At 49.4% G+C, this 125,824-nt stretch overlaps 1 protein-coding gene across 2 annotated transcripts; it reads left to right on the plus strand.

The window, feature by feature from the left end:
• The first annotated feature begins 15,903 nt into the window (after window positions 1-15,903).
• On the plus strand, window positions 15,904-108,480 carry Igsf3 (immunoglobulin superfamily member 3). 2 transcript variants are annotated; one of them, XM_052730994.1, is made up of 11 exons: window positions 15,904-16,016; window positions 16,621-17,285; window positions 67,408-67,785; window positions 70,079-70,489; window positions 75,367-75,756; window positions 79,483-79,884; window positions 83,543-83,947; window positions 96,221-96,631; window positions 100,359-100,766; window positions 103,101-103,577; window positions 105,227-108,480. In XM_052730994.1, exons 2-11 carry the CDS (start codon window positions 17,243-17,245, stop codon window positions 105,475-105,477), a joined length of 3,576 nt encoding a protein of 1,191 aa, XP_052586954.1. In that variant the 5' UTR covers window positions 15,904-16,016; window positions 16,621-17,242; the 3' UTR covers window positions 105,478-108,480. The 2 variants fall into 2 exon arrangements, with proteins under 2 accessions (XP_052586954.1, XP_052586955.1); XM_052730995.1 differs by lacking the exon at window positions 15,904-16,016 and adding an exon at window positions 16,357-16,467.
• The last annotated feature ends 17,344 nt before the right edge of the window (window positions 108,481-125,824 follow it).

Raw genomic sequence — 125,824 nt, forward strand, 5'->3', positions numbered from 1 at the left:
GGAACTGGAGTTACAGACAGTTGTGAGCTGTCATGTGGGTGCTGGGAATCGAACCTCTGGGAGAGCAGCCAGTGCTCTTACCCACTGAGCCATCTCTCCAGCTCCACAGATAATAAAAATAGAAATCTGAATCCAGTCTCTTGTCCCCACTATCTGGTCCACGCCACACCATCTGTCACCAGGATTATTCGTTGATCTTAAACTGCTTTCCCTGTTTCCTTCACCTGCACAGTCTCCTGTCCACACAGCAGCCTGAGCAACCCTGTTAAAACATTAACCAGGTCCTGGCACTCCTCCTGCTCCCTCCAAAGTCTCTAATGGCAGGCAAGGTCCTTCACACTGGCACTCTCTGCTCCCTCCCACCCCACATGCATGCCTCCTTTCTGAGCTCATTTCCTCCTCTCTCACAGGCCACCTGTCAGGTCCCACACACCACTCCAGTCTCAAGATGCTCCTCCTTCAATGTGGGCTTCCTCGGCTCCCTCACCTTCTCCAGTCCATTTGCAGAAGTCACATCTACAGGAAATCTCTGGCTGTCCTTTGGCGCAGCCGCCCCCTTCTCTCTGCAATTCTCTTTTGGGCTTATGCTTTTTACTTGGGGGGGGGGTATTTTTCGTTTGGGGTTTTGGGTGGGTGTCTTTGTTAGGGGGGTTTCTATTGCTGTGAAAAGACACCGTGACCACAGCAACTTTTATAAAGGAAAACATTCAACTGGGGCTGGCTCACAGATTCAGAGGCTTAGCATGAATTCCGTCATGGCCAGAAGCATGGTGGAATGCAGGCAAACATAGTGCTGGAGAAGGAGCTGAGAGTTCTACATCTTGATCAGCAGGAAATAGGGAGTGAACTGTCACACTGAGCATGGCTTGAGCATATATGAGACCTCAAAGCCAGCCCCCACAGTGACACACTTCCTCTAACAAGGCCACACCTACTCCAACAAGGCCACACAGTCTAATACTGCCATTCCCTGTGGGCCAAGCATTTAAACACGTAAGTCTATGGAGGGGCCATACCCATTCAAACCACCACAGTGGTATTTGTGGTTTAGGGTTTTTGTTGTTTGTTTGGTTTTTTTGTAGCATGAATCTTAAAGAGTCTTATTACTTCATATCTATATTCTCTTTTTTCTATTTCTTTTTTTTAAACAAAAACTCTGAATCTAATCTCCTTGTTTAGCTTTTTTTCTGACCATTAACAATTAACAACTTGTAACCAACCATCATAAACAATGACAATATTCATAACTCATAAAACAACCAAAAACCTCCCATCCCACTTCTTGGGAATGTGGGCGTCATTTTCTTAAAATTACTTCCTGCTTTCTGGGGGTGAATACATCTTTAGGGGATCCTGAAAAGAAAATTTTGGGGTTAATTGTCAAGTCCTGAATCATTTGTCCAGTCGCTGCATAATGAGAAAGTGCAGGGCTTGTTTCAAGTCCTTGTTCAAGTAGTCTGTCAGGCTGGATCATCTCAGCTAGCCATCTCAAAATTGTCCTGAGCAGTTTGTAGTCCAAAGCCGATCTTTCCTTGGTGTTAATCAGCTTAATGGCTTTACCATAGTCCATGTGGAATCATCATTGTGGGATCCTGACATCCTTTTGAAGATTCCAATGTCTCTGTTAGGCGTGGTCATGGTTCCCTTTAGATTTTTTTTTTGTGTGTGCGCCTTCTCTGTGGTTTGGAGCAATCACAGTCTGATAAATGTCTGTATCTCGGAACCATGAATGTTCTTCCCTAGAAGAGAAAATCTTCACAACAATTTCTCCCCACCATTTGTCTTGCCAAACTTTTTCAAACTGACCTTTGCTGATGCTTTCTTGTAACACGATGGTCCTGGCAATTGTTCTCTGAACAAGCAGCGGTAAACCCTTTGTCCCAGGTAGCAGCATCACGGCAGTCACCAACACGATGAGAAGGAGCCAGCAACTCGGAGCAGCAGCCGCTGCCTCCATGGTCCCACCACTGTTTGTGGCTCGGCCCCGGGCCGAAGCTTCTCCTAGGTTGGCCGCAAACTCGGGATCCTTCTTCCTCTGCCTTCTTCAGTAAATCCAACAGGTGTGAGCCATCACAACCAGCCAAGTGTAGCTCTGGCCTGAGCTGGGGTCTGCAAGGCCACAGGCAAGTAGCTTTTTCGAGAATTCATACCACAAACGTTGGGCACCAGATGTAGCATGAATCTTAAAGAGTCTTATTAATAAAACAAACCCAGAGCCAGGTATTGGGGTGAACACTGGAAGATCAGAGAGACAGCTAACCTCACCTTGCCAATTCCTCAGCTGATTCTGTTTCCTCAGACTGGAAGCTTCTGTGTCCTCATCTGAATGGGTCTTAACTGAACTGTTTCTCAAAGCCTGAAAGCTTAACCAGCTAAAAGCTTCTAGTTTCTGGTCTTCGCGCCTTATATACCTTTCTGCTTTCTGCCATCACTCCCTGGGATTAAAGGCTCACTTTCTAGGATTAAAGGCGTGAGTCATCATGCTTGGCTGTATCCTTGAACACACAGAGATCCAGGTAGATCTCTGCCTCTGGACTGCTAGGATTAAAGGCATGTACTACCACTGCCTATCCTCTATGTTTAATATTGTGGCTGTTCTGTTCTCTGACCGCAGACAAGTTTATTAGCGTGCACAATATTTCGGGGAACACAATACCACCACATATTTTGTCTTTAAACAGGGTCTTATTCTATAGTCTATCTAGCTTCAAATTTATGGTAATCCTCCTGTCTCTGTCTTTTGAGGGCTGTGAGGCCCCACACCCAGTACTACGATGCTCATTACCCCTCTTGGCTTTTTTCAAAGCCTTTCCCATCATCTGATGTACTTTATATTTTAGGGTTTTCCCCACTTCAATACGTCATCTGTTTCACTTATCTGTGGGTTTGTTTGTTCTTGTGGCGCACTAATTCCATGAGTGCAGGGGTTTCTTTCTGTCTCTTGCTCTCTCAGCCCCGGGAGTAGAACACTACACTTAACAGGCAGCTAACCTGCTATGTGTTATTTGTTAATGTCGATGTCATATAGTTATATAACATTATATAATAACAGAATAATGTCAGTATTATTTGTTAAATGGCTGGACTTCCTGCACATTCACTGAGCACTGTTATTTCCCATGCTAACTGTATCTGTTACTCTTCTCAATACTGTGACAGAACACCAGGCAAAGGCGAGTGAAGGAAGATGTGCAGGTCATGGTCCAGGAGTAGACTATAGCTGGTCACAGCATGCTTGCACTCCGGAAGCAGGGTGATGTGAACCTGGTGCTCAGCTCGCTCCTTTTTTTCAGTGCAGGACCTCAGTCCAGGAATCAGTGTCAGCCTTATTCAGGGTGGGTCTTCCTACCTCACTTCTCAGGAACCTGCCTCCTCAGAGACACCTCTGGGCGTCTCCTAGGTGACTCCAAGTCAAGTTGACAATGAGGACAAACCACGCCACTAACCCTCTGAGGAAAGATCCCGATAAAGCAGATGCTCTGGTCTCCACTCTGCAGATGACACAACAGGCTGACTAAGATCATTCTCCCAGGGCTTGGAGAGCTGACTCTGTGGTTAAGTGTTTGCTGATCCTGGAGAGGATAGAAGTTCTGTCCCTAGTATCCCCTTGAATGACTCACAACCTCTTCCGGCTTCTTCAGTCATACACACAGATATGTTCACATACATAAAACTAAAATAAACCTTTTTAAGAGGGGAGGGGCTGGAGAAATGACTCATCAGTTAAGAACTTTTTTTTTTTTTTTTAAAAAAACAGGACCCAGGTTTGGTTCCCAGCACCCACCTGTTATTTCACACATCTTTAAAAAAAAATATTTTGAGGCCTGATGGTGGTGGCAGCACACATCTTTAATCCCAGCACTCCGGAGGCAGCGGCAGGTAGATCTCTGTGAGTTTGAGGCCAGCCTGGTCTGCAGAGCAAGTTCCAGGCCAGCCAGAGCCTACACACAGAGAAACCCCATCGAGAGAGAGAGAGGAGAGAGAGAGAGAGAGAGAGAGAGAGAGAGAGAGAGAGAGAGAGAGGAAAAAAGTCCTGAGGCCACATAACCAGTTTAAGAACCCAAAAAATGATGCTTCAGAGATTGACACTTTGACTGGCTGAAAGAGAATTTGCCTCAGAATCAAGATTATTCCGATCTGTCCTTCCCCAGTTTTACTAAATGCAGGGAGGCACTTTCTCAGGAATTCCTTTGTATGATTGAGGAAGGCTTTTTCCAGAAAAAAAAAATTTAAAAAAAGGGGGGTAATTGTCTTCAGTCTGCTCCCGAGGAGTCTCACTGAATAACTAGGAAAGCTTAATCCGCCCTAGGAGAAAGAAGTGTGTAAGCCCTAGAACTCCAGCCTAGACCCTTATCTGTCAGTTCTTCCCCAAGAAGAGGTTACCCCAGAGACGACTTCATCTGCATAATGAGATGACCTTTCTTGAATCCAGCTTTCGAGGTCCGGAAGTTACTTAAGCCTTCACCATCTGGCCCTCGGGGATCCTCGGAGCTTACATGCACTGTGATTTCTTCCCTGGTCCTGTTCATGTTAATGAATTTATGTTCCTTTTCTTTCTATTAATCTGTCTATTGTTGATTCATTTCAGTTGAACCGTAGAGGGGCAGGAGAAATCTTTTTTACCCCTCCACCAGTGAAAGAGAACGTCTGAGTTCTTTTGGTTTTCTTCCTGTTTCTGTAATAACATATTCTGACAAAAGCTGCTTAAGGAAGAAAAGGTCTATTGTGGGTCACAGTTCAAGGTATTGCGGGGCAAAAGTCAAGGCTCCAGGAGCGTGGAACAGCTGGTCACACTGTAGCCACAGTCAAGAAACAGATGGCAACCAATGCATGCTTGTGCTCAGCTCCCTTTTTCCATTTTATACAGTTCAGGATCCCCTTCCATGGTTATGACGGGTTTTGCACACCAATTAACATAATCAGGATAATCCCAGTCAGGCGTGGTGGAGGTGGCAAATATCTTTAATTCCAGCACTCAGGAGGAAGGCAGAAGCTCCTGGGTCTCTGTGAGTTCAAGGCCAGCTTGGTCTACATTTCAAATTCCAGGCTAGCCAGGGCTATGTCATGAGAGCCTGTCTAAAAAAAGAGAGAGATGGAGGGAGGGAAGGAGGGAGGGAGAGAGGGAGGGTGGAAGGAAGCAAAGAGGGAAGGTTCCCCCCCAGGCATGGCTAGAGGCTTCCCCTCCAGTTTAAGAACTTGTCAAGTTGACAAGCAATACTAAAGTGACAGGAAGTGTGGAAGTGGAATTTGAGTTAACTGATGAGTTTAATGTCACGTCTCCATCGGCCCCCTCACATCCTTGTGTAAGGACCACCAGCTCCCCGGGCTCTGACATGAATGTGTTTGTCCAGTGGGACATCTGACTACCTCCATCTGATTCTGTTATTGCAAATCAGTAGCCGTGAAAGGAAAGGAGCAAGGAAAAGGGAAAGGGGGAGGGGTAAAACATGCATTAAGAAAGAAGGACTCGGAAGAGAAAAAGATGGAGGAGCTGGTGGAAGGGATGATGTTTAGGACCACACAGGTCCCAGTGTCCAGCTGAGAAAAAGCCACACAGCAAACACCCCCAGGGAAGGAGCCCTGGCCCCTGCTCCCCTCCTCAGCCTCCGCCCACGGTGCTCCACACATGTCTTGGTATTGTGTCCGTTCTCCTTTTCTCCTGGTGGCCAAGGCCAGACTCCCAGACAGAGCAAGCTTTCTCCTCTGCTGAACCTTCCGCACAAATCTCCCCCAATCCAGCCCTACTTCTAGGTGACTTTGCTCTCTCTCTCTCCACCCCCATAGCCGGCCTCAGGCAAGATCAGATCTCATTCAGATCCCGGGTGGAGCCCACAAATGTCTGTGAACCCCCTCCACCACAAAGTTGAAATGGCTCTGTGGTGGGCGAGGATGAAAGGAAGGCCGACTTGACTGCCTGACATCTGGTGGCCAGGAGTGGCTAGGGGAGTTACTTCAGAATTCCACAAGCCAGCCATTGTAGTCAGGGCTACTTGAGTCCTACTGTTGATATCTGAGACACACAGACACACACGTACACACATACACACTCACTCACATGTGAAGGAAAAAAAATGGTTTTGAACAGCTCAGGACCAAGACAGATGGCGGTGGTTGATAGAGTTTGGGGGAAAATAGCAGCTCCTGCGCTTGGGTTATCATATGAGAGATGGCTGAGAAACAGGCTTTGTTCTGTGCGGGATCCTCTGGGCAATTATTAATTGTGGAAGATCTGCCACAAGGTCCCTGCTGGGTTTGAAATACTTCAGACATATTTCACAGATATCTGTGGTTACTTCAAGCTTTTCTCTCCCTCCCTTCTCTTTCTCCCTCCCTCCTCCCTCCCTCTTTTCTTCTCTGTCTCTTCTGCTCCTCTGTATTTCCCCGTCCAATTCTCCTTTGGTTTGCCCTTTCTTTCCCCAGCTCTTTTCTTCCTTTTCTGTGGCTCCCCAGCTCTCATCCATAAATAGCAAATTATAAAGTGCAGGGAAGGAGAAGATGAGGGGTCACTGAGTGTGGTAAAAATTACAAGCGACTTCGGAGAAAGCTTGTTGGCATCCATATGGGGTAATTTGCACTGTGAACTTAAGGTCCATGTGTAGGCTCCTAAACACCAGACAGCTCTGAGGCCGGGAGGTGAGCGCTGCTCCTGGTTGCTTCCCAAGGGCCCCTGGGACTAGGCTGGGTATGGGATTTGGAGATCCCCAGCAGATGGTCCTTCCCAGCTCTTGTGGATGAACTAAAGAGAATGATCAGTAATTAAAGTTCTTTGTACAAGTCAAAATAAAAAATCTGTTCTTAGTGTCTATGTGAATCACCTCCCACATCTACTATGAAGGGAGTCAAGTACCGTGGCCAAGTCACCCTACTTGAAAACTTACAAGATGTCCCCATCCCAGCCACCACAGTGTCCTAGAGCCCAAGGGCTTGAGGCCCCGTCTGTGATGAAAGTAAGTTCAAGGGCATTCCTTCATGGAATCCATTCTGAGATGCTTCCACTGAAGTGCCAGCACGGTTAGGCAGTTACAGCGGCCAGTCTCCAACCTCAAGAAACTCATTGGGGAAAACGTGCATTAAACAAAGAGACTAAGTCAGTGGGAAAGCATCGCCCTGGACATCTCTACCTGGCCGTCGAAGACATGAACTCATCCCGGAAGAAGGGGGAGGAGAGGTGGGTTTTACTCATAAACAGGGTGGGTGTTTGCCAAGCTAGTGGGAGCTGTACAAGAAGGAAGCAGCCACCTCACAGAGTACCTGGCAGACACACAGGCATGGCTGGGAAACCACAGCTTACTGATAGAACCAAGAACATAGGGAGGTTGGAGCAAGATCAAGGGGATGCCTAGAACCCATTTGAGGACGTCTGAGTCCTTCCTATGTAAGCATGTGGCAGCCTCACAAAGGTCCCATCTGTAGTTTAGAAACATGTACACCTTTTTGGGGATGTTGTTTTGTTTTGTGTTAGGGTCTTAACTATGTAGCTTAGGCTAGACTAAACTGGAACTTCACTACTGCCTCAGCTTCCTGGAGTAGTGGGATAAGATGTATACTTTGGAAGGGCAGATAGAAGAGCCTGAGGTCATTAAAACATAAACTAAGCTACTATGTAGCCCTGGATGGCCTGGAACTTGCTATAAACCAGGCTGATCTTGAACTCAGATCACTTCCACACAAGTGATACCATACCCAGCTTTGGTAGCATTTCTCTTTGGTAACTTGTTTTTTTGTTCGTTTGTTTTCGTTTTTCATTCAGCTAGCATTTGTTGAGCACATGCTGTGTATTAGCCTTGATTCTAAGTGTTGAGCACACCCTGGAGAACCAGGCAGAGCAGATTCTAGCTACTCCGAGCTTCCATTCTCTGGGGAAGACCTACAATAAACAGAGAAGCACACAGAACACAATCCTGGGGGGGGGGGGGGAGCGGGGGGAGGGCAGAAAACAGGACTGCCTTCTTTCAGTTTTCATGAAGATTTATTTCTATTTATATCTATGTATCTCTGTGTCTTTGTATGCCACATATGCATGGGTACTGGTGGAAGCCAGAAGAAGGCGTTGGATCCCTTAGAGCTGGAATCACAGGTAGTTGTGAACTGACTGATAGAGGTGCTGAGAATTGAACTCTGGTCCTCGGCAAGAGCAGAAAGGATTCTTAACTACTGAGCGATCTCTCCAGTCTCTCCAGCCCTGAGGTCTACCTTTTTTAACACCCCAGGACATAGAACACTGTTTTCAGTTACCTGAATATTTATTTTTTCTCTTTTTCAAAAGACAAGAGTCTTGCATCCATGCTCTTTCTCAGGATAACTGAATACCTGATGCTTCAGCTACAGTGTTGGTCCACCGTGTTTTTCTTCTTCAGAGGGTCACATTCGGGCATGTGAAGGGTTAAGCACACTTGCATGTCATTCTGGAAATATAATCAGCATCTCTCATATTACTGTTATGGGAAAATATGCTCTGGGTTCCAAATAATTAACTTGCAAGTGAACTTTGAAACTGTCAGCCAGGCTCATGTATATTTGGGGGGAGGCTTGCCAACGTCTTTGCACTCTTTTACGGGGAGAGGCAGCATGCCAGCCAAATCATCCCAGACAGCTCTGGCGATCGTGGGGTAACAGATGTCTCAGAAAAAGCACCCCATCCAGAAGGTTCTGCTAGGCTTTGCACTTAAGTGTTGGGATTCTTAGAATCTCAGATCTGTGATGACCCACCTCCGCATGAACAAGGACAGGCATTGTAATCCAAATAACTTTTTTTTTCTCTTCACCAGAGGGACCAAAACAAATTCTTCAGAGTTCTTCCCCTGGACCACAGTGTGGCTGGAAGTGGCAGCCAGCCTGGGCACCCGGCCCGGCAGCCCTACGACATGGAGCGGGAGAAAGCTTGGGGGTCAGCCAATGGAACTCAGAGAAGTCACTCCAACATGACAAGCAGCAAGGCATCTAACCGACCCACAGCCTCTGGGGCTTCTCAGCGTTTTAGCAAAGGGAGGGAACTCACAGAGGGAAGGGCGAGAAGGGGGTGATCTAAGGCTGCTAGGTTACCAACTAAACAAAGCAGAATTTGCTGAGGTTGTGAGTCAGGAAAGGGGAGCCATCAAACGCTCAGTGTTTGGGGCTGGGAACCAGAGTGTTCTGCAGACCACACTTGGGACCAGCTTTTGATTCTTTGACTCCAAGGGACACTGTGTAACCAAGAGGCTCTCTAGTCAAACCAGAAATGCTGATGAGAGAGGATGTGATTGTGGATCCAGGCAGATCCATGTTTAGTCTTTCTGTTGCTGTAACATTAATACCTAAGATCACGTGATGAACCAGGCTAAGCGGCACACACCTTTCATCCCATCACTTGGGAGGTAGAGCCAGGTGGATCTCTTTAAGTTCAAGGCTAGCCTGGTCTATTATATAGTGAGGCACACCTCCTTCCCCTGGGGGGTGGTGGTGGTGAAAACTGGGTGATTTATAAATGAAAGAAGTTTGTTTAGCTTGTAGTTTTGGAGACCTATGACTGTGGCACTGGCAAGGACTTCTGGTGAGAGCCCTGTGACATATTGGTACATGTTGGCAGAGTGGATGGGGGAAGCAGGTATGTGCTGAAGAGCTTGGGTGAGACAGCAGGAGAGCAAGCAGCAAGCTCCAGATAGCCAAGCAGGCTATCTTTCCTGTGGTGTGACCCCTCACAGAGGTAGAGCCCCATGATCTAATCACCTCTTCATGGTCCCTCCACCTCTTAACACTGCGGCATTGGCAGCCATATTTCAAGGAACCACATTCAGACTATAGCTGACACATTCTAACATTTTGGCCATTAAAAGTCCTGTGAAGCCAAATCTCAAGCAGGTATTGAGAAATAGAATCTTCTAGATGGCCCGGGAACCCGTACCTTTAAACCTGTCTGTACTAACTCCCGTGTAGTCAGTTTAGAACTTTAGTTTACTCAACCTCATTTGATGGAAGAAGTTGGTGTGGTGATTCTTTGTGTGTGCTCTAACAAATAAAGTTTGTCTGGAGACCAGAGTGGGGAGCTAGCCGCTAGAGGCCAGGCAGTGGTGGCACACACCTTTAATCCTAGCACTTGGGATCCCATGCCTTTGATTCCAGTACTTGGGGGGAGGAAACAGGAAGTGATAAGGTGGAGTGGAGACAGGAGCTCGGCCCTTCCTGTCTAAGGATTCCCAGAGGTAAGCAGTCTTTCTAGTGGCTGGCTGCTCTGCTTCTCTGATCTTTCAGTTTTCACCCTGATGTCTGGCTCCAGGTTTTTATTATTAAGACCAATTAGGATTCAAATGAAAAGCTGGGGTCCAGAAGGTTCTTAGAACATAGCAACAAAGTCTGGATGAGAAGCTGGAACTTCTGACCCTGCCCCATTGATCACTGAACATTGGAAAGTACACATTAGTATAAAGAACAGCTCATGGGTACTGAGAACTGGGCATTTGGCTGGGCTCTTTCCATGCATCAGACCACTAACACATGCAACCTTACTTTGAGGGTGGGTGCTACTCACATTTATAAATAGGAACCTCAGGCAAGGAAGGATAAGTAGCTGAGCACGGAGGCTCATACCTGAAGTCCTTACACTTGGGGCATAAGAACTGTTTCAAGTTTGAGTCTAACACGGACCACATAGTGAGTTCCAGGCCAGCCTGGGATGCAGAGTGAGGACCCATCTCAAAAACCGAAACGAAAAAGCTTGGTGCAGAGTTAGCTGTCAATAAACACAGACTCGGGGCCCCAAACTCATGCGTTAGTGTCTAGAGCCATTGCTCGTTATCATGGAATGAAAGAGGAAAGCACTGTTTTGTAGAGAATGGGGAATGTTCCCTACGGAGAACTAGACTTTCCCCTCTGGGATAATCAGGCATCAGAGTTCCACCAGGCAAACCGACTCACTTCTCTAACACTAGGTGGCGCATGGAAGGTTCTGAGCACCCACCTGTGGGTGAAGCCTTTGGGGACTACCCACTCTCTACCCTGGTCTCAAAGATATAATAGTCTCTGTGTGTTTGAAGACAGATGGCAGCCTGTGTAAGCTATTCCTAGTCTCGGCTCCGGGGATCCTTGTCTGTGTAGGAGGTAATCACCGAGGGGAGCTGCCTTTCAGGAGAACTGTTCAGCGCACACTTCGAGCCTCGCTGGGGTTGAGCTGTGAGGTAGGAGGCTCTGCTCTTTTCACAGGACACTTCCTGGTGCGTGGAAGAGCAGTCAGCACCACGGGAGAGTCGGGGAGGGGTTGCTCGGGAGAGTGTAATCCATACCTGCTATCCTGAGACCAAACGCTTTGCCCCAGCTTTCTTTCAGATGACAAAGGAGAACTTTGGTAGTCATCCTTTTTTTGTTTTGCCTTAAAAGTTGAACTTCTTGCTGTTTTTTTTTTTTTTGGTTCCTAATTGATCCTTTTGATGATAACCATCTGTGGGTCTGGAAATCTCAAACTCACAGAATCTCCTGACCGTACCTCATCTAAAAAGAAATGTTGTTCCCTACAGCATTTAATTTAAACACTGGGGCTGGTGGTGCAGGCAGGTCTGTAACCCCAGCTGTACAGGAGGCTCAGGCAATTCTAGATCAGCTTGGGTAACTTAGTGAGTGGCCCCTGTCTCAAAATAAAAAGGGGGCTGTGCACATATCTCAGTGGTAGAGTACTTGCGGAGCACGTCAGTCCCCAAGATTGTCAAAGCAACCACACAGAACACTTGCTGCCAAGCCTGGTGACCTGAGTTTGATCTTCAGAACACACAGGATAGAAGGAGGGAAATAGCAGGGCGGTGGTGGCGCACGCCTTTAATCCCAGCACTCGGGAGGCAGAGGCCGGCGGAACTCTGTGAGTTCGAGGCCAGCCTGGGCTACCAAGTGAGTTCCAGGAAAGGCTCAAAGCTACACAGAGAAACCCTGTCTTGAAAAACCAAACAACAAAAAAAAAAAAAAAAAGGAGGGAAATGACTTCTACAAGAAATGACTCCCCACAAGCACGGTAGCACACATGCACACAAAATAACAAACATTTAACAAATTAGAAATTAGGAAGAATTCTAGGAAATATTTAGATTTCCTGGTTCTCTTGAAGTAGGAGACTCAGATACCAGGGTCCTTCATGCCTACCGGTGGTACTTGCCTGGGAATTCTTAGGGACTGTGTCTTCAGTCTAGTCCACCCAGCCCCAATTCTTCCTGTGGCTGTTTCTCCATCTGGCTCCATGAGCTTCATGTGTTGAGCTCCCTGACGGAGAAGGTTAAGGGGTCTTCCGAGACTCACAAAATACCTACCTTGTTCCCGGCCAGTCTAGGAGGGGACTGGAAGTTGAAACGTGAAGTGTTGTGAAGCAAGGCTAATGTGCAGGCAGGACAAGGGGGATCAGTTGGTGCCTTTGCTCCCCGTCGGGACCCTCTCCAGCTCACTTCCGGGCCTGCCTCTGATCTCCTGCCGGGACCATCAACCCTGGTTCTGGTTCACATTTACTTCGCCCGTCTTTTTTTGTGTCTGGGAGGCAGAGACATTGTTTTCGTTGTGCCTTTCTCTCCCTGTCCAGCAGTTTGCACAATTATTTGCATATTGTAGATATTTCCTAAATGTGGAATTTAGAAAGAACCCAATGCTGGGAATCTGCTGTGATGATGTAAGCCACAGGTTGAAAGAGAGGGTTGCTAGGCATCCGGATGGTGGAGGAGGGGCAGGTTGAGAAGGAAAAACCTGGGAACAGACAAGGGATTATTGAGTGTAGAGGTTCAAGGTTGGAGGTCCGGGTAGAGGACCCAGGAAACTGAGTTTTGGGAAGGTGTAGGCAGCTTGATAGGGCTGAGAGCTCTCAAGCAGGCTGAGATGGACCTTCAAGAAGATTCCTTGGTCCCTCTTATCTTTTTCCATATTCAGTTCTTCAGAGAGTGCAAATTGAAAGGTTCTCAGACTCCATCCATTGGTCACAACTTTCATATTTACTGCCCTCAACAGAGCTCTGACCCCCTCTCAGCTGAACGATGTCGGAGACTCCTGTCCATCATCTTCCTCCCACTTCCTGTTGCTCTTCTTTCTCCAAAGCCCATGATCCAAAGTGCTTCCCAGCCCACAAGGTCCTACAGTCTGACCTCTGTGGCTTCTTGGATCATACTCCTCCCATTTCTCCTTTATGATATGTTAGAAATACTTTTAACCTGGGCGGTGCTGGCACACACCTTTAATCCCAGCACTCAGGGAGCAGTGGCAGGCAGATCTCTGAGTTCTTCGTTCACGGCCAGCCGGGTCTACAGATCGAGTTCCAGTACAGCCACGGCTATAGAGAAACCCTGTCTTGAAAAGCAAAGCAAAACAAAACAAAAGTATTTTAGGGGCTGGAGAGATGGCTCAGCGGTTAAGAGCACTGGCTGCTCTTCCAGAGGTCCTGAGTTCAAGTCTTAGCGACCATCTATAGTAGGGTCAGATGCCCTCTTCTGGCATAAAGTTGTACATGCACATAGAGCACACACACACACACACACACACACACACACACACACACACACACTGTGTGTGTGTGTGTGTGCTCTTTGAAAAAAACCCTTTTAATTTCAGAGCATGTTAACTGGCCCAGCACTTGCTATCTCCTACAGCTAGGACACTCTTCCTTCAGACATCGCCATTTCCTCCTCCTCCCTGTATCTAAATCAGGTTTCTGTTTTAATACCTCCCTGAGCGATCCTCCTTGACCAGCCCACCTAGAACAGAATTCCTGTCTCGCCTCACCCACCACACACACACACACACACACACACACACACACACACACACACACACACTATTCCATCACCTCATTTTCTTTAGCACACATGCCATTGTGTAATATATTTATTTGTCTCATTGTCTGTTTCTCACAAGATGTACTAAGAGAACAGAGACATTTCTTCACACATGGATGTTTAGGAAATAAGCAAAGGCGTCTAGTTAGCAAGAGCTGAGAGACACCAGAGCCACTGTCGTCTTGGGGGAAAGAGGGAATATGTCATCTGTGAGAGGAGATTTTCAATACAATACTTTAAATATGCGATAAATATTCAATTTGATATGATAGAAGTATTTATAGTTCAATTACATATGCAGATCAAATGCCAAGAGTTGTTTATGGATAAATGATAATTACAGGGTGAACTGCCTTCAAGGAATTTACAGCCAAGGGAGAAGGGAAAGGACAAACAGACTTTCCAATTACCTGGGTACCCCTATGACAAGGTCTTCATTGTCTTGTATAATAGAGGTATTGACTTTGGGGGGATGGGTGAGTTATCAGTACATTCATTTTGTTTGTGGATATGTGTGCATTTATGCACCCTTGTGTGTAGAACCCAGAGGACAGCAAGTCATGGCTCCTCAAGTGACATCCACATTTTTTTTAATGTGGGTTCTGGGGATTAAAACTCAGGTCCTCACATTTACATGGCAAGCACTTTACCAAATGAGCCATCTCCCTGGCCCATCAAGGTTTTCTTTCAGTACACAATTTTGCTCTCATGCAATCCAATAAGTCCCTCTCTGAGTTCTGAAATCTGTTGGTTGTTTCTTTGGACATGGCTAGCCAGTCATGATGCCTCTTGGACATCTCAGGCTCAAACCTCCATCCTCGTCCTGTGAGTCCTGATCTCTGTCGCCAAGACTCTCTCATACTCACCTGGACATCCCACTGGGTGACACCAAGGCCCGCCCAACCCACTCTGTCCCTGTAGCTGCCTGTGTGGTCTTGGTTACATCCATTTCCTGGATTTTTTTCACCCATCCTTAGCCATGACATCTTCAGTCTTCTGGAAAATTCCTCCACCCACCCTCCACTTCTAAGCCAAGTGGTTTTATAAAATGCACATCTGTTAGCCACAGTTCCCTACTCAAACCCATCAAGGGCATCTCCTGGACCCAATCTCAAGGCCAAATCCTTCACCGCTCTGGCTTCTGATTCTTTGCTACAGACCCCTTCTTGCTAGTCTTCCCTCCAGTCTACTTAGGAGCCCACAGAGCTTTCTGTCATAGGTACTGAGTCTTTCCTCTCTGGGCCTCTTAAGAAAGGTGTGTTTCCAGGGCCTGTGATGTCCGCTCTTCCTCCTCTCCTGTATTCTGTTCCACGGAATTATCCATTTTCTCTAAGAGAAGCTTCCTGGGCCCTATCCTGCCCTATTCCACCCCAACAACACAGGGTTGGGAGCCTTCCTCGACCCCATTTTCCACTTATCTACGGCGCATGTTAGTGACCCCAAGTAGACAACACACTCCGCAAAGGGCAGTACGGTCCGACTTGCTCCGTCTGTAATGAGTCATTTTAGCACTTTGTGTTTGTAATTGACTAATATGGAGGCACTTGCACGGAGAGCACTGTTATAAAATAATGACAGTTCATTTTTACTGAGTGCTTTTGACATATGAGGCATTCCGCTAAGTGCTTTACAAGTGTGGCGTGGACATCTCACACAACCCTATTAAGCAGAGGTTATTTCCTTTTCGTAACAGATGAGCAAACTGAGGCACCGAGACAAACGGGCTAAGGCGCACCGCTAGGAAGCGGAGGCATCTGGGCAAGAACCCCGATTGTTTTCGGGGTTGTTTTCCAGATTTTATACTAGAGTAAAACACAATGTGGGGGTTCACTATGAAAACAAATTCAAGTCTCCAGCAAAGCGCTTTGCTATTGTTTATCGGGCAATAGACGCGACACCAGGGCCTGGGCCTTAGGAAGGGGCCACCGTGGGCGAACCCGGGGTTAACTTTCCATCAGCTCATCCCCAGGTGGTCCGCAGCTGCGCACGGCCGCAGCCTGGGAGCTCCGGGGCGGTGGGCGGGGCGTAGCGGGGGCGTGTCCCTGTGAGGCCACCGCCCTCGCCCCTGCTCGCCACGCCGGGAGCTGCGGGCCAGGCGGCGGGAGCTGGAGGGCGGGGCCTGGGGCGGGGCGGGAGCGGGGCAGCCTGAGCCGCTGCGGGAGGCGAGGAGGAAGCTGCGCGTCCTGGGAGGCGTGCGGGACACGTACTGGCGGACTCTCGGCCGCTGGGAACTGCGGGACCCCGGGCGAGGTGAGCGCGGGCGGGCGCGGGTCGGGGTCGGGGGCACGGGGAGCGTGGCGTGGGGATCGGCGGCGTCCCGCCCCGGGCCCAAGCCCCTTCCTCCATTCGACCCGGCGCGCACGGGGCGGGCTCGGTCGACGGCGAGCGGAGCCCTGGGCTCCCTTCTCCTCGGTGCCTTTTCTTTGCCAGCGTCTCAGAAGCAACCGCCGGGGAGGTAAAACAATAGCGGGCCACCTGGGACGCGGCGCGCCCCGGCTCCCACGGCCGGCGCCCCGAGTCGCGGCCCCGTGCCAGCCCCGTGGCGACCCGCGCTGCCGAGGGTGGGGCTGCCCGCCGCGCCCCGCGCCGTGGACCGCGACGGGAAAAGCCCGCGAGTGAAGAGGCATTTGGTGAAAGTGTTTTGAGAACAATCGTAATTGCCTTGCTCTGGGCGGGGAAACTGAGGCGTAGGGCACGGAAGGTAAGACTTGTACAAGGTCAGGATGCACACACGCATGGGCTGCCCTAGCCAGGGAGGGGAGCCGGGTGGCTCAGCCAACCCGGCGCTTCGGCCTCTCTCGGTTTTACGGTGGTTGTGTTGGCCTTGGATAAACGTCTGCTGTGTTTGTTTTAGAAATCTGCCGGCTTTTGTGGGACCGCTCCCGGGCTACCGACTGCCAGCTTACTTCGTGTGCATCTGGGAGGTTCTGGGGCAGGTGACAGCACCGTGACCTATCACCATGGATGGAGATGGACTTTTTGATGAAGAAACCCAAAGTGTCTTTACCAGTCTGGGTGCTTTGACTGGACCAGGTTTTGACAAAACCTGCCTGGTTCCCTCTGGGGGATCCGAATGAGAGATCTCAGACACCTTCACTGCGAAGCCAAGGACATTTCTGTATAATCAACGGATGAAAGGATTTTCTCAGACTCTCTTTCCTCCCATTTTCCTTGAGGATTAATCCACCAGAATCCACAGTTCCGGTGGAGACTGCAAGGCATACAATGTGGCAGAAGCCTAGAGCGCCTTCGGAATTGCTCTGGACCCTGCCTTTAGCGTAGAGGACTCTCTTGCCGCTCCCCTCCCCTGCCCCCAACTCTCTCCTTCTGTCTTTGGTTTTTTTTTCCCTGTGAAGTTCTGTTTCCAAACTGTTCCCCGGAGCTATAAGTGGATTGGCAGTAATGAGAGATTAGGCGTTGGGAGAAGCCCAGTGCCCTGTGCAAAGTGTCCTCTTCCTGCTGCGGCCGCCGCCGACATGAAGTGCTTTTTCCCAGTGTTGAGCTGTCTGGCTGTGCTGGGTAAGTGACTGCTTATCAGTTCTACGGCTGTGAAAGTTAAACCTGCTCTCATTGCTAATTTCCTTGTGGTTCTCTCCCATCAGATACACTGGGCTTTGGGGGGCAGTACTGGGTAGCTAGAGTGTGACAGTGGATAAAAATACCAAGAGGGTCCATTGGTGGAATATGGGTTGTCTTAAGGCAGGTGTGTTTCCTGCCCTGGGCCTTTGGGTGAAGCCCCTGTGGATTAGGGATGGTGTGTGGGTTGATGCTTCCAGTGTTTTCACTTTTGTGTTGGGTCTGGAGGTTCCAGGGAAGTTACAACATAATTCTCACTCTGTTGGGAAAGGTGGTTTGATGAATGACGGTGCCTTTTCTTACTGTTGTTTTTGGAGGGGGAAGTGGGAGTGGGTGGGCTGGGGGGGTTGAAGGGAGGCTTTGTCTTGCCTAAGAAGTCTGTAGGCTAAATGTGTTTGAAGACACTAACTAGTCTTGTGTCTCCGCACCAACGCAGCCCAGTTCTTGGCCCGTGTAGGAGGTGAGGCTGGAGATAACTGGGGCTGGCCTGGCAAGGGGTGTGTTTGGATGAGTGGTGTTCATACCCTCAGAGACAAGTGGGAAGGCTCAGTGGGAGGCAGAAAGAAACTGTGGTCTCAGAAGTGGGCCCTTGGCCCTCTTCAGGCTTCCATCTCCAGTGTAGATCCCCAGCCCCTGGCCATTCTTGTTATGCCATGGAGCACATCTCCACCGTGTATCTTCCAGTGCTTCGGTTTATATTAAACTCGATATCCAGCCCCCGGCGCGTTCATTCTCTCACGGGATCTTCTCAGACCTCAAGACTGGACACACCCCCTACCTTCTCTGTGTGACTCTGTCCTCTGCATTCTGAGAAGTTATGGCTGTTGGCCATTTGCTTCTCTATTCTAGGTGTCTTGCACTACGGAATTTATCCCTGGAGATTGTCGGTGAATTATCTGCACCCTTACAAAAGTTGACAGGTGTGTGGAATGGGGATGGACTTTGGAGTTAAGAGACTTGAATTCCTATCTCAGCCTCGTCTTGATTGACATCTGAATCTCAATAAAACACCCAAAGTCTGCAATTAAGGCATGTAAGATGTCCTAAAAAATCTTGACTGCCTCGAAATGTGTTTGAAACTCATAATCAATGTGTTCATTCGGTGGTGCTCAAACTTGGGTACAGGCTGGTGTCTTTAAGGCATCTTTTTTTAAAAAAAAAAATCTTGGTAGTCGGGTAACCACCTCAGACCAGTGATACCAAATTCTCTGGAGTGGGAATGGAGTCTTTGGCTGAGTCGGGGAATTAGTGTGTGAGTGTACTAGTGTCAGCCCTTTCCTGCCCAACGCACATGTGCACAGGCATGCACACCCCTGTCTTTCTGAGAGTTTAGTCAGCTGACCCTGTTGTTGGGATAGAGGGTCCCCATGTCTCCTGTGTGTTCAGGTAAAGGAAAGCAGGTAGGTAGGTTTCCCTTGGCTGGTCTCTTAGACTGCATTTGTATGTGTTGTATAGTATTGGTCCTTGTGTCTCATCTTGAATCAGCAGTTAGTGATTCATGGAGATTGGAAAGAACACAAACAGAGGCTGCCCGCCCCCCACCCTCTCCAGCCCCACTTCCCAGGCTTGGGTGTGTGGCTGAGGGGATGGGTGGGGCCCAGGGCAGAAGGAGCCACCAATGGGAAAACAGGGAACTATGACATTTGCGCCCTTTCTTTCTTTTTGGCTGTTGAAGAAATGTGAGGCTGCCTGCTGGTCTCCCTGCTGTTCGCTCTCTAGGTCCCTCTGTGGAGGGGAGCTGGGACCCTGGCACCCACTGAGTGCTGTCATCCTCCCTCACCCTCACCCTCGGGTGCAGAGAGGGGCTCTGGAGGAAGCTGAGTCTCCAGGTGGCTGTAAAGGGCTCCTGGGGTGGAAGGCCAGATGTGTGTGAAAGTGGAGGTGTTTGGAACTGTGGACAGGCACACTAATGCCCGCCCCATTCCGAGCCCCTCTGGGGGACTCCATCCTCTTTGCCTGTCACCTGATAGCTGGCAGCGTGGCCAGGGAGGCCTGCCTCCTACTAGTCTTCTTCACCTGGGAGAAGCACAGGGTCTTTGCGGAGGGAAGAAACCACATTTCAGTCTTGGTTCCTGCTGGCCGCTGGCGTGGTCTGACTCATGTGTCAGCATTCCTGCTGTGTGATGTGAATCAATGTGTACTGCGACGCTAACACCGTAAAGAATCTGGAGGTGTTGAGCCCGTGCGTGCGGGTCGCACACCTAGAATACAGTTGTATGAAAGTTGAGTCAGGTTAAGTGCTTGAAAGTGGGACTGATAGAGGAACCGTCCTCCAGATGTGACAGTTGGAGCTAGGAAACCCTGCGACCTTCTGTGATGGGCACTGCAGGGTGAATCTGTGAGATGTGTGTGACCCTTACTTAGGCCTGCACATTTCTGCTCCCTTCCTTTGCCGGTGTGTGGAGTTTGGTTCAGGGTCCTCTTTTATATCCTGTCTAGGACACTGATCATGCAAGTCTCTGTCCCTGTCCTCCCGACTGCCCAGTCTCCTGTCCTTCGGCTGTCCCAGGTGGCTCTTCAGTGTGTAGCCACCGGCTGCTACCACCTCTTGTTTCCATTCCAAAGGCATCTTAGGCCTGGGCTGGTGAACAGCAGAATCTCCACTGACAGGAATGGATGGAGCCAGAGAGGCAGAAGAGGAGAGAGAGAGAGAGAGAGAGAGAGAGAGAGAGAGAGAGAGAGAGAGAGAGAGAGAGAGAGATATCAAGGCTCATCTGAGTGGGAGGAAGAGGGAATGGGGCGGGAGAGATGGGGTGGCTGGCACCGTGTCTGTGCCTGGGCACAGCCTGTGTGAGTAAAGGTGACATGAAAAGCTGGCAGTGGAGTGTGTAAGAGAAGAAAAGTAGGGGTTGTGTCTTCTTAAACAAGAAGAGACCACTCTGGAAAGATGCCTGTAGGCTGTAGATACTGAGAGCACGCTTCAGTTTTGTGTACCATGAAGACGTAGACCTCCCAGACCAGTGTGGATGCTGCAAACAAGATGAAGTAGCTTTGAGAGTATTAGCAGTGAGAAACGCGGGAGATGAGCCACCCCTGGACCAACACAGAACATCCGGATGGTTAGCGGACATTTGTGTTCTCCAGTGTACCCATACATTGGTTATAGGGTTTGGGAAGCCTTGTGTGTGAACAGGATGGGATGAAGTTATTACTTCCTTCCAGTTGTTGCGGAGAGGCCAGAGGGTGCTTCCCAAAGAGATGGAAGGAAACTTTGATGTACTGATAGGCGTGAACTCAGAGGCAGGAGCATGATGATCAAAGGCAGAAGAGAAGGAGGGAGCAGATGACAGAGGAGGGGGTTTACATCGTTTAGGGGAGGGGTCTAAAGCAGGGATGAACTTCGTGATGGAGGGATGAGCCAGCCCTACTGTCCTCACCCTGTGGAAAGGATGGTATACTTCGCTTCAAAGACCATCCCATGAAGGTGCTGGAGAAAGAGATTCTTGTCAGGAGGACTGGACTGGCCAGGATGCCCCTTGTGGTAGTCTGCCTTCCATCATTATAACAAAATACCAGGCATAACTAACCTAGAAAAGGTTCATTTGAGCCTTACAGCTCTAGGGATTGGCCCTGCTGCTTTGGGGGCAGAGAGAGCATCCTGGTGGCGGAGCAGTGGGGTGGGGGCAGGCAAGACCGCTCACCTCATTGCCTCACCTCACTGCCAAGGATGAAAAAGGAGGAGAAGGAGCTGGGTTGTACTGTACTTTTAAAGGGCATGCTCTCAGTGACCTGAAGACTTCCCACCAGGCCCTACCTCTGAAAGTTGTGCCCTTTGTCTTCCCAATACCGCCACTCCGTGGTCCAAACCATTGGGTGTATGGGGGTCATTTAAGATCCAAACAGTAGCGTCTTTATACTGTAGAAATGGTTTGAGTCACCTCTCTGTACCCAGGGCTATCTTCTGCCCCTTTTGCTATACTGTCCATTGTAGCAGGGCTACAGTTATTACTATAGCAACGGTAATACCCCTCTTTAAACTCCAGTCCTTATTGTGAACCAAGCCTATCATTCAGTCCTCAAGACAACCTTAGGCAATAGGTACCTTACATTTCCATCCTTTTATAGACCAGGATGTTGAAGTCCAAGGAGATTAAGTAATTTGCCTAAAATGGATTGCTGGCCAGATTAATGTATTGCGTGGTATTTGGGCCCCAGTCTCCTGCAGGCTTGCTTCCTGTGCATGGCCTTAACTCTCAATATTAGCTCAGGGTCCAATATGGCCATCTGGCTCCAGCCATCAGGAGGGAAGAAAGGATTAATGAAGGATTCATGATGAATCTTATATGTTAAGGATACTTACCGGATGGTATGCGCATTTCTTCTGTTTATATTCTCATTGCTGTGAACTTAGGCATAATGGCCATACTTAACTGCAAGAAAGACTGGGAAGTATGCTTATCCCAAGTGCCACGGCCATGCTTAAAACCTGGGGCTGTATTGCTTTAAGCTGAGTGCAGGTTTTGGTGGACAAATGTCGGCTTCTGCCATAGCCACAAACTTATAAGTGGCCGAGTACAGTACTGAAGCCAGGACTGTCAGTTCCAAATCTGGGGTTCTTTTTATCAAACGGGCCATTCCTTCTGAGAGTGAGGCCCAGACTCTGGCCAGTAAGGAGCCTTACTGGGAAAGACATGAGCTAGACGAACCAACAGTTGTTGCCGAGGAAGCAACATAAGCCAGCATATAATTACAAAGAACATGTGTGGCGTTCGCAGTGAATACTGTATTTATAGGGTGTTACGCGCCAACACTTCCCATAGTGTGGCCTTCAGTGTAAAGAACTTAAGGATGGTCTCTACATGAGCCCCAGAACTGTCTTGTGCCTGCCACCAAGGAAGTAGGAGTTCAGTTAATTTTTGGTGAGTGGGTTCAAAGGTAAATAGACATACTTTTGTTTGGTTTGCTTGGCAATGCTGGCAGTGGATCCCAGGACCCACGGCACCCTAGGTACATTGGTTACCATTGAGTTATGTTCCTAGCCCTCACAAAGTAAATACTATTTTCCTGTTGGCTGCCATGCCCCAGCTGAAGGTGAGGAATTAACTTTGCTCTAGAACAGCAGTTCTCAACCTGTGGGTCAAGATCCCCTTTGGGGGGTTGCATATCAGATATCCCGCATATCAGATATTTGCACTATGATTCATCACACTAGCAAAATTACAGTTATGAAGTAGTAATGAAGTAAGTTTATGGTTGGGGGTCACCTCAACATGAGGAACTGTAGTAAAGGGTCGCAGCATTAGGAAGGTGGAGAACCACTGCTCTAGAAGGAGCTGGAAGTTGCCAGGGTTTGGTTTTGAACCCAGGTGTTTCTGATGGTGGTTCTTAAGCCTTCATTCTACCAAACAGGGGTTCTGGGTCTTTTGTGTTTCCTTTTGGCAGTCTGGTGAACCTAAGCATAGCATTTAAAAATATATAAATACCCCCTCCCCAAAGGAAATCAATTATATTGAAATAGAGCTATCAGAATATTCAAAAAGAACTATGTGATAGTGTAGCATTCCTCTTTAATAACACATTAAACTAACAACTCCTAACATGGAATCTAATAAGCATTAGTGTTGGGATAGTGATGAGTGTTTGGTATTTTGAGGATGTGTTGACTTCATTGATAAAAGTGTGTGATTTCTGCTTCGAGAATCGCTGATTCTAGAAACATTACTGGGGGAATCAAAGGGATTGTTAAGGTTCACTTAGAGGCTAACGAGAATAAAGATGTCATTCCTCACTTTCAGGTTTACATACCTCCTGAATTCCCCCCACAGACTGGCATGGTTCAAAAGCCAGCCCCAAAACTTGTGGTGGTTGGGGGAAGAAACGCGAATATTCTAATTCTTAAATGTTGGCTTTTCAATGTAAGGAAATTTAGCTCACCTGTGTATGAATGCCTCCTTGATTTTCAAAGCCTCTAATGAAGTATCTTTCCCAGTGTTTAGAATGGGCAGGGTGTGGAGGGGTGGGCAGGAGTCAGCAGTTATAATGATAGGACATGGGGGTGACTTTTTACGGGTTGAAGAAATGACTCAGTGACCGGAAGTTGAAGTGGAAGCTTCCGGTTTAGGTTGAATGGTGCTGGAAAGAGGATGGCTGTAGAGTGTAATGAATTGAAGTTTGGACTTAGAATCCAGAGCCCGGTCTGCTCTTGTTGAGCTAGGAGCCTGAGACTGGCGGAAGGGACTCCAGGGGAGAACAGTGGTGCCCCCAGAACCATGGTGCCTCCTGGCGGGGGTGGGGGTGGGGTGGGGTGGTGGTGCCACTCTTCGGCTCACATTTTTAGCTTCCTTTGGGAGTTCCTCATTTGCCACAGCAGACACCTGTTTCTTTTCAACTTCCCAGTGAAGTGAAGCATGGCTTTTCCTTGTAAAACGTTGATTTTTCAATTTAAGAAAATTTAGGACACCTGTGCGTGAATGCCCACCTGATTTTCAAAGAAATGAGCAGTTACATAAAAATCAAGGTTGTAGTTGTCGAAAATCACATGTTGCCAAATTCCCTCTCGAAGAACCCTTTATTAAATGACTAATTGTGAGCACAGAGGCAGGTACTCAACAAAGACCTTAGCAGTGGACCTCCCTTAACCCCAGAGTGGAGTTCGTTTACCTTTCTCAACTCCGCCTTCAGAGGGCAAGTCTCATGCTGGGGGTGTATTCTACACTTCACTTTTCAAGCAGTTGTCCACCCAGTCTCTACATTTTCTTTCTATCTATAATTATAGTAGCAGGAGAGAATGATGAGCCTGGGGCCCTGCAAGATCCTAAATTGAAGATTGAATTATATTAACTCTCCCTGGCTGGAAGGTGGTCAGATGCATTTAAAAAGGCTTTATAATAAGGCTTTATACTAATGAGAGTTCGGGCGAAGTTTCTGCCCAGCCCTTTAATTATGTTCACCGGATAGTGTCTTCTCCACCATCCAGGGGAAGCTTTGCAGAGGACACCTAGCCCTCTAGGACAGTGGTTCTCAACCTGTGGGCCACGACGCTTTGGGGTGGCCGATCAACCCTTTCATGGGGCTGCTGCACAGCAGATATTTACATGATGGCTCATAACAGTAGCAAAATTAGAGTGAGGAAGTAGCAATGAAATAATTTTATGGTGTGTGTGTGTGGGGTCACCACAGCACAAGGAACTGTATTGACAGGTTCCAGCATTAGGAGGATTGAGAACCACTGCCCTAGGACATGATATCTAAGGCCACCAGAGAAACAAAAGGTAAATTGATCGGCAGATAGACTGGCCAGCACTGACATCACACACTCTTAGAGGAGGGGTGTCTATTGTTGGGGGTCGGGGAGCAAGAGCAGCAAAGAAAGAGACTTCAGGTGAGGAAGGTGCTGGAGAAGCTGGTCACTGGTCCATCTGGAAGTGCTTTCGGGAGCAGCTCAAATTCTAGACGTTTTTCTAAGGACCAGAGGAGTGACATTTTTGGCAGGATTGTGGGAACTTCTAGGAGGGCGGGGAAGGTTGTCAGTGAGCCAGGTCCTCCTGGTGCTGGTTGGTAAGAATTGGAGCAGACAGTTGGTGTGAAAACTGGGTTTCGGGGTCAGAGACAGGTGGCGGAGAAAGGTGTCAGTGGGAATCCTGGAGGATCACTGGGGAAGTGGTCATTGAGCTGGAGGATCACTGGGGAGTGGTCATCGACCTGGAGGATCACTGGGGAGTGGTCATCGACCTGGAGGATCACTGGGGAAGTGGTCATCGACCTGGAGGATCACTGGGGAAGTGGTCATCCAGCCCCCAGGTTGTCATCCAAAGGATCTCAGAGGTAGAAGGGAAGGCACATGCCTGCTCTTTTTTTGTTTTGTTTTGGTTTTGGTTTTTCGAGACAGGGTTTCTCTGTGTAGCTTTGTGCCTTTCCTGGAACTCACTCTGTAGCCCAGGCTGGCCTCGAACTCACAGAGATCCGCCTGGCTCTGCCTCCCGAGTGCTGGGATCAAAGGCGTGTGCCACCACCGCCTGGCATCACTTTTTTGAGCTGAGGATCGAACCCAGGGCCTTGTGCTTGCTAGGCAAGTGCTCTACCGCTGCTCTTGAACAGACCAAGTTCTCAGTTCTCGGTGTTCATCACCTGATATCAGAGCAGAAGCAGTAGAGTTGGGAATTCAAGAAGTCAGTGTCCGCCCTCCCGCACCTGCTGGTGCAGTAGAGTTGGGAATTCAAGAAGTCAGTGTTCGCCCTCCCGTACCTGCTGGTGCTCATCGTTCTCTTTATTGAAAATGAAACCCAAACTGATGCTGGTCATGCGTTCCTTCTGGTGATTCTCTGATACTGTTTGCCCAGGCTCGCTTAAGTTGGTGTTAGTTTTGCATACAAATCACTTTTTGCCCGTGGCACCATTGTCTGGTCCTCCAGAGTGTTGTCTGCTGCCACCCTTGCTTGGTACCCCTTGCTTGGTACCCCTTGCTTGGTGAGCTCTGTTCTCTGCAGGGCCTGGGTCTAGAGGCAGGCTTCCAACCTCCACTTCTCAAGGGCCTGTTCTGTCCTTCCTTCGTCCCCGAGAGCTGCTCGTTTTCAAATCTTTTCCTCAGAGACATCGTCTATTAAGTAATAGTTAGTGTGCCTTTCCTATGTGATAATCAGTGTGGTAGCAAACTTTCATGCAATCCTGCTGTCAGGCTTGGGCTGTGGGTTGCAAAGATGGCCGAAGTCCACACACACCTGTATACTGGAGTGTTGGCACCTTGGCCCTAGACTGGGATTGGCAGCACTCTCAAGTGTTTCGAAATCTCCAAGGTGGCCAGCTTCCTGACCACAAGTGGCGGCTTGAGGCCTCTGGGACCTTGGGTAACTCAGTGGTGTGCATCCCTTATTTACATTACTAACCTTGGCTGACTTAGCCAGGAAGCACTTTCAGTGGAGAGAAGAGGAGCTTGGACCTGAGCTCTCACTGGGTGCTGCAGGTCAAACTGCTCCTGCCCAGCCCCACCCTGCCCCGCCCTGGGGCCTCTTACTGTTGGCTAAAGGACTTCTAGAGAATGTACACATTGTGTAATCAAAACACCGAGTCAGACTCCATAAATATGTGTATTATGTCAGTCCAAAGAGGAAGCCAAGAGAGAAAGGGAAAAGAGACTTCCAGAGAATGAGATGTCACAATCTCTTAGGTAGGACTGTAGGACTCACCTACAGGAAAAGTAGAGTTTTGTTTTTTTAATTTTTTTTTTAAACAGAGCATTTGGTTTGAATTAAGCCATAATTTAAAAGAGTTAAATAGAATGCTGTAGGCTAGAGTATTGTATAACAGTAAGATGATCAGATACTGGTTTTAAATTAGATGGTAGCGTATATTTACTGTATTATTTTTTAATTTTGAGGCTTTTGTTTTTGGCAGAGGTAACAAGAGAAAGTAACTCTGTCGTAAGAAATATAAGAAGTAGGGGTTGGAGGCTGGCCCAGTGTTATAGCATTTGCTTTACCTGTAGAGGTGGCAGAGTGTCATTCTTTTTTTTTTTTTCAAGACAGTAGTTTTGGTGCCTGTCCTGGAACTTGCTCTGTAGACCAGGCTGGCTTCGAACTCACAGAGATCTGCTTGGCTCTGCCTCCCGAGTGCTGGGATTAAAGGCGTGCGCCACCACCGCCAGCTGAGTGTCATTCTTAACACTGAAAAAAAGAGGAAAAAGAAAAACAGAAATTAAAATGTGCACATTCCTGTCTTTGTCCCACACCCCTTATTGGATTTGATATATCTTTCTTATGATTAGTATATAGTCTCTCAGACACTTCGGCGTGTGTACTCAAACGCACATTTTTCTGACATAAATGGAAGCATACAGAACATTCTGTTCCACAACATGATTTTAAAGGGGTGATTTACCTCACTTCTTTTTTTCAGGCTTAATTTTATAGTCATATCAGAACTGATTTGCTTATTTTATAGCTAGCTGAGGCTGTAATTTGTAAAGTCACCGGGGAATCGTGAACTCATTCAGTAGCTATACAACAGAATAATTCCGTCTCCCCATCATCAGGCAACCAAGAGTCATAATAAAAACACTGGCCTTAAATGTTAGTGTAGTTAATGAGGATAATCGACTTGTTTATCCTGGATATTTTCTCTGAAAAACACATAAATTTGACAAATTAAGCATGTTCATGTTTTACTGACCAGTTTGTCATAATGTTGAAATTCTGTCAGATTAAAATGAAACCCATTGAGGATTTGTTAAGGAGACAGCCATAAACACTGGGGTTTGCGTCTGACTCAGTCCAACATTCTTGTTTGTTCTCGTGCTGGAAAAGAACTGAGTTTTCCATTGTCACATGATTCCCCCAAATCACAGTGAAGGAACTAGCCTCCAAGTTCACGGGCAGCAGCCCCCTCCCCGTTTGAGATTTCCACCCCAGGAGGAGAACCTTCCCCTGCTGCCTACAGCGTGTGCCTCCTGAGGAGGGAGACTCTCAAGATGGGTTGCTTCTCAGGCTCACCGGTGTGACTTTGCAGAGCCTGGTTCACCTTTTAAGAATGGCTGCTATTCTGGGGCGATGGTTGTTGAATTCACATATGGTAGAGACTCTTAAACTGAGTCCGACCCCTTTCACCCTTCCGGAGACCACCAGAGGAGCCCTCTTCTGTGAGAATCTACTTTAAGACTTCCCGAAACCTTTTATCCATTCACCCCGTAAATATTTGAGTGTCTACTCCAAGTCTTCATTGTTCTGTTATCTCAAACGCCTCGGAATTGAAAGTTAACGCCGTGACGAACACTCTTAAGTAGTCACCTGATAAGTATTTTTAATCTTTCATAAATAGGGGGATTAATTAAAAACACTCTGGTACAAAGGGTCCCTCTCTCTCTCCACCTCTCTCCCTCCTCTTCTCCCTCCCTCGTCTGTCCCTAAGGTAAGTCTGTTTTCTGGCTGTCACTTTGACATCCTTCCTCTCTTTTTTCTTCTTTGGGTTCTTTAATGGCCATGGATTACTAATACCCAGGGCAGCCCATGACAAAGGACCTCTAGGGAAAGGATTTAGAATATTGCTGATGTGAGGAGATGGAAGTAATTGATGGTATAGGAGAAATTCTTTCTATTGAAAATAGGCAAGTGTCCTGAGCGCTGGATATGTGGATTCTTGCCATTGACTGCTGGGATGCTGTCCGGATACAGGGATTGACTGTTGTTATTGACTGTTGGGGATGCTGTCTTTCTTGGGGAATTGGGAGCTTCATCCGTGGCTCTGAATTCCTAGGGAACTAGAGTAAAAGAGAAATAGAAAAAGGGCACGTTTCTCATCAGATAGGAGACGACGTCCATGCCAGGCTCTCTCCTTGTATTGGAGTTTTGGTGGGAAGGTTGATTGGTCTTCTTCACCTTCCATGTGTCCCCTGTCTCCTGCGGTGTGACTTCTGTCTAGGAGTCCATAGCCCAGGCCACACCACTGCGGGGCCCTTACTAGGCATCCTTACAACTTTGGTGGTAACCCTAAGAAGACTTTCCTCTGTAGTCTTCTCCTGAGTTCCTGTTGGACTCCAGGATAGCCAGGGGCTTCTTCCCCCTCCAGTAATCTTTAAGTCTGCAGGTTCAAGCTGGTTATAAACTGCCTGGTGGACATGGCTATGGCCCAACACAGGCAGCTGCTGCCCCCAGTGCTCTGTGCTAGGCCTGCTTTCTAGCTGTGAGCAGTGCTTGCCTGAGGCCATTCTGGTTTTCCTCATTGGTTTTATTTGGCAGTGGTTCTGCTGTGGTCTGGGAATTCTGATGCACAGATGCATATACACACTTGTTATTTTTTTTGGAGGGGGGGCTCATTACACATCTGTTCCAGGCTTACCCCCAAACTGGAAAACTAGACAGCCCTTTCTGACTCTGCTTAGAGATGATTTGCTGGACAGTTTTATATTGTCTTCTGGTGTTTGAGAATGAAAAACTGCATACTGAGCAGTCTTGTGGGCTGTCTTGTGGTGTTGTACTATGAAGAAAAAGCAAGATCCTATCTGAGCACCCCGCTTGGCTCTTTCCCTAGCCTTCTCTGGGAATAATGATAGTCTCTGGCTGGGAGACCAGAACAGTGGGCTTCTGGGAAGGAGGAGGTAGAACCAGAACTAATGTGTCCCTAGACTTGAATTTATTTCGAAAGAATCCCGGCAGATCTCCTGTGCAGCCCTCTTAATTATAGAGGTAAATTATTCTAGAGGTGAAGAAGAGGCTGGTGGTGGCCTTGAGGAGGTGAACGAAGGGGCGGCCGAAGGCCTGGAAAATTCCCCTAACGTCGCTCTGCACATCGGCTTTGTTGTACTTAAAACATCCCAGGAGATAAACTCTTCTGCTCTTACCCCACCACAGAGGATCTGCAGTTTTCCACATTTGGCTTTTGGGGAGAACAGGGCCTCCTTTGGGGTTAAATCAGATTCCGTCTCTGATATCTGTGATCTGGAGGGAAGGAGTGGATGCAGGAGCCTGGCATTGCTGCTGAACATATGATTCCTCTCCATGCCTCGCTGTCGCTGTTACCCGGTTCCCGTCCTGGAGCTGGTGCTGTGCCCATCAGGAATCCGACTCTTGTTTTCTTGTGCATATTTTCCCTTCTGCCAGTGTGTAGGCATTCAGCTTTAATCAAGGAGCCTTTTACTCTGTGTCTGTGGCAGGGATGACTGAAGTCACGGAGAGGATTTTAAGTAACTAATCTCTTAAGACATTCAGAACATAATCTCCCCAGCCCATGAGCATCCTGCCTGCATCTGGGAGATTTGTCAGGGTTCTACCGAGGAGGAGGAGGGATGGGGCCTGGTGTTCTTTGGAAAGGCCTGGTGTCTTTCTGGCTGGCAGGAGGTTTTTGTGTGTCTCTGGCACAGGGACAAGGCCCGATGTTCATTTGCCATGTCAAGAGAGTTGAGGATGCCCCATGAATGTGACCAGCGTGTTCCTAAGTCTCCATGCTGGTACCCAGAACAATACGTGAACTGGAGTGAAGATCTCATCCCGGCTCACTCGTGATCCTGCAGTGTGTGTCTGGAGCTGGCTCCGGGAGATGCTGCAAAACCGTCTGAGGCCCGCTGCCAACAAATGAGATCGGGTTCATCAGAACATCAGAGGTGCAGGATCTGACATTTTCATGTGCTTTGCTTATGGTTTGGACGTGACTTCACACGGGCCCGTGGCTAGACTAAATTGGATTACAGTGGTTCTTCAAGTTGTCGTCTATTGATTTTTCTGTGTCCACCCACTTTGAATGTGAGCTCACATTCCCACCACCAAAGGTACCCTTTGAAAGGATTTGGTGGCCGAAACCTCAAGTGTAGCCTCAGTCATTTCTTTTGGTAGAATGATCAAATCCCTAACAGTGTAGACTAATGAGGAAGATCAGCTAAATTAGCGAAATGCCTGAATTACCAAATATTTTTCAAGAAATTCACTGTTATTACTTGTAAGTAAATATTGCAACTCAGACTAGGCTAATGGAGTGCCTAATAAAGATCCTTGGGGGACCCGCTATAGGAGAGAAGTAAGAATGATTTGCAATTAGCAGACCCATTGTTGATGCAAATGGAGTTTCTGAAATACTAGATTGTGCCTGAGAACCGTTTGTTCTCCTAAGTATTTTAAATAGTCCCCAGGAAACTCCCGGATGCGGGTAGTTTACATGCTGTGTTAAGATCTGTATTGTTAAGACCCTAACTCAACCATATCGGCAGTATCACAGGTTCCATAGTTTTCTCTTTCAGATGCTTCCACACACCTGATTTTGCCTGTCACAACAGAAGCCAATACATTTAAAATGTGTAATGTGCTCTGTGTGCTTGGCAGTGTGTCTATGGAGGGGACTCAGCCTCCTGTGCTAGCCTATACAGTCCCAGCGGGTTGTCAGCAAGGATGCCATTTATAGACCAACAGTGAAGCCGTCATGCACAAGAGGATTGGTGCCCTGGTCCTTGATGAGAGCACCGAGGCTAAACTGTGGGTTACTTTTGTAATGAATGGTTTAACACTAGACTGTACACCCCCATCCTTGCAGAGATTGTATCTGTGACTTGTTGTAGTATCTCAAGACTCTTGCTCTTCCCTGGCATAGGGTTGATATTAAGATGAACTGTTTAGTGTTACCAGTTTCAAAGGTCAGCAAAAGAGCCGAATGTCAGCAGGGCCATAGGGTTCAACCTAGTAGTTGCTCAGTTAATATGTATTGAAGGTTGAATGCATGATCTAGGTGTGCCCAACCTTAAGATATTGCAACGTGACCTTGTCATTTACAAAGGTAATGCCAGAAAATGGTGCTGTCAGGTTAAAAAATAATAATAATGGTTTAAATAAGTCAATGATGTTATGTTGGGCCTTACTCACAGCTGTCGCCAGCTGCTGGCAGGCTGTGGGCTATGGGTTGGGCAGGCCGGCTGGTTTACCTCTTAGTATTTCATGTGGTTCTCTTTAGCCAAGGAAGTGTCAGCTCCAGTATTTAGAAGGGAATTCCTAAAACTCAAGTAGTGTAGTCTTCTGATACAGCCTGGGGGCATTGGGAGGGCAGGGTGAGGGGAGGGGTGGGAGTGGGAGGCTGGGGAACCTTGCCTCCTGTGTGCTTCCCATGACATTTTTAGGCCCCTTTTTAGCCCCACATGGGAACATGTGTATTTGGAACTTGCGGTGCTATCAATAGCCAGAGAAGCTGGGAGAGTATGCAGGAAGTCTGAACCGGGAGGCAGAGGTAGGGGTTGGTTGGCCTGGGCAGAAAAGAGGCGGGAGAGAAGGCATACCACAGCTGAAGGATCTTTCTGCGGGCTAGCACTCTTGCTCCTGTGCATTCATTGATGATTTGTATGGCTACAGAGCTGTGGTTTGGATATTGAATGTCCCTCAAAGGCCCATGTGATAAGGATTGGGTCACCAGCCTGTGATGCTATGGGGAAGCCATGGGGCCTTTGGGGGGGTGTGGCTTAATGGGAGGAAGTTATGTCTGTAGGGTCCTGCTCTTCGAAAGGCCACTTCCTCTTTGTGTCTTTATTTCCTTGCCCCCATGAGGTTAGCCCTTGGTTCCACTCTCGCTCTCTGCCATGGTGCCCTGCCTTGCCACAAGCCCCAAAGCAAAAGGACCAAACAGCTATGGGCTGAAACCTTGGAATTGTCTCAGCTTCTTGTCCCAGTGAAGGAAAGCTGACAGGTCTACACAGGATGCTCAGGTACTTTGGATGGCCACGAACATTCCTTCTCATGGGCTTCCTTTGAGCCTGGAACTCATGTGTGGTGAGTTGTGGGCTGTACTGGAGCCCACTAGTCCATCAGAGGCAAGAGTTGAAGTGAGGAGAAGGCCCAGCTGGGCCTGCTGGAAGCCCAGCTTCTGGCTGGGGTCCCACTCCCTATCTGTGGAACTGGGAGTTGGGCCCAGGCTGGAGTTGGATCAGAGTACCCCAACCTTCTCTTATGAGAACGTCTCTGCATCTGTTAGGATTTCATGGCTGTCTTTCTAGTTTCTGTACACAAATGTCCAATTGTACCACCATGCTATGATGCTCAGCGTTTTCTCACACGCACAGGGTAATTTCTAGTTCTGCTCAAGCCCAGTTATTTTCCGAGCATCCTCCTGTGCCAGCACAGGATGGGGCTGAAGTGTGAGGGGAAACACAGATGTATGACCTGGCCTCTGCTGGTGCAGGAATAATTGATTGCTCATGTAACAGCTATTCTTTCCTCTTCCTGCTGCGGGGGTAGGGGGACAGTTTGGTTGGTTTGGATGCCACACCACTCCAGGAAAGGTGACCCTCCTTCCAGCTCTGGAGTAAGTGCTGATCGCTCTAAGCAGTCCATCATTGAGATGTGGGCCAATGAGGTTGGTCAATGAGACTTGAGATGTCTGCTAGGGAATTCTGGGGAAAACATTTTCTCATAGGAATCATCGGGAAGGGGAAAGCTCCTTCCACTAGATTCTTGGAGGCAAGGCAGCTGTTTTATCACCACGAGGAAGCAAGTTTGTCTAGAGAGAAGGAACGGGGAGGGATTAAGGTGCTTGATGAAGGCCCTGGAAAGCGAGCAGTCTGGCCTCCATACTTTCTGTTCTCCATGTTTACCAGACGAGTTGATATTTTTGGCTGCTCATAGTTGGAGGCAACCTATATCAGACACTCCCTGAGTGAGCATGAAATGGGATTTCTTTTCATGAAACAGAGCCATTCAGATTGTCATCAAAAAGCGTATTGTTAGGAGCCAGTGCTCAGCCCCGCGGTTAGCCGGAAAGGAGAGGGGAATACACTGACAGGGAACATGTGAGTGAGGAGATTGCATCTGGAGTGGATGCACTCCGAAGAAGGATTAGGATCTGTGTGGAAGAGCAGGGGGGCGTCTGAGGAGGGGGCTAGCATGAGCAGACCTGCGGAGACAGGTGGGAACGTGGAGGTGGCGTTGTCGGAATGGTGACACTATGTCCTAATTTCATCGGAATTCCACAGGACCTCAGATTGTGTGTATAGACTTTGATATTTGATTTATACATGAAAGTATTGTGGGCCCTTGGGCAGAGAGGAGAGGCTCATGAGCATGGACCCTGGCGTGCAAGTAGGATTAAGGTGCTGTGAGCCAGGCTGACTGGAGGTGGGGGCTGGTGGGAGTCAAAGCTAAGTGGACAGTGTAAGCTGCCGAAGCATTCATTTGTCGGGATGAGTTCTGAGTTGGGAGGTGTAGGGAATGGGGGTGATGACATCTCAGGAAGATTGTAAAGGAATAGAGTAACCAGCGAAAGGCGGCTTGGCCATTGAGGGACAGTGAAATCCGCACGCTGACTCTGGGGGCGTGTGTGTAATGACTTGGAAAATGACATGCAATGGAAATTGGGGAGAGTCAGATTTTAGGGAGATGTTATTTGGTTTTTGCCACTGGGGCTTTGAGACAATGAAGGGAGATCCAAGTCAGGAGACCTTGAATTCATTGAGACAGTGGGCTAGACTCTAAGGGTGAGCGGCCAGGGATTACTGTGACGTGACAGACCACGGATCAGTGGACACACACTGAAGTGTGGTGGGCGCCACTGGCTGCCCTGCGGTCTGCGTGGCATGTGGTCTTCAGGCTGTAGCTGCCTTCCTTTCCTGTCTTGATTTGCACGCAGGCTAGAGCTTATGGGTCAACTCCATTCTATCCCTGGGATTCTCATTGTTTTGAACATCAGGTTTTTTTGTCCTGGCTTCAGGCCCCTTCAGCTCTCCAGGGGAGGGAATTCTTGTTCATGAGTGCTGCGGCTGCTCTCTCCGTGGGTCTGCTCTCTCCGGAAAGTCAAGTGTCTTGCAGAGGGCACTGTTTGGTGACTGGTATCTACTGGTGACTGTTGGGCATGTCAGTCAGTGAACTGTGGAGCTTCAAGAGCAAGCTCTAGTCCCTGAGTAGGAGGAATGTCACTCACACCTTATCTTTCCCTGCTCTGAAGACACCCAAAAGGCACCTTTTCCTGAAAGGTTCTGGAGCCCCGACTAGGCGCTGCCAGGCCGCACTGCACGCTTAGTTAGGGTGTAGCCTGTCTGCTGTCTGGCTCCCATTACTTTCCTGAGAGCACAGGGCCCCAGGAGTGCCGGGGGCACTTGACATCTGGTTTTCGTCAGGCAGCAAGTGAGAGTGCATGTGGGGGAGTCGGCTCTCCCTCTGAACAAAGCTGAGGCAGGGGCGAGACCCTCTCCTTCTCACCGTGTGGCTGTGGGAGCTCCCATTGTTTGACTCCAGAAGCCCCCAGAAGAAAACCCTTCAGGCCGGGGAGACAGATGGCATTGCCTACTTGGGACTTTTCTCTCTGAGTGGAAAAATTTAAAGACGGGGACAGCACCGTCTGTCTTCCTAATGGAGCAAGGGCTCCAGTTCCTTCCCCTCTGCCTTCCCATAACCCAGGGTGTCGGCAGGAGTGTTTGTCAAGGCCATTTTGCTGACTGGCAGGCACTCGTACTTCACACCCTGAGCTTTCTTCTTTTGTCCGATGGGGCCTGTGTCACATTTAATCCCTGGAAGAGGGTGATACTGTCATCCCAGCCTTTCATTTGTCTGTCTGTCTTTCTAGTCATCCATCCTTCTTTCCTCCAACCAGCATTCAGCAAACATTTGCTTGGGAGACAGCAGCATGAATTTTGGCAAGTTATTGAACGCTTCCAAGGTCTCGGTTCCTCGACCATAGATGAGGAGATGTGAGCACGGTGCTGAGAGTTAACTGGAGCCCTTAGGGAAAGCGCATGGCGTGGGGCTGGGTACGCAGCTCCTGCCCTGGTCAGTGGTAGGCACCATTAGTGTTGGCCAGAGTTGCCGCCCTCCTCAGCTGACCAGCTACAGGTTGCCTTCAGCATGGTTTGGCCATTTGGAGATTGGCTTCATGCCACGGTACATAGTTTCGAGCCATAAAGGCGTGATCTTTGACCACCCTGCCATCTCCCTTGGGAGTTCTTTCTTGTTTCAGTTTTGATAAGGCCCTCGTGGCTGCACTCCAGAAGGCGGAGCCCATATTTGGTTGTCACTGAGTGCTTGCCAGTCCCAAATGTGATGGGTGAGTACAGAGGGCTTGGAGGTGGCTACTCAGCCTCGTCCTTCGGGCATCACTACCTCGGTCTCCCTTGCCCCTCAGTGTCACCTTTTTGACCATTTGTTGCAACTGTGACTTGTAGGTGTCCCCTCAGCATTTGAACAGTTTTCTTTCTACGGTCCTTGGTCTTCCCAGACTCCTGCCAGTCCCATCCTTCTCTGGCCTGGCGCTGAGGATTTCTTTGGTTCGCCATTCTCCCTGTACACTGAGAACAGGGCCGACCCGTCATGTCCTAGGCTGGGTGTGAGGATGGAACCGGCATTGGCCCTCTGAGTGTAGGGCTGCATCGGAGCACTTAGTTAGAGGCGATCTGGGGAAGGTGCGTGATCGATCACTGGGTGGTGGGCCGGAAGGGCCAGGCTCTGTTCCCTGAATTCGAGTTCCTTGAAACATAGGCAGGTAATGGGCAAGAGCGCTGGTCAACCGTCAGGCTGTCCTGGCTGGTGGCAGTGGCCTCAGGCACGCTCTCTCAGCTGCCTTTCACATCTCAGCTCTGTGTTCCCCGAGTGTCACAGATGACGGCTCACTCACTGCTGCCCCTGGCCATCTGGGTTACCTGGAATACGTTTCGGTGCCACTTTTGCCCGGTTCCAGCCCTCTTTCAGCTAATGGAGGAAATTCGTTTTCACTGTTGGTGAGCCGAGCGCTGACCTTGTCTCGATGGATAAGTCGGATTGTGCTGAGAGGAGTGATCTGTGTGTGAACTCGTGTGTCCCGGCAGTTTCAGGTTTCTAGAAGTGTTTGGAGCTGTTCTGGTTTTGGCCTGTGTCCCGAAGTCTCTGTCCTCCAGGATAAAACAGCATTTCATTTGAGGCCCGGCCCGAGGAGTGCTCTGTTTGCATGCAACAGTGCCTGTGGGGAATGACAGGGAACGGCGGAAGCCTGTGATCCATGTTCCAGCCGCAGGGTTCAGACGGAGACAGTGGGAACAAGCTGCGAGTCACGGCGAGTTAATAAAGGGAACTTTGTGTCGCCTTTGAGGGAGGGCGCGTGCACAGCCCCTCGGTAAGGCACAGGAAATGAGACGCCGAGGCCGGGGGTTGACCCTGAGCTGAATGGTCACGTTGTTGCCACCAGACCCCTGCTTTGTGCTACTGCTCCTGCACCCCACATCCCAGCGAGCAGCATTTGGGACTTCTTCCGTGCCCCCACATCTGTGGCTTCCCCGAGCCCAGGGTCTCCCTAAGTCCACGGCCTGCGTGAGCCCGTGATGGTTTACCCACACTGCTCTTAGGGTCTGGCTGTGCTCAGTGTCTGTCGCTTGTTTTCTCGCTCGTTTCTGACTTAGCTGCCTAGAGGGTTTGTGGCTCTCTGGGGTATCCTCCTGCACTGAGGAAGGCGGGCAGGAGTAGGTGTCTCTTGTACTCCCACACCAGTCCAGGCTCTGTGGGTTCACGCATCTTCTTCCAGTTAGCCTTACGGATGCCTGCCCATGGGGTGGCCATGCCGTTGAGGCCCAGAAGGTCCTGTCATTTGTTCAGGTTACAGCCAGCATGGCCAAGGTCAAAGCTAAGGTTAAGGAGCTTGGTGTTTTAATTCAATTTATTGTAGTGTGGTCTGCATTAAGCACAATTCACTGATTGGAAAGTATGTAGTTGTCTGAATGTTGTCAAGTGTGAACAGTTACACTCGTCAGCATGAAGGGCAGCTAGGTCGGGCAGCCTGGACACCCGGAAGCCGTTAGGTCTATATTATTAGAGCCCAGTGTGTACAGTAGTCCCCTTGTGCTTCCTCGCGGTTGACCTCCTCCCCAACTTCCAGGTACTCGGGAACAGGGCATCTGAGTCCTGCTAGTGCAGACTGGCCTTGTCCCATACGCCATAGGCATGGAATCCTGCAGTTGTCCTTTGGATCTGTCTTCTCTCAGCATAATGCTTCCTGTTGCCGTGTGTCTACTTTATTCCTTTTTAATTGCGGAGTAGTATTCCGTTGTATGGATTTACCACATTCAGAAGCAGCCGGACACTGGTGGTGTTTCCAGTTTGTGACTGTTAAGAGTAAAACTGTTGTGACACTTAGGTGTTTGGTGCGCAGAGGTGTTTGTTTTTCTTGGGTAGATACCTAGGCGTGCAGTTGCTGGGCCATCCAGTAATTTTATGTTTGACTTTATAAGGATTATCTAGGCTGCCCCATCCCACACTTTGACTAGTCCTCTATGAAAAGGACCTGGAACTTCTGACTTGTAACTCAGAGCCTCTCCTGTTATATTACAGTGTCCCTGTGCCTTGAGCTTGCCTTTTAACATGGGGTATCAGGGAGCATGTAACCCCTGGGGAGCCGGTTGATGATGGAGTTGTTTCCTTGGGGAAACCCTTAGCTGCTTTCCCCAAATGCTGCCGCCTCCTCCTCCTGCTGGCTTTCAGCTCAGCCTTAGCTGTCATTGAGACTTGCCGGTGGGGTTCCCTCTGCTCTGATGGGGACCCAGTTACCTGTGGACACTGGAACAATCTGTGCAGTGTGTCTCACTTCCCATGTGTTAGGTCACACCTAAGACGCTGGCTCCTAGCCAGAGGTGAGGTAGAGACACCTGAGCACAGAAGTCATGGGACGCTGGGGACACTACGAGAGAGAGAGAGAGAGAGAGAGAGAGAGAGAGAGAGAGAGAGAGAGAGAGAGAGAGAGAGAGAGAGGCTGTTTGCTGGTGTGCAGGCTGTGAGGGGCAGTCCCTGGTTTGTAGCCCATTTTAGGCCTGGCTCTCTCTCTCTCTCCTTGCTCAGGGCTCCTCTTGACTGGCAGCCAGATGACTGCAGTTCCCTGCATTGCTTTCCTGTTGGGTCCCCCGCGTTTTGAAAGAGCCAAAACCAGACAGGGCCGCTATCAGGTTACAGCTCTGCTCCGTGTGGAGTCTGAAACTGAGAGGGACGCAGGAACATGTGGTTGGATTTACTCTTTTTTTTTTTTTTTTTCTTTATTTGAGGCAGAATTTCCTGAGTGGGGGGGGGGGGGCACTGATAATTAGGCATCCTCTGATTCAGAGGCTGCAGCGAGGGGAAGCACAGGTCATGTTTTCTAAAGGACTGGTGGTGCGGGGTGTGTGCACACTGTGGAAGCTTACTGCAGCGTCGAGTCTGGAAGCAGCCTCACCAACCCCGTGCATGTTTGGGAAAGGCGGAGAAGGAGGGTGAGCTCACCTGGCTGCCAGGCCTGGCCCTGGGAGTGGAAGTTCTTCCCGGCCCCTCCCTCCTTCTGCCAGTGTCCATGAATGTGGCTCAGTCACCCGGCCCTTCTGGACTTTGCCTTCAGTACTGTGGAGTAGAAGTCTCATTCAGTCTCACAGGGGATGAAGGATGTGTCACATCGGAAGCCTTTTAACCTGTGTGACAGTGTGACCTCTAGAGGTGGCTGTGTCTATGAGCATGTGCTTAGCTGTGGAGGCAAAACTAGCCCTCAGAAAGCCACTGCTGCCCCCTTTATCCTGTTGGTTCCCATGCCCGACCACCTAGGAGGACCATGTGCCCAGGAGTGACTCTGGCAAGAAGGCTCCTTCTTGCCTTTGAGCATAGGCGGGTGTGGAGATGTCTGGATGGGTCCTCTGATGTCAGAGGAGGAACGTGCTGCTGAGGAGTGGAGAGATACAGAGCACTGTTGGAGAGCTAGGGTTCCAGTAACCCTCCTGGTCGGCTCTGTTGGTGGCCTGGAAGTGTGAGGCAGAAATAGTTGTGATGCAGCATGGAGGAGGGGCCTCGGGATGGATCTTGAGAGCAGCCACAAGAGCATGAGTTTGGGAAGCAGGAAATCTAGGTTCCCCGTGTGGAGGCTGGGAGGACAGGGTCAGATGACCTCATTGCCTTGGGAGTAGAGCCACACAGAGGTGCTGCTTCTCATGGTGGCCTCTTGGGTAGGAAGTCCCTGTGGTTAGTAGATAATTGCTTCAGGGGCAGTGGTGGGGATGGGAGGACTGCCCCTTTGGGACAGATAGAGGGTCCAGGTAGGGAGACGTTCTAAGGCCACACTAGGCAGAAGCACCCAAGAATGATGTCGCTAAGCAGTTTTGCCCATAGCTTGTTGGCAAATGGCCCCGATGGCCTCTGCTGACATCTGCTACTGGAGCTCCCAGGGTTTAGCACGGAGAAGTGATGGATGGCGTTGCCACAGAAGTGCTTCTGCAGAGAGCCCTGCGTCTGCTGCAGTGCCAGGGCCCTGGCTTCCAGACACCAGCTCCTGGTCTCTGTGTTCCCCGTTCCAAACCATGGCTTTGAGTTCTGGTTAGGGCTGTCCCTTTGCCCACCTCCTAGCCCTGCTGAGCCAGTGCGCTTCTTACTGGTGTGGGAGGAAGTTTTGTTTCCTTCCAGGGAAAAGGTTTTGAATCCCATTTTGGTTGTTTGTTTGTTTTTTAGATAGAGTCTCACTCAGTGGCCCAGGCTGGCCTGGAATTCATGGCAGTCCTCCTGCCTCAAGTGTCCCCAGTGCTGGGGCATGGGTGTGATTCACTATGCCCTGCTGTTCTGTTTCATTTTTTCCAACTCATCTTTTACTTTCTGGGAGCCCTGACCAACTCCAGCTCCTGGACCCCTTTCCTTAGGCAAGGGTTCCCTCCTTGCCACCTGTTCCGGCTTCCAGAGGGACCCAGAATTCCAGTATTCTTTTTTTTTTTTTTTTTTTTTAAAGATTTATTTATTTATTATGTATACAGCATGTATGACTGCAGGCCAGAAGAGGGCACCGGATCTTATTACAGATGGTTGCGAGCCACCATGTGGTTGCTGGGAATTGAACTCAGGACCTCTGGAAGAGCAGTCAGTGCTCTTAACCTCTGAGCCATCTCTCCAGCCCCTCCAGTATTCTTAACCATTATTGCATTTCTATTTGGAGGAAGACAGTTTGACTTCTTGTCTTTGCCAAGTGATCCCAGACTTACCCTCCTCTCCCAGAACCCAGCAGACTCAGATGCCCCTCACCAACTGCAGAGTTTTGTATCTATAAGTGTGTGTGTGTGTGTGTGTGTGTGTGTGTGTGTGCGCGCGCGCTTGTCTACAGGTGTGTGTGTGCACATGCTGTGCATGTGTGTACATCCTTGTGCTTTCACAGGCTTGTGTGCAAATGTGGAGTCAGGACAGACTCTGGAGGGTGGGTGCTCTGTCCCCCTGCTTCTGCCGCTGTTCGTATGCTCAGGTCTAGCTGCCCGGGAGCTTCTGGGACTCCTGTCTGCCTCCTGTCCCACGGCCCGAGTGCTGGGATTACAGATGTGCCGAGCACATCTGTGGGTTCTGGGGATTGCTCTCAGGCTGTGGGGCTTGTGTGGCAGGCACTTTTATGTGTGGAGACATGTCTCTGGCCTCTGTGTTTTAAATAATAATTCAGACAGATTTTTTTTAAATTGCAGAATATAAAAACAAATGAAATGTGCTGTATTTCAAATAAAAAAAAATTGAGTTCTTTGCCTGCCTGCATGCGTGCCTTCCTTCCTTCCTTCCTTCCTTCCTTCCTTCCTTCCTTCCTTCCTTCCTTCCCTCCTTCCTTCCCTCCCTCCCTCCCTCCTTTCCTCTCTGTCTCTCTTTCCCTCCCTCCCTTTCTTTTTCTTTCTTTCTTTCTTTCTTTCTTTCTTTCTTTCTTTCTCTCTCTCTCTCTCTCTCTCTCTCTCTCTCTCTCTCTCTCTCTCTTTCTTTCTTTCTTTCGACAGGGTCTCACTATGTAGACCAGGCTTGTCTTAAACTTAGAGAGATTTGCCTGTGTCTGCCTCCCAGTGTGTGTCACAATGCCTGGCTTCAGTGATATATTTTTTTTAAGATTTATTTTATGTAGTTTTCAAAATCCATTTTATTTTTAAGTATGTGTGTATGTGTGTGTGTGTGTGTGTGTGTGTGTGTGTGTGTGTGTGTGCAGGTGCCCATAGAGGGCAGAGGTGCCAGAGTCTCTGGAGCTGGGGTTATATGGAGTTGTAAGTTATAAGTTGCCTAATGTAGGTGCTAGGAACTAAGCTCAAGAACAGTACATGCTCTTAACCACTGAACCATCTCGCCAGCTCTCGGCTTTTGTTTTTGTTTTTTTAACATCTCAAAGCATTTTGCTAGGTGCTGCCAGGTTGTACAGGGTCACTAGAAGTGTGAATTTGCTAGCGTTGGGAGCTTCTGAATGAAAACATAACACAACTCCCAAACTTCTCCTGGCCTCCTTTTCCTGCCCCCCGCCCCCCCCCCCCCCCCCCCGAGTCTTACCAGCAGGCTCCACCCTGACTTGTGGGGTTCCCTGCCTCCTGTGGTCACTTCTCCAGGGAGGCTGGGCAGCTGTGAACCTCTGCCTCTGGAGAGGCTTGGAGGATGCACCACAGCTTTCCTTCCTACTGTGGAAAATGTCAAATGGGAACCGAAGGAGAGGGAACGAGGCCATGAAGTCCCATGTACTTGCTTCTGACAGTTCCAGCTCGTGGCTCACCTTGTTTCATGTGCACCAACCACCACCCAGTATGATTTCCAGGAAAACGAGGTCTGCTAGTGCCTTCCCGGGTGCTGTGCAAAACTCTTGTCTATTAAGCTGAATTTATTAGGCATTTGTTTTCCCATTTAAAAATTCATTTTCAGAGTAACAAGAAGGTAACCTTTCATTCGCAGTGGATCAGTGGAAATGTCAAACAGTACTAGGAGTTGAAGAGACACAAGGCGGGGACACTGGAATGCTGCCTGGGGACTATAAATCAGGGCAGCATTGTTGCAGAGCTTTGAACAGTGCCTGGTGTGGGTGAGCGGTCCCTTGGGGACAGTTAGAAGACTCTAGATTGCAATGGCAAGTTGCAGGCCAGTTGAAAGTTCATCAGTTGGAAAATGAGTTCATTGGGCAGCACTGACTGTTAGGACAGCAGGCTCTGACACACAGCAGTTGAAACGAATGCTCTAACCTGTGTCAACGAGGATTTCTCTAGAGAGTGTTTCCTCAAGTCAAAAAGAAAAAAAAAAAAATGCAGAGTGGTACCTGCACAGCAATGTCATTTCCGACAGTTTTAAGACATGCAAAGCTCTATGTTGTTTACGACTGTGTAGTAAAAGTATAAGTGTGTAAGAGTGAGAAATATGGCTGCTTTGGGGCAGGTGGGAGTGACAGGGTTGAGAAGGGGCAGAATAGGGACCTGAGCAGAGTCTGTAATTCAGTCTTCCTTGGGAAAAAGCCTAGAGCAAAAGGGGCAGAGTGTTAGGGTTTGGCACACCGTGGATGTGCACAGGTGTTTGTCATACACTTTCTGGATGCTTAAAATCTTCCCTGTTGAAAAAAGAAGCCAGCCAGTGCTGGCGCACACCTTTAATCCCAGCACTCAGGAGGCAGAGGCAGGTGGGTCTCTGAGTGAGTTCCAGGACAGCCAGGGCTATCAGGGAAACCCTGTCTTGAAAAAACAAACAAACAAATAAATAATATAAATAAATAAGTGTATAAATAAATGGCTTGATGCCCACTGGGTGGGTAGAGTGCATGCACCTATAGTAGTCTCAGCTTCTAGGGAGGCTGAGGCAGGAGAATTGTGATTTTAAGACCAGCTTGATCAAAATTAGCAGTATAGGGAATCCCTCTCTTTAAATAAATAGATAAATAATAACTAAATAAATAACAATAAAACAGGAGGAGGACGGGAACACTGTGTCTTCTGGTGTTACTCTCTTGACTGAGTTCAGATAACTTAGCATTTTTTGTTTTCTGATCCCGAGGAAATGTGTTTCTTTATCATCTAATGATAGTTTGTGGCTTTGCCTACATTTAGTGAATTCCTAGAGGTCTGTGACTCCAGGTATTTCCTGGACATCTATGCCTAGAGGTAGAGACAAAGCAGAGCTGTGCAGCTCCAGTGATCTGGGGAAGAAGCCCTGTTGCTGGCTTTTCACTGCGGAGGGAGAAGTCCCAGGCAGGAGTGCTCCTGGCCTCAGGGAGTCGGATCCATCTGAAAGGCAGCTTCTCTTCTGTCACCTGCCGTTGGCCCACACCTGTCTCCACCCCTGTGGTTTGTGCAGAAGTAGGGAGGATGGGTATGAAGAGATGGGACTTGAGCAGCTGAGTCCCGTTAGAACAGTAGACCCCAGATGGGTAAGAAGGAACGGGTGAGTCCATGTTACAGGAGGCAGGACCTGTCTTTAGCGTGTCACAAATGATCGACCTCTCCCTGTCTGCCTACTCTCCCCTGCTGCTTCCCAGGTTCCCTCTCTTCCAGCAGACCTCACACCCCATCTCAGTGACTGCAGTTTTGCCCCTAGCTACACAAGTGTCCTCATGCCCAAGTAGAGTGGAATGGTGTGGCCAGCCATGGGCAGACCTGTCTGGCAGTGGTTGGTGGGGTGGATTGATGGAGCCTAGTGCAGAGAGAATTAGTGATACTGCCTCTGAGATACAGGAAGACCTTGAAGACTACAGAGAAAGAGTGTGTTCTCCGAACTCTTTCTTGGTGTGTTGGGCGCTTCTGTCCTTAACTGCATTTTTCTAGTGAGTTTGATGAAAGTAGGGATTGCATTAATCTGAGGACGTGTGTCTCTGTGTGTCTGTCTGTCTGTCTTTGTGGCCGTAGGAATTAAACCCGGAGTCTCACCATGCTGGTTGAGTGCTCTACCACCAGGCCATATACCCAGGCCTTATCTGTACGATGGTAAAGCAAGAAGGGCCGCAGGTGCACAGACTGGCAAGGCAGGAGAAAGGCTGACGGTTTGGGTCTGTTGGACTGGGACTCCAGATGCACACTGTGTGTGGGGTGGAGACTGATGGGGTAGATAGAGGGTTTTACTTGGCATGCATCTGCTGTGCAGTGGGGCCCCCAAACAAAGCTGTCTCGTGTCCCTGGCTCTGCCTACTCCATCCTGGTCAGACCTGAAGAACAACAGCATGCAGTTCTGACAACATGCTGAGGGCCATCGACAGACTGGAGCCTGTTTGCAAGAAGTGGGGAGCGGAACTGGCCCGTAAGCCAGCAGACTGTGCCCATGAATGTCCTGGGGACTCAGGGCCAGTGCCAGCATCCTGTTGATGGTATGCACTCAGCTGCTACCCATTGAATAGATACATGAGAGTGAGCTTGTCCCGTATCCAAGATCTCAGAGCCCTGTTGGTGTCGGTTCCTAACAGGACTTTCTCCCCTCCCCTCCCCTCCCCTCCCCTCCCCTCCCCCCTCTCCTCCCCTCCCCTCTCTTCCTCTCTCCTCCCCTCCCCCCTCCTCCCCTCCCCTTCTCTCCTCTCCCCTCCCCTCCCCCTCCTCCCCTCCCCCCTCCTCCCCTCTCCCCCTTCCTCTCCCTTCCCCTCCCCTCCCCTCCCCCCTCCTCCCCTCCCCTCCTCCCCTCCCCCTCCTCTCCCCTCCCCTCCTCCCCTCCCCTCCTCCCCTCCCCCTCCTCTCCTCTCCCCTCCTCTCCCCTTCCCCTCCCCTTCTTTCCTTCTTTCTCACCTTTCCCCCTTCCTTGCATTCCCTTCCCTCCTCCCCCCCCCCCTGCATCCTTTCTCCTCTTTCTTCCCTTCCTCCCCCCACTTCTCTCCCTGGCTGGAACCAGGATCTTACACATGCTCACCAAGCTCCCTACCACTGGGCAGTACCCCCAGCCCCAAAGACAAGCTTCCCGCCATGGCCATGGCTGCTGTCAGTAGAGACCTCCTTTTCATGGAGGGCTGACTCTAGGACAGGGCAGTGGAGCTTGGTGGTGGTTACAACTCTGCACCCCAGAAACCCATCCTTCCTCCACTTTAGGGCCTTGTGGTCAGGGCACACAAAGGAGGGTGAGGGCGGCTGGCAGACTTACAGGTGGAATCCCGCCCCCAAACACCGCTTTGTATCAAGTTCCTAGGTAAATACCCTCATTTGAAACAGCACTAGATAGAATTTAAGCTAGTAGTGTGAATTGCAGTCCCATCTGCTCTGTTCCGTGGCCCAGTAGATATGCAGAACCATTTGTCACCATTTGTTGTAAAGCCTGGAAGATAAATAGTCCTGGATGCTGTCCAGACCCTCCCATGGAACCCTGCATTTGGAACTGGAAGGGGCGGGCGTTGAGAAACCCAGGGTTGGACAGAGGAGGTTGCTGTGTCGCCAGGAAGAGGTACCTTTTATCCCCTTATGGGTTTGCTGGTGATTGTCATGGTGCCTGGTGCAGAGGGGGCTGGGCAGACCTCATCCTCTAAAACAGGATGACCATTTGGTCGTTCATTCATTCATTCATTCATTCATTCATTCAGCTGATGTTTTTGTTTGTTCGCTTGTTTGAGCTCTTAATATGTGGGACACTACATTCTAGGGACTGGGGATCTAGCACCAGTATTTCTTTCTAGCCTTCAGACCTAAGATGCCACGTGTAGCACCATTATTTTATTAATGTTACTGAAGCATAGCATTTCTTCAGCCATAAGGACTTGAGCTCAGAAACCTCCAGCCTTTGCTCTTGATGTGCTTGAAGCCTACATGGGAACAAGAGAAGCATTCCTGGGGGCACGGAGGAGAGCGTAGTAGGCTTATGTGGCAGCCATAGAAGGGTAGAGCTAGCTGGTGGAGGCCTCCTTCCCAGGGAGTGTGAATGTGGCCTGGGCTCTGGGGGCAGGGGTTTTATTTGATGGGATGCCTTCTGTGACTGGGGGTGCGCTGGGTTGGGGGCTGCAGGTGAAAGGCTGGTGATCCATCTCAGAAGTGTTTATATTGGGCACCTACCTCCTGGGGCACAGAGGGCACAACAGGATGAGGCAAGATAAGGCTCTGGATGGTGGTGGCCCTCAGCCCAGGGAGGCAGGTGGGTGTGGGGGGCAATGTTTCTGTGGTGTGGACTCACAACACAGGAGGACTTCCTGATGACAGAGGTGAGGGCCGTTTCCTAGAGAGCAGAGTAAAGGGCTTTAAATTGTAACTAGCCACGAGCTGGGTGCAGAGAGGAGGAGGGGCCTTCTCCCAGGTGAAGGACTTCAAGTGCTTTGAGTCCTACTGAGGATGCAGGCCAGAGACTCCCTGGGCAGGTGCTGATTTCATTCTTGGAATGATGGGGCTCTATTTCAGTGCCCCCAAAGATGGTCATTATAGTGTTTGAAGAGGAGCATTCTTAGTGCTTGAGCTGTTGCCTTAAGTCTTTTCTGGAACATTGTGGGTGGGACATAAAAAATAGTCCTTTTTTTTCTCTGTGTGTGGGGAGTTGGAAAGGGCGATGTTCTGGGAGGCAGCTGAGGCAGCCCCAGGTGCAGGTGCCTGGGGAAGTGGCCAGCCTGAGACAGGAGGAGAAGAGGGCCAGGGCCTACAGGTGTTAGGACTGAGCAGAACCCAGGGACAGCTTTTGAGTGAGGGTCAAATTAGGAAAGGAGGAAAGAGCAGGTTCCTGAAGGCCAGAAAGTGTGTGTGTGTGTGTGGGGGGGGAGCCCCAATAATAGAACTATCTGGAGGGGCAGGCAGAGTACACTGAAGTGCTGAATTTATCTGAATAGGTGTCTGGAATTGGTGGCACAAGGCCTTGAAGCCAGTAAGAAATAGTCAGTGGAGGGCGTGGGGAAGGCTACGTTTTGGGGTCCACTGCTTAGAGGCAAAGGCCGCAGTTACCTAGAGCTGCCTTAAGTCTTAGTGACTTCCATGAATTCTGAGTAAGACTTGAGGAAAGTGCTGGCTCTGGCCCAGGTTGCAAACAGGTGTAGGGACACTGGGAACTGGAGTTGGGTGCAGGCCCTGGGCTTCTTCCGAGTACCGAGTACCGGTGGCCTTCGAGCAGTCAGAGTGTCCACAGTAGCTCCTGGCACCAGATGAGCATCCCAGGCTACCTGGAGAAGTTGGAGAGCTGTTATATCCAGGCTCGAAGTCCCAGAGCGTGACTTCTGCTCGAGTCATAGCTCATCAGGTTGAAGAGGAGGGAAGCACAGAGCCCAGCCCCCCCCCCCCCCGCGCCCCTCCAGCGGGGGTCAGTGCCACTCATCAGGTGGGTGAAGAAGGGGGACAGTGTTGCTCCTGGCTTGGGAAGCACACTCTGGCTCAGGTGGGGAATAACAGGTGAGCTCTGCCTTGTTGCATGGTTAGGGTGGAGCAGAGCTCTAGGCATTGCCCCAGGTCTGGTGGCAGCCAAGAGACAGGAAAGGGGGCAGTGGATGACTGAGGCCTGTGTGTGTGTGTGTGTGTGTGTGTGTGTGTGTGTGTGTGTGTGTGTGTGTAGGGAATGGAGGAGGAAGTGCAGGAGGTGTCCTGGGCACAAGTCAGGATAGATATGGGTGCTGACAGGCAGATGTGAGCAAGTGAGGATGGGAAGGAGATGAGCTTGGTCGGAACCATGTGTGTGCCCTTGTTTTCTAGTGTTTTCTCTGCTTGCTCCGGCCACCCCCTCACTTCTGTTTTTTTTTTTTTATTTTTAACCGAAAGATTTTTAAGCAGTATTTTATTAGGAAAAAGTTTAAAATTATCTTTGTCTGTTTTTACCATCTCCCTATATTACTTTAGCTTGAATTTTTATTCATTTATTTTTTGAGTAGGCAATGCATACATATGTGCTTACCTAAAAAGGAGTACAAGAGAGAAGCGGGGTTGGTATGTGGGAGGTAGAGGCAGGTGGATCTCTGACTTTGAAGCCAGCCTGGTCCACTTAGTTCCAGGACAGCCAGGGCTACATAGTGAGACCCCGCCTCAAAGGGAAAATAATTATGAACTAGGCAGTCAGCACAGATGAAGCAGCTTCTCCTGCCCCTCCCTCTCCTAGCCCTCCCCACCGCCTGGTTTCTGTGTATGGCCTCCACCATTTTTAACTCTTTGTGAACTGCCCACGTCTGCGGAGCTGAGCTGATCTTGAGCCTTTCGGTTCGCCTCCGTAGCATGGCGGCCTTGCCACGGCCATGGGCATCGCCTCCAGACTGGGCTACCCACCTTCAGAGAAGGCAGAATCTGCAGGCTCAGGGATAACCTCGGCCCTGGATTCTGTCCAGCCTTTCCTAAACCTGCAGTTTTTAAGTGCTGCTTCTAATTCCAGTCAGATCCTTCCAGGATGCTCTTCATCCTGGCTTTCTATGGTTTCTGTGTTGTTTTGATCCTGAGATCGTGATTCTGCAGTTTTCCCCCTCCCAACACTTAAGGGAGTGCCTCTTTCTGGCACAGGGGAGTGTGTAGGTTAGGGAAACACAGGTGCTTTGAGACACACGGTTCAATTCCTGGAATTACACAGTCTTGGAGCTGAGAAGAGATTTAAAGGATTATCTGTTTTTCCTTTTTTTTTTTAAGTTGGTATATAGAGAATTCATCCCTAGAAAGGAAATTATAATATCGAATATCTGTACCCACAACACACATGGCCCTCAAACCCAGAGGAACCCTGCTGAACATGATTGTGTAGATGGTGACATTCTGTGGCCCCCTCCCCCAACCAATACCCTAGAGCAGGAGGAGGGAGGTGCTTGATTCAGCTATGACAGGAATGCTTGGGCCAGGGCATCTTCAATGGTTGGATTGTGGGACAGTAAGGCCTGGGGCTGACTTCTTATCTGGCCTTCCAAGGGACAGATTGCCACTGAACTCTGGGTAGTTCCCAGCCGTAGCTCGAGGAAGCTGAGAGCCGTGTCTCTGGTGGTGGGCACCATCGATCCCTAGCATTGGAAGCTATTTTTCTCTGCGAGTGTCCACAAAATTCATTACTTTGCAGTGAGCCCGGCAGGGATCGCAGCAGTGGGAAACCCCGCACGGTCCCAGGCTCGCTTTCTTCTGGAATTTTGCCTTGGCAAGTAAATCAGATACGCAGTAAACACAGTGTCACCGTCCCTCAAGGGGGAGATTTAGAACTTCTCCAGAGTCACTTCTGTCAGTGGCCTTGTCCATTCCCCACTGTGGCCTTTTATTTTCCTGGGCTGGGCCTGCTTCCCCATGCACTGGAGCTGGGCCCTGTGGCTGTACAGGTATGGCCAGCTAATCCTGCCAGACAAGGTCAGCAACAATTAATGGGCATAATCTTTTTTTTTAACCCCTTAAAGCCAGAATTTCCTTTCATGGCTTTCCTAAATCTGGAAAAAGGATTGAAAATGTACCCTTCAGACCCACATGCCCATTCATTGCTCTGTGAGTTTACCCCGTCTCTCCCCGCCTCCCAGGGCTGCTCTTGGGAATGCTGAAGCCTTGGGTAGCAGTTATCGTGAAGCTGGTGCCGGAGATGCTGCTTCATGTCACCTGGTGCTCATGTCACCACCCAATAGTAGTCTGCTTTGCTGCGGAGGGATGCTGGCCCCCTCCTCAGTCCCTATCCCACCTTGCTGTACACAGAAGTGCTCTGAATCCCCCCTCCCCATCAGTAGATAGAATGGGGAGTCCTCCAGGGGTGCTGATTGGTTCTGAGTTTTGGTTCTCAGGAAGGCATTTCAAACATGCAGCCCCATCAGAGTGTAGGCCTTTGCAGCCATTCATGGGGTTGTTTTCTCTTCTGGTCCTGGTTTTTTTTTTGTTTTTGTTTTTGTTTTTTTTTTTTTTTTTTTTTGGTGTGTGTATGTGTGTTGCTGGAGATGGAACCTGGTCCTCTCCTCTAGGCTAAGCACATGGCCTGCCATGAGGCCAACCCCCCACTCGTCCCTGCCAGGGTTATTTTCCAGCATGAATGTCTCCTTTGTCCTTTCCCTCTCCTCTCTCCGTCAGCTTCCTTGATTGAATGTGTAAATTTGGAGTCCACTGCTTTCCAGGAATGGGCTCTGCCTTGGTGACTTTGGCTCTGTCTTGACCTTTGTGGCCAGCAAAGCTTATTTGGGAGCTTCGGGGTATGCAGTGGATAGGGACTGGGAGGAGATCGAATGGCAGGTATTTGAAAGCGGCCTTGGATTAACTGTCTTCTGGCATCCTTCTGCAATCGATGGGCAGGTTGTTGTGGCCTGTGAAGGCACCGGCTGTCACAGTGCTTGCCATCCTGTCTGCTCCATGATTCTTGCCTCTGCTCCGTCTTGCTGAGCACCGGCTGCAGGCGAAGGCTTTTAGAGCTACAAGGCAGGGTGGATTTCTTCCAGCAGCAGTCACTCAGGACCCGCGAGGAGATGGCTCCCTGGGTACTCCTGTCTCTTGTCCACATGCCCCTTGTGTCTCTCCTACCTGACTGCCTACCCTCTTCTTCCCCCATTCCAGCCGTGACTGCTCTAGCTGAGGCCTCAGCAGCTCTAGACTTGATCATCCCTTCTCGAACCATCTTCTAAGCCGCCGTTTGAAGTGCACGCCCCCTGCCTTTCCTCCTCAGTGGCCCTCCACTGTGCACAGGCTGAAGCTCACAGGTTGTCTGTCAGCCTCCTGGGCCCCAGCCGGATCTGGCTCCTCTCTGCCTCCTCTCTGCCGCCCTTCCTGGTTGTCCTCTATGCCTGCGTGCACCTGCCACTCAACCATGCACCACTTGTCCTCTGGACCTCCAGCTCTCCACCATGGCTCTTTTGTCTTTAGGCTGCCTTCTGGTGAGATCCCGTGTCCCTGGGTGGAAATACCAATTTCCTGAATTTAAGCCTGGCCCCCACCCCACGCCCCTCACTTTCCCCACCCCCTCTCCTTCCCTACACCTTGTTCAGGAAGGACTCCTCACTTTGTCGTCCATGTGTCCTTCAAAGCACCATTTCTATGCCTTTTCTCCTTCCTAGACTGGGGCTGTGGCCTTGGAGTTTGGCCCCCTTAGCATCTCGTTCATCAAAGAAGCAGCACCATAAATATTTGTGGAAGGAATGATCTGAGCTTGGCGTCTCAGAGCCTCTCTTATGTCACCTGTAAAATGGGAACAGCACACATTTCTACCAAATGCTTGTGCAGTTGACAGAGGAGGCCCCGTGGAAGTCCTAGCGTAGTACAGGTTTGGATGGCGTCTGGAAGGACAGGTCCTCAGCCCCCATTTCTCATTCCGGTGAGAAGTTGGGAGAAGTGGGGCACGCCTCTGGGGAGTGGGTGAAGTGTGGAATAGATGTGTTTGTTGACATGAGCACAACTGTGTCAGGGACACCCCCCTCCCCCAGTCGCCTCAGACCCATGGGTACGGCAAAGCCTTCCTCTGTTCTCTGTACAGCTGGTGACAGTGTGTGCCGGAAATGTCACTGCAGCTTCCTCCTGCGAGATGTTTACAGCCCAAGACTGCGCCCTTACAGAGACCCCCTGCGGAGATGAGCTAAACCTGCTTCCTCTCTCCCTGTATAAAATAAATCCAAATCCATCCCCGTAATTCAGAGTGAACTCGATGAGTTTCTGAGCTGCTGCTGGTGTAACTCCATCAGCGCTCAAGGCCCACCCCCTCCTAGCTTTTCTGTTCATGTCTGTATTGTCCTTTCTTCATCCCATGTTCCCCTAGTCCAGTTTCCAGGATCCAGCTTCACGGGTCACTCTTTTAATCCCAGCACTCAGGAGGCTGAGGCAGGCTGATTTCTGTGAGTAGGACAGCCTGGTGCCAGGCCAGCCAGGGTTAGTAACACTCTATCTCAATGCCCCCCCCCCAAAATAAAAACAAAAATAAAAAACCCACCAGGAACAAAGTCATGGCGAGGATGGCTTGTTTCAAGATAATGGCTCTCATATTTTTTGTTGCCTTCCAGAGAGAGAAAGCTTAATCTACCTGAAATAGTAGGGTGCGCCTTGGGGAGCCCCTTATAGAATCTGAGCCGAGTCTGCATCGCGGAGGGTGGAGGCTTTGAGCCCTCACTGCTGGGTTGGCCCCTGTTGCAGATGTTTGCAACCCCAGTCCTGCCATCTCAGGTCCCACAGGGCCCTCACACTCAGCAGGGCTTTAGAACGAGTCCTGCAGTGTGTGTCACATCCTTGGTCCTGTCACAGTCAGCCCGAGGAAGCCTGCATATTAATTCTCTGCCTTCTGCTTTCTCAGGACTCCTCGGGCCATCTGCCATTCAGGTACCCTCTTGATGTCCTGGAAGGCTAATCTGAATCCGGGCTCCTGGTGTCTCTTAATGCTGCTTGGAGGCATCCGATTGGGACATGCCAACAGCAGAGATGTGTTTGAAGGCCCAGAAAGGATCAACGTGGAATTGAAAGTTTAATAACTCAGAAAATAAGTTTACAGGAGAGTGACGAAGCTTGAAAAAAATATGAGTAAAGAAGTTCATGTCTGTTCATATAGGTCCCCAAGCAGTTAGAATCTGAGCAGAGGGCAGCTGACACCCGCACACCTGCCCAGCCTCCCTGGCCAGGCTGGCCCCAGCCATCCCTTTCTTCCTAGCTCTGCCCTCCTGTCCCACCTCAAACCTTTGGTCACAATCCTGTCACATTTACACCACCTCAGGGTAGTCTGCATCAGAATACTGCCTCCTTTTGTGGGTTCTACAAAGCAGGTGATTGGAGAACTTGGCTGTGATCCATTGCTGTGAATTAGAGAGCACAGTGCAGGGAAGAAGCCCATCCTTTGTTACTCATTCATTTCTCTACAGATGCTGTAGAGTAGTTCTTTTTTTTTTGGAAAAATACTTTCAACTCTTTTTATAACTTCTTTCCCGCCCCCCCTTCTACTTGGTAACATACCTTAAGCATTTTCAGATGTTTATATTTTCTGTGTGTGTGTGTGTGTGTGTGTGTGTGTGTGTGTGTGTGTGTGTGTTTGGAGGGGTAGAGGTGGGGAATTGCTAGGGACTGAACCCAGAGCATACTGGGCAAGCACTCTCCTGCAGAGCTAAACCCCCAGGATCTTTTCTGTGACTTTTAGTGACCAGGTCACTAGTGAAGGGATGCTGTGATTTACTCCATACATTCTTTGGTTTACCTTTTTTTGTTCTGAGGAGTTGAGACAAGGTCCCACTGTGCAGCCCAGGCTGGCCTCCATCTCTTGATCCTTCTGCCTGTCTTCCAAGTGCTGGGCTTCCCGGTGTGTACCACCAAGCAAGCCCGTCTGAGTCGTTTCGTAGTGGACCTCTTCTTTCTCTTGGGCGCTCCTCCCATGGTGCAGTCTGACACTTTCACCCATCCTGGCCCCATGTTTCCGCTGCTCTCTTGTCTGGGTTGCTACGGAATTCACCTCTCCCCGGGGTTACTTTGTGTGTCTGTGATGCTGACTACTTTGTGTTCTGCAGAAGAACAAGCCAGATGGGCCCACAGCTCACTACCTATGTGTAGTCATGCTCTGTGTGCCTTCCTTGACTTGTGCGATCCCAGGGCTTCCCACAGAGGAGGGCAGCAGCCTGGACCACCAGCCGTGGACACCAGGGATGAGGGGAAGGGAAGAATGATGAGTGGCACCATAAGCCACAGGTGCGTGGCAACTCCCCCAGGATCGGTGCCAGGGCTCGAGACTGTTTATTTTTAGTTGAGAGCAGAGATTGCTCTCTGGAAAACGCTAAGTGTGTTTCAGGGGCCTAACCACCCGTGCTTAAATCCCTGCCCTAAGCAGTTAAGTCTGGTTGACAAGACTCCAGGTGCCCATCTGACCACACACTGTGTTGCTAGAGTTTTCCTGCCTGGCCCACAGTCAGGACAAATCTCTCTCACCCGCCAGTCCCAAGCCGCTCAAACCCGATCAAGTAAACACAGAGACTTATATTGGTTACAAACTGTATGGCCGTGGCAGGCTTCTTGCTAACTGTTCTTACAGCTTAAATTAATCCATTTCTATTAATCTATACCTTGCCACGTGGCTTGTGGCTTACCGGTACTTTACATCTTCCTTATCCTGATGGCGGCTGGTAGTGTCTCCCCCACCCAGCTTCCTGTTCTCTCAATTCTCCTCTCTGTTAGTCCCGCCTATACTTCCTGCCTGGCCACTGCCAATCAGTGATTTATTCATTGACCAATCAGCAACACATTTGACATACAGACCATCCCACAGCACTTCCCCTTTTCTTTTCTTAAAAAGGAAGGTTTTAACCTTTACACATCTCCAAAGTCAGCTTGGTATATTTGGGAATTTGGGCGTAGCTTCTCTTACTACTTCCTGCTGGAGGGGGGCGCTGTGTCTTCTGGGGAAACAAAGAAAATTTTAGGATCATGGAGTAGTCCGTGAGGCTGTATCATCTGAGCCAGTTGCCTTGAAACGGTTCTGGATGTTGGATCATCTGGGCCATGGTGTCATCGGAGACCTTTCAGGTGGTCTTGGCTGGTCAAACCTGATGTGTCTTAATCTGGAACAAATCCATAGCCTCTGGCTTTCTGTGGAAACAAAAGCAGAGTCTCCTTTCCAAAGTAATATATCCTTATATCCAAATTTTGAAGTCAAGTTACCTTTAAAATATACATTTTGGCATAACTCAACAGTTTTTACAATCAAATGTTTTTCTGCAGTTAAAAATCCCAAAGACAACACAATCCAGATTTTTTGTGTAATATTCATCTTCACGTGGCTTATTTTTATATTAATTTTACTGTCTCTTAAAGACTTTATTTTTTAAAGCTATGTATTTGTTTCTATACTGTATATATCACCTTTTTTTGTCTCTTTTAAGCCTACGTATCTTTTACACACATTGTAAACTATTACATCTGAATCTGTCTTATTGTGAATCTATTGCTTTAAGCTGCAGCAGCTGTGGCTGCTGGCTCCGCCCACCTCAACTTCCCAACATGGCAGTGGTTTACCGCCAGCTCTGGGAGCTATTGTGGGTCTATGCTTTTATCCAAGCAGCATGTAGCCCAGAAACCTCTTTTTTTGTTTTGTACTAGCAAAGGCTAAATCCACAATGCAGCTTAATTTGCCACTTGCAGAGGCCTCATTCCCGCCATATGGCGGCAGGTCGAGTGCACACACTAGGAACCCGCCAGTAGCTCAAACCGGCAGCTGCCGCTCATTTGAGAGAAACAACTAGGAACTGTTTTTAGCTCCGTTTTAGAATCTTTTCTCAGTTTTTAGGTGGAAACTTTTGTCCCACGTTGGGCGCCATTTGTTGCTAGAGTTTTTCTGCCTGGCCCACAGTCAGGACAAATCTCTCTCACCCGCCAGTCCCAAGCCGCTCAAACCCGATCAAGTAAACACAGAGACACAGCACACTGCTTGACCTGGATAGAGCGAATACATGCCACAACGGAGCCATGATTTTGAGGACTGTTTTAAAAGAAATAGCTTGGGGGGAACCCCCAAACTGAGCCATTGAGTTAAGGTTCCTGCTGCACAGCTTAGAGACCCGGAAACCAAGGTGGAGGAGAGTACAGACTCCAGAGTTGTTCTGTGACTTCCACATACATGCCATCACACATTCATACATGTAACAACAACTAATGGCCATGTTGTAAGCTGCCTGGATATCTGAGCCTGGCCTAGAGGATTTGGAGATACCACAGTCCCAGCAGTGAGCATGTGTGAGCAGAGCCCTTGGAGCTCACACTGGCTGGGTGAAGGACATGCTCTCGAGGGCAGAGTTTCAGGGAGATCCTGCAAGCATCCCCGCTGGTAGGGAAACAATCCTTGTGAGGTGAAGACGGAAACTGGGGTCAGCGGACTTAAGCAGGACCAGGGTCAACCCTTCTAGAGTCTGACCCTGCGGTTTATTTTTCTTACACACTTAAGCATGGTAAAACTTGGGAGAGAGGTTTCCATGTGACAGTTCTCAGAACAAAGCTTTAGGCATCGCTACATAGAAACTCCCTAGCAAAGTAGCAAAGCACCTTTGTTTGTTGTTTGTTTGTTTGTTTGTTTTTTGAGACAGGGTTTCTCTGTGTAGCTTTGCGCCTTTCCTGGAACTTACTCTGTAGCTTAGGCGGGCCTTGAACTCACAGAGATCCGCCTGCCTCTGCCTCCCGAGTGCTGGGATTAAAAGCGTGCGCCACCACCGCCCGCAAAGCACCTTTGACCTTTACAATAAGAATGAGTTCTAATGGCTGATAAACAGAGCGGAACAAGGCCTAAGGAGGAAGGATTTGTAATAATCGTAAGGATAAATTCTATTTATGGAGGATGCAGAGTGCATGGGGCCTCTTTCTTTCAGGTGGGTTCTACTCACTGAGAGACAAGCTCAGTATCAGGGCCTACACAATGCTCAAGATTTTGGGGGATTCAGGAAGGCTGGCTCTATAGAATAGTAAAAAGATCACCAGGTAAGACAACACCCACTCCAGCCTTTCCAGTGACCAGGCATCAGCCATTTTCTTCCTCTGGAGACAATAGATCTGTATGTTTAACAAGCCTGATTCTGCCAATGCTTTCTCTAAACTGGGGGACAGACGCTTGGATGAGCAGGGATCCATACCGAGCTTTCCTCCTGTGATCCTTTGGGCTGCTCAGAAATCCTGCCTTGCATCTTCTCATACACACTGTCTGCTGTCTGTCCTCCACACTTCTCCCTTCACCTCAGATACCTGGTGGTTATTGGTATGGGCTCATCCCTGGTCTTTCCACCTGACCACTGAGAGGCCCACTTCAGCACTTCCAGGGGACCAGAGGGACCTTGTCAGGAAGGCACTGGCTAGCAGAGCCTGCCATGGAGTGAGAAGAGCACTGGAGATTTGCACAGGGGAGTGTTTGAGAGGTAGAGGGGCTTCCTGGAGTAGGAACTGCTCGGCTCCCCTGACCGTCCCTACTGAGAGCCTGTGCCTTCCTTGAGGGCTATATACCCCAGTAGTTCTCACTCTACTGCCTGGGTACCAGGGGACAGAATGAAGACATTGTGTTGATGAATATGACAGACTGAGTTCCCCCTAGTTTCCTGGAGCAGTGGCCACCTCTTCATAGCCAGGCCTTGTTCCTGAAGCCATTGGAAAAGCCCCTCCCAGCCTGCTGCCTCGCTCTGCTGCCTGAGTGAGTGACATTTTGACACTACTCAGGGAAGTCGTGTGTCTCCCCCCACCCCCCAACCTGTTTTCAGCAAGGACTGGTCCTAGCAGCTTCTGCTAGTGTCCACGTTGGGCATCAAACATCGAGGGCATGCAGATGACACCCTGCATCTTTTGGGAGGACACACAGGAGGGACTAAATGCCGGAAGCTGAGGAAGAGTTGGTTCTTCTGGGCATCCTTGTTTGGGTGGGGTGGTGGGGCCAGTAAAGAGGCAGACGCACAGCAGAGACTTTGCCAGAGACAGAGAATCTGGGGAGACTGGAGTCCAAAGCCTGAAATAGTGACAGCAGGAGTTGTGGATGCCCTGTGACAGGGAGCCTGGCGTGTGCTGGTTCTCTGTGGCAGTCCTTTATAGGAAGTCACACTAAGCTTGTGGTCCATGACACACGAGAGCGGTGCCACGAGGCTGCCCTTTGCAGCAAGCAGCCCAAACCCAGCTCTTTGCCGTCATTTCTGAGACCAGAGAGAGTGGGCAGGGTAATGATAAGGCGTGCATTTACAGGCAAGTAATCTGATCCCATCTTTTAATCCCCCCCCCCATCTAGAAAATAGAAAGCATTCGGATACTTACATTCAGACAGAAACACTGTGATTGACTGCTGCGTTGACTCCATGTGGGGTGGAGGGAAGTGTCTACCCTGTGGCTGTGGGCACTGGGTTGGCAACAGGCTACAGATTGTCCACTGCTGCAGATCCTTCTGGAAGCTTTTTTCCTGCCGTCTTTAGCATGGGTGTAAGGGGAGAGAGGGATGAGAGAGGGAAGTGGAACTCTGGGCTGCTTCCTTTACCTCTTCAGGAGGGACAAATTGAGAGTGCAGGGGGTGTGGTCTTGGGGCTGTGTGATGCTGAACCCATCACCGGTGGAAAGAGCAAGGTCCTCTGGAAGGGAGCCTGAGCAGCAGAAAGGCAGTTCTTGCTTTGGGGATGGTCCTTTACTGGAACTCACACTAAGTGGTCACTGAGACAAAATTGGGGGAATTGCGTCGGTTCAGATGAGAAAGGACAAGCACGTTATAAAGGGTTGTCAGTAATAAGGAAAAATATGTACACATGTACATGACCCAAATACTCATCATTATGAGATGACCCTGTGATGCAATATTATAGCCATATAAAGGAGCATACATCATTATAAAGAATATTTAATTTTTTAAAGATTTCTTTTCCTGCATATATGTATGTGCATCACATGCATGCCTGGTGCCTTCGGAGGCAGAAAAGGGTGCTGGATCCCTTGGAAGTGGAGTCATGGCCAGTTGTGAGCCACCTGATGTGGGTGCTGAGAATTGGACTGGGATCCTCTGCAAGAGCAGCCAGTGCTCTTAACCGCTGAGCCATCTCTTCAGCCCCTAAAGTATAATATTTAATGAAAATTCTGAGCAATACTGTGTGTTTTCAGTGGTTGTATACACACAGCCCTGTATCAAAGGTCTGAGAGAGCTGTCCCTGAGGTAACATTTGTGACAATCTGAGAAGATGAAGAGGAGCAGGATCCGTATAATGATCAGAAGACTTTGTGACATTCTGATTTAAAAACCAAAAAAAAAAAAGAGCGAAGCCAGTCTTCTGGCCTAAGAGTATAGCGACTCCAGTGTTCCCAGGCTGTGGGTTAGCAGCGACGCAGCTTCAGCGTTCGCTCATGAGGGACTGCATGGAAGTAGACCCTAGCTGAGCATCCGTGTGTGACGGGCCGGGTGCTGGTCACTCAGCAGTGCAGGTGTCGGGGACATGGAATCATCTGAGGCAAAGTGAACCATTGGTAGTTACACCTTCTTAGGAGTGGCATTAATAATTTAACATTTATTAATCATCTTTAGGCCATTTCTATTTTAGGCACCACTGGAGGAGATTCACTTTTTTTTTTTTTTTTTTTTTTAAGACTGAAAAGATGAATGGATGAAACTCGTGCCCTTGAGTCCCTCAGCAGGCCGGGTCTCCTGCTGAGTCCCTTGACTGTTAATTTGGTACCCCTGCCTCTAGCCTTGCCCTCTGCTCTGTCTTCCAGCGGCCCCGAGAGCGATGATTCAGAAATAGAAATCTGATTCATCTCCCTGTTTACCTCTGTGCCTTCCTCAGTTCTCCAGTCCTGGAGGAAGGTTGCCTTTGTTCATGTCTCTCTGTGCCCTCTCCTAACTGAAACGGAAGGGCCCCGTGGTCGCAGGACAGACCCAGGCCAGCTTCCTGCTCAGCCTGGAATTGCAGCCATGCTTCCACGTGGCATGCCCTGCTCCACATCCTTCGAAGCCGTTCAGACGCCGCTGTGGCCGTGAAGCTGTTCTGGACCAGGCCGAGAGGGTGTCACCTGGCACCTCGCTGATGCCATTGTTCACAGTAGTCAGCGTCATTTCTATCGGGAATGTCAGCTTAGACGAACCCGCTGGGCTTCTCCGTCCCTCATAGTGCCGTCTTGGCATCCATCATCTGCTAGGTTCTGAAGACACAGTGAGTGGAAGCATAGCACGTGCACTGGTTATCTTTGCTGCGTAACAGATCAGCCCAAGACTAAGCAGTTTAAAACGATCCCTGGGTTGAGCTTACAGAATTTGTGGGTTGGGCCGAGCACAGTGGGCTTGGCTGAGGCCTTAGCCCGGAGGTGCCGACAGCTGGGAGATAGATTGCAGACTTTGATCGTATATGTCACCCCTGATCCCATTTCCCCCATGTGTCCCACCTTGTCCACCTCTGTTCTCTTCTGAAGGGACCTTTCTGATGACAGTGAGGACTCAGATCCTGGTCCATGCGCCTGTGGCTTTACACAGTGAGCCATGGCTGTCTTCGTACCCCATAGGTGGTATCTGGACCTTGGTTAGCCTGTCTCTGGATGGGCATGGCACTGACCTCGCCATAACCTTCATTTTTAATGTACTGTTTTAGTGCAGGTGCATTTAGCCCCACTCTGCTTCTCACTCTCTAGCCCTCAGGCTCTGTCTCTCTACTGCGGGTTATCTTTCATAACTCATAACTTGCTGTGAGGGTTAAATCAGGTCACCTGTGAAGAGTAGGTAGAGCAGTGCCACACACTGTTCAGGGCTCAGTGAGTCCAGCTGACTTGTGTCTGCCTGTCCCCTGACATGGAAGGCCGTCTGACAGAGGATGGGTTTAGCTTATCCCCATTTCTGGTCCTCCCTTGGCTGAAGGCTCACAGTTGGGACTCCTCAGATGCTGTCACTGAGGTGTTGGTTGATACACCCTTTGGGTCCTTTCCTATCTGGAGACTGTCTTGACTCGCTTGGCTGGCCGGGTTTAGGTTCCCCTCGACATCTGGAGTTCTCTGGGTTCCCCATCATTTCCTTCAGGGCTAACTAGGCGAGGAGGCAGATAGGTGCTTTATCACTTATCTCTGATGCTCACCGAGCTACGGTGCCGGGAAAAGCCATTAGTCATGTTCTGTGTCATGGAGAAAGTTACTTACCCTTGAAGACCATTTCCTCCTCTGGTAAGTGTAGCTGTAATGAAATCGACCTCATTCAGTCGAGGATGAGTCCAGGCAAGGTGCCGTGCACAAAACTGAGGGCAGGGCCCTTCACTGGCCTCGTTCATCTTCATCTTCAAACGCCATGTACTTGCTAATTTAAAAACTGGAGAAAAATGAGGAAGTGGGGGACAGGGGGTGCTGCTGTTCTTGTAACAGGTGAGAGGCAGCCCTGCCTTCACTACTCAGCAGCTCAATACTATATTGTGAGTGCTTTGTTACTTTCTAGGGACAGGGTTTCCAACGTATTTCACTGTGTACATATGCTGTTTTGCATCTTTAACCCAAAGTTAAACATTAATGTTCCTTTTAATACTCCTGTACTTAGAGCTTTTGTGAGACCCATTTTTAGATCGATATCTCATATTGGTAGAAGTGAGATGAAATTTTAAAATACTCATTTGTTGGCTTTCAAGTATTATTTGCTCTTCAGGGTTCCCCAGGAGACCGATAGGTGGTGCATTACATCATTCCTTTACTTCATTTCTGTGCATGCATGTATGTGTGTATGTGTGTGTATGTGTGTGTGCACCTGTGCACACCTGGCTGTCGGAAGTCAACCTTGTGGTTTGTCCCACAAGCACCACCAGCCTTTATTATTTTTTATTTTGAATTTTACTTTATGTGTATGGGTGTTGTGCCTGCATGTATGTCTGTACACCTGTGCATGCCCGGTGTCTGCAGAGGTCAGAAGAGACTGTTGGATTCCCCTGGAACTAGAGTTAATAGATGGTTGTCAGCTGTCACATGGGTGCTGGGAATTGAACCCACATCCTCGGAGAACGGCCAGTGAGTGTTCTAGCTAGCCAGTGAGCTAGCTCTCCAACCCCGTCAACCCTGGTTTTTGAGATAGAGTCTTTCTCTGCCCTGTAGCTCCCCAAGTAGGCTAGACTGGCAGGACAGCAAGGCCCAGGGGCCTGCCCATCTCCACCTCCCCCAAACTGGATTACAAGTGGGCATTGCCACACCCAGCTTTTTTTTTTTTTAATGTGTGTTCTGGGCATCAAAATTGAGTCCTCGTGTGTCAAGTACTTTGCTGATGGAGCTGTCAGTCAAGCCCTATTCTAGGTGTTTTGGTAAAGCAGTGTGCCTGAGTCACCTGAGGAATCCTGGCTGTTGAGTGAGCATTGAGGGGTGGGGCTTGAGCTCAGTTCCTCAAGCTTGGGCAGCAAGCGCTTTGCTGAAGTCGGAGCTGTCATGCATTCACATAGCCCAGGTGTTTGCATAAGTGCTCAGTCATACATCTTGAACATAAAAAATTGGATCCTTCAATGAGAGATGTATTTCCTTGAATCCCAAGGCATGTTTCAAGAAATGAATGTGAAGTGTGTTGGCCACTCCCTGGTCATGAACTGCTGAGTCATGTCTCCCAGGGCCAGGCTCACTAGGTTGAACATAGAATATGGATGTATCCTTGGACAAACATGTCTTGACATTTTGGTTGTGAGCCCAGCCTTTAATGCCCGAACATCTCTCCAGCTCCAGACAAGCAACGCCTTGAAAGCCAGTCAGGTGACTCACAGTGTGTGTTTCTGTGGCTGGAGACAGCCGACTCCACCTGCCCACAGACCATGGCTCTTTAGGGCTTGAATAATTCTTTGGAGGGTCTTTTAAAATGGGCTTTTCCCCTAGAATATATAAATAATGCATGGGGTGTCGTTTTATATTTAATCTTAGGCTTGGAAGGAGTCTTTGTTATGTATTGGCTCAGGATAACTTAGCCCTAACTAATAAAGGCAACAAATGTTTACCTTTTCTGGGCAGCAGTGGTGGGGGTGGGGTGTCTCTGTGACTCAGGAATTCAGTAGTATTTCAGGTTTGGGGTCTCCCAGGGAGAGGCAGTCTTCTCTGGGCCAGCTGGCTGGCGTGTGAAGCTTGGCCGTGGCTGGAAGATTCACTCTTGGTGTCTGTCAGCTGCTAGCAGGTTAGTGTTGGCTGGTGGCACCAAGCCTCAGGTGGGCCCCCATCTGGCTGCTTTGATGTCCTCACATAGAATATGTGATCTGAGAGTAGAGAGATGGAGAGATCCACCCTCAGAAGTCAGGGGCATTGCTTCTGCGTTTCCTGTGTCCCCACAGGCCAGCCCTACTCAGCATATTGGGCAAAGTATGGAGCCTCTAGTGCAGGAGCTTTGGGCCTGTTTGGACACTGTCCTCCTGGCACAGTGTGTTCATGAACCTAGAAGCCATCCTAACCCACCACTGAGGTCTTTGTCTCCTCCTCCTCCTCCTCCTTTTTTTTTTTTTTTTTTTTGAGGCAGAGTCTCATTGTAACTCTGACTGGCCTGGAACTAGCTAGGTAGGCCAGGCTGGCCTCGAACTCACAGATATTTGCCTGTTATTGCCTCTACCTCCTGAGAGTGTTGGGATTAAAGGTGTGCACCACCGCTCTTGGCCATCACTGAGGGTTTCTGTGGAGGGTTTTGTTACATGGGCATGCCTCTTTAAATCAGCGGCTACTGGTGGTTGAACTTAGTCTCTAGCCCCCTCCTGTTCCTATAGATCTCAGATGGAGCTGAAATTTCCAACCTGCTACTCATGGCCACCTTTGGAAACTCTAAGGGCTTGAGTTTCATTAGTCACCTTGAGTCATCTCATTAGCACAAATTCTGATGTGGTTGGAAGAGGCTCATTGGGTATCAGAAGCCTTTTGTCGTTAATATTGCAAGGGCATTAGGCGCTCAGGACTTAGGGCTTTGACCAAGTGTATGAAGTGTATGCATATATATCACATACATATATATATATACACACATATATACACACACAGCAATATAGACATTTCATACAAATGTTTATTATACTCTACTAGTAACTAAAGATATTTTATACTGCAGTCAGGTATCATTTTTATTTTGGGGTAAAGCTTTGGTTCATACTCTGCAGAGGAGTGCAATATAAAAGGGAAATAAAATCACTTGTCATCCTATGGCCAGTATTTATTTTCTAGTCCTTTTTATATGGTTATATATGATATTCAGTCTTTCTTTTCTCATTGCAGAAGTGCTATTTGCCTATTACAAAGACATCTGAAGAGTACAGAATGCTTGAAGTTGTAATTATTATTATTTATTTAAAATTATTATTATTATTATTTAAAAAGTCCTCTTGGGGAGGAACCTGCTGTTATAGACTAAGGAAGGAGATGGCCAGATGGATGCTTTGGGCCGAGTTGGGTACCTGGTCTGTTTGAAGGCAGCAGAAACTTTCCAGAACATTGCGAGTGTGGAGTGTGGAAGGGGAATTAGTCTAGAGAGAAGAAAGTTCACTTTATTTCTGTATTAAGTACTCCTTGCTGGGTATGGTGATGCATGCCTGTAATCCAGCATTTGAGAGGCTGAGACAGGAGGATTGCCAAAAGTTCAAAAGTAGCCTTGCTAACTAATCAACAAGACCGTCTGAAAACAAACAAACAAACAATCCCACTTCCTAAGAAGAGCCTATTTTCAGGTATGAAGAGCTGTTTGTAGGGAATGACAGAGATAATTAATAAAGAGGTATGGCTTTAACGTACAGGTCGGTGTTTGTTTATTTGTCAGGATTGCTTGTAATCTGCTGCTGGTCTGGATGAGTTGTTCTGACCCTGTTGCCCAGCTCATTCAGGCACTTAACACTGTTTACCCTTTGTGGGGGGTGGGGTGTAGGGTCTGTGCTTGTGTAAGGTCTGTGAGCTGAATGCACGCTGGTTAAGCTCATTATCGTGTATTGCATCAGATGGGGCTCAGCTGTTTTCTTTGGACAAGAAAAAACAGGAGGAGAATGGCACTTTGTGGAATCTTCCAAACCCAGAGCTTACACTGTTGAGAGCTTTCAGTTGGGATGTGTCCATTCATCGGGCACCTGACTGGCTCGATTCAGAAAAGAGACATCTTAAGGCTGACGGTTCTTTGTGAGTGTATTCGTGCTCATGTGAGTGTGCACTTGAGGCTAGCCTTCAACATCGGATGTCTTTCTTGATTGCTTTCAGTTTTATTTCCTCTGAGACAGGATCTCTTACTGAGCCTGGAGCTTGCTGATTCTGCTAGACTGCCTGCACCTTCCCAGCACTGGAATCACAGGCCTGCGCTGCTGTATCAACTTGTACATGGGGAATGGGAATCTGAACTCAGGTTCTTATGCTTGTGTGGTCAATGAAGCCATCTCCCCAACCCCAAAGCAGACAGTTCTTAAGTCCGATATACGTATTCAGGATTACATGGGGGCAACTAAAAATCCTGATGCCTAAGCTGCACTTCATGGGGCTGGTGAGATGGTAAGGACACGTGCCATCAAGCCTGTGACCTGAGTTCCATCCCTGGGGACCACATGGTGCTAGGAGAGGACTCACTCCCCCAGGCTGCAGCCCACATGGATAACATCATCGGAGGCATCAAAGCACTGTTAGTTTTTGAAGCTTCCCCTGCCTCAGTGTCTCTGTGATTCCATGTGGGTCCAAAGATGAGAAGCAGTTCAGCAAGGAAGGTGCTGGCCTTCTCTAAGCTGCCCCCAGCCTTCTTTGCAGTGGGCCTGGTGTGTTTGCAGCTGTTCAGTGACAGATCACTGACGTACAGAGCAGACTGAATGTCAAGGAGCCCTAATGTTGTGATTGTAGTCTCTGTGTAGCTTTGCGCCTTTTCCTGGATCTCACTCTGTAGACCAGGCTGGCCTCGAACTCACAGAGATTGGCCTGCCTCTGCCTGGGATTAAAGGCGTGCGCCACCACCGCCCAGTCCATTGTGTGCTTTTTATTGAGTATTAATTGTGTCTTAGGCTCCAAGTCGGAGACTTTATAGACATCCAGTCTTTTTCGTCTTGCACAGGAGGAAACTGAGGCTTATAATAAGGCCTCGAGTGATTTACACAGGGTCTTAGCTGCTAAGTGACATCACCAGCATTGCAATGTTGTCCTCTCTGGAGTCTTTCTGTAAGATGAGACCAAGGCCTACAAACGAAAGTGCATCTGTGTCTGGTCTGAGCTGTGCTAACTCCTAAAGCCAGGCCTCAGATGCTCTTTCTGCCACACATTGCTGTCCCTGGCATCTGCCACACCCAGCTGCTGCCCAGGGAGCATGCAGAGAGGTGTCTCTCCATGTTTGAGTGGCTCAGGAAATGTCAGATATAGCAATTCATTTTCCTCCTTCTCTTCCTCCCCATCCTCCTCTCTTCTTCTTCTTTTTTAATTTTTCAAGACAGAGTTTCTCTATGTGTAGCCCTGGCTGTTCTGGATCTTGCTCTGTCTTTGGTCTCAGGCTGGCCTTGAACTCACAGAGATCCGCCTGCCTCTGCTTCCCAAGTGCTGGGATTAAAGGCATGCGCCACCACTGCCCAGCTAGCAATCCATTTTTTATTGCTGTAGCAAAATCCTAAAGTGGAGTTTTTTTTTTATAGCCATGGTTTTAGAGATCAAAGGCCGAAGACGGTTGGTTGGCCCTGTGTGTTCTGTTTCTGGTGAGGGCCCTCTTGACCGGGCCACAACATGGTAGATGTTATCCTGGCAGGAAAATGCCATGTGCAAGAGTGAGGACCCATTTTAGAGTGAGGCAGGAAGCCGGAGATGGAGGGTTTGCTATTAGCATTGATCCCTCAAGAGTTCCCATGACCTCTTGACCTCTTGCCCTTGTCCTAGGCCTCATCTCCCCTCTCACTTCACTTCACCAAAGGCTTGGCTTCCAGCCTATGACCCCCTGTGGGGCACACTTAGACCCTGTTGAAGGCACAGCAGATGGCAGGGGTGAGAAACTTGAGTCTCCATAGTTAGGTTTTGCCCCTGCAAGAGGCAATGTGGGGGCAAAGAGAGGGCAGGCAGAGGCGGAAGTGACCTTGGGCAGCTGTGTTGGAACCGGGAAGCGAGGGCTTGACGGGCCAGTCAGAGCCTGGAGCCCAAGGGCAGCTGACCTTGTTTCAGGTCTTCCTCTGCACTGCCCTGCTCTGCTTCGTCTGCTGGTGGGAATCTGCTCGGCTTCACATTCCTGCTCACTCCTTATATCCCGGCAGCCATTGCGGGATCTGCTTGCCTCCGTTTGTACAGGGAAAAGGAGATGCTCCTTGGGATGAGATGGAAATAAAGTGTGAGGCACAGCCCACCCCCCTCAAATGAAAAAGACTCAATGACTTTCTTGGGCCAGCCCTGCTAATCATGGGAGAAACATTTAATTTCAACCAGATTACAAAGCGGTTGCTTTTATTTGTTTTCGGCTGGATTTGTGCCAAGGATTCAACTTTTCCTGTTCACTTTATTAAAAACTTTATAAACAGCATTAATAAATAGATATAAAACTGCCGTATAAATGACAGAGAGACCAAATGAAATTCACAAGGGTCACTGTTGAATAAGTAACAGAGCCACGTCCTTGTGCGATCAAATTCTCATATATGCAAATTAGATACAGAGCTTTACTACAGTGTTTTAATTAATATTTATAAATCACAGGGTGTCTCGGAAAGGGCCAGTAACCTATTTATATTGCCATCATGTCACACAAATAACAAAGCCTCCGGGGACTGCTGTCTATTTTGCATTTGGTCAGAAAAGTAAGCACGTTGTTGTGTCTGTCTCCCTTAGGTGTGGTGTCGGCACAGCGACAGGTCACCGTCCAGGAAGGGCCCTTGTACCGCACTGAGGGCTCCCACATCACCATTTGGTGCAACGTGAGTGGCTACCAGGGTCCCTCGGAGCAGAACTTCCAGTGGTCCATTTACCTGCCCTCCGCCCCGCAGCGTGAAGTACAGATTGTTAGCACAGTGGACTCCTCCTTTCCTTACGCCATCTACACCCAACGAGTTCGAGGTGGGAAGATCTACGTGGAGAGAATCCAGGGGAACTCGGCCTTACTTCACATCACAGATCTGCAAGCCCGGGATGCTGGGGAGTATGAATGTCACACCCCTAACACTGATGAGCGCTACTTTGGAAGTTACAGTGCCAAGATGGACCTAGTGGGTAAGGAAGGAGACACTGCTTTCGAGTGGCCAGTGTCCGGCCTGAGTCCCCTCTGTTGCCATATACCTTTACTACATACCATATGACTGAAAAACAGATTCTTCCCCAAATATCTTAGAATACATTAGGGAGCATGAGTGAACACGATTTCTATGTACACTCGTGAACACTATTTTAAGGCTGACACTTGGGAGAGTTCTCTTGAACATTAAGAACCTCAGTGGTTAACCAGACCTTTTACTGGTGAAAGGCAATATGAGTGTATAAAGGCAAGATCCGGGCATGGTACCTCATGCCTGTAATCCCAGCATCCATGAGGCTGAGGCAAGGGACTGCCCTGTGGCAAGGACATTTGTGGGCGACAATTTGGAGGCAGGGCTTGGAAGGTAAAGTGGATGAGATCAGCTGGGAGAGAGGCAAAGCCCCTATAAGAGCAAGGCAGAGCTCCCCCCTGCAGAGGCCAGGATGAAGTGACCATAGATCCAGCAGGAGGGTCGTCAGAGGAGTGCAGCAATGTGTGTGTCTCAGGAGAGTTTCTGCTCAATAACCCAGTCAGTTCCAGACACTCAGAGGGGAGGGGACGAGAAAGGAACGAGAGCGTTTGGAGGGATAGTAAGTGATTTTAGTGAACACCCTGAGCCGATTCTCAGACAACAGTAATGGTTCTGTGGGAAGTGAGTGGATCCCAGAGACAGAGAGTAGCTTGTGACTGAAGCTGCCTGTGAGCAGTTGTGTTCCTTAATCTCCTTTCCTGTCGATATGAGTTTAATTAATAGAAAATCCAGAGAAGAAATAGAAGGTAAGAGCGTCTTCAGCAGGCCTGCCCTTTGGGCAGACAGGCACTGGTATATCGTTGCTTAAAGCATCTACTACTGTCCAAAGGGTCTTTCTTTAATGTGAAGTAATCGACACTCAAGTGTCCCTGTTTGGGGGTGAATTTCCCTGGACACCATCCCTCAGAAATGATGAGCAAAAAGGACAGGTTTTGAGGTACAGGGAGAGAGTAGGGCTTTTGGTACCCAGGCCTCCCTGGCTGCATGCTAAGAAGCTATGGACTGCCTCTCTCCCCGCATGTTCTCTGCATGCTGTCGAAGATGTCAGCTGGAAGGGTGGGGAGCATTTAGTGTGGACATCTCTGGCTACCCATTGCCAGTGAGAAAGGACAAAGAGCAGGCTGTTCCTGTTTGTGCCCACGTCCTGAGCTCCACCTCTCATTCCCACAGTTAGGCAGGACGTGCTGGTGGGTCTTTGTCGATAAGGACACTGCTTTCGCTTTGTTTTCGTTCCTGTAATGAACCTGTGTCCTAGTAAGAGGACTTTAAGCCTCAGTCTTGGGACAGGCTCTGGGAGGAAGACGTACCCTTGTTGTGACTGGAGCGCCTTTCTCAGGCAGCAGAGGCAGCAGTGTGGGGGTGGCGTTTAATCCTCAGAAAGATAAAAGTCGGAATAAAACTCCAGTGATGGGACACACCAGTGTCTTCATTTATCTGAGTCCTCTGTGTCCTGTGGCTTCCTTCTGCTGTGGGCCATTTTGATGAATCCTGTGAAGGTACAGGGAAGCAGGCCAGGCCTACTGGTGTCCATTTGTAATCCAGCCACTTGGACGGCTGAGGCTGGGAGATCACAAGTTCAAGGACACCTTGGACAACGTAGTGAGACTTCGTCTCCAAATTCAAGAGCTAGGGTCTAGGGTTGTAACTCAGTAGTAGAGTCCTTGCCTGTTACTTATGAAGTCCTAGGTTCTGTCCCCAGTATGAGGGCAAAGTAGGGGTGAGGATGGTTTTCTCTAGTTCCACTCCCCAGTGTCCTTTGTAAGTAGCCCTCTAAGGACAGTGCATTGATGAGGTAAACTGGGAGGTGGGATGGAGAGTAGGTCAAGAAGGGAAAAGGGACGGACTGTATAGGAATGTAAAGCCAGAAGGTCCAGGACGTGAGGTTAAGGTATCTCAAAGCAATACCAAAATGAACAACAAATCTTGTTAGACCTCAACCATTGTTCTTATATGGTATTCTCAGGGAGTTCTTTGTTGTATACATTTTCAAAATAAAATCCCTCTTTGCTCTGAGTGTCGTTAAAATACCAAGCAGGTGTCAATGCCAAAAATATTATCTTAGCTATCATAACAGAAAAGCGTATTTAGGTTGTCTGTGGCCTTGAATCGATTGTCAGAGCTGCCTTTGTTGAGGCTGTAACAGTGGTTTCTGTGTGGAGTAGGGCTCTAGCCTCTGGGAAGGCGAGTCTCAGATTCTGTAGCCCTGTAACCTTCCTCCGTGGGAACATTTTATGTTACAGTGATCCCAGATTCCCTGCAGGCCACAGCTGTCCCCCAGACTCTACACAAAGTGGAACAGGACCCCCTGGAGCTCAGTTGTGAAGTGTCCACTGAGAGCGACCAGCACAGCCACCTCTCCGTATCCTGGCTTCGGCGGAAGGGTGGCGAGAAGCCTGTGGAGGTCATTGCCCTGAGCCGAGACTTCATCCTGCACTCCAGCAGCGAATACGCCCAGAGGCAGAGCCTGGGGGAGGTGCGGCTGGACAAGCTGGGGAGGACCACCTTCCGCCTCACCCTCTTCCACCTGCAGCCTTCCGACCAGGGCGAGTTCTACTGCGAGGCTGCCGAGTGGATCCAGGATCCAGATGGCTCTTGGTACGCCATGACCCGGAAGCGCTCCGAGGGTGCTGTCGTCAACGTCCAGCCCACCGGTCAGTCTCTCTCTGCTTCTTGTCCTTTACCTGGTGGGGAGTCAGACACTAGGAGGGTGTGGGGACACCTTGTTTGGTGACCGTAACAACACAGTAGGGGTTGGGGTGAGGTTAGAGAGGGTTGTAATGTGGGCTGTAGAAAATGGGAACAGAGACCCAACTTCCAGTGAGTCACAGACAGCTACCCATACTGGGCCTCTGCTCATTGTCATATTTTCTCTACAATATGGTATCGTACATTATTTTGAATAAGAAATTTGTTTTTTAAAAATGAGAGATTTTGGGCTGAAGAGATGGCTCAGAGGTTAAGAGCACTAGCAGCTCTTCCATAGGTCCTGAGTTCAATTCCCAGCAACCACATGGTGGCTCACAACCATCTGTAATGAGATCTGGTGCCCTTTTCTGGCCGCAGACATACATGCAGACAGAACACTGTATACATAATAAATCAATAAATATTTTAAAAAAAAGAAAAAAAAAGAAACTGTAAATAAAAATGAGAGATTTTGAAGAAAAATGTGGCTGGCGAGTGGCCAAGAGCACTAGTTGCTCTTGCAGTGGACCCAGGTTCAATTCCTCGCTCCCACATGGTGGTTCACAGCTATTGCTAACTTTAGTTCCAGGGGGTCCTTTGCCGTCTTTTGATCTCCAAGTACACGTGTGATATACGTATATACATGCAGCAAGACACTCACACATAAAATAAAAAATCTTAAAAATGAGAGATTTCACAGAAAATCTTTGTATCTTATACCCCTGGGTTCCCATTCCTGTTAGCCGTGGATGCCACCCAGTTGATGATGTTTCAGTTACTGAGGTAGTGATGGCGGCCTGGCAAGCCGCAGTCCTTCACAGTGTCTCTTGGCATCTCCTGAGACTCAGGTTCTCCTCCTGGTTCTTGCACCTGCAGAGCTCCAGTGTAGAACTGACAGCTGTTGACTGCCTTGGCTGAGCTGGGGCAGGTTCCTACATGGGCCTGGCTTTGGTTGGAGGGTGGTCATCAAGCTGTCACTGAGGTGGCCTGCTGAGGGCTGTTGGTCCTGATGAGGAGAGGAAGTGTCTATGTTGCAGGTGGTCGCACCCTTGTCAGAACCTGTCTCTTGTCCTTCTTGTCCTGGTGGGTCACTTACCTTGGTCCTTGCATGGGTACTGTGACATTTGAGAGCAATGCTTCCGACTCACTTAATACTAAACTTTCTGACTCATCCCTGGAGTCCCTACTCGGAGACTGCTGGGGGGCGGGACTGGGAGGCTACGTTTCTGATGTACTTCCCCGGTCGTTCTTACCTGCCTACATTTTGTGTAGCACAGCTCTGGAGGGAACAGGGCTGAGAGGATCCTCTGGACACTTGATGGGTGTGAAAGCAAAAGAAGGTTGGATTCTTGGTGAGAAGGGCACACTTGATCCACACTTAGGACCAGGGCTCTTAGTGGTTTCTGGATCTTCTAATATTAAGTTTACCCAAGAGGCTTTAGTTCCTGTTTATCATTTTCATTCCTGGTTGGTGTTAAGATCAGTGTCAAAAAAGTCTGGGCCTAATTTTGAGTCTTAATACTTTTAAATTAGGTTGCATCAGCTAATCTTCTTTATTTTAATCTTACCAATTTAGAATTAGGACATTTTGAATTTGCCCTGCAAATATATCCAGCCTAAGCCAGCAAAGGAAAATTTTAATGGGAAAAAGAAGTGTTGATAGCTTCACTGTGTGTTCCTGTTCAGGCTCAGGAGTTGCAACTCCGACTTCCAGTCTTTTGCTTCATGTTTATTTGAATAGACATTAGTATTTACAGCGCTGAAGGCGTGGTGTGAGGCATCGGGATGCCAAGATGAACGACATTGCTCTGCGCACTTAGGGTGCTGCGTGCTGTGTGAGTAGTGAAGGCTGGGTGAGCCCTACATTTTCCTGGAGAAGATGGCTAGTATAGCAAATCTGGGAATTCCAGTTCCTCTGCTGACTTGAGCTGTGTCAAGGTTGAGCAGACAGCAGCAGGAAATGCGGGAGGCAGAGGTCATTTGGTAGCTGGCTGGCAGAAGAAGGTCAAGTGACCAGATGTTGAGGTCTAGATTGAGCAGTAGGGGAGGAAGAGAAGGAGGGAGGGAGGGAGGGAGGGAGGGAGGGAGGGAGGAAGGGAGGGAGGGAGGAAGGAAGAAAGGAAGGGTGAGTACCTGCAGCTACATGCTGTGAGGTGGAGCATGGGCTTGACCCTGTGGACCAGGAGTTGTCAAGCCATTCTTCTTGGAACTTTAGGGGGTCCTTGGGGGATACCAGAGAGGTGCACCTGGGTGAGTACGCTTCCTCACGTGCAAATGTGGGAACCAGTGGGTAGAGCACAAGAACCTGTGTGCTTCTCTCTTGCTTCAGACAGATGTCTGCCCTATTGAGCAGTAAAAGATTTTACATGACGTAAAGGAGGTCTCCTCCCCTTACACCACCGCAGGAACAGAGATTTTAATTAGGAATTACCCATCTGATTGGTCCATTTAGAAGGAAGAGCTCAGGCATGTGGAGGAGGGGGCATGTGGACATTTGTTAGACAGGTTGGGTATGAAATCAGGAGACAGGCTTGTGAAGAACTCACACGGCCAGGCTATGGTGGTGGCCTAGGAGGGCAGCCCTGGTGCTGGAGGCAGAAGGATAGAGATGTGGTGAAGGAGTCGTCTGTGATTCCCTGAACTGTGAGAAGAAAAGGGAGGTGAAGGGTCATGAGGACTTGCAGAGCCCAGCTGGGAGGTCTGCTGACCTGTTAGTGGCAGCATTGGCTGTCTTTGTAACTTAAGCGAGGGATCCCCCTAGTAAGCACACTTTCAGAGACGTTCATAACAATGCACACCCATTGTGTCATTGGACATGGACATCTAGAGGTTTTAAAGACTGAACCTGCAAGTGAGGAGGGTTCTGGAAAGTCCATGGGGCAAGAATAGGAACAAGCTCAAGAGATCCATGGCAGTAGGAGGTGGTCAAAGGAGGCCCCATTGTGAGTGGAGCAGAGTGGTCAGTCAGGGCAGGGGAAAGGCAGAAGGGATGGCGTCCTGGAACCAAGGGAGGAGAGCAATCCCAGAGGCTAGAGCTGGCTCAGAAGAATGAGGGCCAGTCAGCCATTCGTGGACAAGGGACCAGGAAGCCAGGTTTCAGCGGACTAGGAAAAAGGGATATAGAATCGCCCAATCCACATTCCTTAGTCAGTTGATTGGGCATAGTCAAGAGCAGATTGCTCTGCAGAAAGGGGAGTTTGCATCTCCAGCCAGGGACTGTGAAGGCTACATGGAACATGGGGCATTCTCATGGGATAAGCAGCATCTAGGGCGTCCAAAAGAGGAAAGCCAGAGTGGTAGCCTGCTTAGTCTAGGACAAATGAGAAGGTCTGAGGCCTTGGGATCCCCTGGGATCCCATGCTGCAGTCACCTGGAAGGAGTGCCTTTTAGGGTTGCTGATGGGTTATGAATTACTGTATTTTATTGATCGGAGGGCTAATGTTGACAATGGATAACATGGGCACACTCATCTGGGTATGCTCCCCTAGCAGACAGTAGTGGAGTAAAACCTGCTGCTGTCTGCCATTGTCTCCCAGGACTGTTTCGTTTGAGAAGGGGAGGAGGCCACAGCTGACATGTCGGGGGTATTGTTGAGAGGACTTTGCTATGTCAGGAAATTTGGGTAATACAGGGAGGAGTTAGTCACTAGCAAGAAATGGTGTCTGGCTCAAAAGACTGGCCTGTGTGGGAAGGAGGGATGAAGAGAAGACAGAGGCTGAGCTGGACTGGAGTAGAGAAGCTTGCTTGCCTTACCTGATCCAGTTCCACAGGGAAACAGGGCTCTCACAGGCTTGAAGAGTGTGAGGGATGGGTTGGAATGGCTGAGGGATAGATCTCGAAGATGGTGGTGATGGCCTGGGAGTGCCACAGAGGGAAGGCCATTGTGGTGTTGATGTTGATGAATCCTTACAAAGTTCACACACCACTGTGATGTGAGTTTTCCCTCCATATTCTCTGCAAGGAACTTAGCTAGAACTGGAAGGAGTTAGGAGCTACAGGCTCCCAAAGCAAGGGGAGATGATGCCACTTCCTCCCAGTCTTAACTCATCTTCCTGTCCCCTCACTTGTATGCCATGAGTGCCTCCTGATACAAGATGACGCCTCTTGAGTCAACTATATGCTATTTCTTGGAGATCTGTGATGCTGTTTGCAGTGATGCTTGTGCCTAGGTAGATACCAGCTCTTGGAAGAGTTTCTGCCTTGATCCTTCACCACTTTCAGAGGCGCCTGGCTGTTAGTGGATTCTTTCCTGCTCGGTCTGCTTAAAGTCATGACCTGGCAGGTTGTAGGCTAGTGCTAAGACAGTCTGTGTGCTGTAACTAGTTTGTCTTGCCCTTACCTAATTTTCAGTGTTCTTATAGAGGTCAGGAGAAGAATCTTAATAAATCCATCTGAGTGTTGATTAGAATTGGGGTCAGCACCTAGACTACGCAGATTGTGTCTCATAGACCTCTGTGAGGTGAGTCTTAGAGTAACTGCTGAACAAACAAACATACTTGTAGTCATGTTGCTCTAGCAGAGCTCAGGCCTTTGCCATCTGCCATCTAAGTGAGACTAGGCTTGTGTGCAGGCCCTGGTTTAATCTGAAGCAGTGTACCGCTTGACGGAGCCCTATTGGTCTTAAATGGGAATGGCAAACTCCTTAGACCGCCTGGGTTTGGCTGGGACTCTGGTATTTAAGGGTTTACATGGCTGGAGTTGGATTTTCTCTCCAAGATGAACTCTGAGTCTTCTCCGTGGTTATTGTCATGAAGAAGGTCAGGGGGATAGGGATTTCCTGAAGCAGTTTAGTGGGTTGCAGCCCCATTTGCCCAGATTGCATCCAGTTTGTTTGTGTTCCCAGACAAAGAGTTCACCGTGCGTCTGGAGACAGATAAGAGGCTGCACACAGTGGGTGAGCCGGTGGAGTTCAGATGTATCCTAGAGGCTCAGAACATTCCCGACCGGTACTTTGCCGTCTCCTGGGCCTTCAACAGCTCACTCATCGCCACCATGGGGCCTAATGCTGTGCCCGTCCTCAACAGTGAATTTGCCCACCGTGAAGCCAAGGGACAGCTTAAAGTGTCCAAAGAGGGTGACGGTGTCTTTGTGCTGAAGATATACCACCTCCGCCAGGAAGACAGTGGCAAATACAACTGCCGGGTGACAGAGCGAGAGAAGACTGTCACTGGCGAGTTCATTGACAAGGAAAGCAAGCGTCCCAAGAACATCCCCATCGTCGTCCTTCCCCTCAGTAAGTAGAAGGGCGCCACTTACTAGTTCCTGGTGCAGTGGGAGAGAGACTAGCTGTAGGAGAAGGGGCAGAATTTGGGATAAAGAGGACCAGAGAGAGGGCCTCTCCACCTCCTCCAGCCCCATGTCTACAAAGCGACAGGGGCATGTCTCGGCTGGAGATGGTACCTGCAGACTTGAGCTCAAGTAGCTCGGTGTAAAACACCAGCCTTGCCAGCTCAGCTTGGAGGAAGACCAGGAAGTCATTTGCTCCTCTAGGGGAATTAAATCCCAAAAGAAGTGGGCAGAGGCCTGCCTTGAAATCTCACTTAAGGAGAGCTCATCTCTTAGGGGAGGATTTGGATATCATCAGCTGCATTATTAAGAAGGATTTGCTGTCTGGGTTTTTCCAGGTATCAAGGCAGGTATTTCCCTAATTGTCTCTTCTGTACTGAAATTGCATTGTTAAAAGTCAGTGGGTGATAGAGTATTTGCTAGCATGCACCAAGTGTTAGGTTCCTCTTAATGTGCATAGAAAGTGCTCAGTGGATGGGGGTCTCTGTCTTCCTGGATCAAGAGCTTGGCCCTCTCAAGGCTGTTCCAGGGACTCTGCCTCCATGCACACTGACAGTGTCAGGGTGGGTGGCACTCTTCTGGGAACTCCAGAGATGAACAGTGTGTGTGCATGCCATGTTTAAATGTCCATAGTGCCAAGACGTCCTTATTAATCTCTTTTCTCTCACAGTTCTGTTCTTAGCAAAAGTTAATCAAAACTTACAAAGCTCTGATTTTAAACAAGATGGTCTAGTTTAAGAACTAACCTTTAACCTTTTCTTAGTTCCCAGGACTGTTCCTCCTCTTCGCCTTGTAATGATTTCCTTTCCATTTTTATTTACACGTTTATGTATTTGAAATGTTTCTCTGTTAAGTGTGAAGTCCAAAATAGAGGAGGCCTGTCACCCTTCTTTCTGTTTTCATCAATGGGATTATTTTCTGTCATGCTCGTTGTACTTGGAACACATACACACACACACACACACACACACACACACACACACACGTACGTAACCTTGAACTCGCGTGCTTTCCTCGCGATGCATGATGCTTTGCATAGATTAGGTGCTTGCTAAACACACGTACAGTTGAAACTGTCAGATTGAATGCCCACACTCTTTGTCCTGTCTTCCTGTGCCTGCCCTAACCACAGACTCTAAACTTTTAAACTAATCTCTCATTGTTTCGTAAGGACGGCATGAAGGGCAGCCACACTGTTGGCTCCCTCTATCTTTTGTACTAAAAGATTTCCCCCAGCCCTTCCAAGAACTTGTTTGATGATCTGTGGCCTGCTATATTGCTTTTCCAGCAGATAACTGGGTAGTTAAAGTCCCCCAGCAGCACCAGATCCTGCCCCAAGGCCACTTGGGTAAGTCTACTGAAGAATAACAATCAATCGGTAATGGTGATAATGCCCTGGATTTTAATGGCACCTTTCCTCCTAAGAACCCAAAGTGCTTCTGCATAAATGATCTCTCTGCTCTCAATCCTCCAGTCCCTGTAGAAGCTAGTGTTACATCCATCTTGTGGATGGAGACGTCAGCGCACACACAGGGAAGTGGCTGATCCGGTTGTTCAGTTAGTGGTTGACTTGCAATTGCATTAGGAACGTTTGCTCTAACTCCGAACCCCGCTGCCCTGCGCTCCCTCCGCCTGTGCTCCGCCAGCAGCCTCCTGATTGGAAATTTCATTTGTGAACACACACTCAGATTTTCATTAGCTCTGTCTTGGTTTTCATTCAGTCTGGAGGATTTTAACTTGTTGGCTACCTTTTTAAAGCCTGGGAACCTGTATAAATAGTTACAATGGGCAGTGCAGCACCAGATCTGTGTTTACCCATGCCTCAGCTGCCAGAAGGCTTTTCTTCTATCTAGGTTTTCCAGGCTTTCTCCAAATAGCCATCCAGCATGTCCTTAGAGTCCTGGGGTAACAGTCGAGCATACGACTGATGTCCTACAGGTCCTTCTTCTGTACAAGACAGACGGAAGGGTTTTCTTCCTTGATGCTGAAGTTGCCTTTTGTGTATCTCACCTTGAGTTGAAAACAGTGAGGAAGAATATTAATGATGACAAATTTAAAGCCCAGGGCTGTAACTCAGCGGTAGAACGCCTGCAGAGCGTCCATGAAGCCTTAGGTTCAGCCCTTAGTTCTGCCCCTGCTCCCCATTTCCTTCTCTCTGTCATGACCCTGAGTCAGCACCAGTAACATCCCAACTCTGCACATGATAAGTTGAGGCTTGGTAAGAACACCAAGATTCCACAGCGAGGCAGCGCAGCCCAGCTCTGAAGCACTGCCACTGTGGACGATGGCTCTACAGAGCCTTGCCCTGGACAGGCTGTCCTCCTGAAGACTGCTGTCCCACCGTGTCCAGACCTCCTTCCTGTGAAACAAGCCCAGCACTCTGACACAAGCTGGGGCTGAGGCCTGCTGCTCTTCTTTTCTGTTTCTGCCTGTTGGGGAAATAAAGGGGAGAAGAGTAAGTGGATCCAAATGCTGCAGTGATCGGGTGTGCTTCTTGATCTGGGATTGGACTTAATCGATCATCAGTGGTGCCTAGAAAATTGAGTCCAAATTGATTATGACACTGTGTTTTGTGTTGTTTAATTCGTATGAGTTCACTGAACCCAATACAGGTAATTATACAGAATAATATATGCATAATTAAGAAAGTGTTAGCCATGCTGTTTATGAAAGCAGAAATCTCCCTGAGTATAGTAAAATCAATCATGATTGTGGGTACCACCTTTAAAAAACGTACTGGGTGTGCTGCACAATCTGTATGCATTGTCCTCTTTGCTTTTTAATCTTTTGTAAGTTAAAAATGGTATCTTACAGAAGCAGCAGCTGAGGCTTATGGACCTTAAATCATCCCCTTGACTGAGACCAGCTATCCAAAGGATGGACGGAGGCTAGACCCAGCTAGGCAGGGAGTGGAGTTCTTATCTCCACCGCTGCTTGGCAGACTGTCAGGGTAGAGAGCAGAGGTGCCCCACGGCTGAGTGAGTGAGTAAAGAGGAGAGCGGTAGATGGTGAGCCGCTGGCTGTGGCTCCCTCTTCTGTGGGAAGGAAAGCATGAGACTTTGCTCTCCACACACTCTGGGAGCCTAGACCATCTGTGCCCCCATTTTCCACACACAAGCACATGCCATCTTCCAAACACTTCCTGACATTTTTTTCTACTTCCTAATACTTCCCTGAAGGATTCAGATGGCACACTCAGAATGTTTATAGCTTTTGTTTGACTGCTGTAGCTCCAAGTGGTGGAAGATTGAGGGGCAGTAGGATTCGGAAGTTATTTCTCACGACGAAACTCCAAGCCAACAGCCCTGAACCGCGTCTGAACAGGTCACCCATAAATAATTTCATGCTATCAACATCCTGTCATTGTGTTATATTTCTCAGGTTCTGATTTACTCTTAGGTCTTAGGACCTCATTATCCCAATCCACTACACCAAGCATAGAGCATTCTAGGCCACCAGATCTAGGCAGCAGTGCCCAGTGTGAACAGCCAGATCTTACAACAGTAAGTTGTGTTTCAGAACAAATCAGAGTGTTTCGAATCCTGTGAGTGTCACTGTCAGAATCATGGGTTTCGGTTTGCACCCTTCTTCCTGCGTCATCTGTGAGGAGGGCGCCGTGGAGACTGTAAAAAAAAAAAAAAAACCCCAGTGTGGAACTCTCTCTTCTCCCCAGAAAGCAGCATCTCCGTGGAGGTGGCCAGCAACGCCAGCGTCATCCTTGAGGGTGAGGATCTGCACTTCTCCTGTAGCGTCCGCACAGTGGGCAGATTGCAGGGCCGCTTCTCTGTCATCTGGCAGCTTGTGGATCGGCAGAACCGCCGCAGCAACGTCATGTGGCTTGACCGGGATGGCACCGTGCAGCCGGGCTCATCCTACTGGGAACGCAGCAGCTTTGGGGGCATCCAGATGGAGCAGGTGCAGCCCAACGCCTTCAGCCTGGGCATCTTCAACAGCAGGAAGGAGGACGAGGGCCAGTACGAATGCCATGTGACGGAGTGGGTACGGGCCGTGGATGGAGAATGGCAGATCGTGGGGGAGCGCCGCGCCAGTACCCTTGTCTCCATCACAGCTCTTGGTGAGTGAGCAATGGGACCGTGGCCGATGCTTTTGTGTCCGACTCCTTCCCTATTTATCAGCATTCTGGTTGCAGGGCCTGGGGAGATGCCTCAGTGGTTAAAGTGCATTCCGTAAGCATGCAGATCTGGAATTCAGGTTCACAGAACCCTAGGAAAATGTTGAGTGGGCTTGGCATCACACCTGTAATTCCAGCCTCAGAAGCAGACATGGGCTCCTTAAAGCAAGCTAACCATTGAGACCACCCATACCAGTGAGCTCTGGGTTTGACTGAGAGACCCTGCCTCTATGAATAAGGTGGAATAACAATTGAGGGTACCTGACATCAATCTCAGGCCTGTGCGTGCATACATACGCACATGCAACCACACACAGACATGCATATACTCATATATGCATCGCATCACACACTCGGCAAAAAAGGAAAACCAGTTCTGATTGGAGATAATGATGTCTTCTAGAGGGTTTCGTTGAAAGGACTCTAGGGTAGCATGCTCAGGGTTGAGGAAACTTAACAGTTGATGGTGGATGGGGCATCTGGGGCTAGTGACCCTCTTGGGCTGTTACCACCCCTGGGACTGGGTGGTATCAAGATTTTAGCCAGATTAGTGCTACCAACTAGCAGGACATGGCTGTGGTAAAACTGGCCTGAAAGAAAAGAGTGACTGGGTAGAGTGATAAGTTTCTTCTGTCCACAGGGGCTCTTGCCCAGCTGCTCACAGTCCAGCCCCCCAAAAGTGGCTGAACAAGATGGAAAGCCCTTTGCCAACGATACAACACTCGCCCCATGTCTGGCTGAGTCTCAGCACTCAGCTCAGTTGTCCCATTTAGGCCTGTGTTTTTATCTCTTCCTCGGTAAAGCCCCCACTTAAGGAAAAAACATTTCCGCATTTGCACGGAGTGAAAAGATACCTTGAGATTTGCAGAAACCAAGCAGTATTAGATTTGCTTCTCACGGGGTATCCAAAGCGGCTTCTGTCTGTGTTATCTGCCAGATGCAATCGGTCTATCACATTTTAAAAGACCAGCCTGCTACTTTGCTGGGAAGATAACTTATTTTGTCAGGCCTTCTGTTTATCAGGAGGCTTTGTCTGTCCCCATTCTCGAGGACTGTGTCACCACCTTCCCTGAGGTAAGGCTGACGGTGCTGTCGAGCACCCAGTGAAGTTGGCCATGCAGGGTAGAGCTGACTATGACCAAGTCCTTGTTCTCCCTGCCGAGATTAGCATCGCCTTTGCTTTATTCTTAAATGTCTGTTTTCAATCGTCTGGTGATAAAAAACGTTTTCTATTTGATATTTAATGCCCCCCCCCGCCCCGTGCCAGGGCTTCCCTCCAGCTGCCTCACAAAGGGGGAAGCCACATGCCACGGTTCTAGAGCTTTTCAGGGTAACAAGGTGTCTCCCCAAGCAAGACATGCAGTAAAAAATAATAAAAAAAAAAAAAAAGAAAAAAAAGAAAGATGCAAACAGTAGGGAAACCGTAAGCTGCTCCCAACCCCTGGCGTTCCGTGGTGCCCGTTTGGTTAGACCGGCTTGCTGTCTAGGACTTGGAACGGACACAGCATCATGGAAAGCCCAGATGCAGCCTCTGTGTCCGTCCGTCCCCCCGCCACCTCACTGCAATTGCTTCTGCTCTCTGAAAGCTTCCTCCCAAAGATGGGCTTGCCTTCTGCAGTCCTCAGGCAGCTCGGATTTCTGTTTCTAGAAACTTCCTCCAGTGATGATCGCAGTTCCTGCTGCCTATGCTTGGCACTGCTGTAAAGCCAGACAGGGGAACTTGGGAGATGGTTCTGGGATCTGCTACATGTATTTTTCCTCACCGAGGCGGTTAGGGGTATCCAGGGAAGGGTGATTCAGGGTTCTTTCCCTAGGAGTATTCTTAAACTCACCACGCATTTGGCTGCTCCCACAGCCAGGACATGCTGAGTAGCACTCCCCTGGAATCCTGAGGCGGCCTCTGCTCACTTGACCTGTCTCTAGATTCCCTCTGGAACTAGGACCATGGGTGTCCTGCCAGCCATGGTCTTATCTAAAGTAAACAGTGACACATAAACATTTCTGTCTGGATTTCCCTCAGTGGTGACAGGTGTGTGGATGAACTAATAGGCTGCCCATAGACCGTTGTGACTGGAGGGACATCTCAGCCATGTGCACTCTGGTCTGTGTCCATGGTGTAGCCTGTGTTGGCCTGGGCACCATGGCTTCATATGGGAAGCCAGGAACACCCAGCGCAAGGCCTGTTCCCTGGCATCCCTGATCTGTACCACTCTTGTGGCATTGTGTGCTACACACCACTGCCTAAGTTGCCATCCCAGCCACACAGGATCAGTCTCTGTGTCTTCATTTTTTAGACTGAAGATCCGGAGAGTTCAGCAATTTTTGCCGACCTGTTCTCTAACAGCTCCCTAGGGAAAGCCCGAAGACTCTTTGTGTTTCACCTGCAGATTTTCAAGTATTTCATTGCTTTGATTTCTTAAACAAACTACATATTTTCTAGACTGTATGCAATGTGCTACATACTCAGTTAACCTTCACAAGGACCCTTTACAGAAAGGAAAACAGAGGTAGCGGGAACTTAGATCATTTGCTTAATGTCACACAGCTGGGAACTGTCCTAAGAAGGTGACTGACTGCCCGCTGCAGAGTTGGTGCCTTTGACCAGTCTGATGATTCCCGTGGGCAGAGCAGCCCCAGGCAGGCCCTGGAATGAGGTGCACGTAGGTCTGTAGCCTGACTCTACCATTCACTACATTCAGTATCAGGTGGTGTATTTGACTTCTCTGCACTCTGCAAAAGGGGTAGCAAGCCTGCCTGAAGTACAGCGTTGATCCAGTGAGGGATAAAAGCCAAGCCCCTGACAGCAGGCCTAGCATGCAGCATGCAGCACATACCGGCCACCGTTACTGTTGTGAGCAGTGTGTTCATCCACACCGAAGGAACTGTGGGTCCCGTGTACTGGAGAATGAGTGTTAGAGGTCAGGGATGCTTCCCAGTCAGTAAGGAATACTGAGAGGCTCACAGCCCCCTCATAGCGCAGGGACCTCAATTTAGGAGTGATGCCTCACCCCACCTCAGGTGTCCATCTCCTGGAGACCAGGCCCTCCTGTCCTATGTCCCTTAATACCTGTCTGATCCTTGGTTTTGTTGGGGAATTAGAGGAGGCGTTGGCAGCCTTCACCTGCCTACTTCAGGTCGTCATGCGCTAGAGGACCAGGGACAGCTCTCTGGGTGTTGGGTATGTGCAGTGAAGGAAGTTGGCTCTGGAACTTTTTTTCCTCTCCTGTTTTTGCACAGAATTCTGGGATTGCTAGGAATGATCCTGGCCATGTGGTATGAGCCCTTGAGAAGGCTCTGGTGTCTTACCCTAGAGGAAGATGTACTGTAAACCCACATGAGGACCTCAGGTCTCACTGGGAGCAGACAGGGCTGGGTTGCTCAGAAGAATAGCCTGGGCCCTCTTTGTGTGAAAGAGTCTTAGGAACTGTGGAGTTGGGCCTCAACACAGTACCTAAAGAAATAACTTGCCTGTGACAAGAACGCTTAAGAACTTGCAGCCTCCGCTCTGCCTGTCGGCTCTGCCAGGAGGCCCATATTTGATGACACACTGCCCCAGAAAAGCCAGGTGCTGTCTGTACTTCATCTCTCGCTCTCCCTGCAGACACGGGCTTTGCCGTCACAGCCATCTCCCGGACGCCAGGGGTGACCTACAGCGACTCCTTCGACTTACAGTGCATCATCAAACCCCACTACCCATCCCGCGTCCCCGTGTCGGTGACGTGGCGGTTCCAGCCAGTGGGCACAGTTGAGTTCCATGATCTGGTGACCTTCACGCGGGATGGAGGGGTTCAGTGGGGAGACAGGTCGTCCACCTTCCGAACGCGGACCGCCATCGAGAAGGCCGAGTCCAGCAACAACGTCCGCCTGAGCATCAGCCGGGCCAGTGACACAGAGGCCGGCAAGTACCAGTGTGTGGCGGGGCTGTGGCGGAGGAACTACAACAATACCTGGACGAAGCTGGCGGAGAGGACCTCCAACCTGCTGGAGATTCGGGTGCTGCAACCAGGTGGGTGCTCGGGCCGCAGGGCCTCCCTGCTGTAGGGCCCAGGTGGGTCTTCACGGCAGGGTGAGACACATGGGGGTGTGCTGATGTGACATGGTGGGCCTGCGAGGGTGCGTGCTTATGTGGTAGGAGACATGAGCATGTGTCCTTAAATGACACGGTGAGACAGGAGGATGTCTGCGTATGGGATACGTGAGACACAGGGATGTGTGCTTACGTGATATGAGACATGGGGATGTGTGCTCCTGTGACATGAGATACGAATGCTTGTTCTTACCTGACATAGCGTCATGTGTGGAGGCATGTTCTGCCATGACATGTGAGCCATGAGGATGTCTGCTTATGTGACATGGAAAGACATGAAGGGCATGTGCTTGCCTGACTGGGAGACGTGAGGAGAGAAACCGAGCCCTGGCCCAGCATCTGTTTCCCACCTCTGAGAAATTCAGATCACCTGCTCTCCCTTTCCTTGGTTCATGTCTACTGCATGTGTTTTCTCCCTATGTGTATATTTTCCTTTCCTCCCCACTACCCCCCCCCTTTTGTGCATTCCAGAGTAGGTGGAGGGCACTAGGACACTTGATAGATCCTCCAGTATGTAACCCCTAAGAACAGGACATTGTCCTGCCAAACCGCAACTCCATACATAGTCCAACTAGGGAATTCATCATTGGTGCCATCTTGCTTCTCAGCTGTGTCCTTCAGTGTAACCCCCACCTCCAAGGAGACTTCAGTTGGGGAGTGCACAGCACTTAGAGTTGTATTGTCTCTGCACTGTTAATCTAGAACAGTCCCCAGCCTGCAGCCTGCTCTCTCTCTCTCTCTCTCTCTCTCTCTCTCTCTCTCTCTCTCTCTCTGTGTATGTGTGTGTGTGTGTGTGTGTGTGTGTGTAGACACTGACATTAAAATGTGGGCGGGCCACTCCAGTCTTATAATCCTGGCCGTAACTTTGTGTGGGGTTTCCTTGTTCCCTGTTTAGGAACTTAGAGGAGAAAGGAAAGACAGAGGTATTTGTTGAGCTTCTTTGTCCCCGATGGGGAAGAACAGCCCTTTGATTGGAATTTCACATTCCCTGGAAGAATTAAAGGGGCTAGCCTGAGGTCGTGGGGCTGGTCACTGGAGGAACCATGTGGTCTTTTTCATAGTCTTTTCTTGTCTTGGAACCTGTCCTATGGGCTAAGTTTGAACTCCTTTCTCCTGGAAGCCCAGTCATCCCGAAGGTGCTAACCTGGGGAGCATTCTGCAGCGGAGGTTCCTCCAGACACCTTCATCAGGTTTTCCACTGGCTTGAGGAGTAACGTGGCTGGCTAGGTTGGAAGCTGTTGGAGCAGAGGGCCCAGTCTAGGATGCTGCACCCCTAGAATAGAAAAGGCCCCCACACACAGCCAATGGCGGTGGTTAGAACTTACAAACAGTTGGTTTTTTTCTTTCTGTCCCACTCACTCACTCTCCCCTACTATGATTAGTGCCCAGCCTGGTCCCTTCAGAGGGCCACACACAGATGGGCAAGTTTTCAGCAATGTGAAGTTAGAAGGTGGTGAGGTCTGCGTTTATCCTTCCCCTTGCCTGACGCCGTCACAGAGGCCTCTTCTGTACCACATTAGGAACAAAGGGTTTTATAGATGTTGAGACTCTCTGGCCAATTAGAGTTGAACTGGGCAAACCGGATGCTGAGGAAGAGGCTGTTCTTAAGTGGGTGTTCAGGTTAATGGAGGACTAAGTGGAGACCCCATTGGATGTAAGCTCTTGTGGAGGGTGTGGAGATACCTGCTGCCTGCCTTAGGAAGTAGAGTACTTAGGGATGGTAACTGTGCATTCTCGTTGTCTTGTCTGCCACTCAAGGTCAGTGTTGTGAGCAGCAGTGCCTGTCCTGGTTTCGCAGCTTGGGAAGGTAGCAGAGACAGTGATCCCCAGACCTTGCTTGCCATTGCCCTGCCGAATAAGCCCCTGCTGTCTCCTTGTTTCTGTTAATACTTGGAATCGACTAGAACCCAGAAGCACATGTGTGCACCTCATTCATTAGGGTTCTCATTGTTTGGATTCTGATTCAAATTTATGGGACTCTTGACTACTATGAGCCGTGACAAAGGTGCAGAGCTGAGACTCAGCCTGAGGTGAGAGCCCAGATCCCTTTGACTCCACACGTCTGCTCTTCCCATCACCATCTTATTGACTGTCATTGCTGTGGGGTTAGGACTGCCTTTGTGTCTCATACACATGGGATGGAGGGGTCCAGGGAGGGGCAAGTCCTGCTTTCCAAACTTGGACTGCCATTGAGAAGGCTGAATCCAGCAACAGCATTTGCCTGAGCATCAACATGTCATGGAGACTTTGTGGCTTCACTGGGAAGTGACCACAAGTAGTAGTTGGCACTGGGCACTTTTGAGCATTCCAAACTGCCACCATCTTCGGGAGCCTCCTGGGCCTGCTTGCAAAAAGATCATTCCACCTGGGCTTCTTGGCCATTGATTCTTCCTTCATTGAAGGAGGGGTCAGGAAGAGTCATGGGACCCTCACCTGTGCATCCAGATGCCCTTCCCAACTAGTAGTATTGCAGTTCTGCATTAATTGCAGGTGATCCCATGGGCAGGCTAGAGTAGACAGGTGGGTGGAAGACTTAGGAGAGTGGGTTCCATCTGCACAGCTGTGTCTCTGGACCATTGCAGCTGGGTGCACACCTTCCAGTGTGCTTGCTGTGAAGTCATCCCTGTTCCTGCCGATTAACCCCTCGCCTGCTGCTCTGTAAGTGAGCTGGATAAAGTCAGTGCCCAGGTGAGCTTTGGCAGAATCGAATTCTGCTTTGCTCTTGGGACCTGGAGGGGGTGAGGTATTGCCTTGTCCTCCCTAGGGAAAGGTCCTGGCAATAGCTGTCACAAGGCCTGCGCTTATGGGTAGACAGTAACACACGTGCTAGCCCTCTGGAGGCTGGGAAGAGCAAAGGTAGGCACCGGGAAGAGTGTGTGGCTCCCAGCATGGCTGAGGCACCCGGGAGGGCGCACCCCTGAGTGTTACTGCCTCCTGTGGTAATTATTTAGGCACTTATTACTGAATACTTTCCAAAGAGCTTCTTCTCCCTAAAGACTCAGCCAGTACAGCTAGTCCAGGTGCTTTTACTGGGGGCAAGGAGACTGTGTACTGGAGGCAGTATTGGGTCCTTGGGGTGTGCTCTCTCACTGAGACTTTGTGGTAACTCCAGGAGGAAGGTATTTAGTTTCCATTTGATAAGTGGACAGGCAAACAGTGCCCCACCCCCTACTTCACCACCATCAGCAATGAGTGGGAGATTGGGATTTGAACCAAATTGTAAGTATTCCTTAATGAAAAATGCTGGTAGTGGAGATAGTGCCCTTTTTTAAAACCATGTAATCACATATTATTTCTTCTGCATTCAACCTCGTGACATCCTTGATGGAGGATATTTTTCCTTTCGGGTCCTTGGTGTGTGGAAACCACAGCACTGGTAGGATTAGTAACAGTAGCAATGTGTGGCCATCACCATTGTAAACGCCTTGCTTCTGACAACTTACTTCATTCTCCTTTAGTATATGCAGGGTCAGTGGGTGTGTGGGTGCCTGACACAGCTCCCAGATGAGGACTCTGCCACCCAGGGTGAATAAGTTGCCCAGTGACTCATGATGAGTGGCAGGGCCAGGATTCAAGCCTAAACAGGCAGTCTGGCCCCAGAGCTCCATCTGTAATTTTATTATATTATGTGCTTTGTAGACAATGAGCTAAATTTATACTTAAGTGTGTTTTCTTCTCCCCCGGCATCCTTTGGTACAGTGTGTGTGTGTGTGTGTGTGTGTGTGTGTGTGTGTGTGTGTGTGTGTGTGTGTGTGTGTAATGTAGGGCTTTGTGTTTGCTAAGCAAGCATTCTACTCCCAGGGCTGCACCCTAGCACCAGGTACTTTATGTGGGTGCCCTGTCTGGTTTTGTCATCCATGGCATTAAGGCCACAAAGCATTTGGAACTTCGTTGACACACAAGTTGTAAAAGACAAAAATCCAATACATACCTCTTTCAGGTTCCTTTATTTCTTCCCACTTCTGCCACAAGGTGGCTCTAGGACCAGGGGACACCAGTGCCAGCCTCCTTCCTCCAAGCCTGGGTTAGCATCTTCCAAAGAGATGCCATCCACCCCTAAAGAATGTCTTAGTGAGTGTTCTCACTTGAGGAGAATCAACAAGAACCTCAGGCACCGGTGACTGACTCCGCCCATTTATCATCCGCTTCCACTGCTGTAAAGTCCTTTGCAGTCAAGTGCCACGTGGTCTGTACCCAGACTGCTCCTTGCTAGAGCCACTGATGGTGACCAGACCACTGCTTTTACTTCAAGCTCGCTGGTTACCTGGAATGGGCGACTTGCTGTCAGAAGTGACTGGCTGTGGTCTACACATGATCGAATCCCTAATTCTCCAGGTTAGGACATTCCTACTTAACAAACTTATCTCATGCTACCCTCTACCCTAAGCTCTCTACAAATACTAACTATGTGTTCCTCACTAGTCCTAGCAAGTAAGTATTAGTCCCAATTTTACCAAGATTCTTTCTCAGTCACAGAGCCAGTGATCTGGGAGACCTGGAATCCCACCCAGGCCATGTGGTTCACCATTATTTTTAAAAGCATGAACTGCCCCACCCGATGTGTCCACTGCCCGTCCATGGCCCATTTTTCATTGGCCACTTGCATTCCATAGGCATGCTTCAGAGCCTGTGATCCCAAGGCAATCGTCAACCTCCCTTTCTGTGCTTGATTTAGTCTGGTCTTATCTGAATGATCCCGTGGAGCACTTAGGCAAGACTTAGCCAGTCCAATGTGTTCCATTCTTGTTCAGTTTTTTTTTTCTCTCTCTCTTAACTGTGAAGCATCATCTTGCTTCCTTCTGATTTTCTTCAGTTCCAAAAACACCCTCCAATTTCACATGGCTAAATACAGAAGCAATAAGGGAAATGTCAGCATTCACTTTGCAAATGTTTATGACCATTCCTTGGTCTGACTATTAAATATTGTGCATTAAAATTGACAAAGCAATAAACAAGCCTCCAGGCGGACAGCGTCCGTCCGGTGGTAGAAGCCTGCTTGTCAGTGGGTGTATTCTGCTGGGATCGGACTGATGGGCAGGCGGATGAATATTTAATGCCCTCTGCATGTTGCCAAATCCGTTTTCTTTGCATTCACATTGCTGACCTGGCAGATTGAGCCAGCTGAGGGCCCTTCCTATGACTGTGTGCGTCGGTGGTATGTGAACATGAGCTGTCCTTCACAGAGGAGTGGCCCTGCATTCTCCCAGGGCCGCCTCGGTTCTCTTCCTACCCACGCAGCTTCTGCCTGCCTGTTGTCTCTGCAGGACAGAGCAAGCATGAGTGTGAGAGCCCCAGAGGAGTTCTCAGCCCTCCACCAGTGCTTTAGCCTTCTTGCCACTGTGGCAGGAGGAATCTACCTGACATGTGTTACTGGTGTCAGCTAGTTAGGGTCACTGCTCTGTCTGCAGACAGGTCAGGCGGGGTAGGGTGTGCCTGGGAGTCTCCTAATCTGCTGTCTCCCCTCCCAGCCCCTTTCTGCTTTCCCTTTGCCCCACCCCTCTCTACCCCTGTGGGCATGTCTGAGCATCTGCTGGAACTGCAGAAGTGGGTGTCACACGGGGCTCCAGTGCAGACTGTCTGGAGGAGGTTACAGGTGGGAGTAGGCAATGCATTCGGACCTTCTAGATGTGGGCCTGAGCCAGAATGGGCAATGGAGTAGGCAATGCATTTGGACCTTCCAGATGTGGGCCTGAGCCAGCACCGGCAATGGAGTAGGCAGTGCATTCGGACCTTCCAGATGTGGGCCTGAGCCAGCATGGGCAATGGACACATCGGGTGGGGCAGTTCATGCTTTTAAAAATAATGGTGAACTACATGGCCTGGGTGGGATTCCAGGTCTCCAGATCACTGGCTCTGTGACTGAGAAAGAGTCTTTGTAAAATTGGGACTAATACTTACTTGCTAGGACTAGCGAGGAACACGCAGTTAGTATCTGTAGAGAGCTTAGGGTAGAGGGTAGCATGAGATGAGTTTATTAAGTAGGAATGTCCTAACCTGAAGAATTAGGGGTTCGATCATGTGTAGACCATATACTTGGGAAATCCAGAAGATGGCATCAGATCCCTTGGAGCTGAAGTTACAGGTGGTTGTGAGCTGCCTGACCTGTCCTGGGAACTGAGCTAAGGTCCTCTGCAAGAGCAGTATGTACTCTTAATAGCTGAGCCACCTCGCCAGCCCTCATGTACCTCCTCTTAGATGACAGTTTGCCTTTACTAACCTGAAATGAAGTTAAATAAAATTCAGTGTAATTTTCTAGTCACATAACCTTTAAACAGTGTCAGGCTCCCCCAGTGGTGCTCTTTGTTTATTTTCGTTTGGTTTGGCTGGCCTCAAACTCGTGATCCTCCTGCCTCAGCCTCCCAAGTGCTAGAATTATAGGTTTGTGCCACCACATCTGGCTAGGAGGACTATATATATTTTAAAGTTTTTGTAGCAAAATGCATCTCACCATAAATAACTACCCAAAGACAGTGACGAGGGGGCACAGCCATGGCTGGAGGGGCTGTGCATGCTGCCATTAACTGCAGTGACAGCTACTACAAAGGGGGTGACTGAAGAAGATAAAGCTCTCTCCTAGTTGACCTTGTGTATTAAAAACATGAGGGGAAAGAGTGCTGTATTTACTATAAGAGTGAAGTAGGCTTTAGGCTCAAAGGCAGAATTCTCACTCATAGAATGTCATTTGAAAGTCATACAGGACACGGGACAGAGCTTTCCTGGAGAGAATTTGAGCCATTAAATATCTCCCACTCCCTAAACCAGTGTAACAATCAAAAGACTTGCTGCCTCCAGATCCCCGTGAAGATGCGTGGTGTGTGGCAGGGGAGTAAGGTAGCTGTCTGCCCTGTGGAGAACCGCTGTCCCAGGGACAGGCTGTCAGCTTGGGAGTGACTACCCCCTTGCTTGCTCTTTAGGAAGATCTCCATGACTGGGGCAGAGACTGGGGGACTCGTCTTCAGGCTGACAGTCTGAGGAAGAGCTCATCAGAGACTGGATAGGTCGTGGCCGTGCAGAAGGAGAAGAGCAGGAACTGAGGCATCGGCACTTCAAGCGCAGTCCCTTCATGAGTGGCAGCTGCTTTTGCTGCTCGCTTCCCAGGGTGTGCGTGCATGTGTTGGTGCATATGTTCATGTGTGCATGTTGAGGGAGGGGTGTCTCCTGATGGCCTGCTTCCTTGCACTTCCTGCCCCAGCCCCTGGCCTCCTCTGTCCCTGGCATTCCCGTCAGATGTTTTAGAGAGAACAGAGTCTCCCTTCCTCGTCTCCATTCTCTACCCATCTCTCCTCACCTCTCCTCTGCTCTCTCCTTGCTCTCCTGCCCAGAATTGTCTGCCATGCTGCTGCACCTGCGGCTTCTCACACTTGAATGCACCACAAGGGCCTGTAGGCTCACAAACCCACAGGTCCCCGGGTCCCTCTTCCCCCTATTTCCGAACCAGTATGGTTCTAACAAGTTCTCAGGTAGCTTTGCTACTTATCCACCAGTTCCTCTCTGAGAGCTACAGGTGGGCAGGATCGAGAACCAGCCCTGGGACCTCACAGTGTTGGCCACTCAGCTTTGTAACTTCATCCACCATGCCTGACCACTGGCTCTTCCCCGATCAGTACACAGAGAAGTTGGCCTTGTTGCCTGCTCTGGGCTCCCTTTCCCTTCCTGTTTTCCCACCTGTTGGACACCTGCTCATGTGTTTCTCGGAGCCCAGCTCAGGGACCACAGCTTTTTTGCAAGGTTCTCGCTCTTTCATCACAATCAGAATTAATGGCCCCTCTTTTAAAAGATTAATTGGGTTTTTATTCAATCACCCATGTATTAATGTGATTAGCAATGATTGGGTCATAGTTCTTTTGCCCAGACATATGCAAAAAGGGAAGCCCTTTTAAAAATGGCCCTTGGTATAAGGCAGCTATGGTTGCGCTTAAGGAGAATCCTTTACTGGTGGAGTAGGTGCCTTTCACATGAGCAGTGCACGAATGAAACCAGAGGATGGGGCAGGTTGGCTGGGGAGCAGCTGTTCTTCTCTGCTGCTGAGCGCCCCCTTTTCGCTCTCCGTCCCCCATGCACCCTGTTCCTCCTGGCTCAGCAGCCTTTCCTGGGCTGACTGACAGACTCTCCTAGGTTTGATCCAAACCTGGGGTGGAAACTGTCCATCTGCAGCAAGAAAGGGCGTTCCTGTGAATGATGGGAGCTGCTGGGAAGGCAGATGCTGGCGTGTGAGTGTACTGCACGGCCAGGCCAGCCTTCCCTTGCCATGGGGCCAGCCCATCGCTCTGCCCCGCCTCCTTCCCTTGCCATGGGGCCAGCCCATCGCTCTGCCCCGCCTCCTGCCGCGTTCTCTCACTTCCTGCTGCTTGACTGGAGATTAACTCAGCCTCACTTCTGAGTGTCTTCCTTTCGCCTCAGCATTCATTGACTCCAAGTCCTTTTGCTGAGCAGCTAAGCCTGGGGTTTTGTAGCCAGAGTTTTCCTGCCTGGCGCACAGTCAGGACAAATCTCTCTCACCTGCCAGTCCCACAGCCGCTCAGACCCGACCAGGGAAATACAGAGACTTATACTGGTTACAAACTGTATGGCCGTGGCAGGCTTCTTGCTAACTGTTCTTACAGCTTAAATTAATCCATTTCCATTAATCTATACCTTGCCACATGGCTCGTGGCTTACCGGCATCTTCACATGCTGTTTGTCATCATGGCAGCTGGCAGTGTCTCTCTGATTCAGCCTTCCACTTCCCAGCTTTATTCTCCTCCTTGTCCCGCCTATACTTCCTGCCTTGCCACTGGCCAATCAGTGTTTTATTTATTGACCAATCAGCAACACACTTGACACACAGACCATTCCACAGCAGGGTTTCCTTGGTTGAAGGCAAGTCTCATTCTCCTAAGAATCTTGTTCAGATGGAGATTCAGACGTAGTGGGCCTGAGAGTCTGTTTCTGAGAAACACCCACCCAGTCATCTCATGCTGCTAGTCCACAGCACTTTGAAGTTTTTGTTTATGATTACTTTATGTATATGGTTGTTTTGCCTGCATGTATGTCTATACCATGCATGTGCCTGGTGCCGGAAGAGGGTGTTGGATCCCTGGGCCTGGAGTTACAGATAATTGTGAGCTTCCTTATGGGTGTTGGGAATTGAACCTAAGCCCTCTGGAAGAGCAGTGAGTGCTCTTAACCACCGAGCCACCTCTCCAGACGGAGGATTTATTTTATTTTAGTGTGTGTGTGTGTGTGTGTGTGTGTGTTATAGGAAGTAGGTACGGGGCATAGCACACCATGGAGATTAGAGGACAACTGATGGGGGTCACTTCTCTTTGTCCTTGGGTTTGAACTCAGGTCACCAGGCTTGGCAGCAGGCGCCCTTATCCTCTGAGACAACTTGACGGCCCTATCTACAGCACTTTTAAAAGTTCAGTTGCCCACTTTTATCAGCGTCCCATCTAATGATGGGCTTTGATCTTGAGACCAGAAATAGAAACCAAAAGGGCATGAGAAGAGCTAAAACTTACCTAGTATTCAGGGTACACCCAGCCTGGTACTAAACTCTTAGCTACTGCATTTAATCTGCCGGGCACTCTGGGTGAATTAGATGCACACTTCTGGGGATCTCATTTGCAGATGAAAACACGGGTCCTTAAAAAGTCCAGGCTGTCCTAGCCGGGAGGGGGACGAGGCTTGCAGCCGCACCTTGCCCTGGGCAATGCTGAGACAGGCTTGTGAATGCTTCCTCATTAGCCGTGGAGCCTCCTGACTCCTCCAGGCTTCAGGACATGCCCTCCCTACCCCGGAGATATGGGAGGACATGCTGAGCTTAGAGTAAGAGCTGACCCCTGCCCGCCTGTCAGACACGTACCAAATTTCAAAAGTGCCTCTCTTTTAAGCTCCCCAATACTTCACAATATTTTGACATGGGATAGCAAAAAGAGAAAAGAAAAAGAGAAATTGGAAATGCTTTGAAATATTTCTCTTCCTTGGCTTCTGGTTTTCTGACCATGTGACTGAATGAAGTTGAGTCATAGGATTCCAGTTTAACATATGCGGTTACTATAGCAATTGAGGTTTCCTTAGTAACAGTTGCAAAAATAATCTGGCCCCAATTAATAATACATGTTAAAGCTCTTTCTGCTCCACACAGAACAACCCAGTTCATCTGGCCGTACACCAGATAATTCAGGTGGTGTCGTCTGCACTGATTGAGATACCGTTTGCATGTGGGGAATTGGGTCGGAAAGGGAACAGGTTGTTTCAGGACTCACAGGAGTCCACTTGGAAAAGTTGACCATCAGGCTAATGCCAACCCAGGCTCCAGGATGCCCAGTGTACCCTGAAGCACTCTGTGTTTGAAGAAAAGAAAAATAGATGATGCTGGAGTGTGGGGCCATGGCCCATCTTGATGTCTGTGTATGAATTCAAAGGTCCTTCACAAGGAGAAAGTCTGCCTCAGCAACACGAGACAGATCCTCAGAGGTGCTTTTGTAGTAATGGTGCTGGGTGTGGGACCCTGCTCTGCCTTCTCGCCAAACTTTCATATTCATCCTGAACATCTGTGTGTTCCCCGACACACAGAGGAGTGGTCTATGGCCGTCAGAAACTCTCCTTCCTTACACATGGGACTCAGCCCTTGAGGCCGCTAATGAAACAGGCCAGCTAGCTGGCCAGAATCCCAGGGTCACAACCAGGGGCCCAGTCCCACACCTGGACAGTTTCTGCGCATTCCAGCTGCTGGACTCCAGCCTTAAGGAGATGGACTGCCCAGCCTGGCCTGGAGATGGGCCTGGCCAGTCGGCAGGGGCCTTAGCTGTTTCCTCACCGTGGGTCCTGTACCATAACCTCAGCTGGCAAAGTGGTCCAGAATCAAGGTGTGAAGAGTGGAGTGTGGTGGACTCCTGCCTTGATTATTGGTTCACTAAGAGAATTGCCTTCTCCTTTCTTCTTTTTGTTGTAATTTTCTGTTTTCAGTAGGAAGAAGTAGGTTGCTAGGGAAGAGCAGAGGCAAGTGTGATGATATATAGGGTAAAATCCTCCAATTATCATCCTAAGATCCATTTTACTAGAGTTTGGCTTCTCGATATCTGGAGTGGGCCATCCCTGTTGCTTCTGGACTACGATAGTAAGGGAAGCGAGGCTGGTGCTGGCTCTGCTCCATCCGTTGCTGTCCTCTTCAAGATCTGCACCAACATCCCATAACTGCCCGTTGCCCCATCTCCAGTATCCTAGCAATCATCGAGGGAGGGCTTTTTGCTTTCTGAAGCTTAGATACTGTGCGAGGGCTCTAGGGTCCAGAAGGAAGGGGTTCCGCCAGCAGTTAGCACTGTGAGACTGAGACTGTCCCACTCTCGGGGTGTCCTCAGCTTTTTACAGCCCTAGTGGAACCGTGGGTGATGGGAAATGTCAGCCGGCTGAATGGAAAAGCTTGATCTCTGTTCTTGGGAGCTGAGCATCTAGGGGAGGGGAGAGATGGAAGTGTCGGGGCGGGGAGGGGGGAACGGGACCACACAGCCTGGGTACCAGAAGGCACCAAGGGAGGAAAAACCTTGCCTGGTGGGATGGGAGACAGAAAGGGTCAAGAGATGGAGTGGGAAGAAGAGTCTGGCGGGGAGGCGGCAGAACAGCAGGCCAGTGGCCAGGGCTCAGGGCAAAGCGTGTGGGACAGGGGAGCGGTGCATGTGGAGGGTGAGTCCTAGGAGATGAGTCAAGACAGTTAGGCAAGAGCCAAGTTCTGAGCGGGCTTCTTCGTGCTGGCCAGGTGAATCTTATTCTGTAGGTTCTACAGACAGTTGGGAGCCATTAAACTTTTTTTTTTGGTTTTTCGAGACAGGGTTTCTCTGTGTAGCTTTGCGCCTTTCCTGGGACTCACTTGGTAGCCCAGGCTGGCCTCGAACTCACAGAGATCCACCTGGCTCTGCCTCCCGAGTGCTGGGATTAAAGGCGTGCGCCACCACCGCCCGGCGCCATTAAACTTTTTAAGCAAGGTCAAGCTCTGGGCAGATTGGTGTCTTGGCTGGGGGTGGTCAGCGGTGCACGGAGAATGGACAGGGGGCCAGTAGATGGGTGGCTAACACTGGGGGAGGTCATGAAGGATGTTCATTCGTGGTATATTCCCTGCTGGACCGACCCAATCTCCCAGCCTAGACGTGAGCTTGGGACGGGCCTCGTTTCCAGGACTGTCGGCTCCTCTGAGTTGCCCTCTTCCCTTCGCAGTGACGAAGCTGCAGGTGAGCAAGTCGAAGAGAACACTCACGCTAGTGGAGAACCGGCCAATTCAGCTGAACTGCTCCGTTAAGTCCCAGACCAGCCAGAACTCGCACTTCGCCGTGCTGTGGTACGTTCACAAGCCCTCGGACGCAGATGGCAAGCTCATTCTCAAAACCACGCACAGCTCAGCCTTTGAGTATGGAACCTATGCCGAGGAGGAGGGCCTGCGAGGCCGGCTGCAGTTCGAGAGGCATGCGTCAGGGGGCCTGTTCAGCCTCACCGTGCAGAGAGCTGAGGTCAGCGACAGTGGTAGCTACTACTGCCACGTGGAGGAGTGGCTGCTGAGCCCCAACTATGCCTGGTACAAGCTGGCCGAGGAGGTTTCAGGGCGCACCGAGGTCACCGTGAAGCAGCCAGGTAAGCATAGAGGGTGTGGCCATCATGGGCCTGTGTGTTTACTCCAGCGACCCTAGGACCTGGGGAACTCTGAACACACACACACACACACACACACACACACACACACACCCCGCGCGTGTGCATGCATACACACACACACACACACACACACACACACACACACACACTGAGGCTGCCACAGAGACGCCCTGGGTGTGGTTGTAGATGCACGGACCGTCAATTCTGGTGCCCTGCAGGCCTTGTACCAGACCTGCTGTTGTCCTGATGCCGAGTTGAGCATCCTCAACTCTCCTGTGGGAGCTTCTTCAGTGAGATACTGAGGCCAGCTGAGGTCTCCAGAATGCAGACAGGCAGGTGACATCCAGGGCGACAGCTGATTCGCCCCTGCAAGCCTCAGTTCTGCTCTGGGAAGCCCTGGCCAGCTTTCTCCCTGTAACGCCCACCCCGGAACAGTTCGTGAGAAATCTGGTTATTTCGTTCCTAATGTGGAAAGGCCCCTCAGACTCTCTCAGTCAGCCTGGCTTCCCAATTCCCCTTGTGGTGTGGCCTTCACTGCACTCTCTGCCATCTTCTTCCGTGTGTCCTGTGGGTATTGTCACCCTCTGTCCTTCCTCAAGGGCCAGGAGCACAGTCCTGTCTGTTTATGTGGTCTCCTGTGCCTGTAATGAACCCCTCTTTCCACTTCTCCAGTTTCATCCCATCCCCAAGACTTCACTCGGCACCACTTCCAGGAAGTCTACCCTGATTTCTCCCATACCCCTTGCCCACACAGTATGGTAATTATCTGCATCTCTTCTGCAGTATGTCATAAGCATGGTGTGGTCAGACCTGTGTCTTTGCCTTCAGCCACTGGCATGACATCCTTCGTACGTACTGGCCGATGAAGGGATTGGTGGTGACTTGCTTTGAACAGCACAGCGCCTGTGTACTACTATTTCGGCATGGAACATGCTGGGCAAAGATACTCATTTACCTCCATCTTCCTCTGAGAGGCACTCCTATTTCATTTTAGCTTAAATAGCACCCGTCACTGGTTCCCCTTCCCGTTGCCTTCCCAGTCCATAGCACCCCTGATAGTCTGTCCGTTTACTTACTCATATGTCGGTAATTATGAAGCGCTCTTCATGTTTATACCTCCAACCCACTTTTTAGCTACCTTATGCTGTTTATGTATTCAAACACACACATGTATGCATGTACATAGGCATATTTGTTGCCTGGGTCTCCACTAGATGAAGCTCCTTGAATTATCAGGGTCTTTGTTTCTTCATCAGACTCCCAGCAAAGCAATGGGACCAGATGTGGCCTGATGCATGCTGGATGCAAAGACGCCATTCCCGTCCTTTCGCAGAAGATGCCCTGTGTTCTGGGATCCATCTGGCACACAGGGGCGTGTTCTGTTGACTGTTTCACTGGTACATAGAGCAGGAAGTCCATCTCTGAGGTGCTTTCTGTGGCCATCCCATGACCTGGGTCCTGCCTGCCTGCCAGGCCCCGGGATGAACGTCTCAGTTACTCAGGCTGCACTCAGACTCACCATATAATCGAGGCAGGCCTTGACCTTGAGATCTACTGCCTCAGCCTCCCAGGTTGCTGAGGTTGCAGCCCATGCTGCAGTGTGTCACTAGGGCCTTCTGAGAGCTGACCGACAGCTGCTGTGAGGCCTGCAGGGCTCTCACTTGCCCTGCCTCTGCCTTCCATCCATTAGGTTCTTCTCCATTAGGATAATGTGAGTTTTGCCCCTCTGATCCCACTTCCCAAGGATAATGTGAGTTTTGCTCCTGTGATCCCACTTCCCAAGGATAATGTTATTTTCGCCCCTCTGATCCCCATCTCCTAAGGTTTCTTCTCTCCTCTCCAGTCTTTTTCCTTTCCTCCTTTGGTTTGATGCCAGGAAGGTCCTCTTGGGCACTAAATGTATTGAAGGGGTTTCCCCATCTAAGCCTGCTGCCGAGCTAAGTGAGACAATCGAAAGGGCCACGAGGATCCCCATCAGCAAGCATAGTGACATCTCTCCTATGACAAATCTTAGTACAGAGAACTCCCAGGATGCTGACTACAACAGCTTTTGCTTTTTCAGTTGATTCTATGGTTTGCATCTTTATCTCTTTTTTTTTTTCTGCTCCTTGTCCCCCTCCCCTTCTTCCTGATGAGAAAGCATACATTACTGAGCCTTTGCAGGCAGTGGGGACCCACAGTGGAAAGCACTGTAGTCTTGCAACTCAGATACAGTGCCAGCGTTAACATCTCGTATGTATATTTTGGCCAAACTGTTTAAAAATAGAATCATTTGGGTTTTTTGTTTTTTTTTTTTTTTTTTTTGCCTTTTATTTGCACCAGCAATCTTCTGTGTGGAACAAACCATCCACACAACACTGAAGTGCAGAGAGTGAGCGTGTCGGGTTCTCCTCCTCTTTACAGGTCACTCGGGGATGCTGGTCCCAAGGCTCCTTTGTGTGTTTACAATCATTGCTGTTAGCATCTTTTCGTACAGAGAGGTTCATTCGGGTCCTTTGTGGAGCTGCAGGGATGCTACTTCTTCCATGTCGGGAAACCTTGTTGGTGGCTGTTTACACTGCCCAGCCTCCCTCATCAGTACCCTCTTTTCCTGTGCTGATAGCACATTGTTCTCTTCCCCACCTTGAAAGAGAAGCCATTCGGAGGCCCAGCGTCCGTGCATATTAAACTGGGTTTTCCTTGGCAGTTCCTTTATGGTTCTGGCTCTGCATAGTCCATTTATCATGTGGTCAGACTTAGAAATTTACTCCTCACACAGGCCTGCTGGTGTGGGCTTGTAATCCTAGGTTCCCAGACAGCTGACGCAGGAGGGTCACCAGTTCAAGGCCTGCCAGGCTACAGAAGCTCAAGGCCAGCATGGGCAACATGGTGAAACCTTGTCTCAAAACACAGTGTTCAAAGGGTTGGTGACTGTCCTGCTCACTGTTTTGTTGCTGTGAAGAGACACCATGACCGGGGCAACGTATAAAGGAAAGCATTTGATCGGGGGGCGTGTTCACAGTTTCAGAGGGTGAGTCCATGACCATCATGGTGAGGAGCATGGCAGCAGGCAGGCAGGCATGGTGCTGGAGCAGTAGCTGAGAGCTGACATCCGATCCACCAACCCCAGGCACAGAGAGAGAGAGAGAGAGAGAGAGAGAGAGAGAGAGAGAGAGAGAGAGAGAGAGACCGGGAGTGGTGTAGGCTTTTGAAACATCAAAGCCCACACCTGATGACACACCTCCTCCAGCAAGGCCACACCTCCTAATCCTTCTCAAATAGTTCTACCAACTGGGAACCAAACATTCAAATATATAAGACTATGGGGGCCGTTCTCATTCAAAGCCACAGCGATATTTCAGTAGTATAGTACGTCCCTAGCATGTGCAGGACCCTGGGTTCAACTTCGAGTTTACCCCTGCTGGGAGAAGGGCTGTCCCTGCCCTTGCCTGCCCCTTCCCTTGCTAGCTACCTCTTCAGTCAACCACACACTTTGGAGTCTATGCAGTTATTACTCTTTTATTGCTTGTTTGCCCTCCCCCAAACACCTAAAGCCCTTCGGGAAGGGTTCTGAACGCGTGGCCAGGGATTCAACACACTTAGGGTGCCATGTTTGAGAAATGTGTGAGACACTCTCCTGTGCCCCAAGGGCACCTGTTAACTGCTCTCTCAGGGTGCCGTGCCCTGCTTGCCGTCATGTCACCGTGTCTCTTTCTTCCCTGTTCAGACAGCCGCCTGAAGCTCAGCCAAGCCCAGGGCAACCTGTCTATTCTGGAGACCCGGCAGATCCAGCTGGAGTGTGTGGTCCTGAACCGTACCAGCGTCACCTCCCAGCTCGTGGTGGAATGGTTTGTCTGGAAGCCCAACCACCCAGAACGGGAAACAGTGGCCCACCTGAGCCGGGATGCTACCTTCCACTACGGTGAACAGGCCGCCAAAAACAACCTCAAGGGCCGACTGCACTTGGAGAGCCCGTCTTCCGGCGTGTACAGGCTCTTCATCCAGAATGTGGCGGTCCAGGACAGCGGGACCTACAGCTGCCGGGTGGAGGAGTGGTTGCCCAGCCCCAGTGGTGTGTGGTATAAACGGGCTGAGGACACAGCTGGGCAGACGGTCGTCACAGTCATGCGACCTGGTAAGGCCCCTAGCCTTCCGTGTTACGAGTATTTTGAACGTTTGAAAGGCACTTATCCTGTCGCTGTGACCAGAGAAGCATCTTCAGGGAGGAAGGGTTGGTTTGATGGAGACAGCCCGTCGTGGTGGGGTGTCGTGGTGGGGTGTCGTGGTGGGGTGTCGTCGTAGTGGGGTGTCGTGGAGGCAGCTGGTCACATTGCATCTGGTTAGGAAGCAGAGAGAAGTGGATGCTGCTGCTTAGCTGGCTTTCTCCCTTTCTGCCTTTGGTCACCAGGACCCCTGCCTGTAGGGTGCTGCGGCCCACATTCAGAGTAGGTGGATCTTCCCTTCTTGGTGATCCTCTCTGGAAATGCCCTCACAGACATGCTCAAAGGGGCGTCTCCTAAGTGGTTCCAAATACGGTCAAAAATAAAGGTTAACTACCACGATCCTGAATAAAATTGTTTAGTTAAGTCATGATTTGCAGGGGCTAGAGAGATGACTCAGTGGTTAAGAGCAGTGGCTGTTCTTCCGGAGGACTCAGGTTCAATTCCCAGCACCCACGTGGCAGCTCACAACTGTCTGTAACTCCAGTTCCAGGGGACCTGACACCCTCACACAGACAGTGCATATAAAATAAAAATAAATCCTTTTATTAAAAAAAGGAAGAAATCATTTGCAGTTAAGCATGTGAACATTTATATTGTACATTTGTATTCTAAATTCTCTCCACTTGTTTTTCCTGTGAATGGGAAATCTCACATCAGGCTTTCTCCTCAGGTGATTAGATTTCTTAATTAGAATAAAAGCCAGCAGTTAATTATTCTAGGTCATAAGACTATTTTCCTTTTAAAGCATACATTCAGATGGGAACAGGTGGTTAATATGACGGAAACCTTGAAACAGTAGCCATGTGTTCAGAAGTTAGGCTGGTGGGTTTACTGTGGGAAAGAATAGTTCTTTAAAAGGCAGAACGCAGCAAGTACCTCTAGCCTCCACTCCTCTCCCAATCATTTTATTGGCACGAGTGACTTTTCCGTGTGGCCCTTTGTTCCTCGGGTCTCTGTGGCCATTTCTAAAGTGTCTAAACGCATATAATTACCGGGTGCAATTATTGTTACATTTAACACATAATTAAGATGTGCAGAGTCCCCGTGCCTCCTGCAGCATCACAGCACCACTGAGCCTTATCAGAGCAAGGAGTCAACCATCCCTTGAGGACACGGCACGGAATTGAACTTGCGACCTGTCAGTGCGAATGCCTGGCCTTGTATCTTCTGGGCATCTTGATGTTCACTCTCATGGTCCTTGCAAGTTCTTCCCTTGTGGCGCCACATCTAATGTGAGCTGATGTTAGAGTCACAGCTGTCTTGTGCCCCAGTCTCTCTCAGGAGAGGGGCATTGATTGACTTCACCGTGCTTGGCCATGCTGGAGGAGAAATCCCCTCCTTGGAGTTTTCTTTTTCACGTACGTAGTTGGCTGTTTTGCTGCTGCTGGTGTTTGGAAACCTTTCCTGGAGGCCGGTGCTTGTCTTTCCCTGGAAGTAAAGTGTAGAGAACGGCCGGCCGCTGAGCACACTTCCCCCAACTCCCCGCCGGCAGATCACTGGGGACGCCCCCTGTGGAGTGGGAGGAGACAGACACTTAGGGAGATCCAGCTAGGTCCCTGCCGGTTAGATTGATGTTTAGTCTTCCTCAGACCCCCAGTGGGAGACTTCTCTAACAAGGGAAATGAAACCCAAAGGAGATTTCTGCACAGCTGATGAGAGCAGACGGAGTGGATGAAAGTTTCCATCCTGCCGCACTGTGTGATCCTGTGTGGTCCCGAAGCCTGAGACCTGTACACAGTCTAGATCCCCTCCATCCTCCCTCCGTCTTCCCACCCTCCCTCCCTCTCCCTGGTTTATCGATGCATTTATTTAATTAATTTACTTGTGGGGGTGGTGAGACAAGATCTCACTATGTAGCCCCGGCTGTCCTGGAATTCTCAGACCAGGCTGGCCTTGAACGTCCAGAGATCTGTGCCTGGTACCTGCAGAGGTCAGCAGAAGGTATTGGGTCTCCTGGAACTGGAGTTAAGGATGGTTGTAGGCCACTATGTAGCTGCTGGCAACCGGACCCCAGTCCTCTGCAAGAGCGTCCAGTGTTCTTGACCATGGAGCCAGCTCTCCAGCACCCTCCCTTTCTCCTGCAAACCCGTGGCATCTGGCTTATTGACCTGGGTTCTGGGGCAGCGTGGACTCAGGTCTGCGTGGCAAGCTCTTTTACCTTTGGAGACACCTTCCTGGCCTGTTTTGTTTGTTTGAGGGAAATGAATCAGCCTTTTCTCCCTTCTCTGTTCCTTGTCCCTTGCCAGACGCCGCCCTGCAGGTGGACACGGTGGTCCCCAATGCCACAGTATCCGAGAAGGCAGCTTTCCAACTCGACTGCAGCATCCTGTCTCGATCAAGCCAAGACTCCCGCTTTGCTGTGGCCTGGTATTCCCTAAGGACTAAAGGTGGAGGAAAAAGAGGCAACCTTGGCCTTGAAGAACAAGAGGAGGAAGAGGAGGTATCGGAAGACGAGGACAGTGAAGATCCGACAGAGAGGATGGTCCTGCTGAGCGTGGGACCTGATGCCGTCTTTGGTCCCGAAGGCAGCCCTTGGGAGGGCAGGCTGCGTTTCCAGAGACTCTCGCCCCTGCTGTACCGGCTCACGGTGCTTGAGGCGAACCCCCACGACACAGGCAATTACTCCTGCCGTGTGGAGGAGTGGCTGGCCAGCCCTCAGAAGGAATGGTACCGGCTAACAGAGGAGGAGTCGGCCCCCATTGGCATCCGGGTTCTGGACACAAGTGAGTTCCCCCAGTTACGGAAGAGGGGTGTGACTGTTGTCCCTGCAAAGTCTAGAAAGTCAATTCAGAGCCTGGTTGTGGGCTAAGCATTTTTCCTAACTGCAGTGGGCGTTTACTAGTAGGGTTTGAGATGTAGAATTTGACACACTAGCCCACAGAGCTGACCCTCAGGTTATCCATGCACCAAAAACAAACAAACAAACAACAACAACAAAAAAACCAGGGCTAGGAATTAAAGTGATGAGATACCACATGGCTTTTATGATCAACCTGACCTCTGCCTGAGTCTGTTTCAGTAAGATCTCATTGTGTGAGTGTCTTGCTTGGTGTTTCTTTGTTACATGTTAGAATGCCAGGTCGGTGTGCAGTGACTTAGCAAGTGTTTCCAAATTCACAGGAGCGGGCAAAGAAGTAAAGCCCGACAGTCATACCATCCCCCATGTTTCCGGGTCACTTTTATTTTGGAGGATGACTTAGGGGTGGGTATAGTAGATTTTGCCTGGTCACTGGGACCAGCCTAGAAAGACAGCCGGGGGAGTTTGGAGGCACACAACAGCAGCCTGTTACCTCAGAATGGCCTGGAACACAGTTTCCTTCCTATGAGGGCCTTTTACCCTGAACACAGACTGGAGGAAATACTCTTTTGATTGCCCGTCTGTCAAAACATAGAGTCGCTCGGGCCGAACATGGTGTTTGTTCTATAGTAGAATCGGCTTAGAATCCAGAAACGGAAGAAATCTCAGGTTCTCACCCTCCTCAACCAGTTCGCTCTACCCCGTCGTCTTGATTTGCGGTTCAGGTGCTCAAAAATCTCTGCCCGTTATCACCTCCCGTCCATACCATGTTAAGTGACATTGAAATGTGTGTGGGTTGAGAGTGGTTGACCGTCAGTCATTTGATATAAATTTGCCAACCATCACTACATGCTGACTTTTCTTAATAATTCCAATGGTGTGCAACCGTATGATGGGAGGGGAAACAGAGCCTGAACCAAATGTGCACCCCGGGTGTCAGGAGTGAAAGTGCTGAGGACACACTTGACCTGCCTCTGTGGACACCTGGGATAAGCTTCGTGAAGGCAGGCCGGGTTCCTGCCAAGGGCTAATAATGACCTGGTGTCAGGGCTCCTGGCTGTAAGTCCCCACTGTGCAGCCAGACACTGGACACCGTCCGTGGCCCACAGTGGTATGTGAGTTGATAATGTTAAGCAAGTGCCTTTCCCAGGACAGCTGCTCCCTGAAGCAGGCAGGAAGGGAATGTGCTAGATTTCCCGGCATAGAAGTCTACAGTAGACCTAGGCACAACGGACATGTTAGATACCCTCTTACAACGAAGGAAGGTAAGAATGAATGGGAGTCAGCTTCTCCACCACCCTAGACACCGGCCAGTTCACGGTCAGTAAACTCGAGTGTAAGCTCGAGTGTGTGACTTTCCCGGCAGACGTGTGGGTCTCAGGGGAAAGGGAGACTCTGCAGCATTTGAACTTAAGAGGCATGAGTGCTTGGGGTGTTGTGAGAAAAAAAAACGGGAAAAGTCTCCCAGTCCCTGGTGGCGGTGGGGAGGGCTGGGAGAGTGTTTGGGGAAGTCTCAGGAGCAGGCCCGGGCAGTCCAGCCTCCCCTCTCATGGTTGGTCCCTTGCTGCCTTCCAGGTTCCACCCTGCAGTCGCTCATCTGCTCCAACGACGCCCTCTTCTACTTCGTCTTCTTCTACCCTTTCCCCATCTTCGGCATCCTCATCATCACCATCCTGCTGGTGCGCTTCAAAAGCCGGAACTCCAGCAAGAACTCGGAGGGGAAGAACGGGGTGCCCCTGCTGTGGATCAAGGAGCCGCACCTCAACTACTCCCCGACTTGCCTGGAGCCCCCTGTGCTCAGCATCCATCCAGGAGCCATAGACTAAGGAGGGTGGCCCCCCGCAGACATTGCCCATGGCAGGGTCGGGTCAGGGGAGCCCTGTGGGCTTTTCCTCATTGCTTCGTGCTCTGTGATTGGACAGGCCACAGCACCCGAACTCTGCAGTTTCTCTGCAGGAACCAGTCAGACCTGGACCGTGTTGGAAGATCCCAGTCATGGAGATGACTGCCTCCAGGCGGCAGTCCTGGTTAGCTATTTGCACCCAGGTGTCGTGATCCCAACGTCCTAGGTTTCTAGTTTTTGGTTTTGGTAACGTAGTGCGTAGCTCCAGGGGCCGCATCTACTCACCAGTCTGTCTAGTGTTTTCGGACCGGTGCTATGGGGTTTCCTGTTCAGTGTAATGTACTCTTTTAAGCCCCTTTGGTCCTCTCCATGTGGATCTCATAATGTTGTGGAAGAGTTTCTCTCACAACCGAAAAGCAAGAGGAAGACGACTTTATAGTAACAAGAAATCTCTTCCAAGACATTTTTGTTTTTGCACATTTGAAAATGCCACCCGTGGATCAAAATACACCCAAACATTTTTTTTTTTTTTTTTACTTTCTTAGCAAGACTTGAAAAATATGTGTAGCGTGGGCCCAATTTGTATCTTATCTTTTCCCTCAGCTGGAGTTGTTGGAACCACTTTATAGTCAAGATGAAAGCATTGAATTTTGCTTCAAAGAACTGCACATGTGCAGAAGAAGCCCCGCGGAACCTGTTAGGATTAGATGGTATCCAGCCAGCCGATCTACCAGGGAGGCAAAAGGGGACCCCATCCTTGCCAAAAAAAAAAAAAAGCAAGCCAACCTGGAGGCCAGGTTGAGGGCTCCAGATGGCGCCCAGTTTCTGAGGGTCGCCCTGAGTGTACCTACCTTTGTAGTGACCAAAGCCAGTGATTAGGGACGGGGAAAGAAGCTGCTTGTTGTCTTGATGATGGCAAGCTCAGTCTCTTGATTGATACCCCTGAGCAGGGAGCTTTTACCTGCAGGTGTTTTTCCAAATTGTCAAGGGGACAGACATGTCCAGTGAACCTGGAAGGGGCTGCCCTAAGTGGAGCCCTGTGGTCCAGTGGAGGGTGCTGAGCTATCATAGGGAGTGTGGGAGAGTGGAGGGTGGGCTGGGGTGGGGGTCTCTAGACCCTGCTGTTGGAGAGGCTGGAGGAATTCTTACCTCTCTGTCTTCCTTCCACCGGGTGATGAGGTCTTCCTCATCTATCACTGCTCTCTCCCTGAATCTCACTGCTGTGGGGATGTTGTCCTAGGAGAGGACCAGGTGCAGCCCTTTGTGATCCGAGCTGTCCCCTAATCTCAGCAGACTGGGGAGCCACAGGTGTTGAGTCAGGGGTTGTCCCTTCCCTTTGTTGGAGTATGTGTGTGTGAGAGAGTGTGTGTGTGTGTGTGTGTGTGCGTGCGTGCGTGCATGCGTGTGTGTGTGTGTGTGTGTGTGTGTGTGTGTGTGTGTGTGTGTGTGTTTAGGTTGTCTGGTTGTACTAGTGGCTTCTAATTTTCAGCCTACAAATTCAAAATCCACTGCCTCCGCTGTTATTAGGCCAGATGCTTAGCTGCCCTAGAGCCCCATCAATTGCAAATCCTTCATTTCGCCTTTCACTAGCTCTGAAGATCTCGTGAAGCCCCCCTTTCTTCCCCCATCCTTACCAGCCATACCTTCCCTTGGGAATTTGCACTCTGAATCCCAAGATAGAGCCCCTTGGAAAAAGCTGCCCAAGATTGCAGAAGTAAATCTAATGAGAATAAATGGTCAGCACAACACGGAGGCTGTGGGATTTCCGGGCCACTGAGCCATGTGGTTACAGGTCCTTTCAAGGGGTCCACTGGGTGTAGGCCACATTCCGGGTAGCAGAGGAGGACAGGGGAGGCAAGACAAACCTTCCTCTTTCCCCTTGATCCTCTGGGAAGTTTCCAGGCACGGCCACCCTAATCCCTCGGGTGCCTACCCTGCTGATTCTCTATGCTGCACCAACACTTCAGAGGGACCAAATTGGCTCTGTCACAAAGAAAGAACGTCTTTTCTTCTGTTCCTTCACTCTGTGGGTGTGGGCTCTCGGTGGGTAATGCTGACTCCTGGTTTTTAGGCTGAGTCAATGAGGAAAGATTGACTCTGCCTCTGAATGGAGAGACGCCAGAGGGCTGGCCTGGATTAAGATTTCAGATGGGTTCTGTAGCAGTGGAACACTGACGCTGCACGTACATTTGTGAAGCCGTTGCAGGGCGTTTGCCAGGAGGAAAGAAACCGAAGTCAGTATTTTAACAACTGCTTTTTGTGTGTGTGTGTCTTGCAGGGCTGGGGGATGCAATCAAACGTTGAACTCTGAGCTTTTTATGAAAAAAGAAAGAAACAAAAACCCAGGCCCTCTCTGTGGCTGGTTCTATGGACATGTGTTGTCAGAGGAATGGTGATGGCGCCCTCCAGTGGCTGGAAGACCTCACTGCACATTGTGTGCCGGGGCTTTGGTCTTCTAAATACAGAGTGAAAAGGACTCTTTGAGAGACTCCTGACACCTGTCCGCTCCACTGTGCTAGGCATGTCCCAGGACACTACCCGACCACACCCTCTCTCACCAGGGTGTCTCTGTAGCAAGTTTTCATATTCGTTTCAATCAATGGTTTCTCTGCGTTCATTGTTGAAGAGAGATGGAGTGAGAAGACCATCCATGCATGAAGTAGAGAGCTGTTGGTCTGTTTCGCTTTTTTTAAAGGAGAAACTATTTGTAAGCCACTGCACTAAGACATTTTATAGACACTGCAGAGACTGTAGTAAATTACGTTGACACTACGCTGTTTACATTTTTCTGGAGTCTGATGCCCTCCCGCCCCTCACTGGACCAGCCACCTCCGGCTGTGGGACTGTGCTCGGTGGGTGGCCTGGAGTTCCACCCCTGGCACTGAGGTACCAGGTTCGAGTTTTACAAGCTGTAGCTTTTCTATGCATGCCCTTGCCCAGCCTAAATTATGTTTTTGTACAAATGATAAAAATCTTTCTCAAGACACTTTTGCCACATGCTGAAATGTATTACAACTCTACCCTTACCCCATTTAGACTGCTGCCCTAGGAGCGGTGACACAGAGCAACCCTGGGGCCCACAAGGCAGACCGAGAAGTTGACGCTGTTACGGGTTACGTGACTGGTTTTTCTTCGGTGGGAAATCTAGGGTCAAAAGACACGGGAAGAAAAGAACCTGCCGGCTCCCTCGGGCCTCTGCCACAGATCCCACCGTCCCTTCCCCAGCCCCGTTAGTGTTCACGAGTGGACGTGGTCAGCAGGCGTTTTCCCAGGTAGACATAAGGCTAGGAGCTGGCCAGTCCCAGGCGGTGGGACTGAGCACCGGTCCCTGCTGTGAGTGGTCGACCGAGAGGCACGGGGAAGATGGAGGCCCCGGTGGTGATCTCACCTGGTTGGGTCTCTGCAGTTCATAGAAGGTGCAGAGGAGGGGACAGAAAAGCAGAGGAGGTGCGCTCCTCCCCTCCCTTCCCGTTTTCAGTCGGCCGTCCCGAGGCTCCGCCATGTGCTTTCCTCTGCCCCCGGCCCCATTTGCTCTGTTCTTATCACCTTCTTGCAGCTGCCAGCTTGGCCACAGTTAAAACTGCCACTGCTTATCCCCTAGGTGCCCACAATGATTCCGTGTTAAGTCTTATGCATTATTTTTGCTTAGGAGGTGAAAACGTGACTGTTTATTTCTTAGGTACCCACAAATGGTTCCCTGTTAAGTCTTACCCATTATTTTTTGCATGATTTCCCCCCGAATGCCCTCTTCCTACCAGGAACTAAATTTTAAAAGGGGGAGTAGAGTATTCTAGAGTAAGATTACCCCTATTAAGCCCTTGGGTTAAAATGAACATGTACCTCCCCGTGAGGCGTATGATGAAAATGACCATCTGTGTGTTTGGACTTAGAGGCTGTGTCTTGTCCCTGTGTCCCAGATTTCTACACTGTAGTTCCAAGTGTTTGGCAAAACTAAAGCCCAGAACAACAGAGAGTGGCGTGCCACAAAGTATGGTCCAAGCCTCTTGGGCCATCTCTTCTTACCTTCTCATCCACAGTTTCCCACAGTGACGAGAAGGAAAAACTAGACCACAAAACGCCAGTCACAGGGTGAGCACACATCAGGCAATCCTTTTAAAAGGGGAAGTAGAGACAGTTCTCAGTGTGTGAAGGGAGCTGGTTGTCTCTCTGCCAAATGCATTGTGGGGCATCCTAAGCCACTTTTGATTCATGAAGTCGGCTGTGCAGGGCCTCTTGGCACATCTAGAGAATCTTGATAGAAACACAGCCGTGCTCTTAATGAAAGGCCTGGCCCTGGTCACTGGTCAGAGTGCAGTCAAGGGTCTAACAAGTCCACCCTCACCCAGGACATGGAGACCATGACCTAAGGCACTTCCCCAGCACCCGGTGATAGGGCTCTCCATCCTACAGCTCGCCTCTGCCTGTACTGACAACCCTTGCAGCTCAGTCCCAAAGCCCCATTCATCTCCGTCCGTTCCTGTGTGGGCAGGGCAAAGGGGAGGCTTTGGACTCGGCCCCCCACTGGGTCTTAGGTAAGCTGTTTATCCTCTCCAAGCCAGTTTCCTGGAAGTAAAGACAGAAGCGGCAAGCCTGTGAAAACCAGCCAGGTGACATGCTCACACACAACATACTCCAAGACAGACTTCTAACAGCTGCCTGGTGCATGAAGTCTGACCTCTCCTGCCTTTCCCAGGTGGACCGTTCTGACTGACTGTCAAGGGTGGAGAAGAGAACGTCTTTTCTCACTTTCTGGGCCACACCTTGCACCTGCCTGGTTCCCAGGATCTGCATGTGATAGAAAGTAGGTTTCATGGGGTCCCAGGAATTCAGTGACAGAAAGTCCTTTACGACTTTATGGCTGGTTTGAGACATACATGAATTCCTGTTCACATGCCTGTGTGACTGGGTCCCTACTGAAGGTGAAGGAGATGATAGCAAGAAGCATGCTTCGTGTTCACAACTGACAACACGCTTTGGTGTCTATTTGGACAGCAGAGTCCTGCTCACAGGACAAGCATTCCCTCACTCCTTTAGCTGCACAGCGCCAAGCTTGATGCTTCTCTTTGCAAGAACAGGGACAGCCAGGAAGGAGGATCTGAAAGTGCAGGTCTGAGAATAGTAATTTGACCTGGGGTCTGGTGGGTTGAAAGAGTCCAAGCCTGCAAAAGCTAAATTAACAGACTGTCTCGGGCTGGGATGCACAGGGGTCAGGGGATTGCTCCCAAGGGAGAGAATGGAGATGTAGCTCAGTTGACAGTGCTTTCCTGCCCTGGGTTCTATGGGGGTACTGAGAAATCAGTCTGTAACCCCAACACTTGGGAGATGGAGACAGAGGATCAGAAATTCAAGGATACCCTTTACAACATGTCAAGTTCTAGCCTAGCGTGGGCTACAAAGCACCCTGTCTGTAAACAAAGAGCAAGGAGCTATGGAGATAGTGCTCCAAGAGTACTTGCTGTTCTTACAGAGAACCAGATTCAATTCCTTACACCTACTGGTGGCTCACAAGGCTTGTGATTCTAGTTCCAGGGGATCTGGCACGCTCTTCTGGCCTCGGGCTACTGCATGCACATGGTGTTCATGTACACACAAACACACACATGCATAGATTCAAAGTAATGGAATCCACACCCAACAACGGGGCAGTGGAAGAGAGAAACCAAGGCTACTGGTAGTCCTTGGGAGATTCAGAAAAAGAAGTGCTTGTGTGAGGCACTCCAAGGAACCCCACATTCTAGCAGTTGTCTCAAAGGGCCCCTTCTAATATTTGAGGAAAACGTGGGAGGGAGGTTATCTTGTGCGGGCTGAGTAATGGGGAAGAGGAAACACACCTCTTGGTGGGATGGCACACTTCGGTCCATCATAGTGTCACTTCAAGGCCAGCCCCATAGGGCACGGCTTTCTGGGAGTGACCGCCCCAGCCTGACCCTCCACTTCTGATTGCCCTCATCAAGTCCGTAGGGCTGCAGGAGAGAGCCTCACAGGACAGCAGGAGGAGCGATGGGCTATGTGCATATGCTGTGCCTGCTATTTAAAACTAAACCTAAGTCGGGACTCCCGAAGATGGACTTGGGAGTGGGGGTCACTGGACCTCTGTATTTGTTCCTCTTCCTAATGTGACCACATTGAATCAGTTTCCCTTTGCTTTTCATTATTATTTATTTCCCCTCCCTTCCCCTCTCCTCCCCTCCCCTCCCCTTTCTGCTTTCTTCATTGACATATTGGGATGAGTGCCTGGACTCCTGTGGTTTTTTTTTTTTTTTTTTGGAACTTCTAGAACCCAGGCTAGAAAAAGCTCCTGAAATGGTGTCTCCTTGAAATCATGAATCCATTCAGAGGTCATTTCAGCCAGCAAACCTGTGTCTAGGATCTGTTCTGCACAGCTGTAAATGAAGAGTGTTTTGGCCCCATTAGAGGTGAGCTCTAATGGGAGCCTATCCTGCCTCCCCAGAAACCTGAAAAACAAAGTACTTAGCAGTCTTAACTCTGTAGTTAGACCCAACATAACCTGTGGTGGAGTGGGGAGGGAATGGTAAGTAAGACTTCACAAACACGAAGAGCAATATTTCACTCTAGGTAGTTATTTTCCTTGGAGTTTAAACCTCCTTCTCAGATGGACTCGGAGTCATCTGGGACACAGCTCTGGGTAAGTCTCTCAGTGCATTTCCTGAGAGATTTAGCAGAGAAGATCCATCCGCCCTGAGTGTGGGTAGCACTGTCCCGTGGGGTATGCTATCAGACTGAATAAAGAAGAAAAAAGGAAGCCAGCCAAGTACCAATATTTATCTCTCCCTACCTCGTTGTGGACTCCGGACATCAATATGTTCCTGCAGCCACAGCTAGAGCATGTCTTACCGGGCACTAGGTTGCCTCTCACAAAGGATCTACTCAGAGGCCTGCAAGCCCCATGTCTGGCTTTTTTCACATGCGTTTTGGGAACTCTTGAAGATGGACAGTCAGGCAAGGCCACTGGTGGTGGCGCACACCTTTAATCCCAGTGCTCAGGAGACAGAAACAGATGGATTTCTGTGAGTTCGAGGCCAGCCTGGTCTACGGAGCAAGTTCCAGGACAGGCTCCAAAACTACAGAGAAAAACAAACCAACCAAACAAAAAATGGACAATCAGTGAAATGGAAAGTTCTGGGGGTTTTGAATGGAGCAAGTTTATAGTATGGAAAATGGCCTGTGATGACTGTGCTTTCAGTTTTGAACAAGTGAGTCTATTAAGTACTTAGGAGCAAAAGCAAACGAACAGATCATAAGTAGCAGACAGGTAGCAAGACATCATCAAAACTATTTACAACACTCAGCACAGCGACTGGAGTAGCCTGAGGTAACATCATCAGTCGGGGTTTACCAACATCCAGCAGAAATCCACTGGGGAAGCTGAGGCAGTCATTGGGAGTTCTTGGTGGAACTTTCTTTTCATGGATGGGCTCGCAGCTTCCTGTTCCCACAGCAGGCATTTTTATATTATGGAATAAGCAATAGTAACCTCTGTTGGCAAAGGATTCCTTTCTAGGTGTTCTCAAGGACAATGCTTTTTGTTTTGTTTTTTAATACCCTTAGCTGCTTGCTATTTTTCCCTCTCCCCATTACACAGCCAGGGGCCAGCCTGACCTGGAACAGGGTGGGTTTTTTGGAAGAAACAAAGGATCCCCCCTCCCACCCCACCCCCAGGCACATTCCCAGAGTCTTTTTTTATCAGCGGGCTTAAGGAGCACATGTTGATTTATGAATATAATATGTATTGTGAAGTGTGTGTGAGTTTTAATAATTCTGTCACTGAGTGGAGAATGGTCTGTAGAGAGGAACAGGGGTCCCAGAAATAGCACAGGAACAAAATGAGGAGAACCTTGGACAGGCAATGGAGGAAGTGAGAAGCATCTGGCTTTGTTAGGAAGGCAGAGCTGGCATGGGTTGGCACCGGATGACTTCAGTGGCACGTGGACAGGACCAAGCAAGAGCTTAAGAGCTGGGGGCTTTGGTTGGTGAGCACCTGTTCCTGATCGTCAAGGAAGCTTTCCTCTGCAGCCGACAGGCACCATCACAGAAAACCACAACTGGTCAAAACACAGAGAGCAACTGGTCACCGGGTGCCCCGCTCCAATGGAAACATCTATAACGCAACTCCTGCACCCAAGGCTCAGGGAAGAGGGATGGAAAGATTGTAAGCTTCGGAGGTGTGGGGAGTCTGCCTTGCAATTGTGTCTCCTAGAGATGACAGGGAAGCTATTCTCAGGATACTGCAACCCAATGACTGCTAAAACAAGACCCAAACAATGATAACCCCAGTAAACCAGGCTAACCTAATGTGGCAAGGGGGAAATCCTGTGGGATCTCACCCCGGACGGGCAACTAATAACTGCTGAGAGAGAGAATTAGTCTTCCCCACTGATGAGTCCCCTAATTAGTCATCCAATACCACGTGGTCAGCCCTGAAATCCGGTACATACGAGCAACAGTAAATGTATTCAGAGGTTGGATTTATATATTTATGCCTGCATGTGTGTGTGAATATACAATATACATAAATAATAAGGAAAATGGGGCCACAGATCTGAGAGGACCTAGGAAGGGGACATGGGAAGGGCCAGCGAGAGGAAAAGGAAGGCGCAATGATGTGAGTATTTTAATTTTTTACAAATAAAAGACGGGAGAGATGGCTCAGTGTTTAAGAGCACTGGCTGTTCTTCTAGAGGACCCAGGTTCAATTCTCAGCACCCATGTGGCAGCTCACAACTGTCTGTATCTCCAGTTCCAGGAGATCTGACACCCTCACACAGACATACATGCAGGCAAAACACCGATGGACATTAAAAAAAAAAAATCATTAAAAAAATAAAAGACAGTAGGAGTCCAAATGATACTTTACACGACATACAAATCTGTTGTGCAGGTGTTTTACGTTTTTACTTTTAAAATATGCTAAATTGCATTCTTTGAAATGTCTTATAAAAAGTAGCAAAAAAACAAACAAACAAACAAACCCAAGAAACCAAACAAAAACACCTAACCTGACCTTGACAACAGTGTTGGCAGCTTCGTTATTATCCACCACTTTCTGCGGACCTGCCTGTTCTGCTGTGGCTGTGGTTGAGCCCGAGTTGACCAGTCGTCTCCTCATCTAGAAAGTGAGTCCCGTGTACTCAGGCACTGGTTCCTCTTTCCAAAGTTGCCTCTCACTGCCTTGCTGTAGTGTCTGTCTTCCCCACGACAGAGTGCTCAGTGGGAGCACTAGAGGAAAAAGTTCGTCAGTTGTCCGTCCATCTGGTTAGTTCACATCCTCCCAGGACACATGTCTGCACAAGTCGCTACAGTCACATTCAGAGAGTCTTGTGTTTTTCTTGAGAAATAGTAAAAATCAAATCAGAACTGTCACACAGGGTAAAGGAAATAATGCTTTGTAGCAACATAATATTTTTGAACGCTTTGTACAGACACCATTTCCTTTCTTAAATTTACTTTATTTTGTGTGTACAGGTGTTTTACCTGCATGTATTTTACCTTTTTACTTTCAAAATGTGCTAAATCTTATTCTTTGTAATGTCTTATAAAATGTGTACTATCCTCTACTCAAGTGGATATAAGCAATGCCTGGAGTCTATGGAGGTCAGAAGAGGGCATCAGATCCCCTGGAACTGGAGTTGTGAGCTGCCATGTGGGTGCTGGGAACCGAACCTGGGTCCTCTGGAAGACCAGCAGTGCTCTTAAGCACTGATCCATCTCTCCAGCGCCCCCTTTCATTCCTTTTCCTTCCTTCCCTCCCCCGCCCTTTCCCTCAAAGTCTGACCGTGTTGTCCAGGCTGGCTTTAAACTTTGGATCCTAAGCAATCGCTCTGTCTCAGCCTCCCAAGTAGCCGAGGCTCTAAGTGCCCACCATGGCACCTGGGTATAACACCAGTTTTATTGGGTAAAGAGAGCACGCTCAGGCAGGCTAAGTACCTTATCCAAGTCCACACAATACATACATGGCACAGTGTCTAAACCTATCTGTGTGTAGCTTTTCCCTGTGTGTTCCTGGATGGGAGTGGGGGGGGGGCGGGGAGCAGTCATAAGACCTAATGAACTATCACAACTTACAGGGCTGATGAAATGCAGGAAGTCACGAGATTTTTAAAGTCCTTCCCCAAGATTATAAAAGCAGACAGTGCTTTCTGGGAGAGAGCGAATGCTTTAGTGGAGTCACCTGCCGCTTGCCTGAGTTGTGGACGGTGTCCTCTGATAGTATGAGGTAGACGTTTCTTCCCCAAAAGTTAAGTATACATGGGGATGAGAGTGGAGATTGTTCACCCAGATCAAGGCTCTTTCACCACCAGCCAGGTGTGGCCAGAGGAAAGGCAAGAGCCACAGAGTTGGCCTGGAGTCCATCAGACCCAGGTTCATTCATCACCAGTGGCAGGTACAGGGGGCTAGGCTATGCAACATAAGCCAGTCCCACCCAGACCAGCAGTGCTGAAGAGAGGCATAGTAGCCCTCCAAGAGCAATGAATGGCACTGGGCCCAGGAAGCAGGATGCATCATGGGGAAAGACTGTAGATTCGGAAGGCTGGATGATAGTAGTGCCTTTCACTCATTGTTCTTGTGATGAAACAGTTGGCAGAAGTAGTCGGGCCTTTGCGTGCTTCCCTGGACCTTGCTAACACTTCTTTTTTAGTATTTCTCTAGCCATGCCAGTCCATCAGGAGCTTGCTCCGCAGACCAGCGGCCTTCCGTGATCCTGTCCATGCTCCATGAAAGTGTTCCGTTATACAACACTAAGACTTGAGTGTGCTGCAGATTTGGAAAGCATCTGAAAGACCAGCTAAAACAGAAGCTAAGAGTTTGAACAAAGGCATCCTACGTGGGTGGGAAGAGGCAGTCTCAAAACCCATACATTTAGGCAAAAATCCCAGTGTGAAGGGTGAGTTAACCTCCCTACAAGTTTTAGCCATGGAGGCCCCTGAAGTTCCATAAACCATGAAAGTTATTGCCACAGTTATTGCTTTTATGCTAGAATGACCATTGAAGACATCCCATGCTTTGGTTGCAAGAAGTCAGGGCACTCAGCTGATGGCTCCCTCCCCGGTGTTTGGTGTGCTGCTGGGGGAGGGTTGTCTCCAGCAAGTCCTACTTGGTTATGGACTCTGGCTGGAGTCCAGGAAGATGTGCCTGCACGGTGCGACATAACGTGATCCTTAGGAGCGCAGACAGTGGCTTTCTGGTCTGATTTGAGGCCCACTTCACAGGAGGGCACCCATGTCTGGTACAATAAAACAAGGCAAAAGCCATGGCTAGGGAGGGCCCAGGCCCCATCGGGAGGCCATTACTGCTGTGTTGTTAAATGGATGTGATGCACCTGTCAGGCTGTCTTCTGATTGTGTTTACACCCACAGATTACTGATGCTTTCAGCTTCCTTTGCTCGGGCAGGGGAACTGCTTCTGTGCAGTAAGTGGTGCCTACCGCAGAGACTCATAACTGAAAGGAAGAAAATAATCAGACGTCCGTATTTCCCACTCCAAGCCTTAGGGAACACGGTGGAAGAGGGGCGGGGAGAATGTGTGAGCCAGAGGAAGAGAATGTGTGAGCCAGAGGAAGGGCTGGGTGTTAGGGAGCTATTTCCTCTGAGCTGAAACATTCCTTCCTGGCAAGAGGAAGGAGGAAAGGAAGTTTGGAAAGTTACAGGATTCACCCCTTCCCCCACAACCCTGGTCAACTCATCGGTTCACTTGGTCACATGTGATACTCAAAGACAGAAAGTGTACGAAGCGGGGGTAGCTGGCTTGTGCAGACAGACTTCCTGCTTTGAAGCAGAGAACCCAGTACCTACCTGGGTTTACTAGACATATAGACACTGGGGGATGGGGAAGGCAATAAAGCAAATTCCCAGACCTCTTTTCTTTTCTTTCTTCCTTTTTCTCTTTATTAGAAAAGAAACCTTGGGAATAAATAAAAACATCACACACCAAAATTAAACAGACTCAAAGACTGTGCAACTTAATGAACGTATGTACAACTAGAATTAGCATTCAGAATGGAAGCTGTGAAGTTTTGCACTACATCATTCACTTTCAGTATCAAATATATGTTATGAACCTATCTACTACCAAAACAAAGAGTCCACGACAGAGTTAGAACAAGTGTGCACACTTTCTCTGTTTGGCTTCTTCTCAGGTAGTTCCTGCTCAGGTACAGAAGGCTGGCTGTAGCTTTTCCTGTGGGGTGACCAGAAGCTTGTACTTGAGGGAGCCCTCTCACATTCTGCAGTCACAAATCAAACCTTCCACCTCCGGCCTGTGAGCGAAACCCAGACACATGAGTATGACAGGTGACCAGGAAACCCTCAGGAAAGAGTTGTGCAGCTCTTGGCGTGAGGTCACCCAACATCTGTTGCTAGCTTGAGAGGAACATCCCTTCGCCCTCCTGTGGACCCAGGTCATCTTCTTTTTCCACTCCCTCCCCATGGCCACCTTCCCCTTTCTCACCTCTGTGCCTGTGCTGGTGATTTTGTAGTCCATGGCTCCTCGGATCAAACTGAAACCAGGACAAGTAAGAGAAGAAGCTCTTGCCTCGGGTCATCGAAATGACCGCATGCCTGCTCCCTCCCTCAGAATGGGAGCCTGATAGGCTTGTTCTCAGGAAATGTTCTCATCTGGAGCCTACCGATTTTTGCTTTTTTGTTGTTGTTATTTTTCATCAAAAATGCTGGCGATGTAGCTCAGTGGAAAAGCACTTGCCTGCCATGCTCAAGACCCTGGACTCAATCCGCAGCACTACAGAAACAAATAAGCAAAAATACATAGAGTTCTCCTGCATGGCTGTGGGTTCTCCATACATAGTGCTCTCCTGCATGGCTGTGGGTTCTCCATACATAGTGCTCTCCTGCATGGCTGTGGGTTCTCCATACATAGTGCTCTCCTGCATGGCTGTGGGTTCTCCATACATAGTGCTCTCCTGCATGGCTGTGGGTTCTCCATACATAGTGCTCTCCTGCATGGCTGTGGGTTCTCCATACATAGTGTTCTCCTGCATGGCTGTGGGTTCTCCATACATAGTGTTCTCCTGCATGGCTGTGGGTTCTCCATACATAGTGCTCTCCTGCATGGCTGTGGGTTCTCCATACATAGTGCTCTCCTGCATGGCTGTGGGTTCTCCATACATAGTGCTCTCCTGCATGGCTGTGGGTTCTCCATACATAGTGTTCTCCTGCATGGCTGTGGGTTCTCCATACATAGTGTCCTGCATGGCTGTGGGTTCTCCATACATAGTGCTCTCCTACATGGCTGTGTGTTCTCCAATATGTGGCCAAGTTTCCACTGTGCTGGCTGCTTTGCACATAACTTTGTGTGCTTTTCCCCTATGCAACAACTAAAAACGGGAAGAAAGCAAGAAGTTCCACAAATAAAATCAGAAACTAATAAAGCATGCAGATTAATAAGAAGGTAACGACGCATCCTAAATGAGCTGAAGTGCAGTTTCCCAGGGAGGGACTGAGTGTCTGGAAAATAGCAGGGATTTTATAGGAATTTTAATAAAATGATCAATAATGTATTGAAATGCTGTGAATCAGACTTTGGAGAATAGATTTTAAAAGCCTCGTGGAGTTTTAAATAGCCCTGTAAGAACCGGATCCCCCAAGGCATGCTGTAGCTCTCTGCTCCATCCCACCCAACACAGGAATAGCCAGAAGTAGATGTGACCTTCAAGCATGATGGGATTGAGTGTCTTGAAAGGACAGGCTGGAATAGAGCCATCAAATACAGATATAATATGGAGCAGGTAAAATTAATTTTACTTATACATTTTGTTTAACCTCAATCTACAACATTTTCTTTCAACATGAGATTTTCTATTCTGCTCTTTCATATTAAGGCTTCATGTTCAGGCCACATTCCTATTTGCCCTAGTGGTGAGTGGCTAGCGGCTGCTGCATTGGACCACGCAGACTTAAGGCAAACATCATGAAGAAGGAGAAAGATTTTAAGTGCCAAGGACAAGAAATAAAAGGAGCGGGGCAGTGGTGGCGCACGCCTTTAATCCCAGCACTTGGGGGGCAGAGGCAGGCTGATCTCTGAGTTTGAAGTCAGCCTATTCTGTAAAGCAAGTTCAGGACAGTCAGGGATACACAGAGAAAACCTTTTGGCGGGGGAGAAAGAAAAGAAACAAAAGGAGAAAGTCAAGAGTTAAGTGTATGCACTGCTTTTGTAAAGGATGGGAGTTTGGTTCCCAGCACATACATCGGGTGGCTCACAACCACCTGTAACTCCAGCTCCAGGGGACACAATGTCCTCCTGCCTCTTCAGGCACCTGCACTCGTGTGCCTGTGAGCTCACATGCATGCACACACACAATTACAAAATAAGTCTTTAAAAAACTTTTAGAAAAAAAAAAAAAAGACACTGATTTGGCAGCTCAGTTCTGCATGAGCCATTCAAGGAATTGATTGGCTGCCAAGGTTAAATGTGAGGCACGTTTCCAGGAAGTCTCACTCTTGGGGTACAGGGGCCTGTTGCCTCTTGAGAGGACAGATGGCTACAGTTTTGGTCCAAAACCAGGGGAGGCAGGGGAGCTGTGATGATAAGGCTGAAACAGACAGATCTCTGCCCTTGGCTGTCAGAAGTCATGAACTTGAACTGAGGGTAAAATGACAAGGCAAGACAAGGATGACCCCAACCAAGGTGACACTTGGCTTCCAAGCTACTGTCAGAGCCTGGACATCAGCTGTGCCCCTGACTTGCGGAGTGCTCGCTGTTAGCTTCTCAGCCCCTCCGAGCTCAGTCTTTGTGGTGATTGGAATAGGAATGGCCCCCATCAGCTCATATGTTTGAATGCTTGGTCATTATGGAGTGGTGCTCCTTGACAAAGATTAGGAGGTGTGGCTTTGTTGGAGTAGGTGTGGCCTTGCTGGAGGAAGTGTGTCACTGAGGGTGGACTTTGAGGTTTCAGAAGCTCAAGCCAGGCCCAAAGGTACTCTCTCTTCCTGCTGCCTGCAAATCCATATGTAGAGCTCCTAGCTCCCTCTCAAGCACCATGTCTGCCTGCATGCCACCATGCTTCTGACCATAATGACAATAATGGACTAAACCTCTGAACCTGTAAGCCAGCTCCAAATAAATGTTTTCCTTTGTGAGTGTTGCTATGGCCGTGGTGTCTCTTCACAGCAATAGAACCCTAACTAAGACAATCTCACCTATAACCTGATACTTCTTACCCTATGGGTGTTCTACCCCCTACCCCCATAATCTCAGATTCACTCTTACTTTATTAGGTTCTGCTCAACCATAACCCCCCCTTATTTGTACTCATCAGCCCCGCCCCCGTTCTGCTGGGTTTTTCTCACCAGCCCTTAACATCACCCATGGTGCTCTGTGCCCTCTGTAGCATAGAATACAAGAGGGCAGGGGGTTTATCTTCTTTTTTCTCTAGTGTGCCTTGAGCACTTATTACAGTGTCTGGCACATACAAGGGACTCCACAAACATTTGATTAATGAATAAAGGAATAAGACCGACGCTCTGAGTTTTGAGGATTAAATTAGTTGATAAGTAAATCTCTTAGAAGAAGTGCTTGGCACATGGAGAGCCCTCTGTAAATGTTTGTGCAGCTTCCATGGTTCAACATTACTGCTGAGGGGACTTAGCCTCAGTCTCACTGCAGTGGATTTCTGTAGAGCTTGGTGGAAGAAACAGGCTGCTCATGCCTGCCTGAGTATAAAGATGGTGGTAACCTTCTTTTCTGTCTGCATACCCAGGGAGCATGCTCACCCCCAAACTGGGAACAACTCACCTGAGAATGTCTGGACGTCAGAGGACCGATGATTTGATAGCCACGCTGGCCTAGCGTTTTAAACAATGGCTCTTTCTGTTCTGCAGATGTGCAGATGTGCGGAGGGAAGCTTTTCTTCCTAGGAGGCCACTGTTCTGACCATGGAAGTGTGCTCTGATGCATGAGCATCAGCAGAGCAAAGACGAGCCACTGTGTGACCCCAAAGCCACAGCACGGAGAGGCTCACTGGGGAGAAAAGCTGCCCTACGGCCGCCCCTGCTGTCTCAGGGCTGGGACAAGACTTGAACCTGTGATGTCACCTTCCAGAAGGAAATGCCAGGGTCTACAGAGTTGAGTGCTGAAACCTCTTGTTGTCAAATGATTTTTTTAAAAAACATTAACTGCTGTCTTGGTTTTATTTCTTGCACGGTGATAAAATACCTCGGCAGAAAGCAACTTCGGGGAGAAAGGGCCTATTGTAGCTCCCAGTTCCGGGTTACATCCATCATGGGTGGAAAGCAAAGGCGGCCAGAACACAAAACAACCACCACACCATCTCCATGATCGAGAGCAGAGAGACAGCGCATGCGTGCATGCTCGCCAGCCCTCGGCTTGCTCCTTTTCATTCATCCAGGCTCCAGTCCCTGGGTGTGTGGTCCACATTCAGGGCAGGTCTTTCCACCTCGGAAACCCCCTCACAGGGGCTCCCAATCCAGGCAGTTCCTCACTGCGACTCCCTTCCCAGGTGATTCTTGATGGTGTCACATTGACAGTTAAAATTAAGCATCAAAGCTGCTTAAATCTATCTACAGGACACAACGAGCATGAGAATAAAATTTTTATACTTGCATCATCTGTTTTTAAGAACAAACTCGGAGAAACCCTGCCCTCCAAATTCTGTAAGACGCGTTAGCCTGCCCCTAGGCAAGTGCCATCCAGGTCTGAGATTAACTGAATAAGAACAGCAGTCAGTGGCAACCTCAGGACCCAAGTGAGAACTGCCAGAGGTGTTTGTGGCTGGCATTGAGGGACTCTCATTCACTAACTGCGGAGTTGAAAATATGGTGATCATATTTTCAAAATGAAAAAGTTAAAAACTGAATTGCACTTATGTCATGAATCCTTATAAGATAGGTGTTGCACGTGTATCTGTGTGGCCAAAAGAGGGAATTGTAACCAGAGTTACAGACAGTAGTGAGTCACCATGTGGGTGAAATTTTTTTAATTAAGAATAAATACAGAAATCAACCGTGTGTGTGTGCACGCGAGTGTGTGTTGAGTCCTGCTTGCATCTGAATTTTCTTGCACCTTTTCCTGTTTCCTGAGTCCTGTAGCTGGTGTCTTTTGTTCATCTGCATCTCCGTTGTTCACTCTGCCTCCCTCCGATGTATTTACCCGTGTGTATGTGTCTCTCTGTGTAAGTACAGGTGTGCATGCCTGTGTAGGCCAGGAGAGGGCGCTAGGTATCCCCCTCTACCACTCTCCACCTCTTCCTGGGTCTCTCCCTAAACTTGAAACTCACTCTTGGCTAGGCTGGAAGTCAGCCAGCCCCGAGACCATCCCGCGTCCTCCTAGAAGCCGGGGTTACAGGCCTTTGTGGGATGCAGACTGATTGGCTGGTTACTGAGGCGTTGGACCTGAACTCTGGTCCTCACGATTGCAGAGCCAGTACTCTGAATCAGTTACCCATATCCCCAGCCCCGTGTGTTGCTGCTTACGACAGTCACTGAATCGTCCCTTCCTGGTCTATGTCTCAGACCGCTTTTGGTCTTTGCTTCTCTCCATCCATCTTCTAAAAGGCCCACGCAGGCCCTCCCTTCTCCCTTCCGATGCTCTCCTTGGTCGTGATCCTCATATGCTGTGCTTGAGTCACCTTTCTCCCAAGCCCACACCTGTTACCAAGTAGCTACTGGACACTCACACACCGTGTTTACAGGCCTCTCACACTCGCACTGTCCCCAACTTAGAGCACCAGCATCCAGCCCAGCTCCAGCGCCCTACCTTCCCTTTCATAGGAAATGACATCCCCAGCCACCTGGAGAAAAGGTACCCGAGCCCCCTCCCTTCCATACTCCCATGTTGTCACTCCTCTGAGCCTGTCAGGTCTACCTCCCACATGTCTCTTGACTCACTCATCCTGGTCCCGAGCCACCTCGCGTCTGACCAGGAGACCGTTGCTCGAGGCACACACGGGATCTGCCTGCTGACTGACCTCTCATTCTCTCACATTCTGCTCCTCCACAATCTCCCACACCAAGCCAGAACAGATAGACATTTTGATTATGTGAAGATTTAGAAGCTTTGTACACAAGACATCAATTTGCTAAACTCATCAGGCAAAGCTGGATTTAAAAACATTGTAAGACTGATAACAAAAAAAAAAATATGTATATAATCTACCAGGAGCTCTTAAACTTTGATGAGAAAAAGACTAGCAATCTGACAGGAAAAAAAATGGGAAAGGATGTGAAAAGATTGATCTCAGAAAAAGCAACATAAACCATCAACAGGGAAGACGCTTCCAGCCCGAAGGTCAGAAAAGCACATCTTCAAATAGCAACAAAAGGTTGCTGGTGGCCAATAGCTAAGTGTGAGAATCTAAACCAAAGGGCACAGAGAAAATATGTCTCAGACGCCACTAATGGAAATGGGAACTGTAACATCTTTTTTGTAAGCAGCACGGCAGCTTCTATGAAAATAGAAAATTGATTTGCTCTTTGATTCAGCAACCCTAGCCCTACTCCTGATCATCACTCTATAAATACAAAAGCCATACACACACGAAGAAAGTTATGTCAGTGTTACTGCAGTGGACAAATCCAGGGACAAAAATGCCATTTCACAGGCTAGAGAGATGGCTCGATGGTTAACAGCATAGGCGCTGCTCTTGCAGAGGATCCAGGTTTGATTTCCAGCACCCACATGGTGGATCACAACTGTCTGTGACTCTGGGTCCTGAGGAGCCATTTCCTCCCTGTCCTCCTCAGATACCAGGTGTGCAAGTGGTGCACAAACATATGTACAGGCAAACACCGGACACATTGGTGGTGTGTGTGTGTGGGGGGGGGATCTGACTAGTTGTCACATGCCAATCAGTTATGATCCATGAGCACCTTAGAACATTGTAAGATAGGTTGACTTGGTGGAGTCATAAGATTATGACACCCACCTTTAATCCCAGCACTCGGGAGGCAGAGGCAGGCAGATCTCTGTGAGTCCAAGTCCAGCCTGGTCTACAGAGTGAGTTCCAGGACAATCAGGGCTGTATAAAGAGACCCTTTCTTTGAAAATACACACACATACACACACATACACACACACACACACACACACACACACACACACACACACACACACAAAACAGAAGAAAGGTAGGGTAAAGGAACATAAACATCAGACCACTTTAACGAAACAATGCGCACACACATATGACATACACATCTGTCTCTACATTAGCAAAATAATGAAAGATAAATTGTAAGGTTTAAAACAGTTTTATTTAATGTGTATGTGTGTGCATGGTAAATGAGCCACAGCACATGTGTAGAGGGTCAGAGGACAACTTGAAGGAGTCTGTTCTCTCCTTTCGTGATGTGGGTCCTGGGGATCAAACTCAAGCCATCAGGCTTGGCAGCCGGTGCCTTTACCCACCGAAGTTTTAAAACACAGTCTATTGAACTGGAGGCTGTTATGGGGGCTTGTGGGGAGGGTAAGACATACAAACAAACAAACAAACAGCAACAAAACTCTGATAAGACTGGGCAAAACCACACATGATTATTCTGAGTTCTGGTACAGTTATCTGCATGTTTCTCTGTGTGATTTGTGTTTTAAACCCATTTGTTATCTTTCAAATGCTTTCCTTTAGAAATATGTTTATTTTATTGACCTATTTATTTTGTGTGTGCCTGTGTAGATGGGCATGAGCCACAGTGACGGACTTAACTGGTGTTCTGTGGGCTGGAGAGAAGGCTTAACAGGTAAGAGCACTGGCTGCTCTTCCAGGGGACCTAGGTTCAGTTTCCAGCACCCACATGGCAGTTCCAGGGGATCTGAAGGCCTTTTCTGGCCTCCATAGGCACTGCATACGCCCACAGACATACATGCAAGCAAAACACCATATATATAATTTTAAAAAATGCTCTCTCCCACACAATGTTCTACCTTCTGACTCCAGACTCTGGGAGTGGATGCATTGAGCTGTCTAGAGAGGAATGGGGCCTCTTAAGTCCTTAGAGGAAAGTTGAAGTCTACACTGGCTGGTCTTATGTCAGCTTGACACACAAACCAGAGTTATCTGAAAGAAGGGAACCTCAGTTGAGAAAATTCTTCCATTAGATCTGGCTGTGAGGCATTTTCTTAATCAGTGATTGATGAGCAGGACCCAGATTATTGTGGGTGCTTCTGTTCCTGGGCTGGAGGTCCTAGGTTCTATAAGAAAGCAGAGTGAGCAAGCCATGGGAAGGAAGTCATTAAACTGCACCCCTCCATGGCCTCTGCATCGGCTCCTGCCTTCAGGTTCCTGCCCTGTTTAAATTCCTGTCCTGACGTCCTTCAGTGATGGATGTGGAAGTGTGAGCCGAATA

The sequence above is a fragment of the Peromyscus californicus genome, unplaced genomic scaffold (assembly GCF_007827085.1).
Source record: "Peromyscus californicus insignis strain IS unplaced genomic scaffold, ASM782708v3 Scaffold_9__1_contigs__length_137607984, whole genome shotgun sequence".
NCBI lineage: Eukaryota > Metazoa > Chordata > Mammalia > Rodentia > Cricetidae > Peromyscus > Peromyscus californicus.

What these genes read in the sequence shown, in the direction of transcription:
- Igsf3 (XM_052730994.1), top strand. Translation starts at nt 17,243, where the DNA reads ATGAAGTGCTTTTTCCCAGTGTTGAGCTGTCTGGCTGTGCTGG. An exon ending in TGTCTCCATCACAGCTCTTG is followed by an intron (nt 79,885 to 83,542) that starts GTGAGTGAGCAA and finishes CTCTCCCTGCAG; the next exon opens with ACACGGGCTTTGCCGTCACA. An exon ending in CGTCACAGTCATGCGACCTG is followed by an intron (nt 100,767 to 103,100) that starts GTAAGGCCCCTA and finishes GTCCCTTGCCAG; the next exon opens with ACGCCGCCCTGCAGGTGGAC.